The sequence below is a fragment of the Eubalaena glacialis genome, chromosome 7, assembly GCF_028564815.1.
Source record: "Eubalaena glacialis isolate mEubGla1 chromosome 7, mEubGla1.1.hap2.+ XY, whole genome shotgun sequence".
Taxonomy (NCBI): Eukaryota; Metazoa; Chordata; class Mammalia; order Artiodactyla; family Balaenidae; genus Eubalaena; species Eubalaena glacialis.
Genome location: NC_083722.1, coordinates 43604476 through 43748654, shown reverse-complemented (window position 1 = coordinate 43748654; position 144179 = coordinate 43604476). Strand labels below are relative to the sequence as shown.

General features: G+C 35.4%; 1 protein-coding gene across 1 annotated transcript; it reads left to right on the top strand.

Annotated features, from left to right (window-relative positions):
- The first annotated feature begins 27315 nt into the window (after positions 1-27315).
- Positions 27316-143126, top strand: BMP5 (bone morphogenetic protein 5). Its single transcript, XM_061195182.1, has 7 exons — positions 27316-27805; positions 82691-82883; positions 106233-106381; positions 126131-126325; positions 137387-137463; positions 139090-139200; positions 142974-143126. Exons 1-7 carry the CDS (start codon positions 27316-27318, stop codon positions 143121-143123), a joined length of 1365 nt encoding a protein of 454 aa, XP_061051165.1. The 3' UTR covers positions 143124-143126.
- The last annotated feature ends 1053 nt before the right edge of the window (positions 143127-144179 follow it).

Here is a 144179-nt window from a genome sequence, read left to right as displayed (position 1 = left end):
CAGACCAGGGCACGAACCCGTGTCCCCTGCATTGGCAGGCAGACTCCCAACCACTGCACCACCAGGGAAGCCCCATCATTACTCTTTACTAATTATATTTATTTTCTGCCTCTCATTTGCTTGCTCTTCTGCTGATAGACACTTAGAGAGTAGTGCCAAGATATAGCTTTGCTTCTGTCCTTTGTTTTCCCCTGTTTTTAAACATCACCTCCTAAGACCACAAGGATTTTTATCTTAAATACTGTTTATTTTAGTTTGTGTACTTTTAAAAACCTCTATCTTGATATCTTTTGGCCAAACGTTGAATACTCAAGCTTGGCTGCTATCTAGTTGGGAAATGAGACTGTATCATTCTCTGCTGTCATGGTTCCCTAACCAATTCTGAACTATTTCTTGGTTTATAAGCTCTCCCTGCCATCAAAATCTCTATTTGGCTTTTCTGCTATAATAGACACTTGCTTCCCTGGCTTTTCAAAACCCAGACCCAGCCCGGGCCCTTCTCTGACAGCCCTGGTCCTCAGGGCTGCTTCTTTCCCATTATCTCTTTGGAATTCAGCCTCTTTCTCTGAACAAATGAGTCACGTTTATCTAAACCTTACCTTTCAACTCTTTAGTTTTTTTTTCTTCTTCTTTTGCTTATGTTTGGGCCCTCTGGAAATCTGAGCCTGGGGAAAAGAAAAACAAATACTATGAACTTTTCCAAAGAATGCCTGGCTCCTACCCTTTCTGCATTTCTGCAGCAGACACAAAGCCTCCGTATCCATTTCACATAGATCCTTCTCCCCAGAGCTCTTTTATTCCAAAGTGCAGCGAAGAATTTATAGTCATCTGGTGAATTCCAAAACAGTAATTCAATTTTTTAAATAGAGATTTTACTGCTTAATATTTTGGCTAAGCTTGTCTTAATATTATTAATTATATTAGTAATAATGACCACTATCAACTTAATTTTTTTTAATGTGCCTAGTGCTGAATTAAATAGTTTACAGACATATAAGAAATCTAGATTTATCAAATAACAATCAGCCTTTCATTTTAGTCAATATTGTGTTTCATAAACCATGTTGCAATGTTTTGGATTGTGGTCCTTGGATTAAAGACCTGGGTTCAATTCTGTGTCTGCTAAGCAGTACATGTATGGCCTTCCGTATATTATTAAATATTTTTTATGCAACAACTATTTTTGAGACCATACATGCCATTTATTTATTTTTGAATTCATCGTAAAATTTAGAATTATTCATTGAATGTGTACGTTTCAGAACTGAAGCTACATCATTAATCTAAGGAAATGATATATCTAACTCATAGAGTTATCGTCGGGAGTGAATAAGGTTATATATGCGAAACACTTAGCTTAGTGCTTGGCACATACCAGTGGTCAATAAACTGTAGCTCTCTCCCTTCCCCCAGCAGTTATCAAGCTGCTAAATTCCTGGGGCCAGGAATCTGCTAGAAGCTCATTCTTTACATATCATAATAGTTCATAGCAATTTCTAATATTAAACAGGCTAGGATAGAAATAATCTAAAGTCATAATAAAATAAAAAATGATAATTTAGATATATATTCAATCAGTTTTGAAGCAACTTCTATGTTTTTCCACTTTTCCACTTTTTTATTTCCCAGATAAAATTATTATTTTCCAAATAAAATAATTATCTTATCCCAGGAAATAATTGGTTAATCGTGGGCCTGATTCTCTCCTTTCAGATAAAATTTAAAAGGCAAAGCCACTCAAGATGTGGTATGACTATTGGCTAGTCCCTCAGAGAGTTACCTTCTTAGAACACAATAGAAGAGGGGAGTTGTTAGCTTTGACAAATTTTGAGAAAAGTAGCCTAGAAAAGTGTAGTACATGTTGATTCATAATGTCATTAGGCAATTCTAATTTGCCAAAGAACAAAGATAAGGAAGCAGTTGTATTTTTTTGACATCCTACATATAATTATCAAGATCAGGTACAAACACTTAAGCCCTGAATTCAAATCTTCAGTCTGCCTTTCTTATTGCTCTATATTTTCCCGCACAGCACACCCAGGCTGGACCACTTGCTCCTCCATGAATGGATTACGTAAATTGAAGGTGATGCTTTGGAAACATTGCTCATGTGATACACTGTGTAGGATCTCTTCCCCTTCTCCTGCCCCACCTGGGAGAACCACTAGGGATAGTTCTCTATCACATCTCACTCCTCTTTCAAACCATACATCAGGGCTGCAACCTCTTTTCCATTTCTCCTTAGTGATCTTCATCCTGATGTTTCCACAGCAATTAGGTCTGCATCTCTAGTCAAGTATTTATTTCAGTTGGTCTTTTCTTATGATTTTTTAAAAATTGAAAACCTGAGTAGTTTATAATTTTTAAAGAAATGGAATTATTAGTTAATCTTTCCACAAACGAAAACTTCAGATATAGGCAATTTTATAAAGTGAGTTCTACAAACTTTTAAGTGAATAGATCATTTCAGTCATAAAAATATTTCCCCACAATAGAAAATCAGGAAATATTCCCCTCCACATTTTATAATGCTATAATAATCTTGATGTCAATATTCAATAAAGACAATAAAAGAAAAGTTAATTACAGGCCAATCTACTGCTAAACATATATGCCAAAAATCCCAAGCTAAATATTGCCAAACTGAATTTAGATGATATACAAAAACCAAAAAAAAAAAAAAAAGAAAGAAAAAAAACCAAACCAAAAAAAAGAAACCCCAAAACCCACTGAAATTCTAATATTCCAGAAATTCAAGTTTGGCTTGACATTATACAGTCTATTAATGAATTTGTGATATTAATGGATTAAGAAAGGGAAAAAAATCTAGGTGTTTTTCTTAATAGAAGTACATAAATTATTTGATAAGATTCAAAATCCACTGACCCACTGATGATTAAAAAAAAAAAGACCTTAGCAAGTTAAAAATAGAAGATAGTATATACTGGTAATCTAAAGCAATTATGCTTAATGGGGAGAGTTAGATACACTCTTTTCTGAATCAGGAATAAGAGGAATGTTCTGTATCACTGTTTATATTCAACATTGTTTAGGATGTCCAGGTCCTAAAGATAAGTGTATGCGTGATAATTCCCACTGTCAGGGCTCAGAGGACCACATGCCCCTGCCGGAATCCAGTAACTGGGCTAGTCTAGGGTGGCCAAGGCAGACATCCACTGTGTTGAGTATCTTTTCCTACCTCAGTCTCCCCACGGATATCGAATGTCTAGAGCTGAACTCTGCAACATGGTGGTTACTATGTACATGTGGCTGAAATGCAGTTAGTCTGCATTGAAATGTACTATAAGCATAAAATCCAACACTGTATTTCAAAGACTTAGTATAAAAACAGCAAAATACTTCATTAATAAATTTTTGATAACATGTTGAAATGCTAATATGTTAGACACGTTGGATTAAATGAATATATTATTAAGACAAATTTCACTAGTTTCATTATACCTTTTAAAGTTGTAGCTAGTAGAAAATTAAAAATTATATATGTGGGACACTGAGTTGCATTCTGTTTCTACTGGAGAACTCTGGTCTACAATAAATCTGAGTTAAAGGGCATTAGACCAGGATGAGAGGGGAGGAGATAGCATAAATGTTGGCAGGATGCAGGAAGAGCCTGGTTTATCCTCCACACTAGGCGGCAGCCATCACCCCTGTGATGTAGCTGTCACCCCTGTGTTGCAGCCATCACACCTGGGAGGCCCCAGCTCCACAGGATGAGAAGCCACAACTGGAGCCGCAGGAGGTGTCCAGTGGGGGATTTCTGGTTCTGGTCTGTGTAGGCCAAGGTGCTGCTGCCATGGCTACCTCAGATGGCAGCCAGTTGGGGACCACAGTGGGGCCATGATTGGGATCCCTGGTGACCACCATGGACATCTTAAATTTGGTGCTGGGCCTCTGAGGCTGGAGCAATAAACTCCTGATGTTAACAACTTCCTGTCTGTCTTATTAGACTATAAGATTCTTGGGGAGGTCCTGTATCCTACCATCTTTCTATTACACACTATGTTAACACAAAGTGTTTTGGACATAAAATATGCTACAAACTTATTTTCTGAATCAAATGGGAATTACATCTTAGTTCAACAACTTTCCAGGGGACTATCATTCTTAATGTCCTCATTCACTACTACACTCCTTCAGGATAAAAACCCAGCACTTCCCAGAAGGCATAGAATCCCTTCATAGTGCACAGTTCCATGGTGTTTTTAATGTGTATTGGGGATCCTACTATTAGTATCATTATTATTTGTGTATATTGAATTCCTTTTTTAAACTTATTTTTCACAGCCTTAATTAAGAAGTCTTTGTACATATAGAGGTATTTGAAAACTGCAATTACTAAATAAATAGTAAAGTTTTTTTATTCCACTCTTCTGCACCTGACCTTTTCCCTCATTCTTATTGCATTAACATTGCTGACAAACAGATCCACATATTTACTGTTGTTATTGAAAATCTACTGTATAAAGCTCTGTGAGGGCTGAGAAATACACAAACTCTCAATCTTCAAGCTCCTTCTAGCTGATAGGAGAGTCAAACACAACAATCACTTTAGCACACATGGTGTGTGAAAACTGTGATAGAAGCTGTCAAAATTTAAGACTGTCAGATTGCCTGGGAAAGAGGGTTCACTTCCACTTGAGGAGATCAAAGGCAATATCCTTGTTGAGATGACATCTGGCCTGAGCCTTAGATGGTGAGTGGAATTTGGATAAGTGGAGAAAAAAGAGAGGACGTTATCTCTAGGTGGAGGAAATGGCATGAAAAGTGGTAACATCTTGTAGAAATGTTTAATTGTATGAACTGAGCAACAATTTTGAGTTTTTTCTCTCCATAAATAAAAGTAGTGTTTGCTTTATTTAATAGGCAATAGGAAAGCACTGAAAAAAAAAAAAAAAGGTTTTGGAGGTGTGTGATTTGACCAAAGCAAGACTTCAGTAAGATAAAGTTCAGTTGTTGTAAAAGGTGGCTAAGGAAGACAGTGATGCCTTCATGTTTTAGAGAAGTGTTTATAGAAGAATGAAATAAGCAAATGTGGAAACTGCTACCCAGAAAGAACTCAGAGAATTTAGCAAGTGCTTAGATAAAGGTGATAGATAGATAATGAAGAAAAAGTTATCACCCAAGATCTGAGACTAATTAAACTGACTAGTGAAAAAATTACGTTCTGCAATTCTAAAGGCAGGCAAATATCCAACTTTCTTTAACTTTCCTTTAGTACAACTATCTCTCCCTTTCTTTTTCCTTTTCAGATCTTTCATAAAATAGTTGTTTTCATTTATTATTTCCATTATTTCATTTTCCATACACTTTGAAATCTGGTTTCCATCAAGGTCACACCACTGAAAATTTTTAGGTAAAGTCTTTGATGATCGATCTGTGGCTTAAAGTGACAGATGATTTCTATTCCTTATCTTACTTGACCTCACTAAACTATTTGAGAATTGTATCTAACCCACCCTTTTGCATGCTCTGCTATCTTGGGTTCTGTGACATCATTATTTCTTTGTTTCTTTTCCTACATAGCTGGCTTTTTAAAGAACAATGAATGCATCCTTAACCTGTTTCATGTATGCTGGTGTTTCCTAACCTTCTGTTTTCAGCCATTATATCTTATTATTCTATATTTGCACTGGCATTGTTTCAACAGTCACTTCTAATGCTTTTTAGACAAGTGTTTATTGAGCATCTACCTTTCCCAGGCATGGCATTGATTAATCCCAAATCACCAACCTGGCTCTTTCTCCTGAGCTCCAGACCCCAGATGCCCACCTACCTGCTTGAGTTAATCTCTTGATTGTCTCCGCGGCTCTGCAAAGATAGCATTCTCCATTCTGATTCTTCCTCAGACCCGCTCTTATTTCTCTATCCTCTTTCTTGGCAAATGGTAATATCATTCATCCAATTGACCCAATTAGGACCCCAGGAGCCATGCTTGACCCTGCATTTCAGTAGATGACAGCATGGACAGATACCAATGGCCAGAGACCAGACGCCTTCTTTTCATTACATAAAATTAAATACCCCTGAAGAGAAAGGAGAGTGGAAGGAAAATTTTGGGTAGAAAGCATTTAAATTAGAACTAATCATGTTTCCATAGAATTCACTACAGTATGATAATGTAGATTAAAAATTGAGTTTGAAGTGAAATTATAGAAAAATGATGTTAAAATTTTGCCTACCTGAGTATATGACTTTAAATTATGACTTAAATTTGTTTAATTTCAATGTACTTATAAACATTTTACAGAGGCTCCTCATAACCTTTAAGATAAAGTCCCAAAACTATAGCATGGGATCCAAGACCCTTTACAACCTGGGTCATGCTGACCTCCCCAGCCTTGTCCCTGGCCACAACCATCCTTACACCTTACCCTTGAATACACATGCTCTTTCTGATCTTTAGGACTCTGTACATTTGCTCTTACATTTTCCTAGAATATTTCTTAGCCAGTGTTCATTTCGTTAATTTCCATTAATTAATTAATTCATAAACATTTCAGGAAAAAGCAAAAATCCCTGCTCTCAAGGAGCTCATTATCTATTGGAGGAGGCAGGCATAAGAGATAAGACAACTCTTACTTATGTTGATAGAAATACATTGCAGGTGGTATCCCTATAACTGAGGGAAAGGTTCTGGAAGGTTCATCTAAGGGTGAACATCTGAGCGCAGCCCAGGGCATTCTTCCAGTTTTTGTGATCAAGAAGTGCTTTCCCATGTTCAGAGGAAATCTTCCCCTTTGTGGTTGATCCTGGTTCTTTCCAATGAGGGAGCAATCAGTGATATTCTAAATGAGTATGAAGGTTTAAAGTTGGGGACTTTGAAAAATAAAATGGTTTTAACACCACTCTGACCTGCTGATCAGGATTTTCAGTTGCGTTCCAGGCATTTCAATTTTGAAGAACAGTTCTACAGGTTGTTGTGATGCACACACAATGTTGAGTACTGTTGTTAAATAATCTCAAAGAAAAAAGGAACAAGAGCTCTTTTAGTGATTTACATTTTGTTCAGGACATAGCTTAGAGACCATCCTTTCAGAAGTTCTTCTAGAATCATCTGAAGTCTGAGGTAGGCACCCACAGCAATCTGGGCTTAGCTCTATGAAAATACACTTAATGGTATATTTCTGTCTTCTCCACTAGACCTAAGGTAGAAACTATGTTATTTGTTAAGGATAGAAACTGTATCTATATCCAAGGCCTTGTATAGTATCAGAGTAGAGAGCACTTAACAGGCAGTGACTGTAGGGTATGAGTGCCTTTGTGGGATAAAGGAGACTCTAGTTTTAAAGGGGAACAAATAAATTTCATTTTTTACATATTGAGACCAAGGTGTCATTGGCTTATTCAGTTTTAAGTACCCAATGGACAACTGGGGATGTGGAACTTGAAGTTGAGAAATAAGTCAAGACTGAAAATATTGGTTTGGTCATAACCTTCAGGATGGTATTAGCTAACACATGAAAAGTAGACTTTATCTCTTTGGGCAAAGTGAGGCTGAAAGAGGTCAAATCACAGAAGTTTGAGATTAAAAAAAATATATATATATATATATACACACATGCACATATACACATATATATAAAACATATATTATTAAATTATAAAAATTATACATAACATACTATATTATTATATTATAAAATTATATATAACATATTATGCTATATTATAAAATATATATAATTGAATACATGTAAAATTACATATATATTATATTACTATGTTATAAAATTATATATAATTGCATATATATATGTGTGTGTGTTTAGAGGAGCAGTGGAAAACAAAGAGCTAGTGAAAAAGGTACATCAGAAACTTTCCTAGAATACAAAGAGGAGAATCAGTCCCATATAATTCAGCAGAAGAAAAAATTTCGTGGTGAAATAATGAGTCAACATTGTTAAATATTGTAATTACAGTAAGTCCCCTACATACAAACGAGTTCCATTCTGAGAGGGTGTTTATAAGTCCAATTTGTTCGTAAGTCCAACAAAGTTAGCCTAGGTACCCAACTAACACAATCAACTATACAATACTGTACTGTAATAGGTTTATAATACTTTTCACACAAATAATATGTAACAAACAAACACAAAAATAAAGAAAACATTTTTAATCTTACAGTACAGCACCTTGAAAAGTACAGTAGTACAGTATAACAGCTGGCATACAGGGGCTGGCATCGAGTGACCAGGCAAGAGGAGGTGGGAGATGGTAGAGCTGAAGGATCGTCAGCAATAGGAGATGAAAGGCAAGCTGCAATTTCACTCATGCCTGACGTTGATGGCACAGGTTCCTTGCTGGATTCAATTCTATCTACCCTCTTGAAAAAATGATCCAGTGATGTCTGGGTAGTAGCTCTTTTTTTCTCATCATATATAACACGGTAGCACTGGATTGCATTCTGAACGGCTGCTGCAACCTTCGTGTACATACTGTTCTATATTCGGGTCCTGTGCCTCAAAAACTAACAGTGCTTCCTCAAATAAAGAAAATCCCCTTGCCATTTCCTGCGTCATGAATCTCTTTGGTTCTTCAGTTATTTTCACTTTTGTTTCCATCATTTCACTTGGCGCTTCTTAGCAGTAGCAGCTACATCACCATTGCTTTTACGCTTGCTTCCGGACATCCTGGGCTTGAAATAAAGATACTGTACTACTGTACTCTATACAGTACTGTATGGTAAAGTACACAAAAGCACAACCACTTGTAGAGGATGCATGCATGTGACAACGTACGCCAGACACATGAACTAACTTACGTGATTGGACATGCGAATGCATGTTCATATCTTTGAAAGTTTGCAACTTGTAGGTTCATACATAGGGGACTTACTGTACAGTGTCAAAATGCTGTTGAGATCTATCAGAGAAGTCAAGAATGGAGAAAACCCATTTTCTAGTATAATTAGGATATCGTAGTTGGCATGTAAGGGAACAGTTTCAGCTAAGTGGTGGAGAAAAAAATCTTAATACTATAGTTAACAAAATGCATAGTGATAGAATTGTGGAAGTCTGGATAGGAGAGGGATTGAATGATAATTTGCGGGATAGGCAAGTGAAGGCAAAGAGTTTGTATTATATTGAGACCAACGTGTATTTGGAAAGAGTGTGTGTTTGTTCAGTGACTGACAATGGCTGGTGGTGGAAAACATCCAAAAGGGAATGAGTGGTAGAGGATGATCTTGGGCAAAGTAGGATGGTATGGATCCTTGCAAGTGGAGGAGATGGGAGAGGTCAAGGCATCTTTTCACAGGATATGGAAAAGAAAAAAAAGTAGGTGGAGGCATGGAATCATCTTGATTTAAAATGGGGATTCATTTCAGGTTTGTTAAAAGTTCTCAGTAAGTTATGACAATCAGCTGAAGATGGGTAAGCTGAGTATAGAAGTGAGTATAGGGGTGGGAGGTTGAGAAGACTAGGCTAGTGGAGGAGCCACTGGGAACACATTAAACATAGAGTCAGCAATCTGGTAATAAATGACTTGTGGTGCAATGGTGAGGACCCAGCTGATGCAACATGGTGCTGTGAACAGAAGCAGAGAATACAGTCAGTAGGCATGACCTGAGGAAATAGATCTGTTAGATGGGAATGTTAAAAATTTAAGGAGATGTTCCATTGGTCTATGTGTCTGTTTTTGTGCCAGTACCTTACTGTTTTGATTACTGTAGCTTTGTAGTATAGTCTGAAGTCAGGGAGTGTGATTCCTCCAGTCACTGTGGAAAACAGTATGGAGGTTTCTCAAAAATCTAAAAATAGAACTACCATATAACCCAAAAATTCCACTCCTGGGCATATATCTGGAAAAGAGGAAAACTTTAATTTGAAAAGATACATGCACCCCTGTATTCATAGAGCACTGTTTACAATTGCCAAGGTATGGAAGCAACCTAAGTATCCATCAACAGATGAATGGATAAAGAAGATGTGGTATATATATATATATATATATATATATATATATATACACACAATGGAATATTACTCAGCCATAAAAAGAATGAAATTTTGCCATTTGCAGCAACATGGATGCACTTGGAGGGCACTATGATTAGTAAAATAAGTGAGGCAGAGAAAGACAAATACTGTATGATATTACTTATATGTGGAATCTAAAAAGAGATAGATATAGAGAACACAGATATAGAGAACAAACTTGTGTTTACCAGTAGGGAGAGGGTAGAGAGGAGGGGCAATTTGGGATGGGGGAAAAAGGGTTAATATGGGATTATATGAAATCATGTGTGTGAAACTTTTGAAAATTGTGAAGCACTATTATAGAATTGAAAGAATTTTTCATTCAATAATAGAAAGTAAGGAGATGAGGAATTCAGAGACCTTGTGAATGGTCAGTGAAGTAAGTGATCATTTTAACTATGATGAGTAAGACAACAAAGAGTGAACGGATTGAGAAATATGGTGTAGAGATCAGAGGTAAAAATAGGAATAAAAACAAGTTTAGCAGCTGTGAGGGCAACAGAGTAAAAAACAGGAAAACAGGCAATTGTATTAGTGGAAGGAGAGTACCTTTGTTATTTGATGAGTATTTTTCTGAGTTTTTGCTCCTTTAGCAGCCCATATGAAAGTGTTATCCTTAGATTCTGTGTGACCCCTAGACTTTTAGATTTCATAAGCCAATAAAATTTCAAATTTTAGTGACATAAAGTTGCTAGATTTTAAATTTATTTTTGACAATTAAGGACAATGAAAAGAAGAACTGCCATCTGCTCTCACTATAATGCACTAAACATAAAAACACATTTTAATATAAAAAATCAGAAAAGGCAAAATCTCAGAATAAGAAAATAAAAATTTTTCCCAAGAAAGTACATTTTGCAATTATATTAATGCCTGAGCTTAAATTTATATGTACATGCATATGCATCTATCTATCTATCATCTATCTATCTATCTATCTTCTGTCTTTAGTGTTGTATCATCATTAATATAAATTATTTTTTGTTTATTTTGTCATAAAAGCTTACACGTCCACCTGGAACCTCGGAATGCCTCTTTGTTTAGAAATGTAATTTCCTTTGTAGATGTAACTAGTTAAGATGAGGTCATACAGGATTATGGCTTCTAAGGTCTGTCTGCTATAGCCAGGTCACTCTCTAGGTAGCCTTTGTGGGCTGGATCCTAACACAGTTCAACACATTGACTCTCCACCATCTGTGGCCCAAATCTGGTCTATAGAAAACCCTCAAATAACTTTTGCTTTATTGAATTCTTGGAATAGGAGCCCATCTCAACTGAGCCACTGTCTTTTGCCCACCATTGGAACCATTAACAAGTGACTTCTTGCCTTTAACATTTTCTAGGTGGGAGTAAAACACCATCCACTGCAACTCTCAATTCTAAGGCACACATGTCAAGTTCTCTGAAGGACTCATTGAAATCCTTGTAATTCAGTTTGTTGTTAGAAGCAGACACCCTCCCTTAAAAAGGAAGAGGGACCCTCAACACACTAGCAGTTTTCTCTACTTTTGACCACTGGTTAATCTTGAGGTGAAGGACTTATGGAATGCTTAACTGGTTTTTGTAAACCTCCCTTGAACAATTTTATGTTTGATGTCTGATATTTGTCATCTTAAAGTGTTAGTTAAATCTTCCACCTTATCAGCTTTTTACTTGTGATCAGCTGTTTAATGTTTCCTTCTTCCTTAGACTTTTACTTCTATGAGAGCAAAGACACCTTTTTTTTTTTTCCTAACAAATGTATTCCCAGTACGAATCTAAATGACTAACTTATGGTAAGACAATAAATACAATATTTATTGAGTGAAAGAATGAATGAATGAAATTACAGAAGAAACATTTTTCCTCTGGTACTAAACTTTAAAACAAATTTTCCATGTGATGTTTTAAGAGGAATATATTCAGAGATGGACAGTGTTCTCAACATCAATATCATAGATGTTCTAAGCTAATATAGCTTATTTTACACTTCACCCTTAGATCAAGTTTTCTCAAGGAGTGGATGGATGACATGCCCATTAGATTGTCTTTTCTAAATAGATTGTTTCTTAGCAGTTTTTAAAAATAAGAAATCAGAGTTTGATATTCATTTCTTTGATGAGTTGATATTTGTAAAGTTGATTGATGGTTGACGCATATTCTTCAGAAACTGGACTCTCAGGTGATATAATTTCACTTTCCATCATGGTTGTTGAAATACTGGTACCAATACTTTTTCTAAGTTAAAGGACATCTCGCTCATGTAAGAAACATTGCTACATAACAAATAACCCCCAAACTTAGAAGCTTAAAACAAAAAACATTTATTATTTCATAGTTTCTGTGGGTCAGGAATCTGACCCCAGCCTAAGTTGATGCCTATGGCTCAAGACCTCTAATGACGCTGCAGTTCAGCTGGTGGTGGTGGCTGTGGTACCCTCTGATGGTTTGATGGCAGTGGATGAGGGGAGAGATCTGCTTCCATGCTCACTCACGTGGTTGCTAGAAGCCCTCCATTCCTCACTTCATTGGCCTCTGCATAGGCTGATGGAATGCTCATGACAGGACAGCTGGTGGTTCAGGAGAGAGAGCCAGAGAGGGAGAAAGAGAGAGCACCTGTGATGGAGCCATAGTTTTTTTATCACCTAATCTTGGAAGTAAGATCCCATTACTTCTTTTATTTTTTTAAAAAATATTTTATTTAGAGACTTCCCTGGTGGTGCAGTGGTTAAGAATCCACCTGCCAATGCAGGGGACACGGGTTTGATCCCTGGTCTGGGAAGATCCCACATGCCGTGGAGCAACTTAGCCTGTGCACCACAACTACTGAGCCCACGCGCTACAACTACCGAAGCCCATGCACCCTAGAGCCCGCGTGCTGCAACTACTGAGCCCACGCACCACAACTACTGAAGCCCGCACACCCTAGGGTCCACGTGCTGCAACTACTGAGGCCTGTGCACCTAGAGCCTGTGCTCCAAAACAAGAGAAACCACCACAATGAGAAGCCTGAGCACCACAATGAGAAGCCTGTGAACCGCAATGAAGAGTAACCCCCGCTCACCACAACTAGAGAAAGCCTATGTGCAGCAATGAAGACCCAAAGCAGCCAAAAAATAAATTAAAAAATTAAAAAAAAATATATTTTATTTATTTGGCTGCTCCAGGTCTTAGTCGCAGCACACGGGATCTAGTTCCTTGATCACGGATCGAACCCGGGCCCTCTGCATTGGGAGTGTGGAGTCTTAGCCACTGGACCACCAGGGAAGTACCCCCATTACTTCTTTTACTCATAGAAGCAAGTCAATAAGTTCAACCCACATTCGAGGGGAGGCGATTACACTAGGGCACAAATACCAGGAAGCTATTTTAGAGACTGCCTGTCGTACTCAAGAGGACCTAACTGCAAAGCTAGAATTGTCTTGAAGAATTCAAATTTCTGCATTGTAGATCATGGGAAAATTCTTCACTTCAATAATTTTAAAAACACTTACTATTTGGCAACTTGCACATAGAATTCTTTTCTGATTATTTCAAGCAATATTTGAGAGTACAGCAGTGGTGAGCACCTGGGTAGAATTCCTAAAATCTGTTTAAAAATATTACATTGAGACCAAGACCCTAGGTTTCTTGAAGAGAAACCTGCCATAATGTTTTGCAGAGATTTCCAACACTTCCTTTTCATGTCTTTCACTTTATATTTTGTAGTGCATTTGGGTAAACTTCCCAGATAGATCTTCTAGTTCATTAATTTTTCTTTCAGTTGTATCTTGTTGGTTGTTTAAATCATTCATTGATTTAAAAAAAATTTTTGGTAATCATTTTTAAAAATTTCTATTAAATTTTTTCTCCAAATCATCCTATTCTTTTTTTAAATGTCCTGCTTTTTTTTAAAAAAAATTATGGTTTCAATTTCTTCTGTTGTCTCTTTCCCCTTTTTAAGCATATTTTAAAACAGTCTACTTCAGTTGGCTTCACTGCCTCTAGGCTGGCATGGGCAACACCTCTTGCTGTTTTATTTGATGACTCCTGCTATTGTTAAATTGTTTCTTTGTGCAGTTTGTAATTTGTGATTTTGAACTTCTCTTTGGTAAGGATATCCTCTGTTGGAATACTGTGTACCCTAAGATGTGATGCTATGTACTCATGTTTGTTCAGTTGGTTTAGGACTAGTTTTTTTGTTTTTCTTTTTAATTTCTAAGCTTGAGGATTCTACCATCATCGTTGAAGACTAGTATCGTGAAGTCTTTTGTTTTAATTTTTAAAGGGGAATTTTGTTTTTCCCACTAAGATCCTCAAGCCAAATCAAATATCCTTGTTACTTTCCCAGTGATTTTATCCCTTTCCTCTATCACTCAGGAGTCACTCTTTCATTTTCCTAGCATTTTATAGGGATCTCAGGTCCTGCACCTAAATTCACATGTGCCAAGGTCTTGTTCTTATCCCATATAGGCATGTAATCTGTGGCCTCTAGGAATGAGGCCTTTCTTGAGTCTAACCCCCTGAACATCTACTGAGTCACTTTACAAAGCTTTTGTTTTACATTTCTTCTTTGTTGCTGGCTCCCAGGAATTTCTCTTTCTTTTCTTTAAATTCATATGTATACTTTTATTATTATTTTGATTATATGTTATTTACTGTTTTTCTACTTTTATAGCCAGAGGGCCATGTTGTAGGAACTGGACTAAAAAAATAGTATAATATCTTGTTCAACCAGTTCCTTTATTTACTTTATTTATAAAGTCTGTCTACTCTTCCATTCTTTATTTTCCTTGTTTTGTCCCCATGCTTAGAAAAACATCATAATTTCAGATCCTGCCCTAAATGAAATCTATGTCTATATATAGGCCTTTATTTCTTCTTACCCACCAATTAGTCCCTATATGTACCTAGGCACCTACTGTATCATTTCTTTTACCCTATAATTTAAAACTGTATACATAAAATACTTATGGGTGAGAAGGCATAAATCCCTCTAGCTGAAAGAAATGCAATATGTGATTCAGGGAATTTGAGTGTGTCATTGCAAAATCCTGTTCTGTCGGGTAGCGGTTTGGTATAAAGAGAAGTAATACAAATATTCACAACAGAGCCCTAGGATATAAAATCCCTTTGTGTTTTTCATTACTGGGTCATTACTTGCCATTCTTTACAAAATAAACAGGAAGAATTGTTTCCAGTTTCTAAAGTTCAAGAGTTTGGGGACAAACTTGCAAAATACTTAAAAATAAAGGACCACAACTGAGGAACAAAAAATGAAAGATGGATATTTTCATACCAACAGAGATAGGATTACTATTTCTAAAAGCTGAAAGTATGTCTACACATTTTCATTAAAAAAGCGTACAGTGAACTTCTGCAGCTTTACAATTTGTATAACCAAAAGGTGGCAGTGTTCCATTTGGTTTCCTCTGGAACCTCATTTTCTAGAGGTATAATTTTCAGATGTATTCTGTCTTTAATTTACACTTAAAACAAACATTAAGCAATATTACTATTATCACATGTGCCAAAAGATAATTATGATTGAGAAGAAAAAAAATTTTTTTTGACAACAGGAACTTTAAAGGATTTATTGTATAGAATGCATTAACCTGAACAGCCAAAAAAACAAAAACAACAAAAATAACCGGACATTTTAAAAATCAGCATATGGGTGATTCACATATATTTCATTTGTTATTCAATTATCTCTTTGGTCTACTCTGTCTTGAATATTAATTGATTCATTTTATAACACTATGCAAGCATAGATTCATTTTCAGGTCTAACTAGTTAATGAGGGAAACAATTTGGCTTTTGTGTTCATAGCAGACAAAATATTTTCATCACTATGATTAAAATTTTTCTTCAACAAGTGAATAATAAATATTTATGGCCACTGACGAGTAGGTTGAAAATATATGCAAATATATTCTTAAGCTATTAATATTACAATGAAAGCAACTAAAATAAGTAATTGAAAATGATTTCAATCCCAAATCCTAAATCTGCTACAAAATCTTAAATGAAAGCTTACATGAGGCAAAAATTCTTTTATGAGTGTATCCTGGCAAGAATTGACCTGTCAATTATTATAAACAAAGTCCAGATTTCTTAATTAAAATACAAATATTGGCTCGCCTTCTTAGCCTGAAGTAAGTTATGTCTTAAGGAGACTGCAATTACGGTGGCGCCTTCTATTGCCTCTGGTGGTCAGATCCTGTCAGTATTTGCATAAAACCCCCTTTCTTAGAGCTTCACAACAGTGCTGTGGATTGTTACTTCCTTAGCTAAAGCTTGGCATCAAAATTCTAAAACAGAAGTTGAGGAATTTTGTTTTGAGTTTGCTCCGAACACCAGAAAACTTTCATTTTTATTCTCATAAATGTGGGGAAAAAATAAAGTCTTCCATTTATTATGGTTACATTTTTGGACATGGGGATTTTATCTCTGTCCACCTACTATATATAAAAATTATAATTGGCTATATTTGGCAAATAATACTGACTACAAATTAATGAACCATCCATAGTACTTTTCACTTTAAAATGACTTTCAAAGACAGCCTTTATGTACTTAAATGATAGCTGTTTTTAGTTGGTGAACTAAAATTAGTTTTTATACCTGATTTTATCAAAATAAGTAAACATTTTTTTCAGTTATCTGTGTTAGTGGCAAAGTCTTTTTAAATGACTTTACTTATTCCTTTAAAGCTCCTTTACCACCTAACCTAAGAAAAATTTCTAGGACAGAACAGGTTTGACTAGTTTTTATTTCATCTTTCTTGTGTCCTTTCCTGCCAATTGAAAGAATGAAAGTGACAATAAAATTCTCTCCAGTTGGTCAGGGAGAGGAAGAGGAGAGAAAGTCATGAACTGATTTTTTCACCTTGGACTTGTATTACGATTGGTTTTGTTCATGGAGTATTTCTCAAGGTATTTATACAATCTGAAAAAGTGAAACTGTCTTTTCAGCTAAAGAAAACTACCGTTAAAAACACCTATTTCTAGATTCCTTTATTATAGCTCATCTGCTGCCCTTGGCTAGTGATGGTAAAGGTCACATTGGCACAAGAAAATGTCCTTTAGGAGATAAGCATTTGGACCTTTTGTGTATTCAACTGTGGATGAATTTTGTTGTGCTGCATTAACAACGTGAAAACACTTTTGTGGACCAGTCACAATCATGGCCTACCTTCCATAGACTTTGATGCTACATGGGTCAGGTAATTAGATGTGTAAATACTTACTGATTTGTTTAATGGTTGCTGTTGTTTAGCTACAGATATGTGCTTAGTAAACATTTTTGAAACAGATGAATGAACATTCATTATATTGGGTATTTATGTGCCGTATGCTGTGTGCAGGCATGTGGGGGGTGGGGAGGGGTGAAGGGTAGGTCTAGTGAGACATCAGAAGAAAGTCCTGTCCTCCAGGAATTGGTCACTAAGCAGTGAAATCTAATGGTAACTGACATTTATTATTTATTATGTGCCAGGCCCAGTGCTAAGTTTTTTTTACACTTATTAACTCATTTAATCCTTATAAAACCCTATGTGGGAGGAAATGCAATTAACCCCATTTTACAGATCAGGAAACTGAGGCAAAGCCTGGTTACACAGCTAGGAAATAGTGGAGCCAGGATTCAAATTCATTCTGGTTTCTGAGCCTAGGCTCTTAATCACTGTTTTATCTTGCCTTTCCAATGATAACAAGACACAGATTAATTCTCTCCCAAAATGTGCTGGTTGCAGATTAGTCCTAGGGTGTGTTTTGCAAAACAGCAGTCAGCTCCTTAGATAAATGGTAAAATTTGCTTGGAAAATACTGCATACTATAACTCCTCTGCATCACCAGGGCCATTAAAATATCTTTGCTTATTCTATTGCTAAATGCTTTGGATCACCGCTCTGTAAAGGTGTGAGAATTGTTCAGTACATCTCTCAAAGACAGCATTCTGAGTAATAAATGCAGTGCCATTTTTTTAAGATGAAGTAACTGAAGCAGAGATGTTAAGTGACCTTTCTCACCTGGAACAAAGTGGGCAGTACCGGGACCACTACTTGAAACAATTCTGATCCAAAACCTAGTGCTCTAAATTGTGTAGAGCAAACTTCTCCTTTGTCTTTGCCCATATGCTTTGGACAATCCTTTTTCCTAGTCCTTGGTCATGTGTGGCTTACTTGAGTCAAAGCTAAGCAAGCTAACTCTTCCCCTCTTTTCACTCACCAAGTTTCCATTAACACTAATGGAAAATCTCGGGGTAGATGTGCATTTTACATTTTCTTTCTTGTGCAGTGGAGGAGCAGTTAGCCAATCAAAGCTCTTTTTTTTTTTTTTTGGCCACTGCACTGGGATACCCTAGGACCAGAATGGAGATGGGCCGATAAAACAAGGAGGGGATATCACCAAGGAGAGAGAGACTTTGTGTCCTTTGAGCTGTTAGGAGATTGTGTGTAAAGATAACCATAAAATTCCTGGCTTTGTCTACCTTTTCTATTTGTAGACATCACAACCTTCTTTGGGAGAATGATCTTTTCATAGTAATTCTTAAGTGTTTTTCTCCCCATCCAGTGATTAAACAGTGGTACAAACATTGTCTCCAATTATCAATGAGCACCAACCAATGGAAAAGCTTACACAAATTGAATTCTACTGGGCCACGTGCCCATGATGAGTTATGAAATACATCAACTTTTACAGAGCATTTATTCATGTATTCTCTCCTTTTAATGGGCTCAATCTTATGCATGGTGAGGTCTTGTTTTTTTCTGATTTCACAGGTGAAGAAACTTAGATTCCAAAAAGTTAATCCTTCCTATTTATTCTCTAGTTGGATGATTCCAAAATGATGTTTCCAAGGTCATTCAGATAGTTAAGTGGCAAAACCAAGATATAAATCTAGTTTCCTGGCTGACATTCTCTGAGCACGTGTTAAGTGATAAAGTATAGTGGGTGCCTAGGAAAAGATTCAAGCATCCAGATGGCATTTGGATACTTGCAAAGAAAATGGTATATAGATTATAGGGCAGTATATACTATAGGGCAGTGAGTTTTAAGCTCATGCCTTGTAGTTATTGATTTTACCCTTCTAAGTGCTTCTGATTCCATGTGTATGAATAATTCAGTACTTCATTCTGGTTAGAGGGGTCATGCCAGCAAGTTCTCCTTGAATCAAGCATCCATTAACATCTATAGATTTAGAAGAGAAAAGCTCAGAGTAACTGAACTGCTCCAGCCTTCCAAGGAAATAACTTTTCCCACCTAGAAAGCACTTGAAAAGCTTAAGAAGTCCTGAATGCTGTATATAAACCACTCAGTTTAAGGGACCTTATCAGATTGGTCTTTATCTAATGAGCCTTTAACTGATTTACAAAGCATGTTTGAAAATATATGTAAATGAGTCATATATCTACATATGAGGAATCCCTGGATTACATTAGAAATTGTAGGTGATTTGGCTTAACTTTTTTTCCTTAAAATAATTGGAAGAAAACATACAATTGATAAACATTATATCTAGAGAATTTTCTAGGAAAAGTATTAAAAGACATTTTAGAAGACGATATTAAATCATACTGCATATATAATTAAGGACTTCTATTAAAAGAAATGTATCTCATGTCAGAATATAAAAACATTGAGAATAAGAAGTTAATGCTTTGGACTCAAAGATAATTATCCATTATGCTAGGTGTGGCCTGGCAGCAGGATATAATTTCAGTACCTATTTAGGTTATTATCTTATATTTTCACTATAACACTGCATATCACATTCAAATTCAGAGTTATTATTATTGTTGCTATTTTTAATATATTAGCCAGAAATATTAAAATGTTGTGAACGTTTCAAAAGTATTTGTATCTGCATCTGAAAACACTGATTTAGAGTTGGATTGATAGGTTACAATATTTGCTTCTATTTCTCCTGAAACAGCTTAAAAGTAAAATGAATTTATCCAATGGGAAGAATATTATTTTACTGCAATTTGATGTTATCACTGCCTTGCTAATGAACATGCAGTGATAGAAAATACAACCATTCTAGAAGGAAGAAAGAAGTGGAGATTAGGAAGGGGGAGGGTAGGATTACCCTGCAGGAAGAGAGAGGTGGTGAAAGGTGAGAGATAAAGGAAACAGTCACATACTTGAAAGAGAATTCTAGATAAGGGAGCTAGGCAGGATAAGGCTTTTAAAAATGGAGACACCAAGATAAAGAGTTTATTGTAAAATGGAAGAACAAAAGATATCAAGAGAATGCAAGGGTGAAGAAGAGAAAATCAATAGCTCTTAAATATAGAAACTACTTGGGAAATGAAGATGGAGAGAAATCCCAGTGCCAGAGGGAACTTCAGAAATGCATGTGGAGCTCCGAGGAACTTGCGTGCATTCACACACGAGCACACACGCACACACAAAAACACACATACACACACACACACACACACACATGACACACACAACCCTCCAACAACCAGGACAGTAGGAAATTTTCAGAAATGAACATACCCAGTATAGGCATGAAGGGCTACCTGCTATGTGAGTTAAGATGACTATTTTTTTAAATTGAATTTTGAAGAGTTATGTAATGGAGCAGCCCTTGTGATTCACCTTATGTTATAATCCAAGAAGGAACTGGAAACGAGGGCAAAGAAGACTGTGTGATAAACAGATGCCATTTTGAGGAATATATTCTTTCTGTGATGCAATAGCATTGTGTGTCTAAGAAATTGCATTTTAAGCTCAACATTCAAATACAGATATCTAAGGAAATTGTTCTAGAAACAACTAACCTCTAAATTTGGAAAGAGGGGGGACTGTGTGTTTTATTCGTTGCTATAGTAGGTGCTAAATAAGTTGTATTTAGTGTATAAACGGGTGCGAAAGGTTTTTTGGATGCAAGCATTGCATATGTCATTAAAAATTTAAACAACAGTTTATTGCATACCAGGCATCTTAGCAGCAATCAAGGAAAAATCAAAGGTCTTGTTCTAATTTGGAAACTCTATTGTGATACTGAAATATCCTCTTATTATGTGTGTAGTTGTTTGAATGTTGCCAAGACTATTTGTTAGGGGTTCTTAACTTTGGCTACTTATGAATCAGTATTAAAAAAAATACTGATGTCTCCTTAAGAGTTATGATTTAATTGGTCTTCTGTGTGGTCCAGCCATTAGTTTTTGTGTGTATGTGTGTGCTTTTTTTAAATTAAGGCATAATTGACATACAACATTATATTAGCTTCAGATGTATAACATGATTCAATATTTGTATATATTGCAAAATGATCAATACAAAAAGTCTAGTCTAGTAAGATCTCCTCTCTTAGCAACGCCATTAGTATTTCTTAAAAGTTCTCCCTGCTCCCCATTTATGATTGTAATGTGTAACCTGGTTTGAGAATTTTTGTGTTAAAGGGATAGTGTTATATGCTTACAGCTTGAATATTAATCATTAATGTCCATCCTCCTCATTATTAGTTATATTTGCTCAGCATATTTTGTCTTAAGGAGCAGAGTTCATATCCTCTCATGTTGCAGAATAGGAATGGGTCTTGGGTGACATTTACACAATTTTTTTCTGTTGCTGTTGGACAGTTTTTGTGATATAATTGGGGCTAATTCGTTAGGCTCTAAATTTATCCTAAAGCTTTATCTTAAAGTGTTTGATGAGGAGTCTATGAAATAGCGTCTATTTCCTATAAAAAAAAAAAAAGTGGAAAAGTAGGGCTATTTAATTAAAGCATTACAGATAATAGTAAGTATGCTATTGAGACATGTTCGTATTAGGTAAAGTAATTTAAACATTTCCTTTGAATTGTCTCATTTTGAACATATCATGACTAGTGACATTTATAAATTGTATTTTCCACTGAGGACTAAATCACCGTTTGTGGGAATTATGGGGATACAATGGTAGTCATGCCTTTCATTGATCTGTAAGACTCCTACAAATTTTGAATTGGTTAGTATGTTGGCAGATACTTCTAGAGTCTTCCATTTGCTAAAGTGTGAAGGATGAAAAATATGGGTTGAAAGACTTTGGCTTTGGGACTCCCCAACATGCTTTATCAAATGCCTCTTCCCACGCTCCAGGCATTTTCAGACTTCACCGCAGCCCAGTGTGTGTCTCAACTCTGTATATACCTGCTCGAGTCTTGGCAGGTGTGGTGTTCATTGCTAATGTCAGTTAAACAAAAAGTGGTCACTTTCAGGGCTTCTTGCCTTGTAATATGGGTCTTAAAAACAACACCAAAACCCAAAACTAAACTAAACAAATAAGCCATTACAAGTCAAAGGAATGAGATATTAATTGACAGGAACAGAAGTTGCTCTTTTGGGTCAAAGGCCACTTTAATTCAGTGGGCAGTCACCTCATCAGAGCTCCCTGTAATGATAGACCAAGGTATTTTGCAAGTGCTAATGTGACTCATTACATGATGTTTTCTTGACATTTGCACTCTGATTCACAGCTGTGGGATGAGGCCTGTAATAGACCAGTTTCCTCATGAAAGGAACCTTTCCTGGTGTAGGTGAGCCTACCTGTTAAGAGATACAGCAATTTGTAAACGAGTGTGTCTAATGAATCCTTGTAACTTATAATGTTTCCAGAGACTACTGCCCTTAAAAAAGTCCCTGGAATATTGTTCATCTTTGTTAAAAAATTGTTTCATCAACAAATATTGATTGAGCTGCTAATATGTACTGTTTGACACTGATGAACAAAATAAACTCAGCCCCTACTTTTATGTTGCTTGCATTCTAGCTAAACTCTCAAGCAAAAAGTAGAAATATCTCTTGATTAACAACCACATTTAAATAATAATTTTATGCCCTTAAATCAACTGAAACTATCATATATGATTGTAAACTCTGTGAGGGCAAGTATCTTATTTGATTTCTTTGTATATGTAAAGCATATAGCACATAGTAGTCACACATAGGCATTCAATAAATGCTTGTTGAATGAATAAATCATTCCAAATGCTGAGTTGTTGTGAATGAGTTTTTAAAATTATAAAGTGCTCTACAAATGAGATTATTCTTTCATGATTAACTATATAACTGCTTAATGGTCAACCTACCTATCTAAATATTCTGTCAATTTGGATGATGGATAAAATATCTCCCCTAATAATTTGACTTACCAAATGTCTTGGGGTCAGTTAATTTCAGTCTATCTGTCAGATGAATCCTTAGAACAGTATTTCATTAACAGTGTTTCCTTTTTAATGATTAAATGTTGGTTCATTCTCACTTAAGTAACTACTAGACTACCTACTCTATGAAATAATATAAAACAATCTTAGGAACATGTAATAATACAAAGCATATTGACACATCCTCTGTTCACTTACAAGTATTACATGATGTCACCATTCATTAAAAAAAATACTACTAAACATTTTAAACGTTTTGGGTCACTATCTTTTATTTTTCATCTCCAAGGTTTCTTTAACAACTATTAACCAGACAGAAAGTGGAGGCTGGTATAGCCTCCACAATTACAATCCCTTTCAGGTTACTGCAGGCAAATCCAAGTCAGATGGTGGTGTTGTAACACCACTCTTTTCCTTCAGACCTTTTCTATGCACACCATATTCTCTGTTTGTATATGTGCTATGTTTGAGTGAACTGAGAGCAATTTCATATCACAGATGCTGCTCTGCTCTGCACTTGTGCATGTGTTCACCAAGAAGATTCTAGAAGACAGTGTATCCCCTGGACTCTCCTATGGCTGTCACCTCTTCAACCTCCTAAGCATTCTCACCCCCCACTTCCTCCAACGCAATCTAAGATAGCTTCTGCTTAAGAATTTTAAGATCCTATTCAGAAGATTTTGAATTGTTTTCGAACTTAAAAGATAATTTAGAAGTGCAGACACCACTGACACTGGGTATCTGTCTTTCACTGCAGTCACATCTTTCAGTTAGGAATTTAGTTTCAAGGAGAAACCAACATAACAACAACAACAACAAAACCAGGAGTGAAATAGAAAGACCCATCCAGAACAACACAGATTTACAAATGCTCCAACTTTCTTTTGAAGGGCTGGGGAAAATGGGATCAGTCTATCCGTTGTCAGTTTGCATATCCATGGACTAAATATGTCCAACTTTTGTGAGGGAAAGAGGAAAATGAACAGGAGGAATGGCAGTGGGGAAGGACTTCTTCCATGCATTCGATTATCTCTGTTTCCCACCAGAAGGCCACTTATATTAGTATATACCTCAGGCAAATACTACGCCTGAGAGGTGGGTTTTTACAAAGGCCCCTCTTCTTGGAATGTGCTTATCTTTAGGAACAATTCTTGTGATGCCCTGGATGTTTCTCCTGTCCCAACTTCTTTCATACTGAATATAGTTCTTCAGTCTTTTCAGTGACTTATGCGACTTTTAAATACACGGTCTGAAATTTGGAACGTTTATACCTTGCCATTGCAAAATAATCTTCTAAATTGCTCTCACATATTTACTTAGATACACAACAACCCGGCAATCCCAATGATGTGGTAAAACACCTTTACTTTTAATTAAAAATGAATCTGACTTTTCGTTTGGCGATTAGCATTTCCCCTCTCTTCCTGGCAGGTTTTTTTTTCTTCTTTATTTTCTTTCTCTCTTTGCACATGTTGATCCTTTTGAAAAATGAATGTTTGCCAAATCTAGTCTGAGTTGGAAGGGAAGGTGGGGGGAGGGTAGATACGAGAAGTTCTGACCAAGAATGCTAGCAACGGATTTCCAGTCTAGATGTAGGCTCTGTGCCTGGTGAAGCAATTAAATTACAATTACACTGATTGATATTATAAATCAGACTTTGGGAAAATGAGTTTGGGGGACTTGTGACACCTAGACTCATTTTTATTTTTCTGTTGGATCTTAGGGGAAAAAATCAGCACGTGTGGAAGATAAGAATTGTTTTTTCCTCAAGGGTAACCAATTTTTACTTGTAACTCTACACTGTGCTCTAGAGACAGGAAGCGAATTCATAACCTTGATCATTTCTTCTAAAATGTAGCGAGAAAAACTAGTATCCTTTATCTGGGATATGTTTAATAAATGCAGAGGAGAAATTTTTTTATCTCCAAGTAATTGATTTGGATCTGCACCAATGGCCAAAAAATTCTTAGTTTGGTTTGTATATGAAATCAACAGTTTCAAAAATTTTAGTGGTTTCAAGCATTTCTTACTGAAACGGTATTCTTTCACCTCCTTTCAACCTGCCCTACTGCTATTCACGGGATAGCGATGCTATAGACGTATTCCATGTATGTCAGTATTTGGGTCTGCTACTGTGGTATCCTACCTGGCTATTAATAAAGTATTTTCAGTAGGGCAAATATTCAACAGCGTCATCAAGTTTGCAGTGAGTTTGTATAAGAAAAATTTTGCAGACAATAAGATTCCACAAGCCTTTTCGGTATCTTGCCTTCACCAATAAATTGTAGATTTATGAGAAATATGGCTTTGCTTTAGACACTCAGAGGAAATATTTAAAAAGAAATTAAATAAGAAACCGGGTGCCTCTAGGTAGAGTAAAGGAAAAACATTAAAATTTCATAATAGTTTGAGAATTTGCTCGATAAATCTGCAACTGGTATCAGAATACTATCCCAGACAGTGAAAGTACTGTGAGCCCTAAGGTTAAGGGAGAGCTTGTAAGGAAAATTATAGCTGCACAGAAACGTTGTAGACTTCCAAATTTTAAAGGCATTAAACATTAAGGATAAACACCTACTTTGCTCATTTCCCCGGATTAGGTATGGTATTTTAGAAAGGTGTGCACTTTCCCCATTATACCCATCAGATTTTAAAAACACAAATTTCAATCTGCATGTAGTCATGAAGAATATTTGACTTGTGTTTATTTGCATGGGTCAAGGCAAATCAAAGTACTGAGTACAACTTATGGGAAATATCTAATTTGAAAGTCAGTTTACATTTCAACTGAAATGACTTGAAAGTTGAGAATCATGACACCATATCTTAGGCTATTTTTATTTCAAATGCACTGAGTTAACAAGAGAAATATGAATACACTTTTCTGCTTAAAATTTTGATGTTTAAAGATCATTATGCCTGGGCTATCTCATCACCATTATGGAATTATTATAACTACTGCTTCGGGAGCTAGAATATATTTACTGGTGGTGAATTCTCTACTGTATTTTATTCTAAAGAGATCTGGCTGTCATAAACAAACAATACATTAACCCCAATTTATGACACTTCCTTTTATTTTTCAAGAAGTAAGCTTTAATAACTTACAAAAACTAGAAATAACCTCAAATACAGAACGGAGACATCTCATGTTAATTCAGCCACAACCTGAGACTTAATATAAAAGTGTATTAAATGTGTACTATTAAAAGAAAGATCTGAAAGGGTCCTCTATAAAATTGGTGACCAAATTTCCAGTCTGCCGCTTGAGAACTGGCTTTCCCCCCCCCCCCAGAACTTGTATGCTCCATGCATCACTGTGCTGTGTCAGATGCGTGCCTATAAAATTGCAAAAATGAAGTCTTTTCTGGTAGCAAAGGGGTTAAGTTCTTTTTGCTTTACCAGTTTCAAATTACAATGAGAAGCCTCTTCTTTCCCAGCAGGGTTGTGCTTACATTACTCTTTAGATCTCCCTTGAAGAGGGCTGGTATATTTGTGTCTGCTGGAGGTGGAATTAACAGTAAGAAGGAGAAAGAGAGTGAAGGGACTTTCAGCAAGGTTTGCAAGTAAATTCAGGAAAACACATTGACTTGAATAGTACAACCTTGAGTCTTGTTTTACACTAAGACGACACAAAAGATGTTAAAGTTATCACCAAGCTGCCGGACAAATATATATTCCAACACCAAGGTGCAGATCAGCATAGATCTGTGATTCAGAAATCAGGATTTGTCTTGGAAAGAGCTCAAGGGTTGAGAAGAACTCAAGAGCAAGTGAAGATCACTTTGGGAACTACAGTTTATTAGAAGATCAACTTCCGTTCATTCAAATACCAAAGGCCTGATTATCATATATTGATATAGGAATGCATAGGTCATCTGATCAAATAATATTAGCCGTCTTCTGCTCCATCCATGCAGCAAAAACTCTTAACAACTGTGGATAACTGGAAATCTGAGTTTCAGCTTTCTTAGAAATAACTACTCTTGACATATTCCAATATATTGAAAATAGGGCAGGAAAATCAATGAGGATGTGTGTTCAGAAATGTCACTGTCATGAAGAATAGGTAAATTTGTTTTTCAGCTACTGGGGAAATATACCTCCTAAGAACTTAGATTTTTTTTTTTTTTTTTTTTTTTTTTTGGTAAGAGGACAAGAACGACTAAAAAATATCAACTTTTGCTTTTGGACAAAAATGCATCTGACTGTATTTTTACTTAGGGGTATTGTGGGTTTCCTCTGGAGCTGCTGGGTTCTAGTGGGTTCTGCGAAAGGAAGTTTGGGAGACAATCATGTTCACTCCAGTTTTATTTATAGAAGACTACGGAACCACGAAAGACGGGAAATACAGAGGGAAATTCTTTCTATCTTGGGTTTGCCTCACAGACCCAGACCATTTTCACCTGGAAAACAAGCTTCCTCTGCACCTCTCTTTATGCTGGACCTGTACAACGCCATGGCCAGTGAGGAGAACCCCGAGGAGCCGGAGTACTCTGTGAGGGCATCCCTGGTAGCAGAGACCAGGGGAGCCAGGAAGGGCTCCCCAGCTTCTCCCAATGGGTACCCTCGCCGCATCCAGTTGTCTCGAACGACTCCCTTGACCACCCAGAGTCCTCCTCTAGCCAGCCTACATGATGCCAACTTTCTGAATGATGCTGACATGGTCATGAGCTTTGTCAATTTAGGTATGTTGTTCGTTTATTTGTTAATCTATGTTATTGCAAAGTGGACGTTTTCCTAATGGTAAAGTAGCTGCCTTGTAGGTGGTCATGTTTATATAAAGTCATTTTCTATAACTCTCCTCTCCAGCTTCTGTTTCCTTTCTTTCATTGACATAAAATAAGATTTTGCCTTAGGCAACAAAGTCATATGTGTGTATATATATATATATATATATTTAATATAAAAATCTAAAATTAAACACATGGTTTGGGTAAATTTGGGTCTTTTCACATCTTGTTAAAATTTCAACTTTGCTTAAATGTATGAATAAACAGGCAATAGTTTAAAAAAAGGAGAATTTATGAGGATAGCTAAGCTATGGGCGAAATAATAATCATAGTAATAATAATGATGATGATGATGTAAGTATTTACAGATGGAAAAGTAAAAGCGAGATTCTGGACCATTTTTTGCTTAGTAATTTAAAAGACATATAAGTGTAATTTATATGCCACTTAAGAACTCTCATTTTAGTGAGGAAACTACTGTGAAAATATTGATGTGAAATTAATTAAGTTCAAATAATATTGTAAAAGATTACTATCAAAGACTTTCAGGGATAGATTCTGAAATCCTGTGAAAAATATTTTGGAAAAGAAGTTTCAATCTAACATTTTTTTTAACTGTAATGATTAAAATATATTATACTTCTTTGATTTTTTTCAGAGGCAAGAGAAATGTAAGACATTCTATGATGCTTTACCTATACAAAACTTTCCTTGTCATTTAAGATAAAAAAATTTCAATTGAAAAATTCTTTAATTAGCAGTATGGTTAGAGAATAATTTTAAAAATTATGTTTTAGTGCTGATACTGACAATACCTAAAAAATTGATATTGACAATATCAAATGATAAGTTAGTGCCCAGTATTTCATCTTGCAATAATATTAAAGAGTCACCACTTTAAAATGATTTTACAGGGGCTGTAATTTTCTTTAAATTTTTTGGTAGTGACTGAAGGTGAGAATTTACTGTCTTTAAACATTCAAAAAAAACCACATAGAGTGTATTTATTTTTGAAGACAAAACTTAATCAATAAATTTAATCAATTTTAATGTTAGAACTTTTAAAACTTTATTTTAAAAGTGCAATCTGCTTGGACTTAAAATTGACATGTTTTATTACACACTTAATTTAAAACTTCCTCAAATAATATCTCAAAAAATATTCTTTGAAAAGTCAGATAGCAACAAATCTTAATAACACATGATGCTTTTATAATATGTGTTGCTTAATATGCCCTGCTCATTTGCTCTGAGCAATCCTAGCAGGAAAGATAAGGTGCCTAATAAATCATATGTTTCACGTTACAGGAGACAAAGCTCTCATTATAAGTTTTAGTAAGTCGTCATTGGTTGCCTTAATCGGGTGTCCTGGGGGCCTTTTCTTCTACGTGTAATTAACAGGTTCCTTTGGAACTTTTAAGCCATTAAAATATATCTTAATTCTAAATTAGTTTGATTGCTTTTTCTTCATGAGTGGCATGCAAATGTGACTCATGGTATGTTTGAATTTGTAACAATTTCTCAAGCTTATTCAATAATTTAAGTTAGTTTTAATATTTTCATAGAAAAAATGCAATTTAGCATGATTTACATATTCATAAAATAAATCACTGAAAAAATCAGTTCAGGTCATCTAAAATCTGACAGGAAAGAATGCGTTATGTTATGTACTTTATAAAACAATAGCTCAGTCATGAATCTTTTCTAATAACATATTAAAATTGAATACTTTGATCATTCACAAGACAGTGTATTTGTTTTTTCAGAAAGGAATGAAGTATGATTTTGAACCCGTGCACCATTGTTCTTTATAAATCTACATAGAATAAGAAAGCCAAAACCAATAATAAACAGTTTTATTCAAGGACTTTTAGGAACATTTTTATCATTAAAGAATACTTATATTTTTAAATCAGTAGACTTTTGCTTATTTGTTTGGATTATAATAACAAAGCAGTTTATTAACTATACCATGAAATATAGTTATTCATTTTACACTAGAGAAACAATACTGGATATAAGCTTCAGAAAATTTTTATTTATTTATTCTTATCATGCTTAACTTGCTGAGTAGTGATTCATCTTCAATAATAGACCGTATTGTTTTCTCCTTATTTAATAATTCCAAATGAAATGTCTCACATGAAATTACTGACAAATTGATTGTGATACTAAGTGAGTTTTTCCTAGTAGTCTCTGAGGAAAATTGAACCACAGTTTTATTTTATTATCTTTAGACCATGCCTTCTAATACGTCCAAAGCTTATAGTCAATCACTACTTAGTAAAAAGCTTTAACTTCTGTATTTCTTCCATAATAAAATAGGTCAAAGTATACTTAGAAAGGGTAAGAGGGTAATATCATTATTAACAGTGCTAAGAATTTCAGTGCTTCTTACTGTAAAATTCATTAACCAATATTATCTGAAACTTTTTTCACTTTCTGTAAGACTGAAGAGGATTTTATTTTATTTTTTTAGTATCTTAAAGGATATGTATATAGTGGAGATTGAGGGCAAATGATCAAATTAGCAAGAGGCAAGGGATTTGTATTGAGGAAGTCACCTGATATTTAAAAATGTGAAAAGAATCTGTTGACATTTCCCATAACAAGTTGAATTATATAAAATGGACCTAGTAGCATCCTTGTTATTAATGCCTGCCTGTGTCATTTTCAAGTCAAATAATGGATTTTCTACAATTATCTTGTCATTCAGAAAGACATTTTTTCCAACATAAGTTTTGCTCACCAAGAACAATTAAATTTAATTCAAACTCTGAATCATATTTAACAAAATATCTATTTTTTAAAATTTCAGATGAGATTAGTTTTATGTTCATAAGCAAAAAATAGAGTAGAATTTACTAGAAGAAAAAATAAAATGTGAATACATTGCCTCAAGGCCAATGTAAACAACTAAATATGAAACCAAACACAGTATTCTGACCTTTAAATTATTTTAGTGATTTGTTCGCTTTGAAGAAACAAATATTAATTATTAATTGTGTGAAGAGAAACTTTCCGCCTTATTTTATTCATTATTCTTAGGCCAACTTTTGTCAGTCTCATAGTCTATAGCTTTTACAGATTAACGTCTCTGCTTTCTCCCTAAAACTAATGAATGTCAGTGGAATTTTGCTTAGTCAATTCCACACTATTTAGTTAGTAACAAAAATATCTTTCTGGTAAATTTTTTCTTTTTCAAAAATGTTAAGTGTTAGTTTATATATCAAATACCTTTGCAAATGAAAAGAATGATTAGGTAAGTTGTTTGCAATATTTAAACATATCTCTAGTTTACATAAACAAGTAGTGTATTTCTAAGATCTTTTAGTTAGAAACCAATTTGATTACTTGGTGATCATAAAATTAAAATGACATAACATTGTAGATGTTTTAGAGGAAATCACAAAAATCAGTCAACATAGGAAATTCACTTTTGTATTATTCTTTGTCTACATGTATTTCCCTGATAAAGAACTTCGGGTTTATTAATGGGCTTTGATCAGTTGGCTTGGAGTCAAATACTCAGATACAGTTCAAGCATGTATATTCATTCTCAAGCATAAAAGTATAAAAATGTGACGCTTACATTTTTTCATGTTTTATGACAACATATTTAACATGTTAAGGTATGAAATAGAAAAAAATGCTTAAACCCTTCTCCCTTACTTCCCCAAATCATTAAACTCCCTTGGTATTGGAAGAAAAAAAATGCTTATGCCCTCAGTTGACAGCTTTGAAAGACATCTTTGATATTTATTGTTGGTTTTGGCTGACTCAAGTGCCCAGTGGAGAGGAATTTATACACAGATCTACCTAAAGATGCCTATCTATGTAGTCTCTCCAACAGGGTTATTAACACTTGTGTAACATAAACACACCTATAAACACACACACAAAATTTTTTTTTGAGGAAAGAGGGATGGGATGGAAGGAAAGATGATCTAAAACCATTACAGTACATATTCATGGATTATGCCTGGAATAAGAAACGGTAATACTGGGTAAAACAATCATTCTTTACAACTTTTCACTTTTGAAGAGAAAAGAAGTTACTGAGGGTGGAGACCTTTTTCTCTTCTTCATCAACCCTTGGCATTCATGAACGCACTGATTCTTGTTCATCTCTAAAGCTATGTTCTTGCTGATTGATGGGCATGGCTGCAGAGATAGTTATAATCATAGTTTAATTAGAAGTTTTTTGCACGTTTGAATGGTCACTCACAAATCGCTAGTTTTAGAAGTTTAATCAGAAGTCATGGCTGGAGAGAAGAAGGTATGATAACACACTGTAGAAGGGCTTGGGGCTTCTCACCCACTATCTCCAGCTCCTTCCCTTTCATTCTTCCATTTTTGCAATATCACCTCTCTCTCTCCTCCCCACCTCCTGCCCCTCCCATTTGTTGGCCTTTCTTCTGTAGTTCTAGGGCCTCTCCAGCTTCAGGCTTTCTTGGCATCCTTCTCCTGACTGCCCCCATCTTTTCTGGGGTCTGCCTTTGGTCCTTGTTTCTTCGTGGCTGAAGGCTTAGATGAGCTGAAAATCAATTCGTCACAGCTCCATCATTGAGGTACAGTCTCCTGTTTTCTCTCTGTTGAGAAGGAAAAGGTTATGATGGGCCCATTGCAGCCTCCACCCATCAGGAGAAAAGCTCCCCAGGGCATCAGAACCTCTCTGGCTGTTGCATCCCCTTTAACTGTTTCTCTACCATCCCTTTCATCTTCGCCTCCTCACCTCTCCCTGAGGATCCCATGGACTGAATTTAATTGTTTTTGCCATTCCTATTTTATAACAGTATTAAAATTTAAAAGGGGAAATTCAAGGGCAAGTTAAAAAAAAAGGGAAAAACGCACCACTGAACAAAAATAACACTCATCAAAAATGCGATCAGTTTTTGGTTTATAAAACCCATTGGCTAATAGAATTTTTATGGAATACTCATGGCACGTCTGTAAAGAAATGAGGATTTCCTTTTTTAAGTTGAAGAGAGATGTTGAGAGCGCATAAAGAGATCAAGAGTAACGGTTGGAGACAGAGAACAATGAGGATGAGATGGAGAGAGAAAAAGTATTTTTTAAAGCCCTGGAAAGTAGGAAAACTAATGGAATGAGTGTTAGGAGCCGTCTCTGGGCCTCGCAGGTGGAGGCTGTGGGGAAACCCTCTGTCTACCTCATCGTGACACTGCTGCTAGTACCACATCCCCAGCCACATCGGCTCCAGGGGGAAATCCTTTCATCCTTCCAGACTGAAACACCGAAGCGGGGCAAAGAGAGGGGGCGCTCTCAGTGTGTGTGTACAAGGAACACACAGACGGGCTACTCACATTTACAGTCATAAATAATGTGGTAACTCAGCTTGAAAAAACCATAGGTTAAAGGAAGAGGCTTCCCTGATGCAGAGAGGGGCTGAGATCAGAGGAGCCACTGAAAGGGTGGGAGGGAAACAATGCATCCCTTGTTCTAGGGAATATTTATGAGTGCTTCTTTGCACCTTCAGTTCATATTTTATTGCCTGGGCTGTGGGGTTTCCCCATTTGCTCATCTCTTAAAATAATACCCTTGGCTAAGATATCCTTTAAAATACACCAGTCAGCCCTGACAACTGGCTCATTTATTTGTGGGGAGAAGGAAGCTGTTGTGATATTGATGTCTAACGGGAATGTTTAAGATCCAGTCATGGAGCTTAAAATTATGACAGTGTGATAAAAATCATAGTGGGAGTATTCACCTGCCTTTTTTGGAGATGTTTACAAGAATCTACGTAACCAAGTAGTAACCCCAGGTTTGTACGAGTCTTATCTAAACGGCTGTGATAAAATGATAATCTAATAAGGTAGAAACAAAATCTATTAAAGTGTACAATGTTTAAAATGAGCAAAAAAAAGTCATTTGAAGATTTGTAAGAAGGTTCTTTAGTGGTTTTGGGAGAAAGGGAAATAACAACAAACCTTCATAACCAAAGAAAGTACATATCTACACTTGGAAGGCAGTGAATTACATACACATTACACAAAACGTAGAAACCCAGACCTTGTGTAATGTTAAATTGTTTGATCGGTATAGAAATGAAACAAAGGTTTAATTATTTTATAATTATTTTATGATTTCTAAGATGATGAAGATCCCTGCCTTTACGATGATGTGTCTTTTCATTTTACTTTTCATAAACAGTGGAGTCTTGGGGCTTGCCTTACAAAAACAACCCTGCATTTTAGAAATAAATACATCTAATTACATTATCTCTTACATATTGTGTTTATTTAACTTCTTTTTGGAAGTAAATAACAATTTTATTGTTCTTGTGGTTTAACAGCTTTCCTGAAGTTGTTTGCAATAAAGAAAATAGTTTAAAGAGGTTAGATGCAAATCTCACTTAGATTTTATGCAGGCCTATGAAACATGTCAACATCAAAAGATTTATTAACATTTACAGACCCCTTCAGCTATGCTGTCCTGATATGAGAAATTCAATATTATTTGTTGTACACAGATTTCCTGTCCTCAGTGAAACTTTGCTATTAGCCTTCCTATAGAGGGAGAGGCCGTCTATTTTCAGAATTCTGAGTCCATGGCATATTACTGCGCAAACGGCTTTAAGATTTAATTATAAATGAAACCTAATTGCAGAGTAGCATAGAAGAAGCCAGCCTGCCTGGATTAGGATCCCATAGCCTACACTTTCTTGCAGGGTGACCTTGGGCAAGTTAACATCTCACTGTGTCTCTCATTCCTTGCTTAAGAAAGGCTGATGAAAATAATACCACCTTCCTCCTTGGGTACTGAGAGGATTAAATGAGTTAATCACATAGAATTTTAAGAAGAGTATTTGGAACCTAGTGAGACCTCTCGAAATGGCCATTATTGTTACTGGAATTTCATTTGTAGCCAACATCTGTACCACATTTGCAGGAGCAGCTAAGTAATTCATGGAGCCCAATGTAAAATGGAAATGTGGGGCCACTTGTTTAAGAGTTATCAAGAATTCCAAGATGGTGGCAGCAGGGTATTAGACCCGATGCGGGACCCTCCTGAGTACATAGTTGATGACATGTTACACTAGCAGGAATCAAGCTCTATTCATCCTTTTCTTATCCCCAGTGGAAAGAGACAATATGCACAAAGTGCATCATTTGAGGAGAGTTTAATTAATGTTATAATATTTCTAATGTTGTAGGTGGGGCTTTCTGGAAAAACTGGAGATAATGCAGAACGTGGAAAAGCAGGGGAGCCTTCTTTCATGACTCCTAGGATGGGATGAGAGCAGAAACAGTTACCAGAAGGCTTAGAGGAGGACTGTAGAGGGAAGGCACCCTGACGGAAACAGTGGCCTTTGTGAGAGCGATGCCAGGCAACCAACCCCTATGGACTCAGCAGGGAGGGAGGTCAAGCAATAAATACCCAGACCTTACTTTTCTGCTGTCTTTCCCATTGGCTGATCTTCACTGAAAGCCAAGGGCCGTGGAGCCCATTGGATCAGCTCCCGAAAAGTCAGCCTCTCCGTGTAGAGAGCTGAGCAGAGAAACAGGGAGAGTGTATATTGAGGCATCAACTGAAGATATTGGGGACAAATGGATAAATGCATATTGAGTGTTTAGTCAACAAGAGTTCTAGAACCACTTCAATTTCAGTGCAAGTTACTGATAGGTATGTTAATCCTTGTCCTGGTCAATTTATTGCAAAATTTAAGAGATAATCATAATATAGTGTGAGAACTAATTATGTCACAAGTTGGTGAAGTGGCAAAAACAGGCATGGCATGCTGAAAAAAAATTCTTAATTGTATCTGGATCAGTAATTTCACATGATATATTAAAACTGTTTTAGAGCAAACTTAAATTAGAAACAAAACCCACAATACAAACAGCAGACTACCATTGCCAATCACAAAACTCAGTAGAGAAAGCACTAGAATATACGCAGATTCGTAGGGCAAATATAAAGCGCAATATGTGTTTTCAATCTCTAGGCCTGTTGATTCTCAATTCTATGTCATTCTTCCTGAAATGACCCGTGACTGTGTGTTAAAGTTTTGTGAATTCTGAGTGGAACCATATAAAATTCTCCACAGTGCATGTTGCAGGTAAAAATCATTTCAGGAGGAGGCAAATTCAGATGATTGTCTTTCTTCTTTGCTACCTTTCCTCTCCCCTAGCAGAGTTCCTGTGACTCACAGATGCGGAATTTCATGGGGGAGCAGGTGTGTCTGCTGTTTAGTTCTCATAAATAACCAACCTCTAAGCCTCGAGGCCAGAGCCATTCCCCTACCCTTTAATCCCAGAGGAGCTTTGAGTAGAACAGCTTCTTTCCAGTATAAACTCTGTTCCCCTTCAAAGCTTTGAAGGATGGAAATTTTAGCCTGCTTTTACTTCTATAATTATCAAAAGCAGAGGAAGGGTGAGTTGGACTTGGAAATGATGTAGGCTCCTCTGCAAATAACTTTGATGCAGACATTGAAGACTCATTTAGTGAGGAAGAGGTGAAGGTCATCAATTCTATAAGTCTTATGGTTAATATTTTGTAGATGTTTTCTTTGCTCAGAGTGAGGAGGGGTTATTTGGTTCTCTAACCCTCTCAGGAGGGCTTAAGTGTAAGGGTTTTCGAGTCACACTGGTTCGAATATCAGCTTTGCATTAACACCTGCTTATCTTTGAACAAACTAGTTCACTTCGTGGGACTGTTCCCTCATCTGTAAAGTGGAGATCATAATACAGAATTGTAGTTAGGACTTAATAAGGCAAGGGTATAGGTCTTCGAGCCGACATGAGCAAAGGATGCAATTAATGATCCCTATTGCTACTATAACTCCTTCTACTAGAAGAAGATCCATGCTGTTCTAATGTTTGAGTTGGTGTTCTACGCCCAGTCCACCAGACATTGTCAGATAATTTTCTATCTGAAACTGTGGAACATTATGCACATGACTTTTGCTCCACCCAAAAGAAAATGAACTTGAATTTCAGGGACTTTGTCTTCAAATTGGTCAGTTGATGGGCTCTGCTCCCTCCTTGGGGTGTCCAAGGAAATGTCAGTCCACGACCGAGCTTTTGGGTAACTGTGGGGCTTCCCTGTGATCACATGAAGGCAACACTTTCCGTGAGTTGCTGCTGAAAGGTGCTTTTCAATTACTTTTGGTCCCTTTCCTAGAACGAACCCAACATTCTACTTTAGTTCCAGATATTACCTGTACCATTTCCTTGCTTGTTATGGAGAAGGGGAAACTAATGGCAGGTCAAAGTAATAATATAGAATTAGAAAACATGTGGTGGTGAAGGCTGGGCAATCTCTAAAAGACCCTTTTGAAAGACAGGGAGAAAAAATCTTGAGTTCAAAAGCTTATTTTCAGAAGCCAACTTGTGTTTATTTTTTAGTTTTAATTTTGCAAAATGTTGATTCATGATGAAAATATTGGTGAATAAACTCCTGAACTCTAAAAGAGGAAAGCCACTCTGTTCAAATAATCATTCAATCCTGGCACTTTTAGTGTTGTCTGTTAATCAGATCATGTTTGAATTTATGATTTTCTAATTTGTAGCTGTTCTCATTACTATTTGTATTATTATCATTTTGTTTCTATTTCAAACAATTCAGCCTTAAGCATTTTGACTTTCCTAGACTATTTCTTTGGGTTTTTCTTTTTTTTTCAGATGACAGTCAGATCTTTTTATTAATTTTCCTGAATTGCTTCTTGTTATAATATTTTAAAGCAGGATGGGAATTTATGAGTTTTATCCAAAAAGTCATACAGAAGGCCATGCATGAACTGTGGACCTCTTCTGATTACAGTATCCATATTGTAAAGTCATCACATAGACTTATGATATTTCCTAATATGTTGAGTGGGAAAATATGGATTTATTGTTTTTTCATTATTTGATAACATGCTAAAGATAAGTCATTATGATGCTCTTTGCTAAAGTTTTCATTGTGGTGAGTGAAGTTCTTAAACTAAAATATGGATTCCAAAATTTATTGACATGTTCAAATCAACAATTAGGATTTTTTTGTTCCATACTGACATATCAAAAACAGTTAGCATTTTACAGTTATTTACTTGGAGGAAGAATTTATCAGAATTAAGCAAGCTGTTTATCATTGTTTTTTTGTGTGTGTATGTGATACATTTAAAGTATATGACATTGTCACGTAATTTTAAATGATAGTATAGTTGTAGCAACAATGACAACAATTAAATATAATTCCTGTGCCGGGAACTGGACTAAGTGATTTACATGCATTATTTTAGTTAATCTGTGTCTGAGTAAATGGGTAAATATTTTTCTGTTCTCATTTATTGGTGTGAAAATTGAGACTCATCAGAGGTTAAATAACTAACAAAGATCACCAACCTGGTAAATGGCAGAATCAGTACTGGGACCATGATCTGTCTGGCTATACATTTTTTTGTTCTTTGTCACTACTCTTTAGCTAGGTAACCTACTTTTGAAATATATAGACAGCAGTGCAACTTCTAACAACAATAATCATCGTTTTCACTTTTGTACATCACTTTAGCATCCAGCACTCAGGGAAGTGGATATGACCCCACAATACACATCTGTGGGCACTGGAGATCTGAGAGGTCATTCATTCAGTCATTGGGCAAATGGAACTGACTACCTACTATTGGGTCAGGCACTGTGGAAAGACTCTGCCTGTCCCACTGCCAAGATCACAGGGCAAGAGGAGCCAGGTCCAGGCCCAGAGTCCCTGATTCTTTTGCCAGGATTCTTTTGCTCAATGTCACCAACTTTCAAGAAATCACACAAAAATTCCAGCACCAAGTAAAAAGAAAGCACTAACAAACATTATCTAAAAGAATGTGCTGCTTTGTTGTTGAAACAACCAGGCAGAATTAATCTCTTGTGTGCAGAGAAAATAGTTTTCAAACCTAAATTACTTCAAAGACAATTAAAAAAAAAAGCTTCTTACCAGCAAACAGAACCTAAGGAAGCCTGTTAGTCCAAAAAGCATAAGGCAGAGGTAGAACAAATCTTCAGCAAAGCTTAGGGACTCTGAAATCTTCTGTGTAATGGGTAGAACTTTATCAATAGGAGATATATCCCCTAAAATCACTAAGTGATTTTAGGGGAAATATCTCAAAAGAAGGTTCACATTTTACACTGCATGCTTACTGCACGTTCCAGACCTAAGTGTGGCTTAAACATTCATTATTTATTTGTGCTGTACTTAGGAAATACAGGTAAAGGTCATACAGTTTTTCAACTTTAAGTTATTTGATCTGTCTAAATCTTGACCCCAGACCCTAACTTACTTCTTCATTTGTGTGCTAACAAGCTTGTGTTCAGTGTCTCCTTTGTCACTGTACACACTGCACGTGATGTGGATTCAGGATATAATGAGTCATTGAAGACACATTTTACCATGTAGGGAATAACAGAGAATTCCAAGAATTGGTATACAGACCTCTTGGATACATGTCTTTGAATCTACTCAGGATCCTGAGCATTAGACCATTATTACTTCAACTTGATTGTTGAGAAACATTGACAAATATTTTACCACTGTTTTACTCTTTACCAACAATCTGCTGTGATCATGAAATGAACTTATACAGCAAAATGTGGATCTAAGTCTCCTGGGGCGCCATGCCCCCGACTGGTGTTTACCTGTGAGTTCATATCAACAAACACCAGATCATCAAAGTGAAATAATAAAAGAAGCCCTTAAGATTTATAATGATTTCTGCTCTACTGAAATTCACTGTCTTCCACAGCTAACACTTATTTGGTGCTTAATTACCAGACAGAGTGCTAATAGCATTTCAAGTGCTAACATTTAATTCCCACAAAATTACCCTATTTTACAGATGAGGAAACTGAGACCCAGAGATGTTAAGGCATTGGTCCGAAGTACTACATCTTGTAAGAGGAGGAACTGGATTCAGAATCTAAGCTGCTCCCTGCTGTACTGTGTTGCCTTTGTAGATGCTGTTGGGAAGACTGTTGGTTGGGACATGGTTTGAATTCTATCAAGTTCTATATATTTTTCCAACATTTCCCATATTGGATTTGGAATATTTTTACTTCATTAGTAATGCTTTATGTTTTAGGGAAAAAAAATTTCTAGTGATGAATTTACCAAGAGTGTTATCCTTGGAGTTGGGCTCCTCCAGGCTTTCTTCTGAACTGGGATGCTTTGGCCTTCTGAAGGAGGCAAATCCTCATAATACTCACAAGGCAGAGGGAGGCAAGCATTTTGAACACACCGGTGATACTGACCTTTGAGCCATGCAACCAGCTGGCCAGTAATGAGGAATGGAAAGGGGATTTGTGTTGATTCCCACCTTCAAAAGACAGACGTGGGGTGAACAGGAGTAACGTTTGGCAAATTAGAAAAGAGGTAGAATTTCAAAGTTGTAAATGGTAATAGGCCTCAGAAACAATGGTTGGAGGTTGGAATAAATAATCGTGAGTTCATTTGGATGCTGGAAAGCTACCAAAGTTCTGGCCAGTGTAGAAGGACACATAACAGGGCTGCCCTGCACCTAAGGATGAGTGCCTTGTCACAGCTTTTCTGACCCAATCCTGGACTGGCCAGTGAATGTCATGAGATACCTACTAGACTAGAAGTTTGGGCTACAGGACCATCTAAACCTACAAGTGAGGAAATTCCTGCTGTTGCAGATGGGAACTCTGGCAGCTAGCCTCTGCTCCATCCTGCTAGTTGTGGCTGAAGTCTCCTCTGTATGCTATATAACACTGAACACTCCACACTGAATGCATATCTCTTGATCTGTAGCAGCTACAGCCCTAATCTCTTGCACGTGTAAAGTGAGTGCCTTTCACATAACTCACTCATTGCCCCTATATCACACCAAAGTTAAATCTATTATTTCTGCTCCTCATGTATTTTATAAATTAAAAGCTAAGACCTTGGGATAATTAATTTTTTTTCCAAGAGAAAGTATTTCTGGGATGAAGTGTCTGAGGGCAGCTGCCCTCAGTTTCAGCTGCCCTCAGCCTCAATACCAAGCCAAGAAATCAAAAAAGGACTTGTAAAAAGCAGGGATGATTGTTCATGTATCAACTCTTAGCAAAATGCCTGAGGACTAATTTCTGCCTTGAAAAGCAAGTCAAGCAGTAGCTGCAGAGTAAAGATGAGCATCTAAGATGGCACCTGTTTCTTTTTAAAAATTCTGTTTTCTTTCTCTCTCTTCCTCCCTTTACCTAACTGCTCCGACCCAATCAACCCATGGCCTGATTGTAATGTAAGGGGAAGTGTGAACGATCTCAATATCTGACTTCTAAATATTTAGACTGAGATGTACTTAGAAGGTCTGAAGATAAAATTATTGTTTATGAATGGATAAAAAATCATATTTAATTTTAATTCCACTAACTTCATTGACATATAATAACTCAAGCCCATGCTGAATCATGATTGTTTAAATTCCTTGGCCACTTTCAATCACTGACTCTTTTTAATCAGAATTCTTAGTATTTGTAAGGGGATTTCATTGAAAGCATTTCAAGTCCTTCTAGGGAGTGAATCTGAAATTTTATAGTCAAATAAATTTGAAGGATGCTGAGAAACAGTAATTAAATAGGGTTTGATATTTCCAAGAGGAGACTTCTCAGTATCTTTATTACGCTAACGGGCATGGTGAATCTCTGCAAGGAGGATGTGGGTTATAGGGTTTCCTGTGCACATTGGACTCTGGAACTCTTCTGACAGAGCACCATGGGTACCTGGGGTTACAGGGAACTCACTCTGACAAAAGCACTTCCACGTGGAAATCCTATTATATAAAAGCCATTTTGGAAATACGGCAAGCAGAGCATTATGATAAGCTAATTTGCTGACACCATGGCCACTTTATTTCCAAAATTAAAAAGAAGCAGGAAATAAAGACTCAGACGTAGAGAACGTACTTGAGGACACAGAGGGGAAGGGGAAGCTCGGACAAAGTGAGAGAGTAGCATTGACATATATACACTACCAAATGTAAAATGGATGGCTAGTGGGAAGCTGCTGCATAGTACAGGGAGATCAGCACAATGCTTTGTGACCACCTAGAGGGGTGGGATAGGGAAGGTGGGAGGGAGGCTCAAGAGGGAGGGGATATGGGGATATATGTATACATATAGCTGATTCACTTTGTTATACAACAGAAACTAACACAACATTGTAAAGCAATTATACTCCAATAAAGATATTTTTAAAAAAAGAAATTAAAAAAAAGAAAAAAATCCATGACATTAAGAAAAACTAAAGAGGAACAATTGAAATTATTTTTGATAATATATTTTCCTTAATCCAATATATCCAAATGTTACTGTTTCAATATGTACTCAATATAAAAAAGTTAATGAGATATTAAAAAAAAGAAGGAAAAAGTTTAAATTCTATTATCTAGAATGACCATTGTTTATATTTTTATGTATTTCTTTCCATACTTTTCAAACATACATTTTTCATAGAGTTGAGCAATGTTTATGCAATGTTGTACCCTTAGTTTATTCTTGATTTTTTAGTATATGACTTTTCTCATTTCTTTGCATGCTCTTTATGGGCATATCTTTAATGACAGTAATATTTCAGCTGAAAAATTCATTTGTGTAAACATTCTTTTATAGTTGGGCATGTAATTTTTCCAGTTTTTACTATTATATATTTTATTGCAATGGATCTCTCTCTATATATAAGTGTTCATAAACATTTTTAACAATTTCTGATCATTTTTCTTAGAGTCTGTTCTTAAAAAGTGAATTATTAGAAAAAAAGATATGATTGTCTTTTAAATCTTCTGAAAAATATTACTAAATTTTTTTTCAGTAAACTTCTTTCAATTACTATTTGCACCAACAGTAAATGCTAGAACTATTTTATCATACTGAAACCTAAGTGAAATCTAATATATTTACATTCTTGATAATCTTAAACATCTTTTTTTGAATTTGTATTTCTTCCAAGATCGATTCTTTTGTATATCTATTGGCCATTTATATCGTCTCTTTGGGGAGTCCTATCTTGATATTTTTGTTCATTTTTCTAGTTACCTTATCTCATTGTTGCTTATGCTTAGAAATTCCTCCTGTGCTTAGGTATTTAATAATTATTCACTTCTAATTTTTAAAATTTTTATGCTTTGATTTCTCGCTTTCCACCTCACTTGTCATTTGTGTATAACAGTCATGGGAAAACACTCCGTTATTTAAGAGTTTGGAAAATATTCCATCCACATCCCACTCTAGAAATAACTGCTCAAAGGTGCAAAGTAGCTGATTCCTGGAATAGAAATCAAGAAGAATGGGGAATTCATAGCTTTCAAGGAACCACAGTTTGAGAATTAAAATCAGCTGAACAAATAAATTTGGGCTAAATAACCTTACAGCCAAATAATCTCCTGTAATTTAATTATGAAACATGCATTTACAGATGACATAAGAACAGGGCTGGCAGAGGGGTATAAGTATCTCATTGATTATAGTACTTAAAGGTGGTATTTGAGGATTGGAGAGAAAGAGCACTAAGTAAATATGCACATTATTTTTAAATTGATTAACCATTGCCTGCATTTACCCACAAAAAACATACTTTCTAGTTTAGTATCAAGTTTGTTTATTGAGTCTAAATCTTTTTCACAGAATCCCGAGATGGTTTGGAATTACTTTTGCCATCAGACTTTGTTTAAATGATCACAGTGATGTGGAATATTCATGACCCACTTCCATCACCTTGATCTCTTTAGTACCTTCTTGGCTGATAGCTACATCTGAGATTTAGGAAGAGTGCCAGGATATGCCTGCACTTTTGTTTTGGCTAAATCTGGTCTTTAAATCATGATTTTTCATTACATGTGTTCATCATCTTATCGATATCTCTTAGCCCTGAAAAGTTCAATACTGTATCATAGTGTATAGTTTTAAAAAAAGACATTTAAGCAACAGTTAGAAATCCAAATATTAGTACGATGGTGTCCTAAGTGCAAAAATAACTCAGTTAAAGTGACAGTCAAATAATTAGATAAATTCTGAATCAAGGAATAAAGTATAGCACAGATATACAAGCAGAAGAAATTAAGGGTCAGAATTTTATATCAGGAAGTCTAAGGTCCAAGGGAAAATGAATGACATTGAACAGAGCAAGTCACTATGATCATAGACTATATAAAACAGCAAAACTCCAGCATTGCCAAATCTTTATATGGGAAGTAATAAATCAAAATGCACAAAACAAAAATTGTTAAAAGTGTAAGTAAAAATTGATAAAAACAAATTTGTAGTATGAAATCCTACCATACAATTAAAACTGCATGATAGAATACACACACACACACACACACACACACAAATATAAAACAAAAATGTACTTGACTAATACAATTAATGAAGTTAAATTAATTGACATATCTCAAGGATTGGACTTTGAAATATATTGACCTGTATCAAATTGTGTAGAGTATATACTTTTTCTGAGATTCCATGGACTGTTTACATAAATCACTAATTGGATGATACATAAATTCAAAATATTATAAAAGTTATGGAAAGCCAATAGGCACATAAAACCATGTTCAACATCATCAGTCATTAGGGAAATGCTATTTAAAAGCACAATAAGATAGCACTACACATCATAAAAATAGCTAAAAAGGAAAAAGGAAAAACAAAACAACAAAACCTCCCAGTACAAGTGCTGGTAAAGATATGGAGATCTCATAAATTGCTGGTAGGAACACAAAATGACACAGCCACTTTGAAAAAAATCTTGGCAGTTTCTTATAATATTACACATACACTATCCATTGTGACCCCGATATTTCACTTCTAGGTATTTACTATAGAGAAATGAAATCCTAGGTTCACATAAAAACCTGTGCATAAATGTTTACAGAGACTCTCTTCATAATTGCCCCAAAGTGCAAAGAACTTAAATGTCCTTCAGTGGCTGAATGGTTAAACAGACGATGGTACATCCATTCAATGGAATTCTCAACAATAAAAAGGAAAGAACTATTGATACATGTTAAGACATAGATGAACTTAAATTACATTTTTCTAAGTGAAAAACCACCAGACCCATATTGTATGATTTTATTTATATGAAGTTCTAGGGAAAGCAAAACTATAGAGATAGGGAACAGATGAGTGTTTGCCAGGGAGTAAAGATAGGCAAGAGTTTGATTAGAGAGAAGCTGAAGGATGTTGATAGAACTGTTGTGAATCTTGGTTGTGGTGGTGGTCACAGACCTCTGCATTTGTCAAAATACACAGAACTAATAGCAGGTTTTACTTGTGAAAGTATGTTACAAAGAGGCAGATATTTTATATGCCATATTTACAATTGAATATTCATAAAATACATAATATCTCTATTTAAAAATAAATTTCTGGGCTTCCCTGGTGGTGCAGTGGTTAAGAATCTGCCTGCTAATGCAGGGGACACGGGTTTGAGCCCTGGTCTGGGAAGATCCCACATGCCACAGAGCAGCTGGGCCCGTGAGCCACAATTACTGAGCCTGCGCGTCTGGAGCCTGTGCTCCGCAACAAGAGAGGCCGCGATAGTGAGAGGCCCGTGCACCGCGATGAAGAGTGGCCTCCGCTTGCCACAACTAGAGAAAGCCCTCGCACAGAAACAAAGACCCAACACAGCCATAAATTAATTAATTAATTAAAAAAAAAAAAAAAGTGGGACTCCTGATATTCATCCTCCCCCCAAAAAAATTAAATAAAATAAATTTCTTGGGCTTCCCTGGTGATGCAGTGGTTAAGAATCCACCTGCCTATGCAGGGGACGGGGGTTCAAGCCCTGGACCGGGAAGATCTCACATGCCCACATGCTGCGGAGCAATTAAGCCCGTGCACGACCAACTACTGAGCCTGCGCTCTAGAGCCTGCGAGCCAAAACTACTGAGCCCACGTGCCACAACTACTAAAGCCCATGTGCCTAGAGCCTGTGCTCTGCAACAAGAGAAACCACCATAATGAGAAGCCTGCACACTGTAACGAAGAGTAGCCCCTGCTCTTTGCAACTAGAGAAAACCTGTGTGCAGCAATGAAGACCTGATGCAGCCAAAAATAAATAAATTTATAAATAAATAAATAAATAAATAAATTTCTTGACTAAATTAAGAGAGAAATTAAATGTTTAAGGAATAAATTTTAGAAAATACCATACATGAAAATTTATCAAAACATAAGAATGGTTGCCAAAGCTATACTCTAGGATAAATTCATGCCTTTAGAGCTTTCATACTAAAAGGAAAAAAAATAGAAATGAATGTAGATTAATGAACTATTTTATTCAACATGCCCCATTAAGTCCTGAAAGGATAACATACAGAAATAAAAAAAATTTATGGAATTAGAAGACAAACTATGAATTAATTCATTTAAATGCTGTTAATTTGAAAGGCCAAGTAATCAGTGAGGTTCTGGCAAATATTATTATACAAAATTTAAATAAATAAATAAAATGGAAAGAAAACAAATAAATGATATATAATTATAAAGACAACACTTTATGGAGTACTACATTAATTCTATGCTAATAAGTTGAAAATCTTAATGAGATAGCTCAAGAATGAGAAATATGAATAGGTAAACAACATTGGTAGTTATTGAAAATTTGATTAAAATATTATTTTTCAAAGATTTGGAGCTTTGTCATTTGGGGCAGGAGAGTGAACAAATTAAGAAACAGAAATGCAAATGCTAAATAAACTGGTCCAGAATGCTAAAAAACATAGCTACAAAGTAATTTTTAATAAATTAGCAAACTTGGATAGGAAAATATGAAAAAGAGTTCTTTTCTGCATGGCAGAAATCTCAGTTAAAATTACTTGCAAATCAAAATCAAGAATCCTGTGGCAAAGTCTTAATTAAAATACTTGCAAATTGAAATTAATTTAAAATAGTCATGTATCTTTACCAAATGAGTTTGATCCTAAAAATGAATGGATGATTTAGTATCAGGGAATCTGTCAATTCAAAGACTTACATAATCTTGATTGATGGCATACCTAGGATATTGACAATCAGAGTCATACACCTGGCTCCTCTGTCTGACAAATTATTTTCAATAATAATAATGAAATCAATCCAGTAAAATAAGACCACAAAGAAAATACAGTGAACAATATCCTTATTGAATGACATATATAAACATATATATGTATGTATTTTAATAAAATAATAAAAAATTAAAAATTACAGTATAATAAGAAAAGGGGTACTTGATTAACACTTTTAAATTACATTAATACTTTTTGGAAATAAAGGAAAATAAAGAAAAATACTGACCAATATCAATATTGGTCAAATACATAAGAAACAAGATTAGAGTTCTTCTGCAACTTTGTCAATGATTTTGTTAAAAGCAATCTTTGTATATTATTTTTGTAATTTGTAATTTACAATTACATTATAATTATTTTCAGTATCAGTATAGCCATTTTCATCAATCTATCTTACTCCTACTTGATCAACGAATAATTTTTGTAAATTATAATTTTGAGAAGTTTCTTTCAGCACAGCAATAGATATACAAATAGTTAAGGAAGGTCTTAAAACAAAAGGATAAATTTGAGATTCATAAAAATCCCATTTCACTTTTCTGAAAATTGCAATACTGTCTGTCTGTGTTTCTTTGGATTATTTCTAGTGGTTTTCAAAAGTTTTCATATTTGAAAATTTTGTGCTAAAATATCTTCATATTCAGAAAATTTGTAATAAAATTCTGTTATATTTGGTAAAAACTTCTGAAGTTCATAATAGTTCAGAATTGTTCAGGCTCACTCTGGGTGCTGTTTGTGTCTCCAAGTCATGTGATACTATGCATTCCTGTATTTAAACAGTATATTTGGTATAAATAATGAAAGCACAGTGATTGTAAAGAAAAAAATATAACTGAACTTCTTACTCACCCATGTGCATTGGGATTTACTGTATAACCAGCAGTTCTCCACATCAACATCCACATAATGAAATGTTTATTAAAGGATACATAATAAAAATGTGCTAATTTGAAACTCACATATGTGTTATGAAAATACAACAGTAATAACAGCAATTTTTTGAACTCTAATCAACACAACATTTTTTCTGAGAGGAGTATTTTATCACTGAGAATTGCTGAGGCATGGTGATAATGAAAAGCAGAATGACTTATAGTTGGTTTTATTATTGTCTTTAATGAATCCCTTTCTTTCCTAGACCCGGCATGGATTGCTCTAACAGCCTACTCTTGGTACACCAATGATCTTCATAAAAAATTAATGGTGTACAATAAAATTCAATTCCCAATCCTGTTAGAGAGAGAGAGAGCGAGAGGGAGAAAGAGAGAGAACTGGGAATAGAAAGATATTTTACTCACATGGTAAAATCTATCATATATCAAAAAAAACCATTTTAACACATTAGGCCTATTAAAAAAAAATGACAAACTAAACAAGAAAACTACAACAGCAGAAACACTTAAGTGTGCTGGTTATCACCATCAATAATTAACATAAGTCTGGGAGTTCTGGAAAATGCCACGTCTAACTATACACCATTAACATTATTGTTCACTTTAGGAATCAACTGAAAAGGTACTAGAATAAAATTGGTTTGGCTAAATGTGCAGAAATAAAACTAAAATTAAAAATACACAGATTTCATGAAAATAAACAACAGCCAGTTAGAAACTATAATTAAAAAATTACATCCCAATGACAGGAGAAGTAACAACAAACACTAACACATGTAAAAAGTTTAACTGGAACCCTCCACGAGAATGTGTACAACCTTTATGACTAAAGCTTTACATAAATTAAAAAAAAGGTATAAATCAATTCAGAGACAAACTATTTCCTGAATGAGAAGAGAGATATAAAGTATTGTCTTTTTACATCCATATAGACTTATTATAATTCCAATTAAAACCCTTAACTGGATCTTCTTCCCTGTACCTTGACAAAATGTATAAAGTTCATCTTGAAATGAAAATTAGTTAAGACCTAGTTGAACAGGAAGTTTAGGAATGTCTTACCATATGTTAATATACATTGTAAAGCCCTATCAAGTATTATAACATATTACAATGCTATGATAGTAGAAGCAGTATAGTATTTGTATATAACAGGGTATATATCCATGAAACAGGATAGCTAAGAAACAAACACTACCATATATTATAATTTAATATACAATAAATGCACATTTAAAAATCAAATTGGAATTAATGTTTATTAGTTAATTACCTTAATTTATTAATTTTTATTTATTTTGACATGTAACACTGTATTCGTTTTTGGTGTACAACATAGTGATTTGAAATATGTATATATTGTGAAATGATTACCATAATACATTTAGTTAACATCTATCATCACACATAGCTACCAAATTTTTTTCTTGTGATAAGAACTTTTAAGGTCCACTCTCTTAGCAACTTTCAAATATACAATGCAGTATTATTAACTGTAGTCACCATGCTGTACATATTAATGTTTACCTTGAAGCACTCATTGAGGGAAGAAGTTCTGCTGTTAACAGAAGTGGAAAAAACTTGGGAAAAAGAGAGCTAGATTTAACTATATCACAAATGAGCAATTTCTCCACATAAGAAAAGGGGAATAGAAATAGAAGAACAACAACCAGTTGGATAAAAAAAAAATATTTGGAATAAATATAAAATATAAATGTTAACATACTAGTTATATAATGAGCTTATATAAATTAAAATAAGCACCAAGACTCTAATTGAAAAAAGAGGGAATATAATACAGATATGGATCAAACCACTGTTAAGGAATATATAATCTCTTATGCATATGTTTTAAAAATATATCACAGAATACCTGAGAAAAAATGAACCAAACTCCTAATTAGCTTAAACTCTGGAAATTAAATTCATAGTGATTTTCTAATTTTCTTCTTTATATATTTTGTTACTGTTTTTTCCAAATGGTATATAATGAGTATGTATTTTTATCATCAGAAATAGATTTTATTAAAATACCTACACCAAAATCTTTTTACTATCTCCATTTCATATAAATTTCAGAGTTTTCTGCAAATCTTTCTTCCTTCTTTTCTCTTTCTTGAACACCTATTATTTGCAAAGCAAGATTTTAAATAGCATAGTTCCTGAATTAGGTCAATTTCATTCCAGTGAGAACAGATATATAAACAGAAAAATTTTCTAATTCTTTTTGACTAAAGATGCTTGGTACTTGAAGTTTATTTAAAAAAATTTTTTTTGATAATGGGAGATACGAAAATTTGAGTTAGTGTCTTTTTTTTCTGAATTTACTGGAAAATTAATGTAATCTTCAACTTTTTTGTAGACTGATACACTCAAGATATCTTTGCAATAAAATATACTTCTTAAAAATCTGACAAAACCCAATCTTAAAGATTTTCATAATTTTAAAGTCATTTTTCCTGTGATTTACTAGAGGAAACAGGTAGATTGCCTCTTATCAGATGCTTTCTATGACATCTGATCAGGGTAATAACAATGTAGACATGACTAGTGTTTAAAATGAACAAGTACTTTTTGTAATTCTTAATCCTTCTAGGTTGATTCTTATTTTTACCAAAATTATATAGGCACATGTTTTAAAGGTATGATACAAAATCTTGTTAAGAAAAACAGAAGTCCTCTCTATTTTCCAAACCCACAGATTCCTATGAGGTCCAGTGGCTCTGTGGCCAATCTCTCTCTCCAGAAAGATTCCAATAATATTCCCTGGGGCTGGAAGCCCACTTTCCATACTCCTTTCAGAAGTGCTATCACCCGCTGTCTCCAAGAAGGACCTGGCTCTGGACTCCTTCCATGGTCTCGGGGAATCTTTCTGTTCCATCTTGTGATTCCTGCCCATCTCCCTTCAAAAGCATTTAGTCTCTCTGCATCTCTGACACACCTAGCATAATCCCTTCAGTAACGTTAAGTTACAGGTCTAAAAAAGCCAGAACGGTTTTCTTTGTCTGTCATTAAACACAATCATCCCCTGAAAGAGAAGTTCACAGGAAGACCTGCCTACCTGTTTGGAATGGGGAAAGGAAAATTAAGAGAAGAAAATCATAAATGGCTCTCCTTTTTCTTTGTTCTGTTAAAATAGCAAAAGATGCAAACAAAACACAACAGAAAGATCAAAACATTATTGGTAATAGCCACCTTTTACCATGGCTGTGCTTTGCAATCCACAAAACGCTTGATGCTGAAAATACATTTTATCCTTTGAACCATTCTACACTATATCATGTACGTCCTGTTGTTCATGCCCCGTTTGCAGATGAGGAAGCTGAGGTTTGAAGAGGCTAAGCAACCTCCCCAAAGTCACACTACTAGTAAGTTAAGAAGATGGGATTGGAAATTATTCTATCCAACCACATGCCAAACAGCCTCCAGATATATACATTTAGTAGATGCTAAATAAATATTTGATGAAAGAATTTATGATAACAAACATAGCTTATAGCATATGGCAGTGCTGCTGTCAGATAAGCATTATTGTGAGTGCTTTTGTTGGAAAAGAGCATATCGCTGTGAGTAGACAGAAGGGATGGTGGAAAATGCACACCAAATAAGGTTTATGTGGGGTCAGGCTTGCACTGGATAGAATTTGGAATAGAGCTCTGTGGGGTAGAGTGGTGTGGAAATACAAGAGCGTGCATGTGTGATGCGGGCCCAGCACCCCTGGTTAGGGATGAGGGAGGGGAAGGAGGGAGAGGAATAGATATGTATATAAGAAATCTATAATGCATATATTGTCTATAAATGTATATAAATCCACCTCTATATGTGTATAGGCTTCATGTCAGGTGAAAAGACTTAACTCGTACCTACTGCTTATCATTCACCAGGCATGTTCTAAACAATTTATGTCTATCGTCTCATTTAATCCTCAACAACATCATTATTACATAAATACTATTATTAATCTCCATTTTACAGAGAATTAAAATATAGAAAAGTTAAGTCATTGGTCAAAGTTGCCCAACTAATAAATGGCAGCTGCAATTTGAATCCAGGTCCTCTAAGAAAAGGAGATGTATTTGAGAGAAACCGGAAGCTTCGCTCTAAAAACAAGAAGAAAAATACAGCACTGACAGATCTTGACAATTACCATGTGTGTTGCAAAAGACTCCAGAATGTTCTTTGACCCTAAGTTCAAGAGAAAACACTTGATAGAAAGTATATGTAATTTAATGGAATACAATTTAGACTTTATTAATAGAGCAGATTATCAAGAATTGGGTGGAAATTGTCCTATTATAATTGTTGATCAGAAAAATCTAGGACTGTTTTCATTTCCTTCCCATCTCCATGATTTAAAAGACATGTAGAGAAAGTTTAATAAATTCTTGGGGGATCACTGCAGGTTGTGAGCGTGTTCTAAATCATTTCATTAGTTCAGGAGTGCTTGAAGGAAATCTAAAAGCTTTCTATTACACAGAATAAAATTCAAACTCCTCGTCCCTAAGTAATTCAGTTTCTGGCTCGCTTCCCTACATTTTGCCCTAATTCTTCCTGCATTTCACTGGGGTTCTAGGCTGCTTGTCCTTAAGCGAGTCAAACACCATTATGCCTCAGGGTCTTTGCACTGCCTAAATGTTCCTCCCCAGAGTATGTATGTGGCTTACTCTCACTTTACTTAATTGCCACTTCCTCGGAGAGCCCTTCCTTGACCAGAAAAAAATAAAAATAAAAAATAAAACAGCACCCATATTACTCTCTATCCTCTTATTCTATGTGAATGTATGCATGCATGTATGTATGTATGTATGTATACATATGTACACACATAAATTGCCTTTATCACCATCTGATGTTATTTCTGTATTCATCAATTCTTAGTCAATGTCATTACAGTTTTCACGAGTAGCATATGAACTCCGTAAGGACTGGGATTGTCAGTTTTGTTCATTGCTCCACCCCCAATCCCCAGAACTGTGTGTGGCACACAGTAGGCTCACAATAAATATTTCCTGAGGGAATAAACAACTGATTAAATGATCAGCCTGGAGAAGGGAAAAATGCAGTGAGGCTAATCATTATCCTCAAATATTTGAATTGCTTTTGCACAGAAGTGTAATTTGACATAACCGGCAACAGCACTGAATTATTGGTGAGCCTACTTGAGCTCAAGATGAGGAAGGATTTTGTAACAGTCCCAGCTGTCAAAGATGAAGTGCACTGTTACAGGGAGTGTTTGTTCCCTGTCACCAAAGATATTCAAGCAGCGTCTGCCTAATTTCTCAGTTAAGATTTACAGGGGATCGTGCTCAGACTAGAGGAACTTTAAGAGCTGGTTTAATCCCCAGTCTTTTTTTGACCGGATAGAAGAGGAAAATGGCTCCCACAGCACAGTCAAACCATAACATCTTAGGGCTGACAGACATGAGAGATCTTATAGAAAATGAAGCTGAAAGCTAGGAAGTGATAGTATGCCTTGCGACAAAGTCCTCTGTGGCCATCCACCGACCACAGATAAAGTCCCAGCTCCTCACTCAACAACAAATATTTACTGAGCTCCAACTATGTACCAGGCACTGTTTTCAATCCTGAGGTTACAGTAGGAAATGAGATAAACAAGGACTTTCTTTTCATTGGAATCCCATCTATCATTTGTAGATGACTTACGTACGTGTGTATAAATGTATGTGTATATTTATATTGAGTTTATGAACAGGATGAATATATCAAATTATGAGTGGTGACAAAAGATAGAGACAAAAGATAGAGAATAAAATGTAGTGACTGGGATGCAATGTTTTCTCTGTTTACAAATTTGCATTCTTTTGGCCTTTGAATGATTACACCAGTGACAGCAATTGGTCAACCAGAAACCAGGAGTCAGCTGAATTTTTGCAGGATATTTATTCATACATTAGGGTGGTCTTCCAGGAAACAGAACAACAAACAGAACATTTTACAAGCAGTGTTATAGAAAGATACACAAAGAAGCGTTCTGGGTGGAAGTAGAAACTTTTGGCCTCACACAAGGAAGTCTAAATGGAACTTAGGCTACACCAGAAGTTTTGACTAAGAAAGTAAATAGGAGTCTTTAAAAATTGTTTTAAAAATAATGGCTTAAGAGTCAAACCGCAAATGTTAGAATCATTTATCCTTCTAGGGAAAATTAATTGGAATAAAATTAAAAGTACTTTTCATTAAGAATATTAGTGATCTCTACGAAAAATCTATAGGCGTGATGTGATTTGCCCTCGGCACCCTTTTTGAAATTTTGGAGTGTTTTTTTTTTTCACAATGTTGGTCTGTATCACTGTTATTTTGTTAGTGGGGGTGCTAAACACCATATAAAAATGGACATTCCACACAGTGCAGAATTTTCTCCTTCTTACACAAGTTTCTAATTTCCTACTGGACATTCCTGTACGTGAAAAACCAAAATCTAGATTCTAAACTCATTTAGCATAAAAATACCAAATATTTTGACATTTTTACACACATTGATTTCTCCACTAATGCATTTATTTTGTAAGTCAAAGGATGATAGTACTAATTTTGTTTTTGTCCAAGATTTTAAGAGGCACCCTTTTCCATTTTGATAAATAATATAGCTGATGGCAGTGTAAGTGTACATTTTAGGCTGTTGCATTTCTGGTGTACCTATAAATTACTTTATAATAGTGATTTTATATTGATGTTTTGGAAACTATGAAGGTGGGTAGGATACATTATCTAAGAGTTTTATTTCAAGATAGAAAAAGACACATTACAAGATATTTAGCAGGAAAGAAAGTGTGGAGTCTGCCAGGGCTGAGAATGACAGGCCGAGACGGGAAGTTATGCTTGTGAATCCTGGGTTTGGTGACGATAACTAGATGGGCTCGGGTATATTTTATTTTTTATTTTTATTTTTGGCCGCGCCGCGCGGCTTGTGAGATCTTAGTTCCCTGACCGGGAATCGAACCCACGCCCTCAGCAGTGAAAGCCCCAAGTCCCCACCCCTGGATTGCCAGGGAATTCCTACAAGTGTATTTTAGAATGCATTGACTTTGCATTCCAGCCCCAGTACTTTCTAGCTGCAAACTTGGGCAAATAAATCTCTCGGAACCTCAGATTCCACATCTATAAAATAGAAACATAATTCCCACTATAGGAGATAATGGAATTGTGGTTACACAAGGCTGGGGACAGGCCTGGTCCATAGTTAGCCCTCGGGGGTCACTTCCTCTCTCTGCCTTAGAGCTAAGATTTCATCTTGAAACTACCTTTTAACTCTAAATATTTACTTTTCTGTAATGAAAAGCATCCCAAACATAATACACCTACACTTAATTATAAAATGTCAACTTATGCTTAAATGTAATATACAGGAAGAATAAAATGAAAACTATTTTAAAATATTATATATTTAAATATATAAAGACTTGAGTCTTGCTTTAGTAGATGAAACAATAAAATAGTTGCTTGAACTTACTAGAAATGAAAATATTGGAATTAAGAGACGTGATGTCAGAAGCCATTCTATTGAAAAAAACACATTGAAATAAAAGAGCAGACATTCAGGGAAATAGGAGCATGTAAAGTAGTGTAAAGTGATAAGAAACTGGGACATTAGCACATGATGAGAGAAAGAGGATGGTAATAAGTGTGTGGATAAGAGTTCAAGTTTAACTGAAGACAGGATACACAAGAAAAATGACCAACTATTGAGGTGGAGAAAATGAGGAACTATTATAATCTTCCCAGTGAGCATGTAAATAATGCCCTCAGGAGCCCTTTGGGTTGCCATCTGTTCTAGCCTACTTTGGGCAACCTTTCTCTCTAATAATGTAGTGAGGACCATTCCAAACAACTACCATGTGTCCTCAGTAATAATAAGTAAAATATGACCAAAATGAAAATTATCCAATCAGTACTTGCATTTTCCTTTCCATTTTATTCTACTATCAATGTATCACATTTAGATTATACATTGGCTACAGTATAGAGTAGCAAGTCAGTACTTCAATAATTTCAAGACAATGTCTTTACTCAAGTCAGACTTCCCTCTCCATGTTGAACTTTCACTAAATTACTGGTATTTTCGTGTAAGTTCTTATAAAAACTCTTCAGTATTGTTATGTGCTAAAGAATGCCCAGTTTGTATTTAACAAGGTTGAGTCTGGTGGTCATTTAAAGATGATGTGGGGCCCAAGACAATTCTTCCGTGGGAGGGACTCCTGTGCGGGTCTTCCTACTAAATGTCACAGCTCTGTAAATTTCCAAACTCTAGGGACAGCATTGTGTTCTCTGAGGTCTTCTGTGCCTTAGTGTTACACCGACCAGGCTTCTTGGCCTCCTTAATCAATAGAAATTGATAAGAGGCCAGATAAGAAGTTCAGGCAAGGCTTTATTGGGGCCCCTGCTACAGCAGGAGGGAGCAAAAACAAGTAATGGGTTCCCTTGCTCACTCCCTAAGGGGGGCAAGCTGGTTCCTTATCTGGGGTGAAGGTAGGGGCAAGACCAGGGGTCGGGCCAGAGGGTTGATTTAGGTGGTTTGTCCACCCCTTTGGTGGTGTCAAGTGCAGGGGGTATTTGCTGTACCCTGCTTTTTCTCCCAGCTCTTCAAAAGTGGCAGTTGGGTTTTTGGTCTTTTTGTATTTTGTTGTCCATAATTTGTCCCAACTGCACATGTGCACAGTTACTTTTAGTCCCTTATGGTTTCTTTGTGTTTTGTTGCTTGAGTGCAAGCCCTGGAGCAGAGGGTCCCAGGTCCCAGGTCCCAGCCTGTCTCATTGGAACATGGGGGGTGGGGGTGGGGTCGGGGAGGAGAAGGAATTGGATTTGGTGTTCTTCTTCCCAAATACTTGGTTCTAGAAAAGTATGAGAATGAGGAGTTAAAACAGCTACCTAATGGTACAATATATGTTTTCCAAGAAGACTGATAATGGGAACTTCAGTAAACTGAGCCAAGAAGGTACACAGTATACCCTCCAAATTACAGAAGGACAGAAGCATGATACTCTCTGTCTCTGTTTGAGAGAAAACCAATTCTCAATTCCCTGAGTTTCTCTGAAAGGCTTCTTTTTGTGGTTTTGTGATATGACCAACCTCATATTTTAATCCAAGTAAGTATATTGGCTATTTAACTATTTTTCAAGTAGCAGTACCCTATTGCTATCATCTATAGCTCTGCTCAGTAAGTAAAAAAAATCTTACAGCAGGTAGGAGACACTCATCTTCACAGTAAATGAATTGTCACATATTCACACATTCATGGAAATCCCTCCACCTTCTGGTTGTTTCTCTACATCAAAGCATCCAGACCATAATTTTGTTTCAAGAGTTGCTTTATAGACTCATTTTACGTTTCAGATGAATTTGCTATAGGATGATTTAGTTACTTACAGACATCAAGTAATTTGTATGGTAGAATCATATCTTGGAATAATTCATAAAGTTCCATGTTTATTTTTCATTGTCTCAGTGTATCTGATTTGTTGTGAAACTCAGATTTCTTGGCAAAAATATAAATCTCATTATAAGTATCCACTGAAGTAAATATGACAGCTCTGTTTCTCATTATTGTGCATGTGCAGAGTAAAGATATTAGCCATAAAATTTGGTGAATGTCCTCTAGGGGATTTCAAAGTTTAGTATGTTTCAAGTAACTTGCAGAATAGCATTTGTTTATGGTTTTTCATGTGTATAGGAAATAATAAATACAACTGACCATCATGTACATGGTGAATTAAACTGAAGCTACATGATATATACAAGGTGTCATGTTTTGGCTTTTGATAAACTTAAAATGAAGTTAACATGTCAAAATCAATATTTCAAAATGTATCTTTTTAGTTAAACATTTAAGTCTTTTAGAAAATATTTTGGTAGGTGTTAAACAGCTTTATAACTTTTTCTTAGATAAGTTTCATAAGTATTTGTAGAATTTCAAAATTACTTATAGCAAGAGTTAAACTGTACATTTACTAGATTTTAAAGGGCAAGGAAACAAAATTTCAGTAAATTATGTAATTTATAAAATTGTTAATAAAAGTATTGGTATTCCATTTGTTGAATAGTTGTTGAATTAAAAAGATCTGCTGTGAGTTTTTGGAGTTTGAAGTTTGGAAAACAATGTAATCTCTAATTTGTAGAACTCACATCACTCTCAAGGAAAAAGGCCATCATAAAAAGGAAATTGCTTCTAGTTTAAATATACAATCTTAAAAATGAGTTCACAAATATGCATAATCTGTTGTAGCTATAAAATTGTATAACTTTATGATACTATATCTTCCCTCAGCTGATGTTTTAATTTTTAATTAACAAAAAGTTGCTCTCTTTAGATTGATCAGAGGAAAGAAAACCTGACAATGTTTTTATTCAATTATCCAAATCAAAATTATATTGATGAGGCATGGTGACAGCAGTGCATTTAAAAGAACTGATAAATTATCAGTGGACCATCTCCAAACTCTGCTTGCAAAACTTCTGAATGCAAAATCTTAGCAGGGGAAGTAGCTTAATGGAGAAGACAGATCAATCAACTCCTTGGCTCCTGCTGTGTGCAGATGAATAAGACAATGTTTTATCCAAAGGGTGGGTGGGAACATCATTAAACTAAAAACAACTCATCCTGTAGCGTAAATACTGATTCCTTTGTAGGCTTCTCCCTCTGTCCTCCCTCAGTGTATGTGTTGGTAGAGATGTAAATGGAGCTACTGAGGGTCAAGTTTGACTTTTCATAAAAAACCTGGTAACTGATACCTAATTAAAATTCAAGGACAATTTTTTTTTTTACTTAAACAAAAGTATGATAATGTGAATTTTTTAAATATTCAGATAATTCAAGTTTCTTGCAGAATATTATTTAGGGCAGGATATTAAGAGCCATGAAAATCTGCATTTGAATCTTGGCTCAGACAGTACTGAAAAGCCTTGTTAATTTATTCAGCATTCATTTATTAAGTGAATACTATGTATCAAAGACTGCATTTGATATGATAGAACACCAAATAAATAATTTCTATTTCAAATTATATTTTTCTCTGAATATCAGATTACTCCACTGCATAGTGTAAATAATAATTCTTCCATTTTATTAAATAAAATAATTTTGTAAAGTCTCAGCTCAAAACTGGTACCTAATTTTTGTTATTAGAATAAAATAATTTCACCAAAGTAGAAACTAGTCTATTATTCATTTCTGCTTTTCAGCTATTAAGGTTGAAATAACAAAACCTGAAAGACAAATCTTATATAACAAATTCATCAGGTGCTCAAATTATCTTCAGTAGCAACTTGACTTATTACAAACCCTTTTATCTAAACATAACTTATATTTATATTTTTAGATTTATGTGTATATATTTTTACATTTTATTTGTTTTTTTGGCTGCGTTGGGTCTTTGTTGCTGCTCACGGGCTTTCTCTAGTTGCGGCGAGTGGAGGCTACTCTTCGTTGCGGTGCTCAGTAGTTGTGGCTCGCGGGCTCTAGAGTGCAGGCTCACGGGCTTGTGGCGCACGGGCTTAGTTGCTCAGAGGCATGTGGGATCTTCCCGGACCAGGCATCGAACACATGTCCCCAGCATTTGCAGGTGGATTCTTAACCACCTCGCCACCAGGGAAGTCCCTTAGATTTATACTTATTTAAATTTTATTTACAGCTTTCATTATTCCTAAATGATTGTGCTTACAGAAGAACCATCTCGTTCGTTAAAGGCAGTCTAACCAAAGTGATATCCATGACTCTATATATTAGAGTCATGCAGAAAAATATAAATTCTGCCCTTGGGAGAAAACATTACATCAAGCACGATCAAATGGTTATGCCAGTATGCAAGTTATTGAAGTTTTTGCTCCAAATGCCATTATAGAGACGTACACTTATGCTTTAGTTGGCTGTATTTCTTGACTTCAGAAATGTATTAATTTATACAGTTTGTAAAATACTTAAATGCTTAACTATTTAAAGGAAACTTAAAAAAAATTATACTTGTACCAAGCATTCCAATGAACCAGCCAGTCTGCTTTAAAAGCTAATCATTTATCAGTAAGTCTAAAAATCATGTATCCCAACTGAGGATACTCAGAGAAAAAGTAAAAACGTGTTTTTACATGGTAGAATGTCATCATGTATATCACTTTCTTTTTTTAATTTAATAAGCCTATGGAAAAAGACTGTTTGGAAAAGTATTACTTTATTTTTATTTTTAATTTAATTTTATTTTTTGGCTTTAAAGTTTTCATGAAAAGCGGTATCAATGGCCAGGGAATAGATTTAATGATATTTATTCTTAGGAGACTACATCTGGTACAGGGAAGCAGATTTTAGCCTCAAAGCAAAGAAGTAATTAGATGAGTGAGGAAAAATAACTCTTTAATGTTGATATATATTATTTTAGCTCAAACATTTAAAAAATACATAAATAACATTTTTTCTCTAACCTTGACAGACTAACTGTTCTTAAACTTATATCTTCAATGTTAAAAAACAAAATAAAACAAACTAAATAACCTAAGAAACTGGGAAAAAAATATATGAGGCAACTTTTCAAGGTATTGGATGTCGGGCAGTGGAGGCTTATAATCTCCAATGGAATGGGAAACACACAGGTGAGACCCACCCCTGCCCTGGTTTTCTGTGTGGAGCAGTTTGGGGGTCTTAATGCAGGAAGGTGGAGTCTAGGCTGAGAGCAGCAGCCTGGGAGAAGAGGGTGTTTGGGGTCTGGGGCTCCTGGGGCAGCTGCAGTTTTCAGGGAAAGGTAGGGTAGATGAGTGAGCTATGTGGAGGCACTGAGCTCCCCTCCAGAACTTGGTCAAGGGTTGGCCTCTACTTGTGCAGGTTGAGGCTCTGGGGAGAGAGCCAAGAGCAGCTGCCACTGTTGAACCAGAGATCAAGTCCTGGGTGGCACGGGAGATCCAGCCCAGCCAGTGCTGGAGACACCTTGCTGACGTTCAGTTAAGACCCCAGAAAGGTCATACCTTAGGAGTAAGGATGCTTAAAGTAGGGCTCATACCCTAGAACTAAAGACAAACTAAGATCCACTCTAAGAAATCACAATTTCTTAATCATGAAGCCTGATAGAATTAAGAGGATTTATCAGAAATGTAATTTTCTATCAAAACAAAATTCAACAGCTTTTAAAGAAAGAAACGTACAGATTCTCTACAATATATCATTTACAGCGATGGCTAAAATAATGATATATCAATATTTTAGATGAATGAAAGAGGAGGAGTTCAAAGCAAGGCCACTGCATTCTAAGAAATATTAGAAGAAAATCTCCAGGGTCAGGCAAATAATATCACTATTGGGAAGGACATCTACACAAAATCTACAGTTAACATTCCAAGGGAAGGTAAAACATTGGGTGATTTCCCTCTAAGTTAAGCAATAAGGTAAGAATGCTAACCCTGTCTATTTAACATTGTTATTGGAGTTGTTAGCCAGTATCATGTCAGGAGAAATAAAAGGCACAAAGATTACAAAAGAAGGAGTAAAACATCCTTTTTTTGCAGACACCATGAGCATGTACAAAATCCTTTTAAAAACTCGACATGATCACTAACAAAAAAATTAGTGGATTTAGTAAAGTCACAGAATACAAGGTCAGTACAAAATAATAATTGTATTTTTATATCCTGGCATCTAACAAAAATTGGAAAATAAAATTTTAAAACAGTATTTACTACAGCATCAAAAATAAATTTAACAAAAGATATATGACCTCTATACTAAAAAGTATAAAACATAGCTGGAATAAATTAAGGAGATTTAAACAAATGAAGGGATAGACTGACCTCACTGAAATCTCGATGTTGTTAAGATGACGATCTTCCCCAACTTGAGTTATACATTCAATGTTATGACAGTTGAAATACCAATAGTCTTAAAAAATTCTAAATTGACAAACTGCTTTTGAAATGTATATGGAAATGCAAAAGACCTAGCATAGCCAAAATGTTCTTGGAAAAAGAAGAATAAAGATGGAAGACTTGTTATCTTATCTAATTCAGGATTTAGTATGAAGTTACAGTGATCAAGACAATGTGGTATTTGAGTAAGAACTGACAAATAAAACAATGGAACAGTAGAGATGCTGAAATAAACCCACAGGATTACATTCAAAGAATTTTTGACAAAGGTGCCAAGGGGGAAAGAACTTCGATGGGAAAGGATAGTCTTCTCAACAAACGGGGCTGAAACAACTGGGTAAATACCTAGAAAAAATGAACTTCAGTTCCTACCTCACACTATACACATACTAATTGATAATTATAGATGGATCCTAGAATTAAAAGAAAAAGTTAAAATTATAATGCCCTTAGACAAAAATAGGACAATATCTTTATGACCCTGAAAGAACTAACTCCCCTCTCTCTTTCTGTATATATATATATATATATATATTCACATTTTATCTCAGTGTGAATGAGTTGTCTAAATCCTCCTTCTACCATGGATTAAAACATACATGTTCGTAAGAGTGAGGCTACTCATGTGTTTAGAATAAAATTTTTTAAATGAAATATCAACATGTGGGACTTTGAAATATATTCTTCTACAAAAGAGATTTCCTTTCCTTTTATATTTTGCTGATTATTTTATATATATATGGAAGAGGGAGATGGGGGAGGGGGAGTGGAGAGAGTGAAGGAAGGAGGGAAGTTTTATGGGGTGTGGATGGCCTATAGTAGCTTCTAGTAGGTGTCATTTTACTACATTCTGAGTTTGTTGGACTATCAGCAACCTTTATGCAGTATCACTCTTGGTCCCCTGTCTTTTTCTTGGCCTCTGCCAACATTTCAATTGATTATGAAGCTTTAAGAAGATAGTGCCACAAGAAATAAAAAAGTGAAGGCACCTCATTAAAACAATATGTGATACTCAATATGTCCTAAAAGTCACCTAGGAGATGGAATAGAAAGAAAATGGAACATGTATCAGTGAGCAAGGAAGAAGGCAAAATATCATTCTCTCCATTATTTCATATTTCCCATATTTTTCATTTTAGAAAATATTTAAAGCAGTCTAACTTAGGAGATAAGTTAAAACATCAAATGGAATAATAATTATTAAAGGACCTGTGGTGAACAGGTTACACTGGGAAAATTAGTCAAATATCATTCCCATAAATACCATGGTATTAATATCTACTAGAGAAAGATTCCTAACACTTCAGCTATCAATACATTTTTTTTTCAAAATGGTTCGATCTAATAGTACTCTAAGATTTGTCCTCACTGTCATTTCTATACACCTATTTGTTAAAGTTTTGTTTTGAGTTGTGTGAAATTACAAAATGCAATTAAAAGGAAAAGGGATGTGGAACACATTGGTATTTATAATTTATAAAGTTCCACGGAGGTATGGCAGCAAAAGCACCATGAAATGTGTGATCCTATAGATGTTTCTCTGGGGTAACAATAAGACAGAGAAATATTTTTTTAAATGATATAAATAACTTGGAAGTCCAGATCTGGAGAATACCTCCAGAAGCTTTTAAAACACTATTTAATGTGATAGCTTAAAAAGACTGGACTGATTTAGTTCAAAACAACTGTCTATCTATCTTTATCTATCTATCTATCTATCTATCTATCTATCTATCTATCTATCTATCTATCCATTTATCTATCTAAATTAGTTATATTTTATAAACTATAAAGGATTATTTTAAAATTTTTTGTAGTTATAGAATTTTCAGTATTTCTTCCCATACTTTCAATACCAAAAAAGCACATTTGATAACATTATGCTTTATTAATTTAAAGATCTTTGTTTATTATTTATTTATTCTAGTCTTCCACAATTTCTTCTGATTTGAATTTTTATATCCCTCAAGTTCAATGGAAGAAGTGTTTTTAAATTATACTGTGAGATATTATTCAAGATAGAACTATCAACTTCCTAACACTGACGTTTCGCACTGAAATAAGAAATTACCAAAGTACAGCCACGGAAGTCCATAATTGACAGTGCTTTTTGGAATAGGTTAGTTGGCATCAGGCTGAAGGGTGGGAGGGTAAACTAGATGATCTGGAAGGTGTTCCACTGATACCTACTTATGTTTGTTTGTTGGGGGGAGGTTCAGGTCTCTACAGCTTAGAGCCTGTCAACTGGGAATCTAGAGTCAGTGGACTAAAAATCTCATTCTTACCACTGATTCATCACATAACTTGGTTCACCAAGACTTATCAAGTTAGATTTTCAGGCTGGACACTGGTACTCTGACTGCTAGACCTAAACCCCATTAGGGTGATGGAGGAAGGTGTTTGTTTGTTTGTTTTTGCTTTTGAAAGAGGCTCTCTAGTCTTTGTAAAAAGTTCTATGTATGCATATGGTCTCGGATTTGGTTAATGTTTACTCCTCAATGTTAACAGTTTTGCTGAAAAAATTTAATAACAATCACTTTTTAGGTTATTCTGAATTTTAGTTATAGATTTTTATACTGTATTTAATAAAAAGGCATCTATAGGCCTTAATTCATTACATAGTATACTTTAAATGCTCAATAAGCACCACTTGTAATTATAATAATTATTTGTTCTCTGATATTTTTGTGAGCCTTTCTAGATATCTAAACCAAGTTCACAAATTGTGTTAATTTGTTTTTGTTTTGTTTTGTTTTGTTTTTGTTGGGAAAATTGTGCCATGTAGCCTACACTTAAATAAATAATAAGATGGTATTATTATTCCATTTACTATTGAAGGAAGAAAGAACAAATTCAGTACTTTATTTGTGTTAAATCAAAATGTATTGCAAACATACCAACAGTGGTGCAGATGTGCCTATTTTTTAGTTCTAAATTAGTGCCGTTTAACTTTAAATTCAGCTCTCGCTTTGGCTTTAAATTTAAATTGAAAGCTGTAACACTTTCCCCCAAACAGTTTCTGACAAAATTCCTTTCTCAGTCCCTTGCCACTGAAGTGTTTTTCAAGTGTTGCAAATCTGCTCTCTCTGTTGCCTTTCCTCTTGAACACAATGAAGGCTAGAGTTGGCATTCTGGAAAGGAAAAATAGGTGCCTGAAAACTGGACAGAATTCAAGCCTCAGGTAGAGGGAGATGGAAAAATAGAACTATATACCCTTGAGCCCTGAACAATGTAGTTTAGTCTTGAGCACAAAAGTTGTGCTTATAATGCATATTCTGGTGCCTCCTGCACAACTTCAAGCTGAGAACCTTGTATGAAATACGTGCTCAGCAAATATGAATGAAATGCACTTTGGCATTTGAATTTATTTGCAAGGTAGTATGTAGTGCAAAAGGTAAAACAGTATTGCTTAACCAAGTCCAAGTTTTCCAGTACATATGCATTTTAAGTCAAAGAGACCACCCCTGCTCAATTAGGAAATTTTGCCCCAATCCATGTTATACTTGCTTTTGATGAAATCTTGCATTTTCTTATCTTTTCATGGTTGGGAATTTGGTGGAGGGAATTTGGGACGGGTTTTGGTTCTCATACATTTATTTTTTTAGATGGTAAATTAAGTAAAAGGTGAACATTTCCCTGTCAATTGGGTTACATCAAGAGACTAAATAGAGACTGCTATTCACAAGAAAGTCTTCTCAAACGAACTGCACCCAGAACTTTGTACCATTTGTTTGGTATCTTCTGAATGTTATAGAATCTGTTTCTGAAATCTCATCTGTGTTGTCAACTTAAATATGTGTATGTGAACTGTAAGTTTGACTTTTTGGGGAGGGGTGTATTCTCCATGACACGGGGTACTGTATCTGTCACATACAAAAGTTCAATAAAATGAGAGCAGATTGAATTGAATAAAATAGAACTTTATTTTATTGATGTACATTTGATTTACAATGTTGTGTTAATTTCTGCTGTACAGCAAAGTGATTCAGTTATACATGTATATATTCTTTTTCATATTCTTTTCCATTATGGTTTATCAAAGGATATTGAATATAGTTCCCTGTGCTATACAGTAGGACCTTGTTGTTTATCCATTCTATAGATAATAGTTTGCATCTGCTAATCCCAAACTCCCAGTCCATCCTTCCCCCACCTCCCAGCCCCACTGCAACCACAAGACTGTTCTCTATGTCTGTGAGTCTTTTTCTGTTGATAACTTTTTGTTCCTACCTTCTCTACCTCCGTTCTGTTCCCTAAACTTCTCTGCTGAAAATGGTGGCTGAATAATAAACATCCAATAAACGTTAGCTGAATTTCTCTCTTCTCTCACTAAGTACACATCATATTAAGTAAGATTATATGCATTTAGCATAATGTCTCACAAATGTTAGTTATTATAATTTTATAATAATTATTATTACTACTGATTCTGAACATTCTAAGGCTTTGAGGCTAAGCTTCATAAATTCATCAGGATTCCAAGATTGAATATAGAGTGTCCTGTGTGATTTGAGTAAGAAGAAAGGAGACCCTGTAGCATCTAACTTCTGCTCCATCATTAAGACAGTTAACGACACAAACTCTGCTTTATTCTTCTGATGTTGCTCTTGGTTGACATATTCTTTTGGCATCTCTTGCTTGAAGGTATCAGGTCATGAATATTAATAAGCTTTATTAACACCTTACTCTCTCATATGCATTCAGTTTCTCTTTCAAATGGGTTCCTCAACCATTTCCATGACCATCGTCCGTCCGCTCTCTTTCACTGAATGATTCTTTTCATGACTATTTTCAGCTTTACCTGGTGTCCTTCAGAAGCAAAAAAGAAGGAAACTAGTTTAACTGGAAATGTGTGAAATGTATCTTAGCTTTGGGATTACTTTTGTTTTCACTGTGAGTTAAGAGCAATGTAGAATAAACTGGTGATGTTCATATGCTTTCAGGATTATGCTTGTTTGCCCTTGTGAACCTGCATCTAAGGGTGAGAGAAGCAAAACAGAATTTCAAGTTTATTTTCTGCTTCCACACAAGAGCCATTCTTGGTGTACTTAAGTGTGATTGTAGCAATAAAGCTTGCGTTTTGCAGTGTCTCAATATTCTGTACTGTGATCGACACATTAGGATTACTGAAAATGCTTCCTGGTGTTAGATATTCCAAATCATTCTGTGGTTTCTTCATAAAGGAAAGACGTCCAAAGGTAAAATGAGAAACTAGAATTTTGGAATTAGAATAAACACTGAGGCAGAGGATAAAGATAAACGTTCAAAAAGAAGTTCTGTAGCCTCTTGGGAACATTTCCTAAGAGGCGCTGATGTGGTCAGAACTGGATTTGAATCCATGCTTAAAGATCACAGTAAACATGAACTTGAATAAGTTATTTTTCTCTACCTCAATGATGTATTTTATTTTAATTGGATGTATTTCACATATAAGTAAATATAAAACCAATTATTATTAAAACTAATAGGAAGCACAAAACTCCTTATTTAAGTCAAAGTGTTTAGGCGAATGTTGCCAGAAGATGAGCTAAACACAGCTTGTGAATAAAATTCTGGTTCAGTTTGCTTGGCAGCTTTTAATTGTCCTTCCTGGGGAGGTGGTGTCCTGGGAATTTATGGGGCTGTAGTGTGGTGAGGCTAGGTATGACCCATTCAGCTGAAACGCATGAAGGCGTGTGGGCTGTGTTGTAGTCTCAGCTTCTGGTCTCAGCGTCATCAACGGCCAACTTGGAGGAATACATCAAAAAAGGAAAAACAAAATACTTCTATGGGAAAAGTGAGTATTCTCAGATGACCCAGACAGCAGGACTTTGAGGAGAGAGCAGGAACTTCATAAATACATGTAAGGAAAGCTACTTCTGGGTCCAAGTCTGGCTCAGGTTCACCTAGACTTTGTCAGAGTCAAAGGATGGTGCGAACGGGAAATGGCATCTTGTGATGTTAGCCTTAAGGTATATTTCTGTGGAGTCGCATGGCTCCAGTACGGACTGTTTGTCTCTGTGTCCAGAGCACAGCTGTCATCCTGGGATCTCCCTTCATCATCATTCTGTGAATTATCTTTGTTTCTCCTGTGTCAAACCTCCTCTTTCCTGTAGCTTATGCCTTCATCTTCTTTCTGACTGGTATGTTTTTTGCTTTTGTTTGTTTGTTTGCTTTTTGACTTTTTACTTGTGAAGCATTTATTTATTTATTTTTATTTCTTACTTTTTACAGTAGGTCCTTGATGATCTATTTTAAATATAGCAGTGTGTACATGTCAATCCCAAACTCCCAATCTATCCCTTCCCGCCACCCTTCCCCCTGGTAACCATAAGTTCATTCTCTAAGTCTGTAAGTCTGCTTCTGATTTGTAAATAAGTTCATTTGTATCATTTGTTTTTCTTTAGATTCCTCATATAAGCGATATATGATATTTGTCTTTCTTTGTCTGACTTACTTAGTATGGTGTTTTGAAGGAGCAAATTCTTCAGGAAACTCCTAAGAAATATTTTTTGGGAATCAAATTTTGGACACCTTGCAATGTCTGAAAGTATCCTTATTATACCTTCATATTTGAGGGATAATTGAGTCGAATATGGAATTCTAGGGTGGAAATAATTTTTCATCATGATTTTGAAGGCATGGTCCCCTTGTCTTATAGATGGCAGTGTTGTTTTTTAGAAGTCTAAATCCATTTTGATTCCTGATCCCTATGTATGTAGCTTGTATTTTGTGTCCAGAAACTTGTAGAAACTTCCCTTTGCCTACAAAGCAGATATTTTTAATCCTGAGACTTTTGCACTTGGATCAGTGAACTGAATTATTTCTTTGATGATTTCTTCATTGTTTCCTGATCTCTCTTTATGGAACCACTATTATTAGGGCTAATTCTGAACTAATGCTTTTTTTTCTTTCTTTCTTTCTTTTTTTTTCAGTCTTCCTCTCCTATTTTCCATTCTTTTGACTAATTGCTGTCCTTTTTGAAAATTTCTTCAACTTAATCTTTCAAACTGAGATTGATTTTCAACTTCATATCCAAGACATGTTTTAGCATTGAATATTTGTCTTTTACAGCATCTTGTTGTTTCACGGGTGCAAAAGCTTCTCTTGGCTCTCAAAAGATATTATGGTAGCTTTTAGCAATTTTTTTTCTTTTTATGAAATACCTACAAGTTCCTTTTTAAAAAAATCTACTCTTATCTCTATATTTAAAGGGAGAGAATTTTCTCAGCTATTAGTGATCTTTGCTTGTCAGCTCTTATTTAATTGCAAGAGATTAAAAAGCTGATTAGAAGCTCTTAGCATATGGGTGGAACCTGATATTATTTTTTATCTAAGATATTCTTGCTTTGCCATTTTGTGGAGACTTATTCTTTCTGCTGGGAATGGTCAGATTTCAATGAGAGGACCCTTTCATTCTCTTATCTGGAAGACACAGGCCTGGGTGTCAACATTCCAGAAATTGAGTGGGGAAAGAAGCCCAGAACTCAGCATTTAGTATGCATGGGTTGGTCTAGTTCCTCTGTTTCCAGAATACTACATTCTCAACTGTGCTGGTGATGCCAGTTTTCCAGAAAATTTCCAAATTTCTGCTCATGTGGCCAGAGCACTCATTAGCACAGATGTGGAGGGTGATCTATGAATCCACCAGCTACTTAAACATCTAATACTCAAACATTCTTATTTTAACCCCACACTCATACCTGCTCTTCGTACTCACTTCTGGTACTAGGTCTCACCAGTTCCTGCCCATTTGGAGGATTATGTGGTTTAAATGAAGTTGATATTTAGCTTTTCCCATTGCTGAATTTGGCTCTTTATGTAACAGTACATATGGGTTCATTGGATGGATTATGAAATAACATTGAGAACAAGTCCAACTACTAGCAATAAAACCATCAGAAAACAGGCCATCTGATAATTAATATAAAATTGGATTGGAGACTCAGGAAGTTATTAAATTTGAATCTAAAATGAGATCGTCTGAGCTGGATCTCAGAAGACTTATTGTTCTTTCCAGGTGTGCATCTTAAGAATCTTGGAAGATTTGTATAGTTTGAACTCAAAACCAGATACTGCTCAATGATTCTTCTCAGAATTTTGCTCTGAGTTTTGTGGTTGGCCTGAAATCCCAATACAAAGGAAAAACCCAGGAGTGTGAAACCAGATCAACAAAAATATGAGACTGTTCACATGAAAACTCTGTGACCTGAGACCACTAAGGGTCCCTTGACTCTACAATGTGGTCTCATTCCATAAATGTGGGAAGGTCATGTGATTTCTTTATTGATTCTGGCACTTGTTACATCTTTATTAAATCTAGCACATGTTCTTAAGTAGGTCTCCAATTATAGAAAACCTTTTTTAATACAACGTATTGACTCATCTAACTCACAGTTTTAATAATGTGCTGTAAAGAAATGTTAAACAAGTCATGTATTACGCATTCCAGTTTCTATCTGTAAACACTCAGGCAGATGAAATGAACTTTCACTTTCAAGGATGATGTTAGGAAAACACACCAAATAAAAGCAGTTCTAATAAATTTTTTCTAACAAAAAAGAAATTAACAAAAACAAAGCATATTTCTGAAAGGAGCAACTATTTTCAATATTTTGGGAAGAACATTAATAACATTATGAACATGTTAGCAAAGATTTATATTACATATACATATTGTAGAGGAATGAAATTCATGTTTTCATGTAAATAGAGAAAAATTAGTGAGAATATATAAATTATTATATTATAATCAAAAATGCATAAATATTATCATCTACAATTTATTCTGCAAATCATTCTAAATACAATTCTATTGATAACCATAAAATAGACCAATGTTAATTTTTCTATTACCTTTTTCTCCTTCCCCAAGATTAATATGTCCATTGAAGAATCAGAGATTCTACTAATCCAGCGTATGTCTTTAAGTACCAGTATAGCTAGTGGAAACAAAATAAATATAAGACATTAACATTCTAAGTTTTCATTATTTATTTGAATTCCTTTCAAAGAAGAAAGGGAAAAAGAAATATATCATTAGGAAGAATACTATTTCAAAACATGGGCAAGACTCATCCAAGAATAAATGGTTGAATTGTAAATCAACTAGACTTCAATTGAAAAAAAAAGAATAAATGGTGGAAGGGTTTTTGCTTAAGCTGGATTAATGGGGTCTGAGTTTACTCTCCCTCCTGAAACAAACAAATGAACAAACAAAAAGAACCAGAATCAGACATATATGCCTATATTTTTATATTCATTCATTTCCCGTGTATATTGACCACCTACTGTGTGCCAGAGACTGAGGTAGGAGCCGAGTGTACAGTAATGAGCCAAGCAAAGCTGTTGTTGTCAAGCTTGAAATCTGGTGCTGGAGGCAGACAGCTATACGCACATCATAGGAAGCAAACATGGGCCACCAGTGGCTGCTTGTGGTCCTTGCCTAAGCAGAACAGATAAATCAGGTACCTTTATATTAGGTAGAGAGTATATAGGTAATACATCCAAATACACCATTTTATTCCTTTTCCTAAAAACCTGTAAAACCATGTAACTGTGTCTCTAATAACTTGATCCGATTTTAAGCACCAAACTTCCTGTACCAAACTTCACTGATGCAACCCATCAGGCAGAAAAAATGTAGAGTTTGCTTTTGTTTCAAAATGATGGATTGAACCACAGATTGAACTTGAGTGAACTCTATAAAAGTTATCATACTGATTTAAAACTTAAAGGAGTTCATGTGAGAAAGACATTTATTTGTTTGTTCAGCTACAGAAATTCTCATATCCTTTCTACTATGCAAACTGTCTTAAACTTCCTTCATTTTCCCCCATAGAGAAATTCTGTACACATTTAATGCCAAGTTTTCTAGCTTTCTTCTTTTCCATTAAGTATAATTATTCTTTTTTCTGGACAAGATGTTTCTGAAATTCTCCAAAATGAGCATGTGAGTACACTAAGAATACATGTGAGTACACTAAGAATGTGATACGAAAACAGTCTTTTTTTTTACTATGTAAATAAAAACATGCAAACCTTAACTATTGATACACTTAGGGTGAGTGGTTTCACTTTTACATCACGTGTATCATGGCATCGAGATATCTCTAAATTATAACCAAAGCAAGTGAGAACAGATTTCAGGCTCAGGGAAGAGCTATTAAGGGGATAATAGACTTTTGATGTCTGCCTTTTCACAGTAGCACAATGGGTAATTCCTGTGACCCCTGAACTTTTAGTGTCTCCTAACCAAGTATTGGCATTAATCTACTGCTCATCTGTCACCTATCACATTTGGGAGTCCCAGTGTCTGTTTTCAATTATCAGTCATTAGAGAAGGCCTTGAGCAATTTCAGAAGAAAACTCACAAAACCTTTGACCTGTTTTTGTCAGATAACTGCAAGTATTCATTGTAGATAAACTATCATTTCATTGTACCCAAGTATAAAGGAAGGTTCTTTGCTGTATATCACTTACTGTAACCTCTATCACCTTCAGGTGGTTAAAAATGGACTGTTTTATTTTACTGATGAAGCAGAAGGATTCACAAAGTCATTCAGTGAAATCTGGTGAGATTGGAATGGTTGACCTCTAGCTGGCAGGCAATCTACAAACCCCACAGATTTTTCCACTAAAGAAAACATGAGATAAATATTTACCAAAAGGTGATTATCAGATAGTTGTGTTTTTACATTGACTTCTTGTAGGTAAACACAAACTTTCTCAAATATTTATACATAGTGTAACTGAAATCCATTATTTACATACTAAGCATATCCACTCATCATTAAGTAATCATTTTTTATTACGCAAAATGAATTAATCAGGTACCATCCTCTGTGATTATTAATTCTAAACTGACTTTTGAAGTTTAACATTAATATCCAACCCACAAAAGATGAATATTTTCTTTAAATTCCAATTAATTATTTCCTGTATAAAATGCCTATAATCAAAAAAATAACAAAATATTTTCTATATGTCAGGATGTATTGTTGTCTTCAGGGATAAAAATAAGTGACTTTCAGACTCCTTTAAAGAGGAAGTATGTCAGAACCAGCTAATCTGATTGGATTGGTGAGTAATATATGAATGTCAAAAATGTGTTATCTACCTTATAGATGTGAAATATCTAAACAAGGTATCAAGTAAATACAATTATTTTCTAACTACCCACTCTTGTAAAAATCTAGACTGATTTTTTTAACGCTACTATAACACTATGTAAAAATTATATAGCTATAACTAAACAAATAACACAATTAAAAACTATAACACTATAACAAAATTATATAGCAAAATTAAAAAACCAAAAAATTTTGTCTTTTTAATTTTGTTATAATGAAATTAAAACACTATAACAAAATTTAAAAATGGTAATAGTCATCACCTTTATTAATATATCTATATTCCAGATAAAGAAATTGACATTTTGATCATCAGCATAGCTGCGTTTTAAGCCAGGTAGCAATTTTTTACAATTAAACTTTTATTGACCATTTACTGTATTAAAAGTCCTGTTTGTTATATATGTAGAAATACAAAGGTAAGAGACAAAACAAAACAAAAAAAACATGGATATTCCTCTGAAGTATCTTACTCTATGGGATTAATCTAAGGTGACATAATAATTAACAGTGCAAATAGAAAGTAATTCACACAATAGCTACTGCTTTTTGAGAACTTGCTCTGTTCCAGCCACTATGCTATGATCCTCTCTCTCAAATATTATTTAACCTCTACAGCACACTGTGGAGAAGGTCTTTCATGATTGACCTCCATTTTAAAGATGGATAAATAAAGGCTCAGGGATGTTGAGTATCTTTTCTAATATCGCACTCTTTTAACAGGTTAGGGAACTAAGATTGAATTCAAATTCTTCTCACCTCAAATCCAAGTCTTCACTGTGGTCCCATCATGACAGCTCTGTATTAGAAAGGGAGGAAGAGAACAAGTGTTCTGGGGCTCCCAGCAGGAGAAATTAATGTGGGTGAGAATTTTCAAAGTAGTCTTTGTAGAATTCAAACTGGAGGTTTTAAGTAGAATTGGGATTTCAACCTCCGACGTGTGGGAAGCATCTTAAGTTAGAGGATCTTAGGTCTAGGGTCAAGGTCCACCCTAGACCCAACATGTGCAATGACAATGAACTATTTATTATTCACTCCTTTGGCCCTAAGCTCTCACATCTCTTTCCATCTATATGAATTCCTTTCTCTCCCTGGTGATAATCCTTTAAGACCAAATTCAAAATGACCTCCCCTTGAAGCCTGCTGCACAGCTTGTTGCTCCTTCCTTTCTTATTCTGCCCCCACACATGTCCCTCCCAAACCCCAACATGATTGTGCCACAATGGTACTTTTCTACATCTGTCCTTCTCATCCTGAGCTCCTATCTCTTTTCTTCTCAAATCTTAACTATTAGGCTTTGGCCCAGAGCAGTTATCCGATTAATATTTGGGCCTTGAATAAAGTTAGAGGGATCACAGTGGCTATTTTTAAGATAATCAAGATGAGTATATATGGAAGGTGAGAAAGAGAAAAGCAGCCCCCTGACAGCCAGGAATGGGACTGGATCAAATAAGGGAGAAAAAATAAAAAATTGGAATATATTAATTTTAAGAAATCAATAATTACTTTATTGCTATTATTGTTTATTTATTATTGAACATGTCAGTTTTCATACCAATGCTTGACATGTACCATTATTATTATTATTGTATTCTAATAACCCTTGAAGGCTGAGTGCTGGGCCCATCCAGTCTGAGGAGGGAGGGGAGACCTTGAGACCATCTTCCTCCCCGTTCCAAAGCTGTCTTACACAAGACTTAATTCTTTTTCTTTAAAATTTTATTGAAGTATAGTTGATTTACAATGTTGTGTTTAATTTCTGCTGTACAGCAAAAGTGACTCAGTTATACATATATATATTTTTTTCATATTATTTTCCATTATGGTTTATCACAGGATATTGAATATAATTTCCTGTGCTATACAGTAGGATCTTGTAGGACCTTGTTATTCTTCCATTCTATATATAATAGTTTGCATCTACTAATTCCAAACTCCCAATCCTTCCCTCCTCCAGCACCACCCCCCTTGGCAACCACAAGTCTGTTCTCTTTAAGACTTAATTCTTTGTGTCCCTAAATCACTCATGTTTTTTAAATCAAAATAATATATAACTATTGGATCATTAATTCAGTTTTGTAAATTTCAAAATTATGTGCTGTGTATTTACTCGATTCAGGAAATCAATTTGTTTAGCTATCATAGGACAACATTGAAATTATTTAACCATCTCACCTTTCTTTTGCAATTTTTCTTCCTTATAAAACTGTATTCATGAAGTATTTATGAATACCAGCAAGAGTATTTCAACTACAGGACATTCGAAAGTCAATTGAAATTGTTCTTTGAAACAAACCACTCAGGGGGAAAATTTTCCCTTTTTCAAGTCACACATGGCTGTGGTATTAAGAGGCTCTTAGGGTTTCTGGAATTTGGAGTTTACCACACTCTCTGGGATGGTTATCCTTTCAAAGAAACATGTAACATGTGCATTCACTGACCAATGAATAGACCTTTATAGGACCAAGTTTATGTTTCTCAGTGGACTAGTCAGTGAAAGATGCCTTGTGGGGTAAGACATCTTGGTAGTCACATGATAACTTTGCTTTTTTTCTTTCACTTTAAAATGTAACACAGATAAGTAATAATTTTATGAGTAATCTCTTAATGATTTTTTGCACTCAGCAGCAAACAATGATCTGTATTCTTTCAACAGCTGGCTGCACTCCTGGGAAAACGCTATCTTTGTCTTGCAGCTACTGATTCTATTTGAATCTTCCAAGTTACAGCCCTTGTGTGGGAGATTAAGACTGATTGCCCATGGATGCATCCCCTTAAGACAGCAGATAAATCACTAAATAGATAAAACTGCAACCCTCTGTTAATTAGTTCTACTCTTCAGATACTGTAGACAGCAAAATATTTAGTCAGGACATTTCTATCCAATTTCTACTTATGATAAAGTCATTCAGAGAGGTGTCTGTTTGGAAAAAAGAGACTGCCATCAGTCATTAAGTTCTGTTAAGTTATATCTCAACAATAAAAGGCTTCAGAGTACGTCTTGTCTTTAAACACAAGAAGCTTAATCTTTGCAGAACTTTGGCAATTTAGAGCATTTAGAATGTAGTTTGGTGCTTCTATAAAGGCGATCCTGTTTCTTTTCACTCTCAGCCCATGACTCATGGAATGTGAGTCTTCTGATTCATATTTTACCTCTTGTATGCTTTGATGTTGCCACTTTTTTAAAAAACCAAACTATAAAAATAAATTCATTCTCTGGTTCTGTCAGTGTAGGTGACCTTTCAGTTGTTCTAGTTGGTTCATAGAAGGAAATGTTTGGAAGACACAAAACCTGCTTCCTGGAAGCAGAAGGAGGTACATTCTCTACCATCATTATGATCATGTTTTTAGTGGTAAGCTGTATCAATTTTGCTGATTTTTGATGGTTTCTTTTCTGTAAGTCGGTGTGTATGTATATGCAGAAAGCAACTCTTTAATTTTTGTAGAGAGCACTGTGGACCACTATCAGCTCAGGTAAATAAACAACCCTGTGTTGATGGACTTGTTTAATTTACGGTGAGAGTCACTGGTTTACATGTAACGACCTTCAAAACAAGCATGTACCATAAATGACAGTGGGAGACGAGTGCAAGGCATCACTGTCATGTTTTCATGGCTGTTTGGCAAAATACAGCCTGTTGATCTGGTTAGATATGTAAGCAGATATGAAAATAGCAGTCTGGGCAGGTAGTTGTGTTCTCTCTCTTTTTTTTTTTTTACAATGGTGTGTTAGTTTCTGCTTTATAGCAAAGTGAATCAGCTATACATATACGTGTTCTCTTTTTAAGTGCAGTTTTCAAAGGTGAATCAACTGATACAGGATGTGTGTTTTAAATCTAGTTATATTTGTTCCTAAACTCTCTTTTCCACTTCACATGAGAGAAATGGTGTCTATGGTATGGGATGAGGAAATGGTCTCCACCAGAGACAAGTGTTAACCTCTTGGTCTCAGCCTGTTTTAACCCTTGTGTCGTTTTATCCCCTTGGACAAGTCTGGGTCTGGCTTGAGTGAGCTCACCCTTCTGCTTTTTTGTTTTGTTTTGTTTCATTTTGTTTTTCTTTGTCTTGTCTGAGAATGAGGAGATCTCTTCTACCACTAAATAGGAATGTAATTATGACCTTTATGGAGTCTGGCAGATTTTAATCTGGTAACACAGATTTTATTAGAAATGATAATAAAGATGTTTTGGAAACTCACACATGGTTTTGTTGATGTAACATAGAAATGAAAAAATGAATTGAAAGGTCCAAATATTTAATACACTATGAATCAAAACCCCCAAATAGTAAAATCATTTTTAATGATTTTTTTCTACTTGTTTATTTGTTTATCTTTTAAGCTTCTCAAGCCATTTACAATTGCAATGTGTTATACAGCACACTGTAACTTATGGAGAAACACAATATATTTAATATATAAAATCATCACAATATGAACAAGGCAAAGATAGCTCCTATAAAAAGCTTACATCTAAGGAATATGAAATGTGTGTGTATGTTCTCTTTCATCTGTTTTGGGAGTGTTGTTTTTAAAATATAGTTGTAGGAAAAGTTGCATGCTAATAGAGATATTATATAACGCTAATTCAGGTCGTGAATACAATCACCTGCTTATTCATAAACATTTTCTTAGATAAGAAATGGAATCAGTATTAAATAAGTGAATATGATACAACTTTTGCTAAGATAAAGATTGGAGGAAATGAGTTCTAGAAGGAGCAGAGTCCAGAATGTATGGCATCCTCTGTAGGGTAGGAGCATCTCGTAGAGGAGAATGTAAGCATTGAAATATCAACTCACCTGAGGGATAATTAGATAAAACAAACAAAACTACATCCAGAAAAAACAAACAAACACACAGGGTCGTGTTGTTGAGTGCTTTGGGAGTTGAAATCTTGACACTGGGTTGAAATCTCTTCTCTCCCAATTATAGGCTGTGGGCTCTTGAGCAAGTAATAGAAACTTATGGACATAAGTGAGTATTAAATAAAATACATGCCCTCCCAAATGAGAGTTAAATAAATTATCATGCCCTCAGTCAATGGGAAATGCAGCAGGATGGTGCTGAGTGAAAAGACAGAACCAGCTTTTGATCTGTTCATAGTCTTTCATTCAACCAATGTTTATTAGAAGACTTCTTCGGATCAGGCATTGTATTGTGTTAGATGCCAATTACACACTGGTGATCAAACCCTTGCTTCTCCACCTGTTCTCCACATTTTTGTGTATTGCTGATTAACATTGTTTGAATATACAGTTGACTCTCGAACAACATGGGTGGGACTGCACGGGTGCACTTATATGCAGATCTTTTTCAATAAATACATTGGAAAATTTTTTGGAGATTTGCAGCAATTTGAAAAAACTCAGACATGAACAGCATAACCTAGAAATATCAGGAAAATTAAGAAAAAGTTAGGTATGTCATGAGTGCATAAAATATATGTAGATATACACATAACATACAAAATATGTGATAATCAACTGTTTATGTTACCAGTAAGGTTAGTAGTAGTTAAGTTTTTGTGGGGTCAAAGTTATATGCAGATTTTCTGACTGCACAGGGAGTCAGTTCTCCTGGACCCCATATTGTTCAAGGGTCACCTGTACTAACAACGAACTAGTCTGTAAGTAGGATGTCATTATGTAGGTGGTATGGACATTGAACAAAGATTTACAATGAGCTTTAGAAGACAGACATCTGTTACCACCTAGCTGTCATCACCCAATTTCTTTTTTTTTTTCGGCATAAGTGTATTTTATTTTATTATTTTTTTTATCACCCAATTTCTTATTCTTAAGTCAGGGATATTAATATTTGACACCTATCTAGGTACCTGAGATTACCTTGTGAATATTTGTGACCATCATCAGGAGTGCAAGGCTATATAAGTACTACTTTTATTCCATTACTCACTGCAACATGTCCCATGGAATTTACCAGGGCAATTATAATTCAAAGCAGTAGGATATAGGAATTTGAATCACTGGACAAAACTGCACTACAGCTTTATTCTGTGTGGTATATTTAATATAAAATTTTATTAAACTCTTTGAAAATCTGCCCCCTTAAGGGGTTAGGTTAAAGAGCCTGGATTAGAAAGCTGAAATTTTATAATAACAGCTGAAATTCTAGCTTTCCACTTTATTACACTAACATCTCACAGGGGATTCCAGAACAGTAGATGACTTTACATAATATGAATTCAATACTCATCTGCATTACGCAGGTGCATGCTTTAGATTGGACCATAACAAACTCATGTCAAAGCCCTTATGTCCAAGACTATAGTTATTTTTGTCTAAATTTCAAATATAAAATTGATTGTTAATGAAAAATTGAATAATGATTGTTATCACTTAGAATTTTGAATATTGACTTTCAGAATAGAGAATATGTATTTTTGAATGACTGATGAATGCTTAGATCATAAAGTATGGAACTCCTCAAGCAGAGTCTGGGACAGTGCCACATAGTCAAACACCGGGAACATTTCTGCAGCAAACCAGTAAGTTAAAGTGAGATAAATAGGGACTTTAAAGTCACCTCAAATCAGTTAATTTCCAATTCTTCTGCCAAATGAAGTTGAAGCCAAATTTTCAGTTTTCAGAGCTTTTTGGATTTTGGACTTGTGAATGCAAGATTTCAGATCACTTTTCCTTTTCTTTTTCTTTTTTTAATTGAAGTATAGTTCATTTACAATGTTGTGTTAGTTTCAAGTTGCAGCAAAATGATTCATACATATATTAATATATATTATATATATATTCTTTTTCATTATAGGTTATTACAAAATATTGAGTATAGTTCCCTGTGCTATACAATAGGTCCTTGTTGTTTACTTATTTTATATACAGTAGCATGTTTCTGTTAATCCCAAACTCCTAATTTATCAGATCTTTATTAAAGCATAAATACTTAGTAAATTAGGACAAAGTAGTAGTCTCTAAGCAGAAGCAGCCTATCCTGGCATTTGAGAACCATAGCTTGGTGGCATGAAATGCTTGGATTCAAATTCTTTGGCAAGGTATTTCTTTTCTCTACCTCCTCAGTTTCTTCATCTTCAAAATGAGGATGATAATAGAACCTACCTCATAGGTTGTTATGAAGTGTAATATGTTAATATCAATAAAATGCTTAGAACAGTTCTATTTAAATACTGTTTCATGATGTCATCTACTTTGTTTAAATTAGGATCAGAAAAAAGTTTACAGCGAATTAAATGTAGTTCTTTGTTGGGACTTCCCTTTTGGCGCAGTGGTTAAGAATCTGCCTGCCAATGCAGGGGACATGGGTTTGAGCCCTGCTCCGGGAAGATCTCACGTGCTGCTGAGCAACTAAGCCTGGTTCGCCACAACTACTGAGCCTGCAAGACAAAACTACTGAGCCCGCATCCCACAACTACTGAAGCCTGTGCGCCTAGAGCCTGTGCTCTGCAACGAAGAGTAGCCTCTGCTCGCCACAACTAGAGAAAGCCTGCATGCAGCAACAAAGACCCAACGCAACCAAAAATAAATAAATAAATAAAATTGATTCTTTAAAAAAAAAATGTAGTTTTTCTGTAAACAAGAGTTGTGGCTAGTTTTAATATTCATACGTACACTCTAGTTATTAGAGATCCAGTTTGTAGGTATTTTCTGCCCTTACACTTTGGAGATGGAGACCCGTTCATAGCAGTCTACACTACTGCCAGTTGGAGCTCAGAAAAAAAAGAGGTTTAAATTATGTACCAAAATAGGATCTTAAAAATGCAGTCATCCTCCTTATTTAGGGAAAGTTAATTAATGATCTCTCCAGGGGAATGGACTTGTCTTAGGACCAAGATAATGATACTTAAATAAAACAAAACCTCATGAGTCATGGGAGTGGTGTTGGTGTACTCAGGCAGCCCGAGAGCGCCGTTCTCACCAAGTCCATGGGAGGAAAATGCCTCCAGGTGTAGCTTACATTTTCCTCTTTGCTGGTGTAGGTATCTGAGATGGAGGTGGGGCTGAGCTCCTAGCTCTCTTAAACCATCTCCTACTCCTCTGGAGAAAATAAACCAGAGATTATTTTGGAGGATGAAGGCAAGGAATTGTGGGTTCCTTTGTCATGAACTTCCTCTCAGACATGGAGCCTTGTCTGGCACTAGAATTTAGGAGTCCAGCAGCCTGGGTTTCCAAAAATCACTCCTCGATGATCATGATTGCCTTCTCTCTTCCATAATCTTGACCTTTCCTCTAGTTAAGGATCCCAAGTTTCATATATTTTTAGCAGTGTTGGTATCATTTCAATTAACCTCCTAAAGATATTTTTTGTGTCTTAGTCCAATTTTTGAACATTGTGAATCGTTTATATAACATGCATCTTTTATCTTCTTGTAACAACATTTCAGCAATGAAATGACACTGGATATATTCTAAAAAATTTTTGTAGGTTTGTGAGACACTTGGAACACAATGCTTTGCAGTGAATTTTTTTTGTAATCTGTCCTATATTATCTGAGGTAACTGAGATTTTGAGAAACCTACCAGCACTGAGAAACTTAATTCCATCAAATGATATTGCATTACTAAAAATGAGCCCTTTTAATAGGTGGTTCCTTAAGAAAGATTTTGGTACCCAGCATGAGACAGGCTGTGACCTGGGACCTGGGATCCTTTGCTGCAGTGCTTGCACCTGGACAAATCTCTCTCCTCAAGCAATAAAATACAAAGAAACTATAAGGGACTAAATAGAGCTGTGTTCATGAACAGTTGGGGCAAATTATGGACAACAAGATACAAAAAGGCCAAAAACCCAATTGCCACTTCTGAAGAGCCTGGAGCAAAAACAGGGTGTCAGGAGCAAAAGCAGGGTACTGCACATGCCCCCTGCACTCAACACCACGTAAGGGGTGGGCAAACCACCTAAGCCCCGCCTCTGGCCCAACTCCTGGACACACCCCTACCCTCACCCCATATAAGGAACCAGCTTGCCCCAACTTGGGAGCAAGCAAGGGAACCTGTTACTTGTTTTTGCTCCCCCCTGCTATAGCAGGGCCCCCAATAAAGCCTTGCCTGAATTTCTTGTCTGGCCTCTTATCAATTTCTATTGATTAGGAAAGGCCAAGAACACTGGTCAGTAACAAGCATAGACTGTATCCAATAATACATCATTTTACAAAGCTGGATTATGTAATGATATGCCTGACACTGTCCTGAATCCCTCAACACTCCTTAATATTCCCAAGAGGAAAAATTCTCTGACCTCATTTGGTAGGAAGGTTGCTGAAGGCGGAAATATGTTCCCCTCTCAATTTTGCATAAGAGCAGAGATCTTTGGGAGACTGGATGCTGCACCACGGGTTGGGGAGGTTGCACTCAATAATCTATAAGAACTAATGAAAGTGCATTAAAAAAGGTAGAGCTTTGCATTTGCTAAAAGGAGGGAAAACGTCTCCCGGGAAGACAGTTTAGGAACAATCTTTCTTGTGAAAATGCATTTGTTTTGTTTCCTTGACCTCTAAAATTTCATAAACACAGCCCCACTGTGCCAGCAGCTCCTCGGGCCTCCGTCCGACTTTCCTCCCTTGACTGTGCTAAATCTCACCATTGACTTCACCTGGAACTCTGGAGCTTTCTATCACAGAGTGCTAATTCCTGTATGAACCCTTCTCTGTTCTGGTACATGATACACACTAGTAATAACTTTACAACCTTCACTTTTAAAAACATTTTTGGATAACCTTTCCATTTAGGAGCCAGGAATTTGTATAAAACCACAGAGGTTATATTGCTTTTGAACTAAAGGCTGTTGGTTTGTGGAATTTCCTTCAACTGGAAACACATATGAGTCTGTGGTTTTATGTTTTCCCAGTTTTATAACATCCTGCTTGTTTGTTTTCGAAGTGAAAGAATTTACCATTAATTTCCATACTTTATAAAGGCCTAACTTTTTACTTCCTTTTTTTTTTTTTTTCAGTTGAAAGAGACAAGGATTTTTCTCACCAGCGAAGGCATTACAAAGAATTCCGGTTTGATCTTACTCAGATTCCTCATGGAGAAGCAGTGACAGCAGCAGAATTCAGGATATATAAGGACCGGAGCAACAGCCGATTTGAAAATGAAACAATTAAGATTAGCATATATCAGATCATCAAGGAATACACAGATAGGTATCAAATTTATATCTGACTTATTATCCTAGCAAATAAATATTACATTGTAGTAAAATCCATTGATAACCCACTGGTCTATCAAATCATGCTTCTTTGAATGTAATGGCATCAAGGCAGGTATAGACACATGAAAGATACATGTAACTGATCTGAAACGTGTCTTGTACATTTCACAGCTTTTTCCTACTCCTTACACCAATCTGTGTGCTAGACGGTCTCATGCTACCCTGTATGTGATTTTCAGGCCCTTCACCTCATTTTGTAAATGAGAAAACTTTCATTTTATTCTGCACATATGAAATTTATAATTAAGATGATTTAAATTACTTGTTTTATAAATTGGAGAAGAGTGGCTTTATTTTTCCCAGGCATAGTGTAAACTGTGTGTAGTGTTATGTGGATTTTGATGGAAGACATTGTATTTGCAATAGATTCTGACAGTTAACCTGTATGTCTTCTGTCTATAAAATGCTTAATTCAAAATGGTACAAAAATGGACAGAGAATCTGAAATACTAAATGTATTGAAACCTCAGCTGATAATTACTGCAAATGAGCCATCACATATAAGAATTAGAAAGGGACTTCAGTGTTGTTTTCAGACCAGTGCAGAAATTCCTTGGGTAACACCTTTTACAAATGATTAGCACTTTTGTTGGACAGCTCTTACATTTTTAAAGAAAATTCTCATTGGAATATTATATTGAGGTGAAATTTGTCTTCCATTCATTAAATCTAGATATTCCCTTTGATGAAATACTATGTCCTTATTTGATGAGATAAATATTTAAAGACAGCTGTCATGAGCCCACTAAGGCCTCTTTCTCTCCTTAATGAATATTTCTAGTCCCTGACCTTTGGATTTTTCTTGGTCTTCTAGTGAGTAGAATTTCTCAATGGGTATTCCATGGAACACTAGCCCCTCACAATACTCAATGAAGAAAAAGAATAAAAAGCTTCTGGGGTCAAATGCATTTGAAAAGTCTACTTGTTAGACCATGTTTTAGGAGATTCACCATGCATATTAGAATAGTAAAGTCTTGCAAAGTCTTTATGGTAAAGAAACCTGTCAATTCAGTTTTTCCTAGTCTTCCTCAAAATTATTCGACTATGGAATCTTTTTCTTTGGGTCTGTAATACTTAATATCCTATGAAACACTGGTTTAACAGGACACACCTTAATAAACACTGATCTCTGTACACTGTTATTTTAAGAGCACTAATTTCAAGGCAGAAAGATCTCTGTTCTTTTCTCAGCTCTAACATGTACTAGCTATTTCTCTGTGCGTGAATTTTTTGTTTTAAATCTCAACCCAGTGGTTCCATTTATAAAATGAGGATACTAATTTTTTTCTCACAGGGACAGGGCCTGGCATACTACATTATTTTTTTAAATACTAAATAATGGGGGTGTCTTTTAAAATTAAATGACTAGAATTGAAAATAATGCTCCAAATACCATCTAATTATATTGCCATAGCTAACAAATATTTTATTTATAATTCTCCTTTTCTGCATCTGTTTCCACACTTGGGCTGGTGAGTTCCTTAAAGAAGGGATAGTGTCTTAAGTGATTTTTTTTTTTTTTTTTAGCCTCAGCATTATGAATTTGTTTGATACAGTTTTGAAATTATCATTACCCATGAATGGGATACTTCTTCCATGAACATATCCTAAAATACTTGAATTATCTTACCTTTTGACCATTCACAATATATTTTTATGAAAGTTGAATTTGTACTTGGTTATTCAACATACCAAGTATTTTTTACAGGAACTGTTTGTACACCAGGCCCCTATTTATTTATTAATTGTTTGAAACTAAATATAGACATTTACACTGATCACAGTTAAAGGTCCTAACTTTTATTTAGGTCCATTGTTCTATCTGCTCAGGATATTTTTGAATGTCATCCACTGAACTAACTACCCTTTGAGCTTTCTTTCACTCTATCTTCTAAGTATGTTAACTACGTTACATAATTTAAAACATAATAACAATGATGAGAATAAAGGACTAATAGAAGAGTCCACTGATAATAATATATAGATTTATTTATGAATGAACCCATGCTGATTTTTATTAATAATACATTTGAAATATTTATGAGTATTGATACTTAATCAGATCTCATAATTTTGGGAAATTTCATTTCTCTCTAAAAATGGAACATTTGTCTATCTGGAAACTTTGGTATTTCTCTAATTATAACTGATGTTAAACATATTATTCTCAATGTTTCTACAACTCCATCTGCCTGCTCTTTGAGTATTCTTGGGTATAATTTAGCTAAGACTTTACTTATTTTAACATGTGTACTTAATCTACTCTAAGATCCAGAATTTCACTGATATTTTTCCTAAATCTTTGAAAATCATTTCTAAAATCTAAAGTACATGTATCTCTTTGATTGGTGTTGTCTCACTCTACCATTCCAGACTCTAGGGTGGCAGAGATTGGATAGGATTCTACTCAATTTAATGAACATTATTTTGAAATTTTTAATTCAGTAAATTCAATTCAATATTAATTCAATTCTACCAAGTTCACATTTTTGAACATTTACTATTAAGTATTGTTGCTGAATTATGATTTTCTCCTGTAGGGTTATGCTATACCTATTGTCTTCTGTGTATTTGTTTTTGGTAATGGGTATGGAATATTTTCCCCCAATTATTTGCTTCAATGTCTGAAACATACAAATGTACACATGCGTACTGTACATTTCAATTTTATGTATCATTGACCAGGTGGGAGAATCTCTCGCAAAATGCCTTCCTTATCTTTGAAAAAGGCAGTCATCCACTGCCAGTGGTTCATTAATCCACAGCGTAAAAAAAATGCAACCCTGTGCTGTGCTATTGTCTGTAAATCTAGGATCCCCTTTTTACACTCCACTTTCTCTGCCAAAGAAAGACATTTAAGGGACAGAAGATATAGAAACAGCACATATGTCTCTTAGTGTATTTCAGGTTTCTGTGTAGGATTTCAAAGCCTTTGTAAAAAATGGTAGTGTATAGTAATAAGAGCAGGGTCTTTGGAATTCCCACATGGGGAAATTGATATACATCTTGGAGTCTCAGTTTAAAATTCTATAGACAAAAATAAAAGCAAAAATATTTCAGAACAATAAAAATATTTCAAATGGTGTGGGAAAGAGTGGTGCTTATCACAATGCAAAGACCAGAGTTGATATTTAATAAATATATCAGTTAACAGCTTAATAGGAGCAACTATTTTACTAGAATTTAGAGGGTTGTATACAAAGGGTAATCAAAAATAGGTGGTTACTATAATAACAGTAGCTACCATTTGCTACTGTTTATGTTAAGACAAAGTGAGCAAAATGATGCTAGGTGACTTTCCTTAATAAAAAGTTAGCTGATCTTTGATTCATATGAAAGGCATTGGTACATTCTTAAGTCTAGTAATGAAATGAACACCACCCAACTTATGAGCAGTTGGAGCTATCTGTGAACTTGTCCCTGAAAACCCAAGTTTTAGATAAATAGTCAAATTCTCCTTTAAAATACAGTTCAAGGGGTCTCGGACATGAATCCAGGGTGCAGACGCCTGTCAAGCCCAAGTGGAGTCCTTGGCACTCTGGGCGGTGCAGGCAATGCAGATGGCCTGGCTCTGACTATGAGGAGACCAGGCTACCCTGTGCTCCTCAGGCCACTGCCCGGCCCTTCCGGCAACTCTGGACCCCATCGCCGTGCACCAGCCAGGCGGTTCCAGGGATTTGGATGTCCGTGTCTTTCGGGGACCATTGCTTTGCCTGCCACATGATTGTGGGATCTTGGTTCCCAGGCCAGAGGTCTGGCCTGAGCTCCTGTGGTGGGGGCTCTGAGTCCAAACCGCTGGACTAACAGAAAATCTCAGACCCCAGGGAATATCAATCAGAGTGAGGCCACCCAGAGGTCCTCATCTCAGCACCAAGACCGAGCTCTATCCAACTGCCTGCAAACTCCAGTGCTGGATGTCTCAGGCTAAACAACCAGTAAGACAAGAATACAGCACCACCCATTAAAAAAAAAAAAAAAAGATCGACAAAAAAATATGTTACAGATGAAGGAGCAAGGCAAAAACCTACAAGACCAAATAAATGAAGATGAAATAGGTAACCTACCTGAAAAATAATTCAGAGTAATGATAGTAAAGATGATCCAAAATCTCGGAAACAGAATGGAGAAAACACAAGAAACATTTAACAAGGATCTAGAAGAACTAAAGTTCAAACAAACAGTGATGAACAACATAATTACTGAAATTAAAAATACTCTAGAAGGAATCAATATAGAATAACTGAGGCATAAGAATGGATAAGTGAGCTGGAAGATAAAATGGTGGAAATAACTGCCAGGGAGCAGAGTAAAGAAAAAAGAATGAAAAGAATTGAGGACAGACTCAGAGACCTCTGGGACAATATTAAACACACCAACATTCGAATTATAGGGGTCCTAGAAGAAGAGAAAAAGAAAGGGTCTGAGAAAATATTTAAAGAGACTATAGTTGAAAACTTCCCTAATATGGGAAAGGAAATAGTCAATCAAGTCCAGGAAGCACAGAGAGTACAATACAGGATAAATCCAAGGAGAAACATGCCAAACACATACTAATCAAACTATCAAAAATTAAACCCAAAGAAAAAATATTAAAAGCAGCAAGGGAAAAACAACAAATAACATACAAGGGAATCCCAATAAGGTTAACAGTTGATCTTTCAACAGAAACTCTGCAAGCCAGAAGGGAGTGGCAGGACATATTTAAAGTGATGAAAAGGAAAAACCTACAACCAAGATTACTCTACCTAGCACGGATCTCATTCAGATTAGATGGAGAAATTAAAACCTTTACAGAAAAGCAAAAGTTAAAAGAATTCAGCACCACCAAATCAGCTTTACAACAAATGCTAAAGGAACTTCTCTAGGCAAGAAACACAAGAGAAGGAAAAGGCCTACAAAAACAAACCCAAAACATTTAAGAAAATGGTAATAGGAACATACATATCGATAATTACCTTAAATGTAAATGGACTAAATGCTCCAACCAAAAGACATAGACTGGCTGAATGGATACAAAAACAAGACCCGTACATATGCTGTCTACAAGAGACCCACTTCAGACTTAGGGACACATACAGATTGAAAGTGAAGGGATGGAAAAAGATATTCCATGCAATGGAAATCAAAAGAAAGCTGGAGTAGCAATTCTCATATCAGACAAAATAGACTTTAAAATAAAGACTATTACAAGAGACAAAGAAGGACACTACATAATGATCAAGGGATCAATCCAAGAAGAAGATATAACATTTGGAAATATTTATTGCACCCAACATAGGAGCACCTCAGTACAAAAGGCAAATGCTAACAGCCATAAAAGGGAAATTGACAGTAACACAATAATAGTAGGGGACTATAACACCCCACTTTCATCAATGGACAGATCATCCAAAATGAAAATAAATAAGGAAACACAAGCTTTAAATGACACATTAGACAAGATGGACTTAATTGATATTTATAGGACATTCCATCCAAAAACAACAGAATACACTTTCTTCTCAAGGGCTCATGGAACATTCTCCAGGATAGATCATATCTTGGGTCACAAATCAAGCCTTGGTAAATTTAAGAAAATTGAAATCATATCAAGTATCTTTTGTGACAACAACACTATGAGACTAGACATCAATTACAGGAAAAAAGCTGTAAAAAATACAAACACATGGAGGCTAAAAAATACGCTACTAAATAACCAAGAGATCACTGAAGAAATCAAAGTGGAAATCAAAAAAAACCTAGAAACAAATGACAATGAAAACATTACGACCCAAAACCTATGGCATGCATCAAAAGCAGTTTTAAGAGGGAAGTTCAGAGCAATACAATCCTACCTCAAGAAACCAGAAAAATCTCAAATAAACAACCTAACCTTACACCTAAAACAATTAGAGAAAGAAGAACAAAAAAAAAAACCCCAAAGTTAGCAGAGGGAAAGAAATCATAAAGATTACATCAGAAATAAATGAAAAACAAATGAAGGGATCAGTAGCAAAGATCAATAAAAGTAAAAGCTGGTTCTTTGAGAAGATAAACAAAATTGATAAACTATTAACCATACTCATCAGGAAAAAAAGGGAGAAGACTCAAATCAATAGAATTAGAAATGAAAAAGGAGAAGTAATAACTGACACTGCAGAAATACAAAGGATCATGAGAGATTACTACAAGCAACTATATGCCAATAAAATGGACAACCTGGAAGAAATGGACACATTCTTAGAACAGTACAACCTTCCAAGACTGAACCAGGAAGAAATAGAAAATATGAACAGTTTTCAAGCACTGAAATTGAAACTGTGATTAAAAATCTTCCAACAAACAAAAACCCAGGACCAGGTGGCTTCACAGGTGAATTCTATCAAACATTAAGAGAAGAGCTAACACCTATCCTTCTCAAACTCTTCCAAAATATAGCAGAGGGAGGAACACTCCCCAATTCATTCTATGAGGCCACCATCACCCTGATACCAAAACCAGACAAAGATATCACACAAAAGAGAAAACTACAGGCCAATATCTCTGATGAACATAGAAGCAAAAATCCTCAAGAAAATACTAGCAAACAGAATCCAACAGCACATTAAAAGGATCATACACCATGATCAAGTGGTATCTACCCCAGGAATGCAAGGATTCTTCAATATATGCAAATCAATCAATGTGATACACCATATTAACAAATTGAAGGATAAAAACCATATGATAATCTCAACAGATGCAAAAAAAGATTTCTACAAAATTCAACACCTGTTTATGATAAAAACTCTGCAGAAGGTGCACATAGAGGGAACCTACCTCAACATAATAAAGTCCATATATGGCAAACCCACAGCCAACATTGTTCTCACTGGTGAAAAACTGAAACCATTTCCTCTAAGATCAGGAAAACAACATGGGTGCCCACTCTCACCACTATTATTCAACATAGTTTTGGAAGTTTTAGCCATGGCAATCAGAGAAGAAAAAGAAATAAAAAGATCCAAATTGGAAAAGAAGAAGTAAAACTGTCACTGTTTGCCAATGACATGATACTATACATAGAGAATCCTAAAAATGCTACCAGAAAACTTCTAGAGCTAATCAATGAATTTGGTAAAGTAGCAGGATACAAAATTAATGCATAGAAATCTCTTCATTCCTATACACTAATGATGAAAAATCTGAAAGAGAAATTAAGGAAACACTCCCATTTACCACTGTAACAAAAAGAATAAAATACCTAGGAATAAACCTACCTATGGAGACAAAAGACCTGTATGCAGAAAACTATAAGACACTGATGAAAGAAATTAAAGATGATACAAACAGATGGAGAGATATACCATGTTCTTGGATTGGAAGAATCAACATTGTGAAAATGACTATACTACCCAAAGCAATCTACAGATTCAATATAATCCTTATCAAACTACCAATGGCATTCTTCACAGAACTAGAACAAAAAATTTCACAATTTGTATGGAAACACAAAAGACCCCAAATAGCCAAAACAATCTTCAGAAAGAAAAATGGAGCTGGAGGAATCAGGCTCCTGGACTTCAGACTATACTACAAAGCTACAGTAATCAAGACAGTACAGTACTGGCACAAAAACAGACATATAGATCAATGGAACAGGATAGAAAGCCCAGAGATAAACCCACGCACATACGGTCACCTTACCTTTGATAAAGGAGGCAAGAATATACAGTGGAGAAAAGACAGCCTCTTCAATAAGTGGTGCTGGGAAAACTGGACAGCTACATGCAAAAGAATGAAATTAGAATACTCCCTAGCACCATACACAAAAATAAACTCAAAATGGATTAAAGACCTAAATGTAAGGCCAGACACTGTAAAACCCCTAGAGGAAAACATAGGCAGAACACATTATGAAACAAATCACAGCAAGATCCTTTTTGACCCACCTCCTAGAGAAATGGAAGTAAAAACAAAAATAAACAAATGGGACTTAATGAAACTTAAAAGCTTTTGCACAGCAAAGGAAACCATAAACAAGATGAAAAGGCAACCCTCAGAATGGGAAAAAAATATTTGCAAACAAAGCAACTGACAAAGGATTAATCTCCAAAATATACAAGCAGCTCATGCAGCTCAATATCAGAAAAAAAAAACAATGCAATCCAAAAATGGGTGGAAGACCTAAATAGACATTTCTCCAAAGAAGACATACAGATTGTCAACAAACACATGAAAGGATGCTCAACATCACTAATCATTCGAGCAATGCAAATCAAAAGCACAATGAGGTATCACCTCACACCAGTCAGAATGGCCATCATCAAAAAATCTACAAACAATAAATGCTGGCGAGGGTGTGGAGAAAAGGGAACCCTCTTACACTGTTGGTGGGAATGAAAATTGATACAGCCACCGTGGAGAACAGTGTGGAGGTTCCTTAGAAAACTAAAAATAGAACTACCATACGATCCAGCAATCCCACTCCTGGGCATATACCCTGAGAAAACTGTAATTCAAAAAGAGACATGTACAAGAATGTTCAATGCAGCACTATTTACAATAGCCAGGACATGGAATCAACCTAAGTGTCCAATGACCAATGAATGGATAAAGAAGATGGGGCACGTATATATAATGGATTATTACTCAGCCATACAAAGAAACGAAATTGAGTTATTTGTAGTGAGGTGGATGGACCTAGAGTCTGTCATACAGAGTGAAGTAAGTCAGAAAGAGAAAAACAAATACAGTACGCTAACACATACATATGGAATCTAAAAAAATAAAAAAATGGTTCTGATGAACCTACAGGCAGGATAGGAATGAAGATGCAGATGTAGAGAAAGTACCTGAAGACACAGGGAGGGGGAAGTGTAAGCTGGGACGAAGTTTGAGAGTAGCATTCACATATATACACTACCAAATGTAGAATAGATAGCTAGCAGGAAGCAGCTGCATAGCACAGGGAGATCAGCTCCGTGCTTTGTGACCACCTAGAGGGGTGGGATAAGGAGGGTGTGAGGGAGACACAAGAGGGAGGGGATATGGGGATATACGTATGCACATAGCTGATTCACTTTGTTATACAGGAGAAACTAACAGAACACTATAAAGCAATCATACTCTAATAAAGATGTTAAAAAAAATACAGTTCAAGAGGATGGGAAACTGCTTATCTATGAATTTATTTTACAGAAGTATCAGAGATATAGAAAATTAGAAAAGGATTCACATATAAATGTTTTTCACAGTATTATTGGTTACCATAGCATAGACTGAGAACATTTTAATTTTAAACAGAACAGAAAAAGTTGCGCTTTGTTTCATGGAAAATGGAAATGCTATACTTCATAGGGCAAGTAGAAATTGTATTTTAAAAATATATTAGTAACACTGGAAAGTGCTCAGGCTGTAATGTTAATTGAATAAAACAGGAAACAAACTTTATTTACACATAATACACATAATTATGTTAGGATGAATTCATGTGGAAAACAGATTGGAAGGAAGCAGCAAGTGTTCACTGAAAGCTTGCAGGTAATTTTAAATTTTGATTTCCCCCTTTTCTGTACGTTCTAAATTTTTATAGTGAAAATTACTTTTGTAATCAAAACAAGCATAAGCATAGTTGAGCAAGTGAAGATAATGAAACAACAGTATGTTACATGTTTCTTTACCAAATAACAATCCCAACATTTCCAGGTAGAGAGGGGCAAAAATCAAAACTAAACTGAACAAAATAAAGGATTAAAAAAATAAGTTGCTCTTATTTTTTTCTTAAGCTACAAGATACATTTTTTTTTCCACAGAAAATGAAGATAAATAAATTTTTTTCTTTCCCCTCTTTTATGGAAAATGTTCCTGCCAATTGGGAACCTTGACTTTAATTCTCTGAATTGAGGAGGAATGGATTAAAGATACTTCATTTATATATCATGTGATCACAGTAAAATTGAAACAATTTCATTTTGAGAAACCCATTTTAATATCCAATTATTATTTGTTGAGTATTGATTATTTGTGTTTTCATATATTTATCAAATCAAGAACTAAAATGGATATATGAAAAGAAACTTGTACCTCTAGACATTTTCAAGCCTAAGGTCACCTCTTAAAACTTGTCTTCAAGCTTGTGGATTTTATCTATGTACTGTTTCTTTTTTTAAAAAATTTTATTGAACTATAGTTGATTTACAATGTTGTGTTAGTTTCAGGTATAATGCAAAGTGGTTCAGTTATACATACATGTATATAAATATATATATTTTTCTTCTACATTCTCTTCCATTATAGTTATTACAAGATATTGACTACAGTTCCCTGTGCTATACAATAGGTCCTTGTTGGTTATCTATTTTATATATAGTAGTGTGTAATAGTGTTTTGAATTAAACTAAGAAACAATTGAAAAGTCAGTGCAGACTGTACTCTTTAAGGCAGTGCATTTGACAGTGCAAACGTGTGTGTGTGTGTGTATAATTTCACATATTTAAAGGCCACTTCCCATAAGATATCATCTAGGAGTGTCAAGGTGGGGATCCTTGAAGTAATTTAGACTGATGTATTATAGATATGTTTTATATACAAGATGCTCTCTGGTCTATTAACCATCTCATCTATAAATCCTTTGACAATGTTATGTGATCAAATACGAAAGAGACAGACCCATGATGTCATCTCTTTTCACACTTATTTATCTTAGCAAGACCTAAAACTCTTAAAATTATGTTTTATTCCTACTATCTCCCACCTCCCTGTTTATCCCTACTCATACGTCAATGCGTGCCATTTAAAAGTGTTCTGATATTTATCCAAATCTTTATTTTTCTTGGTAAAAACTTAATACACATCGTTTCACTCATTTAATCTTTTCATGTGAAGCTGACAGTCCCAAATTCTGTATAGAAGGCATTTCTCTTCAGTCACCCCTCACATATCTGACATTATTGGGAAATGAGGTTTCCACATGATTGAATTTTCCAGATAATTCAGCTGAGTTGGCCATGCTTTTCCTGAGCAACTTACATGTGGCCAGCACAGGGTACACAAGGAGAGTAAATAAGATCCTTACATTTCATAGCCTGAGGCAGGGGTTGGGGTGAGCTTGCCACACACAGGCTTTAATAACTATAATACAATGCGCTAAGCAGTATGATGTAAGTATGTACTATGTGTTGTACAAATGAATACAAAATACAAATGAAGGGGAAATTAATTCTTCACATGGGAGGGTGAGGGCCCTTGGGGAAAGCCACTAGGAGGAGTTCACCCTTGAGTTGGGCCTTTGAAGATGAGAAAGAACTTTTTTTTTTTTTAAAGTCTATTTCTTTGACTTTTTTTATTGAAGTATAGTTGATTTAAAATGTGGTGTTAATTTCTGCTGTACAGCAAAGTGACTCAGTTTTATATAAATATATATATATGTATACACACACACATTCTTCTCCATATCCCTTTCCATTATGGTTTATCATGGGATATTGAATATAGTTCACTGTGCTATACAGTAGGACCTTGTTCTTTATCCATCCTATAGATAATAGTTTGCATCTGCTAACCCCAAACTCCCACTCCATCCCTCCCCCATCCCTCCTCAACCTTGGCCACCACAAGTCTATTCTCTATGACTTGAGTCTGTTTCTGTTTCATAGATTGGTTCATCTGTGTCATATTTTAGATTCTACACAAAAGTGATATCATATGGTATTTGTCTTTCTCTTTCTGACTTACTTCACTTAGTATGATATTCCCTAGTTTCATCCATATTGCTGCAAGTGGCATTATTTTGTTCTTTTTTATGGCTGAGTAGTATTCCATTGTATATATGTACCACATCTTCTTTATCCATTCATCTGTCGGTGGACATTTAGGTTGTTTCCATGTCTTGGTTATTGTGAATAGTGCTGCTATGAACATAGGTACACATGTATCTTTTTGAATTATAGTTTTATCTGGATATATGCTCAGGAGTGGAGAATATGGTAACTCTATTTTTACTTTTAGGAGGAACTTCCATACTGCTTTCCACAGTGGCTGCACCAATGTACATTCCCACCAACAGTGTAGGAGAACTTCCTATAATGACAGAGAGAGAAAGAGAGGTAGAGAGAAAGAGGGCACTTAGAAGAAATATTCCTAAGCATTAAAATGTTTAAATGCATAAAGAATTAAATAGTAAGAACAATGCCAGTAGTCCTACTACTAAGAAGAGCAGTCAGCACTTGCCCATTTAATGGGCACTCACCATGTGTCTGGCACTGTGCTAAGTGCTTTTCTTGAATTAATTTTTTTCACAATATATACATTTATATATTCCCAAAAGAAAATGTGCTGTGTAGAATTCAACCTTTTCCTAATGTTCTGCTATGAATATCAATTTCTGTGCTCCACTGCAAAAATATTTTAAGCCAGCCTGCTCGCTGTCATTTGCCATCTTCCCTGCTTGGATATATTTAGTTGAGCTGTCATCATTCAAGTCCACAGTCAGTTTCACATTGACATCATCTCCCCCCTCCTGCTTCTCTAAGATTTTTGATTCTTCTGTGGACGTACTTCAGGATACACATTGACAATTTCAATTTCCACCCAGGGAGATTTTGTGAGCTTTTGAGAACAGCATAACTAACACTTGGAAGGTCAGTTCCGACTGCTCTAAGTATATAGGACAGCAGACAAGCATGGCTTGTGTTTCTGCAGTGTGCAGGGATCAAGCTCTAGTTCAAGTTCTCAGCTGAGGGGATTCAACACCCAGGAGACATGTAGCAATGTCTGGAGGCATTTTTGGTTGTCCCAGTTGGTGAGGGTGGAGGAATGAAGGGCTCCTGGCACCCAGTGAGTAGGAATGCTGGGGTAGTGGAAGATGCTGCTAAACCTTCTGCCATGAACAGGACACACCCCTACCCAATAAAGAATGATTTGGTCCAAATTTTCCCTAATGCTGAGGTTGAGAAATATTGCTCTAGTTGTAGATTTAAGTTATAAACCTAAATTATGGGAATAATTCATGCCATGGAGTCAATTTTTCCCCGACTATTTCATATTTGGGGTCCTAAGAGTCATAACATGGAAGAGATCTTAGGAACCTGGACTAGGTGTATCACTCATTCATTAGAGGGCATTAAAAGTGGTTGGACTATGTATGTAATAGTCTCACTTCTTTGCTTCTTGTTGAGTGAGGGACTCTCCTGTGTGTGTGTGTGTGTGTGTGTGTGTGTGTGTGTGTGTATTCAGTAGCCCATGTTTAGATCTCTCTGCAAGGGAAAAATATGGAATGATGTAGTGCCAGGAAACCTGCTAACATTATCAGTATCTTGGCAATTTAAAAAATTCCACAGAGGGAAAAGTTATTGAATTTTCATAGTGGGAATTCAACTTGTTTTCCCATTTTTTGCCATTCAATTCCATCTAATATTACTATTTTACCAGCTTGCATATGTGCCTTTTAAATGTAAATACAGCATTGAATTAGATATTCTGAAAATTGGTGTTCTGTGAGATTTACAGAAGCTTGTTATTTCACATTTGTTTTGGGAGAAAAAATAATTGCCATCTGAAAATATCAATCAGCTAACAAAGTCAAATTCTAACACTTTTAAACCTGAAATTGCACATGAGAGAAGATTTTGACATTATAAACCCCAGAGAATATCATTGATTAATTTGCATCCATTGTTAATGTGCTCTGTTTTAGAGCTGTATGTCAGGTTTCTCAGATGGTGTGGTGTATTTATGTCAGATACCCAGAGAAAGATGTATGCTTTCTTCTTGGGTGGCCGTCATTACATTTCTACTAGGCATGATAAGCTATTCAGAGACAAAAGGAGATGGAAGGAGGTGAAAACGTCCTAATAGTAGAAAGTTTGGGAAAAGTGTAGATATCTCTGTGCTCTGTAAGGATCATGCCTCATGGAAATAGAAAAGTATTTTAACTTTTGCTCTGAAATGTATCTGTGTATCTTCCAGACAATTTCCCAAAGCTTTTCTTGGCAAGATTTAGAGCTTCTTGGTTAGACAGTAGAATGTTTATGCTCCTGGTTAACTGTTTCTTCTCTCTCTCTCTTTCTCTTTCTCTTTCTCTCTCTCTAATGTATATATATACACACATATGCATGCATATATTTAATTGAAACTGTAACAATCTAAAGAATATTTCTCTTTCATTATCTCTTGTTGAGTACATAAATAATTTTACTTCCTTTTTGATATGTTTTCAACTTCATTTTTTGCCTCTAATGGAATTTAGGGACAAAAGTTCGTTATGGGTTATATGTATCAATAAATGTTACTAAATTTAAATAAAATGAATGAATCTCTATATCTAAAATTTATAAGTGCAGGTTATTAAAGAAATTTGACAGTAGTGATTGCATAAATCACTTCTGACCCTAATTTTGTCATGAAGCATAAGATATACAGCTTATTATATGCATACTTACATGCCATAAATGTGTTTTGGTAAGAAAACAGCAATTATAGCAATTTGCATAATATTTTTATTTGTGTAGTTTTTTTTATCCCTGCAAGGGATTTATGAAGTAGATTTTATTTTAATCTTCATTTAAAGAATAAACAAAAGCTCAGAAAGATGACTTAAAGGGCATAATTATTTTTTCTACTACTAAGCAAAGCCTAAGTATAGCAAGTCATTGTTGAAATTTAGCAGATACCAATTCCACCTATAATTACAATTCTTTACTTTATGAAAGTAGACTTATAATGAGACTCCTCAGAGGAGCCATGAGTCCTACACTTTCTGCTCAAGTAATAAGATACCAATGAGAACTGTTTGTTAACCATACTTAGAAACAAGCAAAAGGATTTATTTGCCACAAGCCTATGAAACAATACCTTTGATAAAATAGATTTTGGCAAAAGATGAATGGGGGTTCCATCCAAGGACTCATCTGATGTATATTAGTTTACCCAATTCCCCCTGCTGAGAAGTGAAGTGCTAAGATCTTTTAAATATGCATTTAAATGTGTCCTATAAATATTTGATGCTTCTTGTGTTTACTAAAAATCCCTCTATTTGACTCGCTTTGTTCCTACTATTCCACATTATTTCTCTTCTCCATATCTTAGTGAAGTTCATGTTATAAAACTTTGCTTTAAATACATCACTTTCTTATCTTTTATTCACCCCTCAACCTACTGCAGTTTGATTCCCATAACTCCACTCTATTGATTATCCACCAACGTTCTCCTTGCTACTAAATCTTCTAGACACTTTTTTGTTCTTCCCATTCTTCTCAGTTTTTGATATTGCTGACCACCTCCTATTTAATATGTGAAATATTTAATCTGTGAAAACTAGGGGAGTGTATTAGTTTCCTAGAGCTGCTGTAACAAATTACCACAAACTTGGATGGCTTAATACAACAGAAATTTATTCTCTCACACTTCTGGAGATTAGAAATCCAAAATCAAAGCTTTGTTAAGACAATACTCCTTCCAAAACCTCTAGGGGAAGATTATTTTTGGCCTCTTCCAGCTTCTGGTAGCTCCAAATATTCCTTGGCTTGGGTCAACATAAGTTCCATCTCTGCCTTTGTCCTCATACGGCTGTCTTCCTTCTGTGTCTCTTCTCCTCTTCTTATAAGGGCAGCAGTCATACTGGATTAAGGCCCTTGCTAATGACCTCATCTTAACTTGATTACATGGTCACTCCTTGGCTCCATGTCTGCCATCCTGTTTTAAGCTGGTGGCTCAGCTCAACCTTTCAGTATTCCAATCCAAAAACCAATTATCTTTCAGTGTAAAGAGGGCAGTTAAAGGATGGTTTGGGACTAAAAAGGGAGCTACAGTGATATAAGGGAAAGTGTTCTGAAGATGGAATATAGAAACCTGGGTTCTGGTCTCCCAACTGGGTGAGTGACCTTGGGAAATAATTTGATTTCTCTCTAAGTTTTCTCATCAATCAAATAACAGTTTGGCTACATAATTTACATCCCACTTAATTCTAGTATTCAGTGATTTATTTTGTTCACTTTCAGAGGTAGACTCCCAGGTTAGCTGATTTCACATCAGACATTACTGGTTATAATTTGTATTTGGGGCTTATAATGAGAATACTTCATTAATTCCACTATTCAGCTATGTAGAAAGTAGAAGGAGTTAACATTTCAAGCATCCAAAACCACATGCATAGTATGCTACTAGGCATGCTTGTGTACGTGATTATAAGAAGGTCATGAAGAAGAATATGATACGATTGTGTAAAAATATTTGGTTTACTCAAGTTAAAGATCAAAGAAATTAGAGGAGGAAATTGAATATTTATATAATTGGATGTGTTTATAGACATAGATATATAATGAATATAATAGTAGCAGTTAAATAGTAAAAAGATATAATCATTTATTAATATAATTATTTTTACATATTTTAATCATGTTATATAAAATTTCATTAATGTAGTCATATTCCTTGTTTCACTTTGAAAATATATATGTAGAGACTTTTTTCAAACTTTTCACATGCATGTTTGACATCATCACTATAGCCATATTTTGAATCATATATCACGATATTACAAAGTTCATCATCTTCACATTCATCTATGTTGTTATAAAAGTAGCATTTTTTTGAGTCTGTGTATAATGCTGTCATCAGAAATATTATGTTACCAAAAGCACTAATTCACACATTTTTTTGTTGTTGTTAGTTCGTTTTTAAGTATTTTTTATTGAAGCATAATTGACATATAACTTTATATTAGTTTCAGGTATACAATATAATGATCCAATATCTGCATATATTGTAAAATGATCACTGCAGTTAACTTCTGTCACCATACCTAGTTAGAAATTTTCTTTCTTGTAATTAGAACTTTAAAGACCTACTCTCTCAGTAACTTTCAAAATATGTAATACAGTATTATTAATTACAGACATTTACCATGCTGTACATTACAGCCCCATGACTGGTTTTATAACTGGAAGTTTACACTTCTGGACCTATTTCACCCATTTCTTTCACTCCCACCCCCTGCCTCTGGTAACCACTAATCTGTTCTCTGTATCTATGAGCTTGGGCTTTTGTTTGTTTGTTTGTTGTTTTGTTTTGTTTTAGATTCCACATATAAGTGATAGTGTTTGTCTTTCTCCATCTGACTTATTTCAATTATTATAATGCCCTCAAGGTCCATTCATGTCACAAATGGCAAGATTTCATTCTTTTTTATGGCAGAATAATATTCCATTGTGTGTGTGTGTGTGTGTGTGTGTGTGTGTGTGTGTGTGTGTGTATATATGCCACATTTTCTGTACCCATTCATCTGTTGATGGACACTTAGGTTGTCTCCATATCTTGGCTATTGTAAATAATATTGCAATGAACATAGGGATGTGTGTATCTTTTTGAGTTAGTGTTTTCATTTTCTTCAATAAATAACCAGAATTACTGGCCCAAATGATAGTTGTTTTTTTTTTCTTCAATTTTTTGAGGAGCTTCCATACTGTTTTCTGTAGTGACTGCACCAACTTACCTTCCTACCAACAGTGCACAAGTGTTCCTTTTCCTCTACATCCTCACCAACACCTGTTATTTCTTGTCTTTTTAATACATAATAGATATTCTAACAGGTATGAAGTTATATCTCATTATGGTTTTGATTTGTATTTCCCTGATGATTAGTGATGTTCAGCATCTTTTCATGTACTTGTCCATCTGTATGTCTTCTGCCCATTTTTAAATAGATTTTTTTTTTTTTTTTGCTATTGAGTTGTATAAGTTCTTTATATATTTTGGATATTAACTCTTTATCAGATATATGATTTGCAAATATTTTCTCCCATTCCATAGGTTGCCTTTTCATTTTGTTGATGGTTTCCTTTGCTGTGCAAAAGCTTTTTAATTTGATGTTGTCCCACTTGTTTATTTTTGCTTTTGTCACTTTTGCTTTTGGTGTCAGAGCCAAAAAAAAAATCATTGCAAAGACCAATATCAAGGAGCTTACTGGCTATGTTTTCTTCTAGGAGTTTTATGGTTTCAGGTTTTACATTCAAGTCTTTAATTCATTTTAAGTTAAGGTTGTGTATGGTGTAAGACAGCAGTCTTGTTTCATTCTTTTGCATATGGCTGTCCAGTTTTCCCAACACTTTATTGAAGAGACTGTCTTTCCACGTTGTATATTCTTGGTTCTTTCATTGTAAATTAATTAACCCATATACGTGGGTTTATTTCTTGGCTCTTTATACTGCTCCATTGATATATGTGTCTGTTTCTGTGCCAATATCAAATTGTGTTGATTAGTATAACTTTGTAAGTGTGATGCCTCTAGTTTTGATCTTCTTTCTCCAGATTGCTTTGGTTATTCGGGGTCTTTGTGGTTCTGTACAAATTTTAGGATTGTATGTTCTATTTCTGGGAAAAATGTCTGACAAACTAGGTAAAGATTCAACTATAATTTCCTCTCTTCCAGATAGATCTTCAGATTATATTACATTTGGTCTTCACAAAATCTCTTAAGGCAGTGATTATTATACTATCTTTTAGGCTTCGGGAAACAGAGGCTGAGGAATTCCTTTATTGTTCAAGCTCTGTCTGCTCTCCAAATTCTAGTTTATTTTATTACAATGCACTTTATTTCTTCCCGTGTCATAGTTTTAGGTATGTAAGACTCTTTATTTTCAGATGAGTGGTAAGAATGATGATAACTCAAATTTTGCTGAATTTGGCTCCTGCTGCTCAGTCTTTAGTGAAGTTCCTACCCTTATGGTATTTTGAGGCTCCCAAGGCATGTATACAAAACCCTTTCCTCTCTCAGTAAAATAAAAAGCACCCTTGCAAAGCAGTATCTTCAACCCCACCAATTTCCCATGAAAACACATGTTTAAACCTCTGGTCATGACTGAAGTAAGATATGCTCACATGTATTTGTATTGAACTCTAACTGTATCTACATATCTACATATTATTTTTTGCCTGTGATTAATTATATTCAGCATATCTATATATTTCATATCCAATAAATCTGTGTGATGCAAATCCTTTATCTGTTCAATATGACTCTGTATTTAACAAGTGCATGATAGCTTCATTTAACTGTATGAGAAATTATTATGCTGATCTATATCATACTCAAGACAAAGGTTCAAATTCTACCTGAAAAAGAAAAATACAAATTTTCATCATTATGAGTTATTTTGATCAATATAAATTGACTTTCACGTATTAGTTTTTGAAAACATTTCAATGTGGATAATTGCTATAATATCTATAAACACAGAATGTTCATATCCAGGATTATTCTTGCCTTAAAAAAAATATTTTAAAATAGTATTATGGGTTGAACCATGTTCCCCTCTCTCCCTTATCCATATATTGAAGTCCTGGCCTCCAGTATCTCAGAATGTGATCTTATTTGGAAACAGAGTCTTTAATGAGGTAACTCAATTAAAATGAGGGTGAGTCTTAATCCAATATGACTGGTGTCCTTATAAAAATGGAAAATTTGGATGCAATGATGTACACATAAGGAAGGTGATATGAAGATGCAGGGAGGAAACAGCCACCTACAAGCCAATGAGATTCTTCCCTCACAGCCCTCAACAGAACCAACCCTGCCAACACCTTGAGTTTGGACATCCAGCCTCCAGAACTGTGAGACAATAAATTTCTACTGTTTCAGCCACTCAGGCTCCAGTACTTTGTTATGGCAGCCTTAGGATACTAACACAGTAACATTCTGAAATGCTTGCATACATCCATGTAGGTGGACTTTATTTCCTTTACTAGAATGCAGATTTTAATTTTAGTTTCATTACTGTAATTGTACATAATATAAAATAATTATATTATGGATTTATTTCTGCTACAAATGAATATATTTTTCTACATATATATTTTCTTTGTACTGCATTCCTTTTAAATGCATTAATATTTTAAATTTTCTTTTATTAGATGTTGTAAGAATTTCTTTAAAAAAAAGGTAAAAGTGATAAGGCAAGGCAACTTTAACAAGTTTATTTTATACTGCTTATAGGATATATTTAGTATATTCTATTTCCAGGGAGATAAGTGCTCTTCTTTAGTGGAATAATTTTATACTTCCAAAGAAATCACGTCTCGATTTCTACAGAATGGATAGGAATTTATTTTTAAGATGCTGTTATGAAAGTTGCTACATGAGTGAAAATTACAAAATTATTACCATTGTGCTTATTAAAAATGGACTTGAGGACTTCCCTGGTGGCACAGTGGTTAAGACTCCACCTGCCAATGCAGGGGACATGGGTTCAATCCCTGGTCCGGGAAAATTCCACATACTATGGAGTAACTAAGCCCGTGAGCCACAACTACTGAGCCTGCGCTCTAGAGCTCGTGAGCCATAAACCCACGTGCCAAAACTACTGAAGCCTGCGTGCCCTAGGGCCCACGTGCCGCAACTACTGAGCCTGTGTGCTGCAACTACTGAAGCCCGCGTGCCTAGAGCCCGTGCTCCGCAACAAGAGAAGCCACTGAAATGAGAAACCCACGCACCTCAACGAAGAGTAGACCCTGTTCGTCCCAACTAGAGAAAGCCCGCACGCAGCAACGAAAACCCAACACAGCCAAAAAATAAATTAAAAAAATAAATAAATACATAAATAAATAAACAGACTTGACTCTCCTAAAGCTTATTCTCTTGTCTGTAGGTAATGCAGAAGAGCTCTTTACACAAAAGGAAAGAGGAGAAATTAAAGAATAGAAGTTAACAGTCAAAAATAAAATAGTTTGGCTCAAGAATAGGAATCCATGAAGCTTATGAAGACAACTGATCATTCATAACTTTTCAGAGGTGAACTAGAAATATATGGATTTTTTCAAATCATACTATTGGCCTAAGTTTACCTTCCAATGAATTAGATTTGCGTCACTGAAATTCAGGTATTTAGGGTTTGCTTGGGTCTGTTGGCTGATGCTTTTTCTAAATATATTCATTAAAACTGAAACTATTTTCCTCATAGACATGCTTAACAGTGTTGAGACTTGAATATGAATAGTTAGAGAAATTTTTTTTTCTGGAAAAGTAGCACAATTTAAAAATAATAGAAAATACACCTAAATAACTACATAAAGATATTTGTTAACTAGTTGAAATTGCTCTCAGAATTTACCTCTTTGTTCTTTTTTGTTTTTCAAATGTTTATTTATATCACAGCAAGGGATGGCATTTTATGCTTTGCAGAGTTTATTAGAACATCTTTACCATATTTCAAATGAAAGCAGGCTTTGAAAGCAGGGTAGCACTTGCGTATTTTCCAAGCTACAAGGTGAATCCTTCTTCTGTTTAAGAAGCTAATAACGTGATTAAGTTACTTCCAAGATTACAGTCTCAAAGACATTTTTTAAATATTTCAAAAATTTAAGAATAATCCATATTTTCTTAAATTCTGTTTATTTGGTAGGTTTTCCAATTTTGGAGGAAGAGGGAGAATTTGATTTGCATTCCATCACACTGTGAAAATAATGGGTCCTTAAAATTCAAGTGGGAATGAATTTATCTTTTCATTGAATTGTAGTATATGCCTGTTGTATGTCTGCGGTGACTCAAACTGATTCCTGTATTGGATGTGAAAAAGTGTCTGTAACCCTTCTTTGGTAATCACTATGATTAAAATTGTGAAGGAGAATTAAAGCTGCATATTTTGGTGTACAGTAGCTGGACAATATAATTGATCATAAAACATTAATTTTAAGTTCTCTAGGTTAATGGAAGAATGGTATAAATCAAGTTTAAGTAAAGAAATGAAGAGGTTCCTTCTAAAATATTGACTGAGATTCTTTACTTCTGTTATAGTTCAGTTTTCAATTATAGATTTTTTTCTAAGAAAATAATAAATATGCATGATTTGATTTTATTCAAAATTAGTTTTTTACATTTTGTAAGCCACCTTTAAAGTGACTTCTAAGATACAAATAGATGGAAAATACAGTGGAATAGTATTTAACATAGCTTATTATGACATAGCTCTGATCTTCCTCATATGAATAATATGCTGTCAGATTCAGCACAGTCATAAAGTGCATAATAGTGTATTTCTATTCTACTTTGATGGAGTTCCATTGTTTTTACCATCAACCTATCTGAGCCTTAATTTCATCAATATAAAAATCTATTGTAAAGATTAAATGTCACATAGAGAACAGACCTGTGGTTGCCAAGGGAGAGGTGTGTGTGGGGGAAATGGATTGGGAGTTTGGGATTAGCAGATGCAAACTATTATATATAGAATGGATAAACAACAAAGTCCTACTGTATAGCACAGGGAACTATATTCAATATCCTGTGATAAACCATAAAGGAAAAGAATATGAAAAAGGATGTGTATACATATATGTATAACTGAATCATGTTGCTGTACAGCAGAAATTACCACAACACTGTAAATCAACTATACTTCAATAAAACAAATTAAAATAAAGACTAAACATCAAAAAGATGTAGCACTTAGCTCAGAAGCTGCCTGTAGTAAGGATATAATAAATAAAATAATTCATTATAGTTTGACAAATACTCATACATTTGTAAATTTAATACTAAAGTTAAGATTGATAAATGTCAATAACAGTAACACTGTGGAGATTATCCTAAAACATACAAGTTTATATGCATAGGTACTACTGTCCCCAGGGGACTTGTGTGCAAAGAAAGTGTTAAAGTGAGTCAGGGAAGAGCCATAGCTCAATCTACGGGATTTCTCCCTTAATCCAGTGGTATACTTGGTGACCCTCTCTTGGCCTCTGGGATCCATAAAATAATTAATTATATAATAAAAATAGAAAATGAAATAAAAATGAAAAATATATGTAATAAAAATGGAAAAAAGTATAATGAAAGAGGGGAACAAAAGGAAAACTCCCTCTAAATCAGAGGCTTGCATCACAGCCTGCCTGCCCTCCATCTCCTTGGAGAATCCACATCCATCCAGACTGGAGCAGCTACTTTCACTTCTGTCTCTTTTCACTTTAACCCTTGCTTGTGTACTTGCCAATGTACTGCTACTTATAGGTAATGGTTTGGGAAAACACTGATTATCAGGGACCAAACCAAGACCACTAAGTCCCTTTGTAAAGGAAACTTGACAGTGAAGAGCAGGCAAATGGAAATTGCTGTCAGATATTCCTAATCTGGACCAGGTTTGGGCTGGGATTCCAGCAATAAAACGTTCTGTATCTTATTACTCATCACTTGAGTCCTTTGTTCCTCTTATTCTTTAATGAACTCCTGTTATTGTAAGAGTGCTTTTGTAGTGTTTTCACTTAAGTGTAGGAAATGATGATCTTCATTCAAACCTGTAACTCTTTTTTGCTGTTGTTCTCTTTCTTCTTTTAGGGATGCAGATCTGTTCTTGTTAGACACAAGAAAGGCCCAAGCTCTAGATGTGGGTTGGCTTGTCTTTGATATCACTGTGACCAGCAATCATTGGGTGATTAATCCACAGAACAATTTGGGCTTACAACTCTGTGCAGAAACAGGAGATGGTAAGCACTGAATTTCATAAATTTGGGGGAGTTCTGGTTTGGACACATTGAGAGTTACAGCTTTTTGTGGGATTTAACCAATGTATGTTTTATACACACAATGTGCAAAGTGGTGCATTCTATAAGTTAGGGCAATATATTGATTAGTTAATTTATTTATAAACACATTATCAAACACACGTTTATTGTCAGGCTCTGCAGTGGGTGTGGGGGGTAAAGAATTAAGTTCTGTTCCTGCTCTTGCAGTTTTTAGCCTTGTGTTGAAGACCTGTATGCAAACAAGTAGAACTACTGTGATATAACAATACCAAAAGAAATCGATGTATAAAATGCTATGGATCTATGTCTTGATTTTGTGGTGGTTACACAACTATATAATCTGTAAAAATGTATAGAACTGTACACTAAAGAAGAATGGATATTACCATATTCAAAGTATATCTCAAAAACCTGACTTATAAAAAGAAATATATATCAAAACAGATGATAGGGAAACAGACAAAGGACCTACCATAATACAGAGGAGGATGGGGATGGAACAAAAGAGTCATAAAAAACTGCAGAAAATGATACTGAGTTAGGTCTTAACATATTGTAATATTTGGTCAAAGACAACAGCTCCAGAATCACTTCTGGGAGAGATCTGCTGACTGGAAAAAAAAAAAAAAAAAAAAAAAAAGCACAACCTAAAAGTTGAGAGTTATGTTTTACTTGGTGGACAAAACTGGGGACTTAAGCCCAGGACACAGCCTCTCAGATAACTCTAAGGGACAGCTCCAAAGAGGTGGAGGAGGAGCCAGGATATACAGGAGTTTTTGCAACAAAGACCAGGTAGTCAGAACATAAAAAGATTATTGTTAATTAAAGAAAAACAGGCATCTCAAGTTAAGAAATTTATGTATGGGAAGATGCAAGAGTCTGGGCTTATTGAAATCATTCCTTTGATATGCATCTCAGCTGTCTGGGTCAGTATCATGTGCTTTCTCATCCTGAGTCTCCTCAGGGTGCACCATCAGGGGGCAGCTGCAGTGGCTGATGGTTTGATGTAGGGCATCCTGTTTCCACCCCAACTTCCCTCAGGGCTCAGCGTTGGGGTGGCTGTAGTGTGATGGCTTGTTGGTTGAAACATCCTTTGTTTACTGATATGGCAGGTGTCATTCTTAGTCCACAGGTCTATAGGAAATCTTTTTTGAGAAGCTCCAGATGTTATTCTTATGCTCACAAATGCTCACAAATCCTCACTGAGTAGCGATGTGCTGTGTGCTTGGCTTGATGCTGGAGACAAAATAGTGAGCAAGTACAGAGATGGCTTCACGAGGCTTGCAGTTGAGTGAGGCATGAGGTAGTCAGCACATAATATTATTGAATGCACTTCACTACACACTAAGAGTCCAATGGACTCTGAGTGTAGAACAGTGAGCAAATTCAAGCTACAGTCTTTTAAAGATCAGGAAGACGTATCTAGGGGAAGAAATTGGAGGACCCTATACTATTTAGTTCTATCTTGCTTTCCATTCATCCTTTTCTCTCTGAGAACTACTTTATATTTTGTTTATCCTTTTCCTTTGATTGATTTCTCTTATATTTTAAGGGTAATTTTACTTTAAATGACATATTATTTATGTGATTTTTTGGAGCCTAAAATAAACTAACATTTCACTTCTTTCAAAGGTTTCCAAATTCTTTTTTTAAAAGTTAGGTTTGAGATACACAGCCTTTTGTTGCTCTTCTTTGGTTCTTTAATATTGTTTCATATGAAAATATTAAAATGATTAAATATGCTAGACAAGCTGGCCTTTTGTATTTAAGCCAGAGCAGACAGACCACCTTTTATTTGCAACAATGGAATCTGAATATGTTTACTTCTCAGCAAAAGTAATTGGAAGTCGTGAAAAAATGAAACTCAGGAAAGTCTCCTTTCAAATTCATTTGTTGACTATGATTCGTTTATTCATTTGTTCGACATAAAATCTTCGCGTGCCTATTCATGCAAGACAAAGTGTTAAGGAGACAATGACCTGGGAGACAGACACATATAGCTACTTAAGAAAGACTAAAGTGCCCTAAATCCTAAAAATAGTGATACAATCAAGACGCTATAGGAAATGTAAGGAGATGGTTAAGTCCAAACGGAGCCAAAGGACTGTGGTCCAGGTGACTTCTGGGCTAGGTCAGCTGGGTAAGATTTCAAGAAATGAAGATGAGGAGGGAGAGGGTGTGGTGGTGAGAAAGGAGGAGAGAGGTAGCTCCTGGATGAGGAAGCAATGTGAGTAAATACATAGAATGGCAAAAAGGCATGATGTTGTCTAGAACATTCAGCAGTCCAGATTTGGCTAGAACAGCTTTCATGTATAAATATGATTGCAGATGCTATTAGGAAAGTGATTTGGAGACAAATCATGGAAGGCACATGACATCTAATTTATGTTTATATTCTTGTAACTTGACCACAGGTCATTAAAGAACTAGACTTGCTGCTTTAATCAATCAGAGTAACACTTCCATGATTACGTATTTGAATGAATATCCGTTTCATAAGGTCATGGATGTGTATTTCTGGTTCACAGTGGAACCCTTGGTACTTGGTACCATGCAGGTTGTAGGTATTAAAAACATGTTTTGAATGATTGTTGAATGAGTTTGTGACTTAAAAGGCTCTTACGGACCACCTGTCATTGAACATGTTACTCTTTTTTTTTTTTTTTATTGATAGTGGATTTACTGTGTTGTGTTAGTTTCTGGTGTTCAGTAAAGTGATTCAGTTATATATATATATATATATACTTTTTCATATTCTTTTCCATTATGGTTTATTACAGGCTATAGAATATAGTTCCCTGTGCTATACAGCAGGACCTTGTTGTTTATCTATTTTACATATCTGAACATGTTACTCTTAAGAAGACCTTCCAAACTGTAAATTTGGGGTGATTATTAACCAAACCAATTTGGTGTAACACAGGAGAATTTTATACCACAAACCACAGTACAGTAATTAAAATCATTTCAATCATAAAGTGAGGAGAAAGTCAGTGATATAGATTATTAAATTTTGTTTATCCTGCTTCCACAAAGGAAAAATAGCTAAGAGATCTAAATATATTTTGGAAATCAAAAGACTGTTGAAATCAAAAGTAGCATCATGATTCCTCAAAGGACCTGTGGAAAGTACGTCAGTTTGTAAAATATTCTTTTTAGAAATTTGATAAGTGAACTGCCATGGATTTGGCAGGAGAGTTTAAGGATATTCTATCGATTTTTTTTCATGCAGAATAGATAATTCTCTGAGTTCCAAATGTCTGTTTCAGCTAAATAAAGCAAACATATGAGCAAGCAAATGGAAAGGAAACATTGCTGCTTCTTAACGGCAAAATCTAGAAATTCCATACAAGTGGTTGTATCCAACTGTGCTAAATCAGTTTCAGAATTTTCTAACACTCCCTCATGGTGGTTAGTAACCCTCTATGATAAAATAGGTACTCTTTTTTTAGCAGCAAATGAGTAGATTTAGGTCTGTCTTATAATTTAAGATGTTCAGTTCCCTAAATTATAAACATACATTAATTACCTGGCTTGTTAGATCCTTATTAAAATTGTTAATAAAACTATGGTAATTGGTATCATATCCTATATATATGTATATCCTATATATATATCTCATATATATATATGTCCTATATATATATATACATACACAGAGTTTATTACCCAGATAACAATTTAATCTAGCTTTTAAGACTTGGGTTTTCTCCCCAAACAGTGTAATTTTCCATTGTTTGATGCTTTATATAGTTTAAACCTTCCAAGTAAATTAATTCATTTTTTTCAAATTTGGGTTTATAGAATAATTTAGAGATGGAAAAACAAAGATAGTATTTTTGGGATCATTAGAATGTCTTTTTAAAAACCCTATGTTTTCAGACATTTTAGGTTTGGCAATACTCAGAGTAAATTTTGCCAATGACTTTTTCCTTTCTATTCAAACCCGCTTATATGTCAAGGAAAATTCAATCCGTATGTTTCTGATTCATTTATATTCAAGTCATCAAAATGTTGTTTTGTCAGAGTATTGTTCAATGTCCAAGAAACAGTATAAAGTTCTTTTTTAATAAGACTCTAAAATCCATTTTTCTTTGGACAAAGTTGTGGCATAATTTCCAAGCATATCAAGGTAAAAATTCAGATTTAAAGTCAGAGATTTCAAAGTTTCACTAAATTTTGTAGCCAAATCAAGGGGAAAAAAAAAAGATTTCAGAGGTATGAAACTATCAAGTTAAATTCATTATCATTAATGCTTAAATATAATATAAAGAAATTTATAGTTATTGTTATAACTTAGAGTTTAAGGTTTTGATACTTAATTTAAATAAAGAGAATAAAGAAATAGAATTGATCGCTCCATTCTGGAAATAGAAATTTTAAGAAGAAATCGTTAGGAAAACTAGATTCAAATCTTGGCTCTGACAAAATATTTTACATTTTAGCCATAGCGTTAATTAAATGAGTGTAATGGTAACTACCTTCCAAGGACCGTGTGAGACTATATTAAGCAATAGTACCCGGAACATGATGAGACAGGAATAAAGGTGTTTGGGTTGAACTGGATGAGAAAATGCACAGCGACTTACTCTACATGATACTCCTTAAATTAGGATCAATTCTTTCATTGTGGAGATTTTACAGATGATTTAATAAGACTTTAGATAAATTCACAAATGATAGTCCACTGGAGAAAGGTAAGATTATTGATATATGTTCTTAAATCTTGAGTTGGAAGCATAGTGTATAGATAGTTACGTTATTAGGCACAAGTCTAATAACTTTGGTTGATGAAATGATTATTGGTAGGAAGCTTTTAAGTACATCTGATCTAGGGTATGAAGCCAACAGAAATGAACATTCAGAGATATGTGTCATGATCAATTGATTGCTTATATTGGCTAGGTCTTCATAGGCACTGGAGAATATCAAATTATTAGTACTTAATCTGGTAGTTTTCTTGAGGCCCAACAACTTTATTCTTAGAAAAAAATGACATGGTTATTTGGGGGATAACTAACTGCATCAATGAATATAAGGGAAACGACCCTTGTTATAGGGTAATATACGAGGATAATTGATTAAAGGCTGGCGTACATAACTATCAGAAAAAATTTTCAACCCAGAGATGCCTCAGTGTAAATCACTATCATTTGGCTTCGTAAACCTATTAGCAAATGTTACACATCAACATGGCTTCTTACAAGCAGTAGTTTAATGCTCATAGAAAACATGGTTAAAAAAACATTGATCATCTTTGTTAAAGAGTGGAACCCAAGAACTCCTAATATATGTTGTGCTAACTTTTTTAGCAAATTGCATAAAATCCCCACTACATAAGTGATATTTCCCATTAAAAAAGCCAGAAAATGAAGATACTCTATGAATTGATTGGAAAAACATCATAGAAGACCTCTTTGAAAGTCAAGGAAACAAACCCTTGTAATTATTGCCTCCTCAGGTTATATAGCCCATGTTGGTTAGCAGTTATATTTCCCAGACACTGTAAAGGGATAAAGTTAGAGTTTTTTAATTTTTTTTGATTGTTAGTACACAAAAGTTTTCTCTATTCCATTTTTAGAAATTATATATGTACATAAATATATTGATATTTCAGAACTTTTCTAAAAGCACCAACAATTTCATCCTCTTTTATTTTCACCAACATTATTATTCAAATTATAAAAAAGGTCTTAACTTTAGTTATGAGTACAATTAAACTGAAAGTGAGTATTTTAAAACTTTTATTACCCAGGGTTTCACATGTTCTCTACCCTTTCACTTGGAATTTTTGGGCTCATTCCTGCAAATTGACAATTGTCACACCTACATTAATAAGAAATGGGATTAGGTTTTCTTTTTCTACAACCTCGAATTGTTGCTTATTTCTATTGTTCCTTATTACGTGAAGAGTAATTTAAAGCACTGATAAAATTTTTCTCCAAAACTGCAGTATCCTGTGATATCTTTTAAATACGCTGTCTTAAATCAGATTTTTCAAAAGTTCCATGACATCTTTTGAATTACAGAATATATACTCCTAATTAGAAAAATCTATTCTGTAATCTAAAGTCCTCATGTCATTATATATTAAATTAATATGTGAGTTACTAACTTGATATTCTTTTACTTTTATTAAATGTGAACATCTTTGTCTGAGAGAGATGAGGAGTTCTTAATGTGATATCTGCTTAAATTTAGTAAGTCCTGGAATCTGCTGCTTTTCAATTCAATTATCTGATTAAATAAGTTTGTTGTGTTATCCTTAGATTCCCAAATACAGTCTTTTTTAACTCAGGGGAAAATTTTCCAAATTAAGCCCTTGTGTTGTCAGATGACTATTTATCTGTCTCAAGGGTCAAATGATCTATGTGGCTGGTTAATCTGAATATCAGCTGACATAGTGCTAATAAGTAGCAGAAGAAATTCAGAGATCAAGGGTGATATTTTTCTTTTTGTCCTGCTGTTTTGACTACAGTTTCTCATTATTATGTACCTCAGTTCAAAAAGTTGAATTATGTCCACTTATCAGAGGATCTTTTAAATATTTTGAGATTTGATAATATTCTCTTCCCTTATCTGAACTTTATCTTTTAAAGCAATTAAGTCTTTTTTGTTCATAAAACCATATGGCTCCCTGTTGCTGAATTTATGGTGCTGACAATTGGTTTCAAACAAATAAATGAGAGTCTCTACTTCCAAGAAACTGCAAAAATTGCATATCTTGCTAAAAGTTCTGATAGGAAGAAGGAACATATACTCCTATGTTTGTTTTAGGTAAATATTAGTATAAATGAAGTACTTCTTTATGTTTAATGTTTAATGCTGAGGATAATTAGAGCATACTTGCTTGACTTTTGGATGAATATTTAAGAATAAATTAGGAGGACAGTTGAAGAATAGTTATCTTCAAATACTTAAATAAATACAGTGAATAAGTAAAATTAAATTTTCCCTGTAGTCCAGAAATTAAATCAATGTGTAAAAAGGGCAGATTGAAGGCATAAGAATAAAGTGCCTAAGACCTGGGAGTTAATGGCTATGGAATTATTTGTATTGTGAGGGAATGAGCTTGTGTGACTAGAAGAATTCACTATTTATTTGACCTTTTGTCTAGGGATTATTATATTGTCTGTGATAATTTCTCAGGTAATTGTAATTTATATATTTACACTTTAAGCATTATACACATATAAATATTATTTTCAGAGAGGGTACAGTGAATAGATATGTACCATCTTAAGGAGCTTGGTATTAAATAGTTTCATTCAAACCAAAACTCAAAATATTATATAAAATCAGAGATGGAGAAATGGATAAAGGGAAGTAAGAAATATTAGACATCTTTTGGGGTAAATGTTTGTGTGTGTTTGTGTGTGTGTGTGTATACAAAGAGGGGTAATACCCAGGCATAAACAAATTCCCACCTGATCACGTGAAGGATCAGATAAATTCATAGCTGAAAATCTATAATTATTAAGGTGTCTAGAGAGCTCTTATTACAGCATTTAAGTAGGATTATATTTTCTTTTTCTTTAAGTGCCACAATATATTTTTCAGTATCATAACAAAATGTAAAACTTAATCTAAATTTCTCCAGAACATTTTAAAATGGCTTCTGTTTCTATCATATTTCTATAAAATTTTAAAAACTTTAAAACATAAATAAATCTATGGCAATATGTCAGTTTCTAAGAAAATCTTTTTTTTTTTTTTTTTTTTTTTGGTATGAATCAAGCCATAAGAGAGATTTAAAAGATAGCTAAGCAAAACAACTGCCTTGGTCATTTTATGTGAATGATTCAGAAGAGTTTCCATTGAGAAGAATTCCTGTATCTTTATGGTAAAAATGACTAGATTTCTACAGAAAATAAATATGACATAGATTTCCTCTGGGGTTTAAGATCAGTATTTGTTAATTTTCCAAACCCACGTAAGCTGTGACTTATGGATTTTCTAACTTGTGTAATATCTTAAAGCACATCAGAGAACATAAATCCTTCCAGCTTTAGATTTTTCCTCCTTTCCCACTGCATAAAAATGAGCAAAATCATCAATATGCCTTTCATGGCTAGAGAAGTAAACATAAATATAGGAGCACTGTTAAATTTCTACTTTGTTCAACCTAAGTTCTTATTAATTCTCTTAGTCATATAGGATTTTTATAAACTATATGTATTTCAAACTCAACTTAGCAAAACTTATTTTCTGTCTATACAATTAGCTGCTTTTTTTAAACCCTGATTTTGGCAGTACTTTTTTTTTCTTCCATGCTAATATTTCGTATTTTTTAGTTTTCATGATTAATTCAGGTTTTATTTCCTAGGTTCATCTATAGTTCATATAAAATAAGTATTCAAACCATGTATTTGCTGTGGTGGTCAATCAAAATAATATTAATAACTAACGGAAACTAATATTTCCTGAGCGTATTAGATGCCAGCCATTTGGTGAGCTTTTTAAATGGAATGTCTACTTTATCTTTATTATTTTCCCATTTTGTATGCAAGGAAACTTAGCCTTAGAAAGCACAAGAATCTTGCCCTTGAACCTAAAAATGATTTGTTTTCCTAGCAAGATCTCATACACTATGACTCTCACAAATGATATGAATTTTATATAAATTCCAAACTGAAAAAAATTAATGCATTTTTATAATTTCCAAACAGGACAATGTTATTAATAATGATTGTTATAGAACAAAATTGAACTTTATGTTGGATCTGTTGGTAATTACCTTTGGGTTTTTATATTTTCTGTCTGGAATTTAACTGTGATCTGACCCACAACAGGTAACAGCATTTTTACCATATTTTTTGTTTTTTTAAATCTAACTACTTCAGTATTTCTTTTAGCTCCTTACACAATTATCATTAATTTGATAAATTTATAGACTGAAAAGAAGAAAAAAGTAACTTTTTTTCCTTCCAGTGATCAGCTTCAACATGTAATTAAATTTAGCCAAATTTAATTTATTTTTAATTCCATAACGAACGTCCCCCTCCTTTGTGCCCTGTGTCACTCACTAATGTATTTTGCTGGGTTCTCCTTCCCTGTTTTCTCCCCTCTGTTTTACTGTCCTTAATCCACACTCCCCATCATAGAATCCTCATGTCTACCTCCCCCACCATCCTTTTTAAGTGTCAACTGGTACTCAAGTTTGTAGTTTCAATAACGGTGCAGCAAACTCACCTGAGGCTAGTCAAGCATGCAGTTTCCAAAACATATTAATTGATTATTTTGCAAAAAGTCAGGATGAAATTCATCCTTTCTCTCATCTCGCCATCCCCCTTCCCAGCATCAAGGCTGAAGGTGACCTGGTATTATTCCAGCCCTAAAGAGGACTCCCTGAATTGTATTTTGGGGAGCACATATTGGGGTAATTTTTTCCTCAAAAAATTGAAAAGAAAAATCTCTGACAAATAAAACAAGTTTTTAATTTTTCACTGTGTTTAGCTTTGCTTTTTAACTTTTTTTCCCTATGAGCAGAGGGTGAGCCATAACTGCTTTGCTAAAACCTCATATTTTGAACAAAATGGTTTGAATGTAATTTACAGATGCCTTAGTTCTTTGGAAAATGAAGAATCACGATGCTGGTTTCTTTTTAAATATCTATATCCATTTTGTTATCTCTATTATGTTTTCCTCTGGTCGGTACTCTGAAATGGGCCTCCAGGGCCTAGTTTAATTTTGTATAATGATTGGTAGAGAGAAAATGGTTTTTCTTTAAAAGTAGGTTTGACTATAGAATATATTCAGTAATAAATTGGAAAACTTGGATTTGCTGTTTTACTATGTCCATTATATATACAATGTTTTAAAACCAGGTTCTAAAGGCAACTTCCTTGTTTTAATTTATAGTATGTTTATATTTGAATGAGAGCCACTTGGTAAACATCATTTGCTTATCCAAATTTAGCATCACAACCTAAAAACATACGTGAAAAAGAATTTTGAAATCAATGATTTAAAGTAAGCGGATAAAACAGGAGTTAGTCCTGCTTCATTATCTGGTGAAAGAGGTATTTTACCATTTTTTAGATTTCCCTTAATGAAAAGGGATATGGAAGTGTTTGGCGACATCTGTATTTCTGTTTTGGATTTTCCCTAATTCAAAACAGTAACTGTGGAGCACCCATCTTGCCAAACAAATCCCAAGGTCAGAAACATATTCCAGTTTTTGTTGTTTGTTATATTCTCTATTCTAGGCTCTAACTCTGCTTTGACTAATGATCTGAGGGGTAAATATGTGCATGGTAGTATTGATTTGGGGCCATGCAGAATATGAGATTCTCCATATTCTCATCGTATGGGGTTAACTCCGTCTCTTCCATTGTTCTTTCCCCTATAAGTTTAACATCGCTGAACATATTTCTTAAAGACATATTGCAGAACAAGGGCAGTGCTGGTTTTGCATCACGAGTACAGAGCACAATGGGAAGAAGAGAGAGCCTTTAGTCTTTTAAGGCATCAGCAGTCACTGTTGCTGAGGTTAAACTTTGACTCAGCTGGTGTAGACTCACAGGGACAAAGGAAAACCAAAACAAACCAAAGCATCTACCCGCCAAAGCCAATAGTATGTATTACAAGTGGGGATCAAAACTTGAAATTAGACAGAAAATGCTTTGATAGGGAAATTATATATCTCAGCTCCTTGAACATGGATTCCAACTTCTCTGCAGTCAAACTTGTCAAGTTTCAATTTGAGGGAAATGGAAAGTAGGGGGGACCACCTGTGTTGTCATGGCTGGAAGGAGTGTTGAATGGTCTTCCCACTTACTAAGGAAAGTCTGACCTTAAACATCACAAAACCAGCAGCTACCACAGTGTCCTTGACAAACACAATGTGTGTATCACTGCCAGACCCAGGAGATGGATGGATTCCTCCAATCTTTTCAAGGTGGGGAGCAGAGACCCAACAGGAAAGCACCAGCCCTAAACAATCTCTAACAAAGGGGAACTCTGTGTACTTAAAGGAATAGGGTAGTACTTAGGGTGGACAGGGCTGAGTTAAAAACATGACCCTTCTCTGAGCTTTATTTTATTCATTTTAAAAATGTAACCATTGTTTTTTGGGGAGGAGTACATAAGATGATGTATGTAAAACAACTGATAAATTACCAAGCTTCAAAATGGCAGCTGTTGTTTCTTTCTTAACTTCAGAAGGACTGAACTGGCTCATCTTCTCAAATCCCAATTTCCCTGATGCTTTTGAAAGGCTTGCTTGTTATGACTTTTGGGTACCAGCTCTATTTATGAGTGGAGGTATTCAGACGATTTCTCTGTGAGGTGATAAACTGATAGAAACATGATAGTTCTACTTAGGCTGTGAGATCAGATTTGCTTCTGACCCACGCTGACCAAAAGGTAAACACCCTGGGAACCCAACTGTTATTTTGCATGTGGACAGGTCAGAAGGATGCTTTTGCTCTGGGGTCCACCATGAAATCATGGTGGCATGAGGTCTCACCTGGTCCCTTATGTGGGGCAGGCCAGCTCACATTCTGCTGTGGCCAGAGACATGAGAAAAAGTGAAGAAAGATTCTGCTTCTCTTCGCTCAGAAGAATATTTTGTGATCCAATCTTCATATGTGAAGGAAAGAACTAAGTCCCAAATGTCTTAACTCCACTTTTTTTTCTTTTTTTGGCAAAAATTAGACACTTATGATGGTATATACATTAGGTATTCAGTATCAGGCCTTCACTATGTATTTTGGAAAACACCTTTTAACTCCTTTCACTCTTTCTCTTCAATAAGTGTCAAAATGATTTACTTCTCCTCCATTTTGGTAGTCCTTGACTATTCTAAAGATTCTAGAAGTAGCTTATGATCATTTCACAGATTCATGTATCAAATTGAAAGGGAAGGTCAAACATTTAATGAACTATGTTTTTCTGTATGATAAAAGTTCTTTTTGAATAATATATCATATAAGCTGGTAAAAAAGAATGTTTCCTTTAGACACTCATAAATTTCCCAAGTAACTGCATTAAGTTCGTTGCAAAGACTACTTTCATCCACTATAGATAAAATGCAGAGTCTGAAATTAATTTCACTGCTATGAAACAAACTCAAATGAGCTTGACGCCTAAAAGCTTTTCTTCATTGATATCTTAACACGTAAAAATAGTTTTTGAAGATGTTTTGGTTGATTTCTGCTGAAACCCTGCTTTCATTATAGTTTTATTTAACTCCCCTGTGATTTTAAAGGAAAGAAGTATATGTGTGTGTACACATTTTTTATTTTAAGAAGTCACATAATAACTGGAAAAGAGACTAAAAATAATTCACTCTTCCCATGGTTTTGTGAAAAGAATGCTTCTGCTTTCTTAAAATAAATGAGACCTGTAAGACCAACAGCTAACCAATCTTTTGGGAGCATGTGACAGATGATGTCTGTAAAACTCATAGGGCCTCAGGGGAAAGGCTCTATATATAAAGAGAGGAGCTATTAAAAAGTAAGTGCTTATGTGAAGGTGAACTACAATTCCTAGTTTGAGATTCGTATTTCCACTAGCTGAAAAGAGGGCCCCAGTAAAAGGCATTTGTGGGGCTTGTCACGCCTGAGACAGTAAGCCTCCACATTTTAGACCATGTCCCATGGAAGGAGACTAATCCTTTTCCATCATCTCAGTCCCACCCTCAGTGCAATAAAAGATTTGAATATTCTGGAAAGCTTCCCCAACAAGGCATAAACCTCTGGCCCTGCTCCTTTATGTTTCTCGGCCTTTCTTCCTCCAGGCAACCCCCCGCCCCACCTTTCAGAAATTTCTTGAGCTACAGTTCTCAACTATTTGCATTTTCCCCCCATCACGCCTTGAGCCATCATACCCGTGTTTCTGACCAAATATCCCAATTTCTTTACTAATCCCTATGACTTTCTCAGACGGCAGGGCATGAGAATCCCTTCTATAAACATTTTAGAAAGAACGGAAACTCTTTAAAAAATCTCTTCCTCCTTTAAACGTTATCCTTCCCATACCCCAATCCTAGAGGAAAATGAATTTCTTCTATTGCAGTGTTACCAGGAATTTACCAGGAACTGGAACCACATTTCTTGTCTGCAGATAATACTCAACCCACCATTCATGTTAGCACACCAGGTCATGGTCCCTTGTTGCCCTCTGTGGATGTCATACTCCCAATGTTTCTTTTCTTCTTTATCATCAGCTACAGAATCTTATCCTTATTCACACATGTTATTACACTTGACCCTTCTTTCGTTTTTGATACTTTTTATTTTTGTATTTATTTATTATTTATTTTATTTTATTTTTGGCCGCGTCGGGTCTTAGTTGCAGCACACGGGATCTTCATTGAGGCATGCGGGATCTTTTGTTGCGGCACATGGGCTTCTCTCCAGTTGTGGAGTGTGGGTTTTTCTCTCTCTAGTTGTGGCGTGCAGGTTCCACAGTGTGTGGGCTCTGTAGTTCGTGGCATGCAGGCTCTCTAGTTGAGGCGCATGAACTCAGTAGTTGTGGTGTGTGGACATAGTTGTCCCTTGGCATGTGAGATCTTAGTTCCCTGACCAGGGATTGAACCCACGTCCCCTGCACTGTAAAGCAGATTCTTTACCACTGGACCACCAGGGAAGTCCTGTTACTTTTTAATAATGACTGTATAATTGTCAACATATAATTATATAGAACAAAGTGGTTATTTTTTAATTTACTCTTTTAAATGTTGGGATAAAGAAGAAAATGAAAAGATCTAGCAAAGAAATTGCATGATGAGCCTGGCTTATGAAACAGAAGCCCAGAATCACCATGAAGAATCACTAAAAAAAATCTAACTACCTTGTACTCTGAAGTTCAATACCAATATATTTTTTAACCAGTACCACATTACTGGGAGTTTTCAGTATCACTGAAATAGTTTAAAATCCCAGCTTTTCATTGTTTTTGTTTGAGATTGTAAGGCAATGTAAACTATCTTAAAATCAGGAAAATTCTGAGCACGAATGTAAAATTCTATTTATGATACTTCAAATATCTGGCAGTAGGTCTGTGCTTTTACTATAAAACTAGAAACTATGCAAAATTTTCATCAAAGTATGACATAGTTGAAATTCATAACTAGATTACAATTTGCTTAATTTAAGATTTCACTGAGTTAAAATGTATATGGAATTTAAGTAGACAAAGTTCTATCTCCCCCACATTCCTTAAAATCTGATATAAAAATGATTTAGTCTATATGCCGGGTAGAGAATTCTGCACATTTTAAATCATCTGTTTCTAAAAAGGGTACGATTCCAGTATAATTTAGAGCCACGGAAACTATAATTTAAGAGTACCAGAATCAGATTTAATCACAGATTGAAACTAAGCAAAGAGCAAGAGAATATGTGAATGAGAAACAGTGCAGTGATTTGTTTTCTGTGAACTAGTCCACAAAGGATGCTGTAAGCATCTTTCGAAATGAAGAACAGGTAATTTGTGCACAAGTTTCATCACAGGTGTTTTGGGTTAAGTGTTCAATACTGTGGGTTCATAGGAAAAAAAACAGTGGAAGTTATGCTAACATCTTATAGTGATATCAACGTTTAGACTCTGATAAATCCTCAAGTGAATGTTTTTCAAATTGTGTATTCTGGAGGGAAACTAAATGCTCATATTTGGAACCACTTGTCCTTATAACATCAACATGTCTCTAAAGAGCTGTTTTGTCAGAGGCTCCTTTAATAACCCTGTCTTTAAAGAAATAAACATTTTGAAAGTCACATTTTCCAAAAAGAATGGTCTGAAATACAAAACTAGTGAATTGGGGATGGCTCTTTGGTTTGCCAGCCTACTGTCTCGATGATTCTAAATTTGAAAATAGTTAGCTGTGTCCTTAGGCAGATGTGAATACAATACCCTGACCCCCAGGCTTATATAAAGTCATAAGGGTCAGAGGAGAAGATCTGGATGTCTTGAATCCATCTTCAGTTATGGCAAAATGTGTAAGTCAAAGCGCCAGCCTCACATACTATCTTCTTGATTCCTGTGTGAAAAGAATAATTATTTCTTTAGACGATACCATCCTAACCCCACCTTTATTCATTCTGTAGTTAATAAAACTGAGAAATGCCCATATATTTGCTTCTCAAATTGCTTCTCTTCCCTCAGTACCTGTTGAGTAATTTCGAGATGAAAACAAGATGGCCAGGATAGGAATAGTTCTAAAAAACATTCACATGGGAAGATTTAATGGGCATTCTTTTCATAAATTCAAGAGATGATACCTCTGCCCATATCGAACTCTGGACCTCTATATTTTTTCTCATCACCCTTTTATTTTATGATCCAAGAATTCTGTGATACAGAAACCTGGGATAATTGGGCACCATGTTTCTTTGGGTCCAGCTGCCATCAGTGGAATCACTGGAATGCTGGTATATCCTTCAAAGAACCTTTTCTATCTCCTCTCCCATTTGTGTGGGAGATCCCACGTGTATTTAAACTTGAACGACTCCCAACAATCAAGTTCTTCTCCCTCTCTTGCTCTCACCCCACCCATTTAGCAGATCACTGCCCTTCCTTCTTCCTAGTGTACAATATCAGATGTGACAAAAGGGAAGTGTCCTCTTGTTCTAGGACCATTTCATCCCATCACTTGCCCTGCCTCTCACTTTGGGACAGTTTTTGATCCACCTTAAAATTCCCAATGCCATGAAATTGCTGCTTTGCTCGTCTTTGAACTGCTACCACTCTCTGAAGCTGATGCTGGTACAGGAACTCATCTTGGACCTACCTACATTCTGGTGCTGCCATCTTGTACCATTGTGGAGCTACTTGGAAGCCACTCTTCTGATGTAGGAAGAATCTTTGGCCACCACTTGCATCACACCATTAACCAAACTCCAAAGTAGGGTTCCCTTGCCCTCCCAGGATTTTACAGGGACTTTGGGTAAAAATAGGTCTGTTAGATTTTCTTGAATCCCCTTAGTTCTTAAGAAGTTAATCATGCAAACATTGGACCAAGGCCAGAAGGAACACTGAGTTACAGACTCAAAATCCCTGCTTCCTTATACTCACTGGGACATTGTTCTGAATCTGTACTCTAGGGGTTTACCTGTTCCTTTCGATGAGTTCTCTCCCTTCAGGTTTTTCTATTCTCTTCCAAATATAGGCCTGGTGAATTAAGCTAACCCATGTTCTAGCTATGCCTAAACTTGTCTGAATCCTAAAATGATTAAGCTTGGATTCAAGCTGGTGTCCCTTATCACCCTTTTATTTTAATGATCTTTTTATTAACCCAAGTTATGTTTATTTCCACTGTATATTCTTTTTTTATTTTTTCAGTTATACATATGTATATTTATTCTTTTTCATCCTTTTCCATTATGGTTTATCACAGGATACAGAATATAGTTCCCTGTGCTATGCAGTAGGACCTTGTTGTTTATCTATCCTATATATAATAGTTTGCATCTGCTATCCACTGTATATTCAATCCTTAATGTATATATGTTTCCTACTTACATTTTTTAATAAGTCAAAATTGAAGATTAGCTTTGAAAAATAAAACCACGGTAATACACACTTACATATAGTTTTCCTAAATCAAAATGTTTTAGGTAGGTTTCTTTACTGATATATTTGCAGTATCTAAAACATCCTGTACCTTTAATAATAAAATTCAACATTGTTAAATAGATTTTATAAAATAGTCACTATTTTTAATACCTGCAGTATAGTCTGGGTTTCTATTAGCACTTCTAAGAAAAATAACTGTTCAGCCCTATTCAAAAGGTTCAGTCAACATAATCAAGGGAGGTATAATGTGTCTGAAGGACAAGGTCATATAGTTAATGCTTCCATGGTGTAGCTCAAGATCAAGAGGCACTGAGTAAGTATGAACTTATGGAATCTTAATAGTCACATCATTGCTGAAGTGGAAAGGAAACCAAGAGGAAACTTAATAATATCAAAAGTTATTTTAAAGGGAGTTCACATTGGTTTGAAGGGGACTTTGCTTCACACACAATATCCACCTTTGTAAAGCCCAAGAAACCCATATTTGTCACACACACACATCTTTACAGTTTTCAAAACATAAATCTTGAGAGCAGTCTTCTTTCTCCACAGACAAAAATCAAAATATTGAAAGTCTTTCGAATAATAACAAAAGGAATCCTCTTGCAAACCCAAGGAAACTTGGAACTCTGGGTTCAATGCTTATTTAACTGGAAAAGGGTCAGTGTGTGTTGTAATGAATGGAAAACTGATTTTACTGTATTCCATTCGTGGCCATCATGTGGCAACCTATTTCAGTATTAGAAAGATCATATATTAAAAATGATTTCTGCAGTCATCCATGTATACAAGTAAAAATTTTGTTCCTGTTAAATTATCACTTCATTAAAACATCAAACTCAAAGCTCAACAAATACTTTTTATGTTGTGCTCCAAGACTGAAAAAAACATCCAAAATTTAAAGAACAGATCACCAGTTATTCTCTTCCATCACAGTCAAGTTTCTCAGTTCTGTTTTTTTTTTTTTCTTTTGCTGCACTCTCTGTCACTGGAAACATCTTAAACCAATTTCAAGTGCTACACCTGAATAAACATGTTGTAAAAGTGTTTATGTATTGAGGTGGGTCAGTTCAAGGTATGGTATTTGGCTGGAACTTCTAATTTCTCTTTTTACAGCAAAAGGGCTGCCAGAAGGAGGAAGTCTGAGCTGAATTAATACATTTGTTACAGTGGAAGTAGAATGGAAACTACTCCGACCACAAATCAAACTGCCTCTTTCATTTATGCCAGTGATATAGTTTTTCTAAGAAATATAGACTCTGGCATGGAGCCACTGTAAGTTTGCATTTAAAAGAGAAACCCATACGCTTATTTGTTTAAGGTTTACTGCTCTGATTATTTGGAAGTTCTTTCTCTGCTAGGACAGAGTGAAGTGGCATTTGGGAAGCCGGTGGCCGTTTTCATATTTGTAAGAAAGCAACAAGTTTTCCCAATGAGCAATTGTTGAGGACACTGATGGATGCTGCATGCATTGACACACATGCATTTTTTTAAACCAATATCTCCACATTTAAAGGACCTCTGTGTTCCTCGCAACAGCTGCACAGCCTCACATAACACAGTCTCATTTTCTAATGGTAGAGGGTCCCTGCACAATACAAGCATACACAAAAGTGTTTATGCTGCCAAAATAAACCGTGTTAAGAGCAAGAGTTTATTTGCTAAAATGCCATTGATTTTAGGGACCTGTTCCCTTTTCTTCCAAGGTGGGTCAGGTCTTAGAATGGACTGAGGCTACCCCACAGTCGTGACTGAATAAATATTTTAAGAAAACCGGCACATCTTTCCGAGTGCAAGGCAGGGCCAATCATGCACGTATTTGAAACCACATGATATATTACTATGAAAAGATTGGTAACTTCTGTATCTGGAGTAGAATTTTTTGTTTGGTTTTTTTTTGCACGACTTTTGAGTAATTCTCATCTAAAGGTACAGCTTAAGTTTAAATAGTTCATCCTCTCTGGGTGATTTTCATTGAATTCAATATCAACTAATGGTTTTCTTTATACACACACACACACACACACACACACACACACATATATATATATATATATATAATTTTCTGTGGTAATTATTTTAAATGAGATCATAGCAAGAGTGAATTGTAAAAAGGGGGAAACAGTAATACCTAACTCCTAAGGTATTTGTGGAACCACATTAAATAATGCATGGAAAACACTTAGAAAAATGCCTAGAGTACACAGCAAGTGCTCCAAACACTTTTTTTATAATGATAATACTTATCATTTATAATGATAAGAATTATTATTGCTATCCCAGAAGGAGAAATACTTTATCAACATCTACTTCTAGTCTCTAGGACACTTCTCACCCATTCCTACCCAGGCCCTGGGTGCACTCCTTTTCCAATAAACAACCACTCCAAGGGCTCAAAAGGGTCTGGAACACAGGCTAGTTTAGAGACCAAGGTGAGTCTCCAAGCTCACCTGGAATTTTTCTCCTTTCTGAGCATATCCAGGCTTGGTTTGCATCTTCTGAAATCCTTTCAGTAAACATAATTTGGGCATGTCCAAGTTCAGAAGGGGAGGGATTCCGTAATTTTCATGTTTGCTTCAAAATCCTTTACATGGAGAAAGACCTGGAGCTTACGGCAAATCTCCATCCCAGCAGGGGTTCTAGAAGGATCTTGGAAGAGCTTTAAGTAGATCACAGCTTTGTAAAGATGGCTGGGCACAGGCCAGAGGTGAGGGGGGAGGCTATCAACACTAATTAACACTGGAAAGTCTCCAAAGAAGCTGGTGAAAATAGAAACACCCAGCCAGTCATTCAGATTTTATCACATGGAGGAAAATAATAGGGCACCTAATGCAGAAGCGCCTGTAGCTAATATTTTTGAAATTGCTGTTTAACGTGGACATTTCCAGGCTAATGGGGGTCAAGCCTTTCCATTTAGAACATTGCCAACTTCCAGGTCTGAGAAGGGACCATCAGTGAACGCCTGAGGGTGTTCTGTGGCCAAAGAGGGATACAAAATGGAAAACCAAGCATGGATAATTGTCTGTAATAGTAAACTTTCCATGTTTATAAGAATCTTTGGCCTGCAAAGAAAACATTCTGATAGTGTTTTAAAACATCTCCCTTTTCCCAAGTACCCTCTGAGTTCATTCCCATCAGGTAAACTTCATCTCTTCTTCATAAACCCAGTGCTCCTTCCCTCTGTTCTAGGACACAGCATCAATGTAAAGTCGGCTGGTCTTGTGGGAAGACACGGGCCTCAGTCAAAACAACCATTCATGGTGGCCTTTTTCAAGGCTAGCGAGGTACTTCTCCGATCTGTGAGAGCAGCCAACAAACGGAAAAATCAAAACCGCAATAAATCCAGCTCTCATCAGGATTCCTCCAGAATGTCCAGTGTTGGAGGTAAGCAAAAACCAGAGCAGCAGTTCTGCACAGAAAGTGATGGGGTCATATGTTGCAAATCAAGTAGCCACAATAAATTTACCCTCTGGATCTACCTTCATTTGGTCTATTAAATCATCCAACGATGTTTCTCGCATCCCCCAAATGTTTCATCAGCAAATCACTCAGTAATTCATTTTAAAATACTATAAGTAGGACTTGCCTTCATATGTTGAAAGATGCAGTTCAAATTAAAATCAAGCTGGCAGTAATAAAATTATGGAATGCCTACATCGACAAAGGCTAACCAAAACTGAACTCCACAACTTGTGAGCTGACCTTTCCAGGGCCTTTCAAATATGGATGGGTAACCAGGTATATTCAAAATAAAAAGATTACTTTGGTACTTAAAACAGTACATGTGAATCATGAAGTTTAAATTTTCTATGACAAGAGAAGCAGGGAAGATTGTATGGTAACTGAAATAATATTTATATTTCCATTAATTATTTGGAGGGCTGTTATCTAGATAATTTGCTTTGAGTGTGTGTGTACACATACCTGCATATGTGAAATTGAACAAAATGTTACAAATGCACAATTGATCCCACTGTGCTTGCAATTTAATCTACTGATTGATAGAAAGGGAGATAAAAGTACAGTTGATCTGAACTCATCTGAGAAAATCTGAAATAATTTAATAATATAATTTATACCATTAAGTACCTTGTTTAGTCCTGGCTACAACAAATTTTCATAAGCTGTTCTTAGTATGAAAACGATGGCTATTTTAGTCCTAGGAATTGTCTTATCTATGAAAAATAAACCCATTTGAAGGGGAAACCTTGTCCTAGAACATTCCAACTTAGTATGGCATGTTTGTTCATTTGTAAAATGTGTATTCTTCTATGTTGATGGCCACCATATGCAGTGTACTTGTGAGGCACAGTGAATGAGCAGGTGAACAAAACAGATATGACCTCTGCATAGGGTATTTCAGCAAATTAGAATGTTTCGCTCTTCCAAAAAGACACATTTAGACAGTGTTTGCCATTATTCCTGAAAAAATCTTCATTTTTTTCCCAATTGCTAGAAACTGACAAGTCATATTGTAATTTTTTATTATTCCAATACGTATGAGTGATAGATAAGATTATAAATGATTATAAATGAAACAAAAATATATAGAATTTTTTTTGAACCTGAGACGCTCAACAAAAATACTAAGTGGAACTCATTGGAACCCTCCTAGAGTGCGGGTACAGGAGAATCGTGTTAGAAAGAAGTCTGTTTTGTGCATCTAGCAACAGAAGCAGAGGGAAGAGTTCTATATGAAATTGCATTATACTGAATTACATGCTACACAGAAAGCCATGTTTTAAAATAATTTTCCATCAAGTAAGTTTAACTGTCTTTTTCACTTGAAAGTAAAACGTGATATTAGTGCCTTATTACAAGGCTATTTTATAAAAATCTTCACAAGATATTTAGTTTGGCAAAAATTGTAATGGCTTAATATGAAAGATGGAGAAAAATAACTTTCTAAGACCTTTTCTTCCTTGTAAATACTAGCCTGTCAAAGTTGTATATTTTTCTTTCCATGTAGAATGGTTCTGAAATGGGTTGAAATGTTTTTAATTTAATGTAGCAGACTGCATTAAGAAAAAGATTTGTTAAATCTTGAATAGACTAGTAAATAATTTTTAAGGAAATTACAAAGGAAAAAGGATAAGTTGCCTACGTATTATTAGAGCTCATAATGACTCTGGCAGAGGCGTTCCAGCAACTGAAATCATCCGAATCCTTCTCCCTATTGGTGAACTCTATTTATCTTCCCTTCCTGACCACAAGTAACAAATGTGCTTCTATAACTAGAGATGAATAAAACACATGGCACAGAAATCACGTAACTTTTCACCAGTTTCTTAACACCATTTAGAGTACAAAATTATTCTAATATAGACCAATATTTTCTTTTTAAAAAGTGTGTCATTGGCACCCATTTCTGTGAAATATGCAGTAGATTGTTTTGGAACATGTTCGTATTTTGATAATAAGAAGAAAGAAAGTAGCTGGTTTGTGTGTATGAGACTTAACCTTTCAATAGTTCGTAATCAAGCAGACGGGAAAAAGTCTCATAGGATTTGGTCCGAAAGACAGGGGGTTAATATAAACATAAAATTTGATACTTAGGAGACTTGAAATGCCAGTGAAATTTTAAAATTATCCAAATATAAATAGTAAATGCTGTAATACTACTAGGCTTTTACAATAAAATACTGTGTGAAGACTCCATAACTAAGAATGGGGCCAGGAAGAAGAAGAGAGAGAGTGGTATTAGAAGTTTGCTTGGTTGCATTTTTTTTTTTTTTTTTTTTTGCAAAGCATATCCTCAAATGTTAAAAGTCTCCAACAGTGCAGGAGAACCCAGGTCATTCTTGCTGCCTTTACCTCATTTCTTTCTTCTTTCTTCTTTGTGGAAAGCCTAGAACAGTGTCTAACACAAAATAGCAACTTCACAAACACACGTTGAAGACCTTAACGTGTTGCCTGTATGGGAAAAACTAAGTTCCTTTTTCAGGTGTCTATGCACAGAACCACTGTTCCCAGATTTTCTGCAGAAACCCTCCCTCTTTGTTCCTCTTCAGGTTTTTGGCAAGAAGGTTGAGCAGACACTTTGTGAAAGATGTTGCTTGTTTCACGATGAGCCAGCACAGTTGATTTTCATTTGAACTTGGGTTTGGGGGAAAGAAAATGTAGGCAATAGCTAAATGTTAAGGGAGCCACCCTTTAAGATGGAAAGGCAGCAAGTTGATAAGATTTCAAAGAACCTACCAAAAGCAAGATGCTGTTTTAAGCACTATATCAGTGCTGAAAAAAATAGAACATTAAGAGTTTACAGGGCACATGGCAAGTCCTGGTTCACTGCAGAACTACTTGAAAAGGTGCTTATTGCAAGCTTGGTACTAGGGGTATTTGAAGGTGAATCCAATCATTGGTGCCCTGCCTGGAACCATGGTGATTTCTTAAGATAGGTCTTTCAAAGAGGCATTAAAATGGGGACACTATGGGGCTTCCCTGGCGCTTCAGTGGTTAAGACTCCACGCTTCCACTGCAGGGGCATGGGTTTGATCCCTGGTTGGAGAACTAGGATCCCTCTTGCTGCGTGCATGGTGCGGCCAATAAATACACAAATACATAGATAAATAAATAAATAAATAAAATGGGGACACTATGCAACTCCCAACTCTTTGACAGGCGCTATCTCTTGCCTAATGGATACAGTGTAAAATCATGCCTCTTGGACAAAAATATTAAAACCAGAAGGAACAATTAATTGGGATTATTTGTTTAGACTGCTTTATATTATATAATTAATGTACATTTTCATTATTTAAAAATAATCAAATCTTCAATAAAGCTAAATTTCTCCTCTGATCACCTAATTCTTTTGAGATAGGTTATACTGATACACTGATTATCAACATGATACATGTACTTCCAAATCTTTTCCTCCGTATATACATTGCTTTTGGAGAATATATTTTGTTATGTGTTATATGTGTGTGTATATATATATATACACACATATATATATTCTTTTTCAGATTCTTTTCCACTATAGGTTATTACAAGATATTGAATATAGTTCCCTGTGCTATACAGTATGTCCTTATTGTTTATCTATTTTATATATAGTAGTGTGTATATTTTAATCTCAAACTCCTAATTTCTCTCTCTTCCCCCCATCCTCTTTGGTAACTGTAAGTTTGTTTTCTACGTCTGTGAGCCTATTTTTGTTTTGTACATAAGTTCGTTTGTATCATTTTTATTAGATTCCACGTATAAGTGATATCACATAATATTTGTCTTTATCTGACTTACTTCATTTAGTATGATAATCTGAAGGTCCATCCATATTGCTGCAAATGGCATTATTTCCTTTTTTTATGGCTGAGTAATATTCCATTGTATATATTTACCACATCTTTTTTATCCATTCATCTGTCGATGGACATTTAGGTTGCTTCCATGTCTTGGGTATTGTAAACTGTGCTGCTATGAACATAGGGGTGCATGTATCTTTTCAAATTATAGTTTTCTCCAGATATATGCTGAGGAGTGGGATTGCTGGATCATATGGTAGTTCTATTTTTAGATTTTTAAGGAACCTCCATACTGTTCTCCATAGTGGCTGCACCAATTTACATTCCCACCAACAGCAGGAGGGTTCTTATTTTTACATACTTTTTAAGAGCAGTCTTAGGGTCACAAGAAGATTGAGAGGAAGGTACAGAGATTTCCCATGTACTCCCTGCCCCCACACATGCATACCTCCCCCATTATCAACATCACTCGCCAGGATGGTGCGTTTCTTTCCAAAGATGAACCTACACTGACACATCGCAATCACCCAACGTCTATAGTTTACCTTAGGGTTCACTCTTGCCGTCATATAGTTGGTCTTATGTGCTTTTAAACAACATATTTCAGCCATCTTTCAAAATGGTGACTTCATTTTTTTTTAACTGCTACAATATATTCAATAACGCTTGTATCAGAGTTTATTTAATCACGTCTCTCTTAAAAAGAAATTTTGGTTGTTTTTAAATTGGAGCTTTCAAAATCAATGCTGCAGTGAAAATCCTGCAAAGCTGCACGTGTGAGAATCGTTTTAATCTACATGGTTTTTCCAGTAATTAACACTAAAAGCTGGTATCTGTGCCCTGAATATGCAAAATTTTGAAAATCCCTTATCAGACGACAATTGTTTTGGTTCCTAGATCTAGTTTGATAGATTTTTTTCATCTATCTATCCATCTGTACATTTATCTATCTATCATTCTGTCATTTAACCCTGTCCACTACTTCCTAGTTGTGTAACCTTGGAGACATGTCACGTCTCTCTGCGTCTGTTTCTTCATCTGTGAAGTGGGAATGCTAATAATACCTGCCTCATAAGGTAAAATTACATGAATTGTGAGGATTAAATGAGTTATTTAATATGTGTAAAGAACGGAGAACAGCGGTACGTGCTCATTCAGGTTTAGGCATTATCATTATTATTTGTCAAATTAAGGTTTGGTTTTTCAGAACTGGTACCTAAAGAGTTCAGACTTTTACATCAGAGAAGACTAGAAATCCTCTTTCTCTAATCAGTACCCATACCCCTGGTCACTTATTGTCAAATTTCTGTCTAGAGAGAATTCTAGAGAGATAATTTATCTGGGCGTGGTTCATTGTAAAATATTTATTCAGTGTTAAATAAGCACCCACAATGTGACAAGCACAGTATTAACTATATGCTCATGAAAGATGGGTAGCATAAGAATTTTGCTTCTTAAAAAGCACTCCCATAGACAATGGGAAAGACATGCCCGCTAGTACTAATCGGGAGATAATTCTACTAGAGTAGGTACAAGGTAGTGTGGGAGAAGTAAGGATAGAGTGCGACTCATATGAGAAAGAATAGACATTTTGCAGAAATGGAGGGGTGGGTGAAGTTATTTCAGACTTATGTGCACAGTTATAGAACCACGTACCAGTGTCCAATTGCCGGGTGTGCAGGTATTCTTGTGCGAGAGCAGTGTGATGTCAGCTAGAAAGTCATGCAGGGACCAAGTCGTAAAGCGTAAGTGTGTGATGGTCAGGAACTATGATGCTTCTGTGCAGGCAGTTGGAAAAAAAGGAGTGTCACAATCAGATACACATTTTAAAAAGTTCAATTTGGCATCAAAATGATGGATGGGATGCCAAGGGGTAAAACTGAACATCAAAATATGATTAAAATCTAGTCCCATACCCCAAGCAGTGAAGATTATAGATTGGAGAGAGAAGAAGTAGAAACCAAAATATGTGGAATGGAGCCAGCAGCACTCTGGAAATGGGCGTGTCAAGAGTAAGTGGAAGGTGTAGGAAAAAGACGCAGCTATGAGCCCCAATGGTTAGATGAAGCACAGGACTTGATGCTGCCATGGAAACCAGGGTAAGAGAGAAACGTCAAGAATGGAGCCCCCAGTGGGAACATTAGCACTTTAGTATAGACAAAGGAGTAAAAGGAATTCCATAAACTAGGCAAAAGACTTAAGGTGAGAGAGGAAGGGGGAGACAGGGGTGAAGGGTTATCCTAAGACCAAATTCTCAAAGAGGATGTTGGGGGAGTGTGAGGTGACCAAGAGTGCAAAGGGCTTCTGGTAGGTTAACTAGGCTAGAGGTGGGTTGGTTAAAGGGGGTTGGGGATGGATTTAACGCAGGGTAGGAGGGAAAAAGAAAGAAAATCGAGAAACATACTCAATTTTCTGTCTTGGGCCACTAGATGACTGGTGATCCTGTTAACCAAGTAGAAGGAATGGAAGGAGTATGAGGTCAGAAGCAAAAATAGTGAGTCGGAGGCCTCTGGGAAACTTTCATGCATAGATGTCTGGTAGGCATTTGGAGACTCACGTTTGTGGATGGGTTTCTATGTCAATGAGCTCTAAGGTGAGAATGTTTGTTGCATCATCCACAGAGAGGCTTTGCTAAGCAGAGTTAAGTAAACACACCAGACAGTTATTATGTTGTGGTGTCTGTTCTGTGTCACACATTCATACATAGACAAACACAATTATCCCTACATAAATAAATAACAGTAATTCCTACTGGGTCATACATAAATTTGGGTGAGTAATTCACTGGATGTGGGAGATGGGGATTAAGCGAGGGTAGGAGTGGCATTTGAAATCCCTCATCTTTGGGGGGGATTGCTATTTGTTTGGGATTTATCATGAATTTCTCTATCCCCAAGGCCATATCAAAATTTACATTATTGAACAGTCTACGGTAGCACCATTCCTGCTATTTTACCTCTGATACCTTCATTCATTTGTCATTTTCATTTTCTATGAATTAATGAACATCCTGAAGCTATGGGTGCTGACATCCGTCTGTTATCTCCCTCTAGGAATTAAGTAAGAGAATGTTGGCATCTCCTCCTTTGCTTTGAAACACAGTATCTCATCATATTTGGCTTAAGCTGTTGATGTATTTAAATGTTAAATTCTATTTTGGATTTTTGTCTTCTCTTTTACAGATTCACCTACATTTTATTCCTTAAAGACACTAATGCTAGATTTTAAAGAAAAAAGAAACCCATACTGGTATATGGAGTTTTTTGGAGTTATTTCCTTTGTGCCCTTCATAGCTAGTTTAGCGTGTGTTTCTTTATTTGGTTGTTTCTTCAAGGACTACAGGACAGACCATTGAAGCCCTACCCGTATGTAGATCTCAGGATTTTTTAAAATCATGTATTTAATTGTTTTCTATGACAAAATAATCAAAAATTAAGAAAAATCAAACTAAGACAAAGATTAAATTTGCATTATTGGGGGATGAGGGGGAACTGGATGAAGGCAATCAAAAAGTACAAGCTCCCATTTATAAGATAAATAAGTCCTAGAGATGTAATGTACAGCATGATGAATATGATTAACACTGCTGTACGTTATATAAGAAAGTTGTTAGGTGAGTAAATCCTAAGAGTTCTCATCACAAGGAAAACAATTTTCTATTTCTTTGATTTTGTATCTATGTGAGATGATGGATGCTCACTAAACTTACTGTGATCATCATTTCATGATGTATGTGAGTCAGATCATTATGCTGTACACCTTAAAGTTGTACGGTGCTGTATGTCAATTACATCTCAATAAAACTGGAAGAAAAAAATATAGCTTGTAAAAATATAAATAAATTTGCATTGTTTCCAGAAATTGATCATAAACAAATTGGTATAAAGTATTTAACAATATTTTCAATATTTTGGAACTGGTTTCCCAATATTATTACCATTAAGAGGCAAAACAGGGAAATACGTGTCTGCGATACCTGCCTTGTGGTTGAGGAATGCTAACATGCTTTTCTAGTGTTGGCTGTGGCTCCAGAACGTTTAGTAGTTTCTGGTGTGACTCTTCATTTCTACACAGGTTTGTCAACAGCAGCGTCATGTCCATCTCATTTTCATATTTGAAGGGCTGCCAATCACTATTTTTTAAAGATATAAATCTAATTTCTTTGCCTTTCCTCCCACAGGTTATTCTGCCAACCATTTAGTAAACCTAACTGCAGACTTTGCTGGTTTGGGTACAACATTTACTCAGTATCCATTCATTTTTATTTCTGACATACTAAGCATATGGTCCTAATGCTCTATGAAATCAGACTCTTGGAACGAGATTCTGTTATAAATTTATTGCTCGTTACCTTTATGTGATGTTACATTATATACATCACTGAGCCTGCATGAAAAGCTGCATAGATGGAACAGATCTATTTTGACTTTTGAGTTTGACTTTCTTTCTTTTTTTATAAACATGGAATTCAAATAACCTTAGACATAGTTTATGGCTTTTCAGATATACTTGAATGTGTTATTGGCTATAAGGTCTTTATTCACATTCCATGCCTTTCATTAAGACAAGGATAAATGAATAAATATTCCCATGATTGTCTGATGCAGGGTTCAGCAAAGTAAGGCCTAAGAGTCAAATCCAGCCATCGCCTGTTTTTGTACCGCCCAATTGCTAACAATGGTTTTTACATTTTTAGATGTGTGAAAAAGACTCAAAATAGAATAATACTTTGTTTCACTCAGAAATTATATGAAATTGAAATTTTAGGATCCATAAGCAAAATTTTATTGGAATATAGCCATATCCATCCATTCACATACTATCTACGGCAGCTTTTATGCTACTGGGGCAGAGTTGAGTCACTGAGAGGGGGGACCTTGTAGCCTGAAATATATACTATCTGTCCTTTTCGAGAAAACGTTTGCTGGTCCCTGGTCTAATGCATAGCTGACTTTATTTTTTAAAAATTCTAAATATCAAGAACTTTATGCAGTCAAACTAATACCAGAATTAGTTATTCCTTTATTCTAAAAATGATGCAGGGTTCAAACTTATCCATTTCATGGTATTATACTTATTATTACAGTACCCTTGCTTATTGCCTGGACAAACTTAACTCCTTTTGCTATTTCAATTAAGAGAAAAGTTTACCCAAAGAAGAAGAATGCTAAGTTTCAAATAAATTTCCTTTTCTCCATTTTCTGTCATTATCTATATATTTAATTTGTTTTAATGAAGGTAATTGCACACAGGAATAACTCTGATCTAGAAGTAAAAGAGTCTCTGTGTTCAAATTTAATCATCATCTTGTTTTCTAGACTCACATTAAATAAATAATTAGTTGAAGTCACTGTGAAAGGCAGACGACAGGGCCCGTTAAGACAGGCCCCTTGGATCTTTGATGTGCCTACATTTTCTTAGAGGTTGAGGATAATTAAACTGGAAAGTGACAGCCTTAAGACAGGCTGCTCTTCATAGTGAACTGCTACATTGATTTACCAGAGACAACTGTCAGAGTGAAAGTAGCATTTATTCCTAGATGAAAACATTAGCTGTCTTCTTTGAAAATAAATTATTTTGCCTCTCCCATCACCCTAAATTTTTTCCTCTTTCATTTTTTTGTGTTAGAAATAATTAAAATGGGTTAGCTTTTTGACTATTATTTATATAAAGTATGAATAAACCCCAGGGACAATAATATAGAGAGATTTTCTGTGATGTTCTGTGTTTCTGCAGTGTTTTACTTTATTCCAGATGCAATTGGGGATTCTCTATTCTTAATTCCTTTAATCAGTTATCAAAGGTTATGGGTTTTTCAGATTATATTCCAAAATAAGTCCTGGAAATCATGTATTTTCTTTGCTACAAGTCATTTCTGGAATATTCTGAGGAATTCATTCTTCGATTCCTCAAATATTTATTGAGTACCTACTGTGTGCCAGGCCCTGTTCCTGAGATTTGGGGTATATCAGCGCACCAAATGGGACCAAACAAGATTTTTACCCTTGGGGAGCTGACATTCTAGAGGGAGGAAACAGGCAAGAACCAAAGTACATGATAAACAAGTAAATGGCGTAGCATATTAAGAGATGATCAGCAAAATGGATAAAAAAAATCAGAGCAAGGGGGGAGAGAAATATCAGAGTGGGAGTTGGGATCTGAAATAGGGTAGTCAGTGAAGGCCTTTTTGACAAGATGATGCTTAAGCGAAGGACTGAAGAAGCTCTGAGACTTAGATAAGTAGATATCCAGGGGAAGAGCATTGCAGGGAAGGGGGGTGGAGTGAGAGTGAAGACCCTAAGGTGAGAGAAAGCGGACCTGTGTGCAAAACAGCAAGGAGACGACATGGCCTGATATGGGAACCACGGTGGGACTTTTTGCTGGAGTGTGACATAATTGAGCTGACTCTTGGCTGCTTTGATATGGGGGTGGGTTGGGGCAAGGCAGAGCAGGAGGAATAGCAGTGAGGATGTGGCAGTAATTCAGGAGAGAGATGGTGCTGGTTTGGACCAGAACCCATCATGGAGGTGGTGAGGGTGGGTGAATTTTGGATGTATTTGAAGGTGAAATGTGTAAGGATTTCCTGACACATTGGATGTGGAGGTGAGAGATAAAACGAATACGTTTTGACTCCTGTTTTTGTGTTTGTTTTGCCTGGGAAGTTGCTATCAGTCCTCTATAGGTGGAACTAGTTTGGGGGTGAGGGGGGAGGCAATCAGAAGCTCCACTTTGGGTATCCTGAGTTTGAGATATTTATTAAGATAAAATCAACTCTGTAGCATCCCAGTTGGTCCTCTCCCAGTGTCTGTCTCATGGAAGCATAAAAAAAGTGTTTTTTAAATATTTAATATACATGAATATAGTAAGCACCACTGTAGTTTGAGTGAATTAATGAAAGAGCATTCATTGAGTGCCAGGTATCAGGCTGTTCACCATCACAACACAAAGGATAGAACCTGATCCTCATTAGAACTTCTCAAGGTACATGGTGTTGTCTTCATTTTACAGAAGAAAACATTCAAGGCTAGTGACTTGCTTGAAGTTCACATGGCTAGTAAGTGGCTTTCACTTTGAGATTCAAATTCATGTTTCACAACTTCAAATACAGCCTCCTTTTGATTTTATCAGTGAACTCACAAAAGAAATATTAGTATACCTGACTGCCGTTTGCTGAAAATCTGATTTTTATCTTCAGACTATAACACAAGTGAACAAAAACAAGCCTGTAAGAAGCATGAACTCTACGTGAGTTTCCGGGATCTGGGATGGCAGGTAAGAATGGTCAACCAACTTGGTTGCTTCTTGTCTGCTTTATTATCAATCCTGAATTACTAGGAATCTTTGTCAGTAATTTTTCCTATACGGTAACCAATTATTTTTGACGTGACTATTCAGTATATTGATTATCCACATCATTTTTATTTCTCCATTATCCTTTCACCATTGAAATATAACAGAGTTTATGGTAAAAAAAAAAAAAAAATTACGCTGAAGAAGAAATGCACCCTTAGAGAGTGAAAAAAAAACCCTGTTCTTTAAATATCCCCAAATTTTCATTTTAATGCCCATTTTTCAGATTAACTCAAGCAATTTCCATTTGCCTCCTATGGTCCAAAACTATTGGTATAAGAAATAGAATCCTTGACTATGTCTCTGTCATAAGGTAGATCTGCAGAAAAAAAATTTTTTCTTGTACTTAAAAATCTTATTGCTTTCTTTTACATCTGCTTCACAAACAGGGTGAGAAGGAGGATTTAACCAAAATATTTTTTTTTTAAATTAATTAATTAATTAATTTATTTTTGGCTGTGTTGGGTCTTCGTTTCTGTGCGAGGGCTTTCTCTAGTTGCGGCGAGCGGGGGCCACTCTTCATCGCGGTGCGCGGGCCTCTCACTATCGCAGCCTCTCTTGTTGCGGAGCACAGGCTCCAGACGCGCAGGCTCAGTAGTTGTGGCTCACGGGCCCAGTTGCTCCGCGGCATGTGGGATCTTCCCAGACCAGGGTTCGAACCCGTGTCCCCTGCATTGGCAGGCAGACTCTCAACCACTGCACCACCAGGGAAGCCCCCCCAAAATAATTTTTAATGGCTCTCTGTTGAAATAGTTTAAATTGGATTGCTTAGATTACATTATTCCATTACATTGGATCCTCAGAATATGAGCTATTATATTGAGAAATAATATGAACAAGTAAGCATTTTCAAATTTATGATAAACCTTCTACATGAATTGTTCAATAATTTTACATCTGTGACAAGTTTTACATCTCTGGAAAAAAAATCAGGGCCACCATTATAAGTGCCAACATTTTAGCTTCCTAAAATTTTTCACGTACAGTGCTCAGGAATTTTCTCCAATTCATTTCTTTTAAAGAGACTATAAAGTTAACACATGAATGGAAAGAAAAATAGGACAAGGAACAAATCTTACAGCTTTAGGAGCTTGTCAAGCTTCTAAAGCAGGAATGAGTTAGTAAGAAGTAATGAGAATTATCTCAATTAAGTTTATTCTTCTTTTCCTTTCTGGTTCACTTGAACTTTCCAGAGTTCATCATTTCCTGTTTAAACAATATTTAGAATGCTATTTCATGATTAAGGCTTTATTCATGAATACATGGGTTAATACAGGCTATGAATATCTTACATAGTGACCTCTTGGGAGAAATTACAGAGGACAATTTCTTGTGAAAATATTTATACTTTTGTTGTAAACTTTAACTTAACCATAAATTAAGGGCTTGGAGGAGGCTGTCCTATTAGAGTAATTGTTGGACCAAGAAGAGAAACCGATCCAGATTGTATTATATTATATTAATTATATTTGAGCATTCTTTAAGAATTGTTTTTCTGTGTTTTTATTTTGGTGATATTATTTCTTCTTCTCTTCTTGTGCATTTTAGGACTGGATTATAGCACCAGAAGGATATGCTGCATTTTATTGTGATGGAGAATGTTCTTTTCCACTCAATGCCCATATGAATGCCACCAACCATGCCATAGTTCAGACTCTGGTATGCTTTCTTTTTGCAGGATGGAAAGTGGATTATGATGCAAACTTCCTATAAAGTTATTTGAAAGGAAAACATCCATTTATAGTTAGAAATGCATTTTCTTCTCTTCTCAAACTCCTAAAGTAACGATTGTGCCAAAGTAACAATTGTGGATATAGTCAGGAAATTCAGGCTGGCCTAAAGAATAATTCTGATTCCAGAATGGGGAAGGATTCAGTGAGGAAAATTGGAGTTATCACATAAAGTGGTCATTGTGCACTGATTTCTTCACCAGACAATATGACTAACCACACAGGCACTGTTTCTAACCTAACAATTCATTAGCAGTCATTGCAAAAGCATTGAATGACAATCGTACTGAATTTCATCCGAGGGTTTTTTCTCTCATTATTTAAGAATGTTCTATAACATACTTTGGTATTATGGAAGCTCTTCAATGTATTATAGAGTATAAGTAGAAGACTGGTTTCTATTTTTTGATACTTTTTTCTTTATAATTTTTAAGGTGGAAATTATCCTTCCTTTTCTCCCTTCCACACTTAGGAATATAACAGTGACTTAATCTCTAATAATCTAGACTTATTTTTATGAAAAAGATAATGAAATGTTTATTTCACCATCTCTAAATGGTCGTACTGTATCTAATGAGCTCATGAAAACCCTTGAGAGTCTGACGCGCCTGTCTTACGGTGTGTGACTTGATATGTGGGGTGAGGGGAGGTCAGCCTCTGGAAGACTTCAGAGGGAGAGGCTTCTAGAAGATGCATAGCCTATGTGATGTGATCCCACATTAAAGTTTGGGTTCATAGGAACATTTCAACTAAAAGTAATTAGGACAGAAGGAAGGGAACACATTATTTTAGAATCAAGACAATGATGGGAGTGGAGTTACTTGGTGGATGGCAGTAGGAGAGCAGGAGCTATTAGAAGAACATCTGTCTTTGTGGATGAGGCTTGTTTATGACCAACAGAAAGAGTAACTATTAGAATTTGTGAGGAGTTAACTCTTCAGAAGGTTACCTTTTTTCACAATTAATTTACAATTTAAAGCTGATGGAAATAACATCCCAGTTTCCTTATGAATAAAGAACTGTACATATACATTGACAGATTAAATCATTTGACTTGATGCTTTGCTGGCATCTTTCTGACCTCAGAGGTACTACAGGATAGCTAGACACCAAAGATACATATCTATGGCAAGTAAAGTATAGATATTGTCAAAAACTTTAGAAATGACTTTGGATTAGAGAGGAAATAGAGAAATAAAACAAATATATATTTTTAAAGGTAGTCATTTATACATATTCTTTTTTCCCCCAAGTTTGAAGATATGCATTTATTTCAGAATACAATCACATAAAATTATCAGGTTGCTTTTTAATAATGAATGGAAAACATTTGCTCATGTTTATCCTTCCCCAACACTGATTTTTCCACCCTAGATTTCTTTGATATATCATACCCAGAAAACCCATATGTCTAGGGAGAAACTCTTACTTCCTCCTTGATAACAAAATTTATATTGATTTAAAGAAAACCTTAGTTTGCTATGGCTCTTATTTCACTGTCTAAAGTGAAGAACCAGAGTCTAAATTCCAACCAGCAGGTTCGCTCATGCTTGCTTTGATGTTGCCAATGCCATAGAAATATTCTTCTTTTTATTGATTCTTGACCAATAAGGTTGCCATATGCAAAATAGAGTAAATTCCTGGGGGTATTTTAAATTCTCATATTCCTTCATCTATGCTATCTATAAATATAAGCACTTCTTGATATAGGATATCATTACTGGGGGATGGGGAGCAGGTATGTGATACAAGGAAGGGTATATTGTATTCAAACTTCCTCCAGGAAAAGAATGTCTGTGGAGTCCAGCCTTCTATTCTTCTGTATGAGAATTCACATTCTGAAATGTGAGTCATCTGAAAACCAATCGCAGAGAGAGGAACGCTGCTGTCTCACACCTGAAAGGAAGAGCCCTGGTCACTGTCTTTCTGTCCAGTCGCAGCAGAACAGCCACTATTAGCCTATAGAGAAATGCCACTTAATTTCCCAGCAGTTAAGCTCTTTGTACTGTCAATGACTTAGAGAGCTTTCTGTGTTTCCTTAGATATGCATCCAAGTTCCCTCAGGCTATACAATGCTTAAGTATCGAAAAAACTCTTTGTCAAATACCCCCCATCTCTCTTTTTCTTTTTTAAAAAATATATAATTACATACTGTCAGCTCTTAGGACTGTAGTCTAGAAGGCAGCGTCTAAAAACAAACATTTTTTAAAACACTGACACAGACTTGGAACAGGACCCTTGTCTGTATCACTGTCCTGGGATGTGGAGCATAAAGTCATCCCAGAACTTTAAGGGATGTGGGAAGTTTGGTGGGTTTCTTTTTTTTTTTTAATTCCCCCTGGCATTGTACACTCTCTACGTTTGTCCTGTGAAGGACATGAAACAAGAAGACAGACGTGTTTGTTGTTAAAGGAGAGCAGGTTTGTGACAAATATGTTTGAGAAATGATTGAAGAACAATCTCATTTTTTCAGAGTGATGGCTTGGTGAGGCGGTCCTTGAAGCAGGGGGTTATCCATCACGGGTGTGAGAGTTGAGGACAATAAAGCCGAGGAGGGTTGCAGGCTGCATCTGAAATTGGGAGAAACCATCCAGCTTGCAGTTTTGTGAGGTCTTAGGAAATTTCACATCCGTGTCCGATCACCTCATTTTTCCTGCTGTGTCTGTCCATAAGCAGGGCTCCTATATCATTTCAGCCAGGAGGTTGTGCAGCCAAGACTCTAAGAGCTGTATTTTCTCTTTGTAGATCCCTAAGGACTCTGCAGTGGGACTTCCCATAAACTCCTCTGGGGGAAGGGCTGGGGGCGGCAGAGGTGGGTGGGAAATGGGGTACAGTGTTCTGGCTCCTTCCTTGATTATTGAACATCAGAGGCAAACCTGCCAGTCTGATCAAAGTGAGAACAAACCCTTTACTTAAGCATTTCACTGTCCATGTATAGCTGCCTTTTCAGGCTTTGGTGGGGAAGATGGATATTTAATTTTTAAAATATCTAGGCTCCTTGCTTCTGCTTTAGCTTAGCCTGCTTTTTGGCACTTGTCTAGGGGAGAAAGCAAGTCAAAGGATGTTACACTCTGGCCAATTTGATAAAAAATTATGGGGAGAATAGTTGAAATCATTGCTTTAAAGCAAGTATTGGATTTTACCTGGAGTTTATTTTGCTGTGATTTGTATGCTTCCTTTACCATGGAAAATGAAGAGTTGGCACAGCTTTTAATTTTATTGTCAAAAAAAGTTATTGATTTATTGTTTAGTTATCCTTTCAAAAGTAATTCTTAGATTCACATCTTTCTACAGTGCAGTGGTATGGCTTCATTGATTTTGCATTTAGAACTTCTGTATTTCTCATGAAGTAAATATAAGTGGTCGTTTTAACCAAAAGCAACCCAGTGCTAGTTGCCATGTTCTTTCCCCCAGGAAAATTTCCACTGAATATTCCATAGAGGGAGTTTTCCTTCCTTGGTAGAATATTTTTTAAAGTGCCAACATGTAATTAGAACTGGTGGATCGAGTCTAGGTGTTAATACTTAAGAATACACCCTTCACTACCAGCCCTACCCCACCCTGCCATGGAACATAAACAGAAGAAAGGGAGGTAGCTTAAGGGGGTGCTGATAGTCAGTGACAAAATGAGAATATTACTTTCAAGCTGCAAACAAAATGTCTATCTTAATTCTTAAAGAACAAAATGTTTTTCCCCCCCAGGTTCATCTGATGTTTCCTGACCACGTACCAAAGCCTTGCTGCGCGCCAACCAAATTAAACGCCATCTCTGTGTTGTACTTTGATGACAGCTCCAATGTCATTTTGAAAAAATACAGAAATATGGTAGTGCGTTCGTGTGGCTGCCACTAATATTAGATAATAATGGTAATAAGAAAAAGATCTGTATTAAGGTTTATGACTACAATAAAAAGTATCCTTTCAGATAAAAGGGGAATTTCATAAAATTAGTCTGGCTCATTTCATCTCTCTAACCTATGTACAATATCATGTATATAGTCACTTTTATTTATTTAAAGGTATATATTCTCCTTTGTGGATGCCTTTTCAATAAAATGTATTTTATAGGTCACTGCATTATGCAATAGATCGCCCAGTCTAACTTTCAATAGGATATGCTGAGTCCAATTCCATTTCAACATTTTTTAATGTATTACACTTTTTATATAATTTTCTGAAATTAGACAGAACTCCTTTGACTGTTAAGTATCGTTGAAGGAAACTGAATGCATTCAGTTAGGCTGTGCCAATGAAAACTCTGATAGGATATTTATTTAGAAATAAAACTTAACAAAATAACCACCCCAAACAAAAATTCTTGGAGGAACACAATTTTTCTTTGAGAGTTTCTGCTTCGTTAGATAAAGTGAAATGTTGAACTGGATTTGAATAAATAAATGGGAGGCAGAACACAGAAGCTGAAAGGTTGCGCATTATTGTTATAACTATTTGCTTGAACAGAATTGGTGTAACTGTAGGAAAGCGTTCCCTCTTGGCTCGTGGGTTGTAAATTTTTCAAAGAGCTCAAAGCTTCAGGAATTCTGTGGAGACAGACTTGAGCCTGTGTCCATAACTTTCCAAGTTAACACTAAAAAAGCATAGTACAACCTTCTTACCTCAAATAAATCATGTCTGCCTATTATCTAGAACACTACTGCTGCAGACATTTTTTCAGATTTAAAAACAGTCCAAAATAAAGAAACATTTACATGTGCTCCCCTACCCTCCCCACAGACAAGAGTCACCGCATGCATAAAATATACCTGAGCAAAGAGGCCGACAGAGCCATTTTCTGTAGCTCTATTTTGTAACTGAGTTTGCTGATTGATGGGATGCAAGGGATTTTATTTAGGGTAAAAGCACTGAAACTCAACTGGAGGAAATTACCCCAAATCCCAGAAAGGCTTT

Coding starts and splice junctions, on each gene's coding strand:
- BMP5 (XM_061195182.1), top strand. CDS start 27,316: ATGCATCTGACTGTATTTTTACTTAGGGGTATTGTGGGTTTCCTCTGG. Junction 82,884..106,232: donor ATCAAGGAATACACAGATAG/GTATCAAATTTA, acceptor TTCTTCTTTTAG/GGATGCAGATCTGTTCTTGT. Junction 126,326..137,386: donor CAGAATGTCCAGTGTTGGAG/GTAAGCAAAAAC, acceptor TTTTATCTTCAG/ACTATAACACAAGTGAACAA.